Source organism: Crocodylus siamensis, chromosome 2, assembly GCF_052110815.1.
Source record: "Crocodylus siamensis isolate JL-2025a chromosome 2, ASM5211081v1, whole genome shotgun sequence".
Taxonomy (NCBI): Eukaryota; Metazoa; Chordata; order Crocodylia; family Crocodylidae; genus Crocodylus; species Crocodylus siamensis.
In genome coordinates this window covers 182,541,866-182,663,761 of record NC_143396.1, presented here as the reverse complement: position 1 = coordinate 182,663,761, position 121,896 = coordinate 182,541,866, and the positions used below count along the sequence as shown (strand labels likewise).

The window sequence follows — 121,896 nt, the reverse complement described above, 5'->3', positions numbered from 1 at the left end:
ACATCGTCATAATGGTGCGCTCCCCCAGTGTAGTGCATCACTATGACAATCTACCCACTTACTACTTCCAAAAGGAAGTACTAAAGTGCAGCACCATAGCAACATCGCCATATGACGCTGTGTGAATGCATCCTAAGTGTATCAGTCCTGCATGTTTTAGTAGCTCTGTTTGGTTTTCTCCCTCCTATTTTCAGGAACTTATACAAATATCTCACATGGAAGCTGTTCAGTCTCTTGATATGCCTACCATATGTAGTCCACATGTCTGAAACCATAAAGCAGGGGTGGCAGCACACAAGTTTCATAGATTCGTATTGTCACCTTACCTGATAGTTTGCTGTTATTTCATGTATGTTTTTGTAATAGCCCAAAATTCTTAGCTGCTTTTCTGATAAGAGATATAATAATAAACACATAAAAGAAAGTATCAGGAAAATAACTTGTTCTTACCCTGTACCTTAACTCGAAGGAAGCAGTCCCTAGCTGGCTTCAACCAGTTAAAAAGAAGATCCTGCCTCTGCCCCTTCTATGAGGGTTTCCAGCAAGCTCTCCTGTTTTCATATATGTACTATAATACATACATGTGAAAATGACACAGCTGAACCCAGCTTGACTCTAACTTCAAACAGAGACTAAACTCCTGATTTAGGACTCCTGATTTAGGAGACTATTCATGCATGCCACACAGTGAATTCCAAAGACAACTTTGTTTTGGGGTGAATCTGTGACACCCTGGTCTTGGTTTGTACCAGATTAAATCTTTTAGGTCTAAGCACAAAATATCCAATGTGATGTGTGGTCTTTTGTACAAGGAAATGGATGAGACACAAAGCCATAAGCACAGGTCCAATCACAGGTATGTGAGAGCAAGTAAATAATTTCTCGGGGTAAACATGGTTCTATATTCTCTTCTGACAGCATCAGATAAAATGCTGAAATGATGAAAAGCTTCTTGATTTTGCCTTCAGGTTCAAGCATACCACCTTAAAATAGGTAATTTACAGTGAATGAGATTTACACAATTGTTTTATATTATACATAGCAAAACACGCTTTTAATTCCTGCTCCTATTCATGTCGTTGGGAGTTTTACCACTAATGTAAAAGAAAATAAGACTAGCTCCAAAAACATGTTTGCAATGAAATGGAGAAGGGCATGAGCGACTGGTGTCTCCTGAGTCTGCGGGGGCACTAGATCACTGATGGGGGGAGGGTCCCCCAGAAGCTGATCACTGACCAGGAATGGGATGGGAGTCCCCCAGCGGCCGATTGCTGAGCCAGCAGCAAAACCAGAAGTGCGCTTCTGCCGGCACTTTCAGTTTTGTGGCTGGCACTTCCAGGAGGTGCACAAATGCCCTGCATACACCCCCAATGTACTGCCAATGGAGAAGAGGAACCCCTCCCCAACAAAAATCTACCAAGCAAAAACAGATGCCCTATAGGTAGTTTTACCTATCATAATTTCTGTAGTTGCTCTGCAGGAACTGAGACCAGAGTCAAGCATGACATCAAGGCTACCCACTGTCAAAGCAAACAGAAGGTGTGAGTGTGGAAAAAAGAGACAATGGGTTGTACCGGGAATTGTTTTGTTGCGCAGGTTGGATCTGAGCTCCTCCTACCTGCTCTGTGGGATGCACTTTTCTAAATCATAGAATCATAGAAAAGTAGGAGCAGAAGGGACCACAGTAGCTCCTGCTCAAGGCAACATTGCATCTGACTAAACCAGGGCTTGTCTAACCTGCCCTTGAATATTTAAATAGAACAGCAGTGCATCAGGCCAAAACTGTACTTCAACAGCCACAGAAAGAAGAGCCAGAAGATTGATATCTGTAAGTAATTTTGAGAGCCTTTGTTTTTGTATATGTGTTATTAAGTTTGTCAAAAGGGAACCCAGAGCTCAGGAAACTCAGTGCTTCCAGAAGAATATATCAGATGAAAAAATATATGATAATAATTAATTAATAATAAATGAAATGCAAACCAAGGGAATAAGTGAGCCCCAAGCGTGTAATTTATTAATAACTCTCTCCCTAAAGCATGCATCTCCCTATTGTCCAATAGTTAACTATTGGACAAAACAGGGCGGTGGTTTTAAAAACAGCTTCTGTTTTTATTAAGTTTAAATATACCATTTAAATATACCATTTATATGAGAAGGCAGCAAAATAATTACGAGTCTTAGTGGATGATTCTTGTTTTGCTGAATAGCAGAAAATGGATTAATAATTATACTTAACACACATAAAGCTCTTTTCAGAGAGTTTCAAAGAGCTTTACAAATATGAGCAGTAAATATGAGCAGTAAGTCATTATTCCTATTTTGCAGATGGTCACACACACACTTTCACAAGTGGTTTCCAGTGTTATGAGTTAAACTTTTAGACAATTCTAGGGCCTGGTTTTTAGCTGGGTCACAAACACCAACATCTCCTAGTGACATCAGTGGGAAGTGTGGGTGTTCAGCATGTCTGAAAAGCAGACCTGAAGCTTTTAAATCTAAATGCTGAAAACCTGAGGCTGCTTTTGAGAGCACAATCCTTAAGAACAGACTTTCAGGGGTGCTGAGCACCCCAAATTCCCCTTCCCTAATATTAATGTTGCAGATGCTCACCTCTTTTAAAATAGGGTGACCACCCATCTCTAACTGGGAGGGACAGTCTTGGAATGGGAACCTCAAGTCCCAGTCCCGGGCTGTAGGGATCCAGGTTTTTTGTTCACCACAGGAAATGGCACATTTCCCCTTGCACACTGCTAGAGTTCCAGCCTGCAAGGGGCTGTTTGGGGCTGCCTGAGCAGGACTCAGGGAGCACCATGTGCATGTGTGTGCCTATACACATGCATGTGGCCAGCAACATGGAAAGCAGCTCCCTGTGGGTAAGTCTGTGGGGAGGAGGGGGCATGGCAGGGGTAGGGTGGGGCAGATTGAAGCCCCTGCGGTGAGGGAGGGAATGGGACTGGGGGTGCTGTCCAGCCAGGGCAATGTGTGGAGCTAGGGTGTGGAGTGCGAAGGACTCATGGGCAAATCATCCAGGGGGTGGGGGAATGGGGCAGGGCTTCCCGCCGCTGCATGCATCCCTCAGGGGAGGAAGGAGGGCATATGCCTCCCTCAGATTTATATATGAGGCAGGGAAGATGCAAACTGCCCACTGTGGCCTCAGGCCTCCTGCCCTGCTGCCTTCCCCTGGAGCCCCATGTTAGGCGTGGACCTCCTGCTTTCCCGGCAGCAGCGGGGTGGTGGTGGCATGGAGTTGTGCCCCTTGCTGCTGCCAGGTGGGAAGGGGTGCACAGCTAGTGCAAGGGTCCTGGGGGAGGGCAGTAGGGCAGGAGCCCTGAGGCCACAGCAGGCAGTCCACATCTGCCCCCAGTCTGCTGGACTCTGCTCTGCTTCAGCCATGCCATCAATGGAAGGGGTGTGAGGGGAGGGGAGGAGAGACAGGCTTGTGTCCAACCTTTCCATTTTGAAAAGGTGGTCACCCTATCTGAAAAGCAGACCCTTGATGGCTTTTCCACAATCAGAGAGGAGATCCATGTCAGAGACAGGTGTGGAACCAAAATCTCCTGCGTTGTCATCATTCTTGTATATCTTGATGGTTGTACACAGGTGATGTAGCAAATGGCGCATGTTCATTTTTATTTTGTTTTTAGACTCTGAACACTTGATCTGAGGTCTGGCTGATAATGGATCAATGAAAAAGAAATGTTGCTGAGAGATAAACGGGTGTACACAACCTTGACACACAGATAATGGACCTGATGCTGCTCTCACATGAGCAATCCCCTGAAAGTCTACGCTCCAGTTGGAGCTGCATGCATGCAGAGCTCATGATGGGACTGTGGCCTGCATATGGAAGGGCTTACATGACTGAGCATGGCAGCTGCTATATGGTAACTGAATCCTACAGATTCACTGCCTTACAAATAAATATAATAGCAGAGTATCTCAGCAGGCTCTGCAGGCCCCTTCAGGTCTATAAGAAATAAGTAGCGTATGTTGATGACAGGCCCTGGAGGCCTGTGAGACCAGAGAGTGTGCAAGGGTATGTGGACATCATGCTTTATTGCTCTAATTCCAGAAAGCCTGGGGAGAGGCTCTAAAGCAGGGCAAGGAGCCTAAGAGATAAGGAAGATGTTGTGAGAGAGAGTGCTAGAAATCTGAGGCTTTCAGTCCTGCGAACCCCACACATATGAAACGTCTGAGTCTGGCCCCAAAACAAAGGGAATTGTCCACAAAATTCTTATATTCAGTTTAGAAAAGAGACACTTGAGAGGAGACATAATAAGAGTTTACAAAATACTAAATGGTGAAGAGAAAGTAAATAGTTATTTATTATTTACTTGCTCTCACAACACAGAAACTAAGGGCCACAACATGAAACCAGCAGGTAGTAAGTGTAAAACTAATAAAAGGAAGGTCTTTCACACAGCTTGTTATTCAAGTGTAGACCTCAAGGCCACCACATGCTGTGGAAACCAACAGTTTTGCTGGATTCAAAAAGGGGTTGGACAAATTCTTGGGTGGGGGGAGTGGCATCCATCAGGAATTATTCAATGTGAGAGTTGTGGCTATAGCCTCTGAATCAGCACTTCCTAGACCTTAAATGCTGGAGGCTACAAGTGGGAGAAACCCTGGTCATAGCCCACTCACACTCCTTTTCAGCATCTCTCCGGGTCCTGCTACGCCTTCTAATTAAACCTGGACAGAAACCAGCTATAGCCTTGTTAGAAATATTATTAAAAATGCATTATCAATAGCAGATTTAGAAAAAAAAACACAGCTGCTACCCCTCCTTGTCTCCTTAATGGGAGAGGGAAGGGGGGGGTTGGAAATTGAAGGGAAAAACCACCAAAGGCCCTTTGTACTAAGGTATCACTCCCTCTCTGTTCTGCAAATTTACTATCTCTTTGTTACACTAAATCACACTTTCTTTCATGACCCCCACATTCTTAGGCTAAGATAAGAGCAAATGCCATTTTTGCCTTCAGGTTGAACCTTGAGTAACCTTGGGTCCCATCTACGCACGCGTGATAACCTAATGCATATTAAGCCTACCCGCCCCGCATACTTAAGTAGTTAATTATAATGCACATGGGACGTATGAAGCGACATGTTTACATATATGTTTGTATGAACCGGAAATGAGTTGTAAAAATTCCTCCTTCTGCACACGTGGTCAGGAGAGAGGGGATAAAAGCCTGCTAATGATTGTGCCCGGGGGTCAGAGTGATTGATCTTTTGTCTCTCTCTCTGACCCTATTTGCAAATATATACCTTTTGTGTTGCTAATAAAGTGTGTCTGTAGCTGAAGGTTTTTTTCCGCCTCCCGAGAAACGAACCACGATTTTTAATTCAATAATTGGCGCCCAACGTGGGGCTTCTCGAGGACTACCCCGGAATTCAGTGACGGAGCACCTCCGGTACCAGGAGTTTGTGCGCACCGAGCCGACTTTGGACTCGCCCTGGTATTTGAGGTTTAAGTCCAAATATCCGGGAAGTTAAAGGAAGTATCCTATGTAAATTCTGAGTTTCTGGAGAGGCAGACACACTTTGGAATTTGGATCGAGATCTCTGGGGTATCTGAGTGAGTATACGAATTCCCTTTGCCCAATCTGGTGTACGGATCTAAAACAAAGGATGTGTAAGTTTGCTGAGAAATTCTAGGCTTAGCTCTCATTGTAAATCATCTGTTGTTGAGATCTTTTTGGTATTTGGTGTGCATTGGGCGCATTTTTGTGGGCAAATGGGTACGAGTAGCTCTCGTGTAGAAAACAATATTGATACCCCTCTAAAAGTCTTATTACGTCATTTTAATAAATTTGCAAAGCCGGCCGATTATGGAATAAAAATGAAAAAAGGTGATTTAACTAAGTTTTGTCAACTCGAGTGGCCAACATTTGGGGTCCACTGGACCCCGAAAGGATCCTTTGTGCTAAAAGAAGTGATAGCTATCCATGAAATTGTTATGCAAAATGGGTATTGGAATCAGTTTCCTTATATTGATTGTTGGTTGTGGGTGGTTCAAAATCAGCCACCTTGGATTAAGAATTACTTAGCAAAGTCTCATGTGATGCTTGTTAAGAAAAAGGCTCGGGGGGGGCCGCCTGTACTTCCTGAGTCTAATGAGGGGGGGGATTCTGAATTGGCTAAGTACCGGACCCGTGCTCCGGTTGCCCTGTCGGGTAGCGAAGATGAGTCAGACGCCTCCTCGGCATCCAGTCCTTCTGCACCACCGCCCCCTCCCTTAGAGAGACCACCACCGACGTACCAAGGCATACCTAATGAGTTAGAGCGTGAGCCTCAGCCAAGTGCCTCATCTGAATCAGGAAATAAGGGTTATTATTTGCGCAAGCCTGTAGAGTCACAGCCGGTGTTGAACTGTCCGATGCGAGAGGTTATTGGGGAAGGAGGCACTGCAACTTTTGTCTACACCCCATTTAGCACTTCAGATTTATTTAACTGGAAAAATCAGAGCCCCTCTTTTCGTGAAGACCCTGAAAAGATGAGGGATTTGTTTCGATCTATTGGGCAGACTCATCGACCCACTTGGGCTGATGTCCAGATGATGCTCCAGACCCTCCTAACCCCGGAGGAGAGGAGATTAGTGTTAGGTACAGCAGAGCGTATTGCGGCAGCCAGAGTTGAGTCAGAGGGTGCTGCTGGTCGTACTCTGCGTGATACCTGCCCTGTAGAAGAGCCGAGATGGGACAATCATACTGCAGAGGGCAGAGAGCTGAGTGCACGCTTTTTGGGAATTATAGTGGAAGCAATGGGAAAGGCAGTGCCTCGGATTACCAATCTGTCTAAATTGTATGAGGTGAGACAGGGAAGAGAGGAGGATCCCTCAGCTTTCCTTGGGAGGCTGTATGAGGCGTTTCGCAGGTTTTCGGATCTGGATCCAGAAGCCCCAGATAACCAGCGCATGGTAAATCTTATGTTTATTGGTCAATCTGCTGCTGATATCCGTAAGAAGTTACAGAAAACTGAGGGAGGTGCTGGGAAACCGATTTCAGAGCTGGTGGAAATTGCATATAAGGTGTATGGGAATCGTGAGCAAGTGCAGGAGCGCAAGGAGGATAAAAAGGCTCAGCGACAGATGGCAGCACTAGCAGCTGCTATAACTGGAGGGAACCCTGGAAAGGCTGGGATACAGAAGAGGAAGGGAGAAAGAGTGGGAGCAGATGTTTGTGCTTATTGCAAGGAGAAAGGACACTGGAAGAGGGAATGCCCGAAGTTGAAGGAGAAGAGAGAGGGGGAACCGAGAGGTCACCTCATGCGGGCAGAAGACAAGGGTGAGGATTCAGAATGAAGGGGACAGGGATCTAAGACCACTACCCTTCGGGTTGGAGCCCGAGAAGATCCCATGGTAACCATTAGGGTTGGTGGCAAAAACTTTGAAGCCTTGGTGGATACTGGGGCCACATTTTCAATGATTCCAGAAAAACCCCCCTGTGCAGGAACTAGTGAACAGCATGTACTTGTAGAAGGGATTGAGGGAATGCAAACCCGACTCCCTGTTTGTAAACCACTCCTCACCAAGGTGGGAGACCATTTGCTCGAGCACTCCTTTGTGTATTCTCCAAGTTGCCCGGTTGCACTCCTTGGGCGGGACTTACTCACAAAATTGCAAGCTGAGATCTTTTTCAGAGACGATCAGATGGTGGTCCAGCTACCTGTCAAGCAGAGCTCGAACTATCAGATGGCTCTCCTGGAGGACCGACGCCCTGCAGTAAGTCCAGAAGATCACATGACTGGAGTAGACCCCTCAGTATGGGCTGATGGAACCCCTGCGCGAGCTAAGTTCGTCTCCCCGGTAAGGATCGTACTCAAGGATGGGGAGGGGCCCGTTCGGGTAAAGCAGTACCCACTCAGCCGAGCGGCCAGAGCTGGACTCAAGCCGTTAATAGAGAAATACAAGAGGTACGGATGGCTAGTGGAAGGGTCTTCACCCTATAACACCCCCATTCTTGGAGTGCCAAAGGCAGATGGGGTCTCATACAGACTGGTCCAAGACTTACGGGCAGTAAATAAGAAGGTCCTTTCAGACCATCCTGTAGTCCCGAACCCTCACACGATTTTGACACAAGTACCGGGGGAAGCTGAAATATTTTCAGTGCTAGATTTGAAAGATGCTTTCTTCTCTATTCCTCTTCACCGAGAGAGTCAAAAATTGTTTGCTTTTGAATGGGAGGATCCAGATACTTTCCATAAAGCCCAACTCATGTGGACAGTTCTTCCACAAGGATTTATAGCAGCCCCCCATATTTTCGGACTTGCCCTTCAGAAGGACTTGGGGGAATGGAAGGGATCACACCCCGCAGTGACTCTCCTCCAGTATGTGGATGACCTGCTAGTTGCAAGCCCAAGCTTGCAGCTCTGCGAGGAAGCCACCAGGTCACTCCTAAACACTCTGGGAAAAAAAGGATATAAAGTCTCTAGAGAAAAAGCCCAAATATGTCAGCCTGAAGTCACATTTTTGGGATATAAGCTCTCAAAAGGAGTCAGAGCCCTGAGTGCAGATCGCATACAGGCGATTCAAGGTCTAACCCCACCTAAGTCACCCAAGGAGCTGCGACCATTCCTAGGGCTAACTGGGTTCTGTCGACTATGGATACCAGATTACGGTGGGAAGGCTAGACCACTGTATGAATCCCTGACTAAGGAGAGTCTCACTAAATGGAAATGGAATAAAGAAATGCAGCATGCTTTTGATCTGCTGAAGGCAGCATTAACCCAGCCCCCAGCCTTAGCCATCCCAAACCGTAAAAAGCCATATCGACTGTATGTTCATGAGAATCGAGGGGTTGCATCAGGGGTGCTGACACAGCCATCGGGCCCGACCTGGAGACCCGTGGGATATTATTCAAAGGTTCTAGATCCAGTTGCACTCGGGTGGCCAGCCTGTCTTCGGGCTGTGGCAGCCACAGCAGTGGTTGTTGAAGAAGCCCAGAAGATAGTCATGGGTGCGGATATGGAAATACTCACTCCTCATGGAGTTCCCCAGATCCTAGGGACTGAGGGAGGGAAATTTCTTAACCCCTCCAGACAATCACGGTATGAGATATTTTTGCTCTCTAATCCAGGACTTACTTTCAAACATACTACAGCCTTAAACCCTGCAACCTTGCTGCCAGAGCCAGGGCAACCGACGCATGACTGCCTTGAGGTCCTGAATCAGACCACGCAGGTGCGACCTGATCTTGCTGAGGACCCAAATGAAGACCCAGATGTTGAATACTTTGTGGACGGCTCCAGCTCTGTCATCGATGGAAAAAGACGAACAGGATGTGCAGTGGTAACCTTGGATAAGGTAGTATGGAGGGAGTCATTGCCGAGCTCATGGTCGGCACAGGCCGCAGAACTCACTGCGCTCACCCGAGCATTACAGCTGGGGACAGACCAGCGAGTTAATATATACACTGACTCTCGCTATGCTTTTTCTACAGTCCATGCGCACGGACTATTGTGGAAAGAAAGGGGTTTCATTACTGCCTCTGGGAATAAGATTGCTAATGGCCCCCAGATTATCAAACTACTAGAGGCACTCCACCAGCCTAAAGAGGTAGCAGTCATTCATGTGCGGGCCCATGGGAAGGCTGCTGAGAAAAAGCATAAGCTTGGAAATGCAAAGGCTGATGCAGCAGCAAAGGAAGCTGCATTTATTGGGGGAGAAGCGGAAGAGGTATCCAAGCAGGCTATGTCCCATGCCATATGGCCATACATTCAGGATTTAGTCCCACAGTATTCCCCTGAAGAAGATAAATTTGCACAGAAAGCTTGTGCAGAAAAGAACTCCCAGGGGTGGTGGATAGTACCAGGAGGGAAAGTCATGATACCCAGGCCATTGCTTCGGGAGGTGCTGCAACAGCTCCATGCAAGAACCCATATGGGAGGTTTGGCCATGGGTGATCTAATGATCCGCCAAGCAGTAGCCCCAGGGCTATATGTAGAAGCTCAGCGCATTGCTACCAAGTGCATTACATGCCAGAAAGTAAACCCTCGAAGGAAACCCCCTGTGCCAATGGGAGGTAGACCCTGGGCAGCGTACCCTGGACAGGCATGGCAGATTGATTTTGCCGAGCTCCCACGATCCGGACATCACGGGTTTTTACTTGTCATGGTAGACCAGCTCTCTGGTTGGGTCGAGGCTTGGCCCACCAGGACTGCCACTGCAGCTGCAGTAGTGAAGTATTTGTTACAGGAGATCATTCCCCGGTATTCCCTGCCTGAGTCCATCGAGTCGGATCAAGGACAACACTTTGTGGGAAGAGTGGTTCAAGAAGTCGCACAAGCTCTCAAGGTTACTTGGAAACTACACACACCATGGAGACCACAGAGTTCAGGACAAGTGGAACGCATGAATAGAACTTTAAAGACTTTGCTCACCAAAATCTGTATTGAAACACGCCTTAAGTGGCCTCAAGCATTGCCGCTAGCTCTTACTTGCATTCGAAACACTCCCCGACGGGGCCTCAAATTGACCCCATATGAAATTATGTTTGGCAAGCCGCCTCGAGTCTTACCTCCTGGGATGCGAGAGAATGTAACTTTTGAATTAGGTAATAGTGAACTTCATACATATGTTATTGCCTTGCAGTCTGTCTTGTTTTCTCTTCACAGGTATGCAGCCTCCTTTCAGCGTCTGCCTTTAGATGTACCGGTACATGACTTCTCCCCGGGAGACTGGGTCTTGGTGCAGCAGTGGAAAAAGGAGCCTTTGACTGAGAGGTGGAGTGGCCCTTTCCAGGTACTTCTAACAACCCACACCGCTGTAAAGATTACTGGCCATGATCGTTGGATACACCATACCCGTGTGAAACGACATCCACAAGCGTCAGAGGACAACATCTCCCAAGACGAACTCACTCCGGAAGCTGAGTCGTCTTCGGAACAAGAAGCCAGCAAGTGGAGCTGTGAACCTACTGGTGATCTCCAAGTGCGCCTGAGACGGCTTAATCAAAGCTCAGAAAATTAGACAAGAAAGTAAAAGGGAAAATATGGTGGGAATCTTAATGTGCCTTGTTGTTATCTGCATAATGAAAGAAGCAGAATTGAGCAGCCTTAACCGCTGGCTCACACCCTCGCTTTCCCAAATTGCTCCCCCAGGGACAAATTTGTATGTTGATATGATGGAAAGAATTGCAGGTACTTTTAATCTTACCAACTGCTGGGCCTGTGGGGGGCTTCGGGAGGCCAGAGGCCAGTGGCCTTGGAGGGCTTTTCCTTTGGCCCCGAAATGGCTAGTAAGTAGTAAGGCAGATGTTAAAAGTACTAGTCAAAAATGGGATGAGAACCACAGTTGGGAACTTTCCCAAGTGGCGTTAGGAGAGTATTGCATCAGTAATAATGGTACAGGAAAAAGGTTGGGACACAGCCGTTGCATATGGACTTTAAAAGTAAGGTGGATGAAGATTAGAACGGCTTTATTATCCTAATAGCCCAGGGTATAATCGGCTAGTGTGGCAGCATCCCAATGGAACAATTGTGTGGTTTAATAAGTATTGGAGTGCCACAAATCAAAGTGATGATCGGACAGATTGTACAGACAAGAACCAGGATGGGCTATGGGAATGTTCCATGAAAGGAGGCCACGCAGTTGCTGGTCCTTTGGGTCCAGAAGGAGGCTTGGGGTTTCCCGAGATGCCCTATGGTTGGGCCCCTCCAAATGCCACCAATAGAGAAAATAGGGCCTTAAGAGGATACTATTGGATTTGCGGATGACGGGCCTATACAATACTACCACAGGGGTGGACAGGAACTTGCTATATGGGAGTAATTGTACCAGCTTTCTTTTTGTTACCGTCTGAGGTTGGAAATAAGCTAGGAGTCTCTTTGTATGATGATTGGAAAAGGGCCAAGAGAAGTATTGATGTAAGTTTGACACAGGGTAGCTCCCAAAAGTGGAAGAAGGATGAGTGGCCTCCTCAGAGGATTATTGAGTATTATGGACCAGCTACATGGGCTAATGATGGGAGTTGGGGATACCGGACACCAATATATATGCTGAATAGAATCATCCGGTTGCAGGCAGTCTTGGAAGTAATTACTAACCAGACCGCCACTGCTCTCGAGTTATTGGCCCGACAAAGTTCTCAGATGAGAGCAGCCATATACCAAAATCGGATGGCCTTAGACTATTTACTTGCAGAGGAAGGCGGAGTCTGCGGAAAGCTCAACCTTTCTAATTGTTGCCTCCAAATAGATGACAACGGGAAAGCAGTCTTAGAGATTGCCAAAGAGATTAGAAAAATAGCCCATGTACCAATACAAACGTGGGAAACCACATGGAATAAGGACTGGTGGTTTCAATTATTTGGAGGACCCTGGTGGAAAAAGGTAGGGTTTGTGCTTTTGTGTGCTCTAACTGGTTTGATTTTTATCCCTTGCCTTATTCCTTGTCTCACTAGATTGATAACCACCACGGTAGAAGGAATGCAGGTTGCAGCAGTCCCTCTAAAAGCACAGACTGCTGCAAAGGTCATGGTCCTCAGAAAAATTCCTCGTAATTATCTTGATATGCCCGAATGAAGTAAAGATCAGAAAGCATCTCGAGGGGGGATATTGTTAGAAATATTATTAAAAATGCATTATCAATAGCAGATTTAGAAAAAAAAACACAGCTGCTACCCCTCCTTGTCTCCTTAATGGGAGAGGGAAGGGGGGGGTTGGAAATTGAAGGGAAAAACCACCAAAGGCCCTTTGTACTAAGGTATCACTCCCTCTCTGTTCTGCAAATTTACTATCTCTTTGTTACACTAAATCACACTTTCTTTCATGACCCCCACATTCTTAGGCTAAGATAAGAGCAAATGCCATTTTTGCCTTCAGGTTGAACCTTGAGTAACCTTGGGTCCCATCTACGCACGCGTGATAACCTAATGCATATTAAGCCTACCCGCCCCGCATACTTAAGTAGTTAATTATAATGCACATGGGACGTATGAAGCGACATGTTTACATATATGTTTGTATGAACCGGAAATGAGTTGTAAAAATTCCTCCTTCTGCACACGTGGTCAGGAGAGAGGGGATAAAAGCCTGCTAATGATTGTGCCCGGGGGTCAGAGTGATTGATCTTTTGTCTCTCTCTCTGACCCTATTTGCAAATATATACCTTTTGTGTTGCTAATAAAGTGTGTCTGTAGCTGAAGGTTTTTTTCCGCCTCCCGAGAAACGAACCACGATTTTTAATTCAATAGCCTCCTAACACATTTTCAAGCGCTAACTTTAACACTCGATCTGAGCTCTGGCTGATATAAAGGATCAACCAAAAAGAAAAGTTGCTGAGAGATAAACGGGTGTACACAACCTCGATGCACAGTTAATGGGTCTGATGCCAGCTCTTTTTATAGCTGGACCCTCGTTTTTATGGTGTGAGCATTACTTGGCCTGCATGGCCAGTCGCTATTCATTGTGTGACTCGCTGGTGGGCTGGGTCACATATGTAACGCGTAGCAGGGGCCTGTGCACTGCAGGAACCCCGGGCAAGACAGACCTATGGGGGTGACACCGTAAACGGCAGCTCTCACGTGCTTAAAAAGCAGGAATGCAACATAACCCAGTGATGAAACTGGTGGCCTTTGAGGTGAGGATTTGCTGCGGTCACCATAGACAGCGGCCCCCAAACCAGTCCTCCAGTGGCTGAGGCTTGTAGGGCTTGCTCACTTGTATCCCCTTTTTCCAATGGCTGCCGGGGTCAGCAGCAGCCTACCTGTCCCATCCCCGCTCCCCGCAAAGCTGGTGCCTGGCCCTTTAAATCCCCAGGCTCAGGCGCGCCGCTCCCCACCATCACCCACCCCCAGGTCAGAGGCGCGAACCACCACCCCCCCCAGCGGAGCGCGCTCGCTGATTGGCTGAGCACCTCTTGCACTGATAGTCAACAGGGCCAGCGTGCGGGAGCCGCGGCCTTTTTCTCGCCCAATCGGCGCCGGGGTTACTGTCGAGGCGGGGGGTGCCCGAGCGCCAGCCAATGGGAGGCGGCCTTCTTGGCGGCGGCGCAGCCCTAGTGAGTCTGAGAGGATCTGGGGCGCCACTGCGGGCGTGAGGAGACGCGGGGCCCGGGCAGGTGCGGGGGTGGCCACAGGGCGCGGTCGGGGAGGGGGACGCGCGGGCTGGCCCTCGGGGCGGGAGCGACCTCCTCCTCCTTTTCAGCCAAGCCCGGGGTGGGGTTCGGGGAGGAGCTTGCTCTTGCGGCTCGGCAGCTGCTGGCGGCGGAGGTCGGCGTGTGCGGCCGCGGGGCGGGGCGGGCTTGCTGGGGTTGGTTCCGGGACCGTTATAACGGTGCCTCCTGCGGCGGTTGGGAGGCGGGACCGTTTGGCCTCGTGGAACGTCCCTCCCCCCCAGCGTTTCACTGGCTCCTCTGCTGCCGCCTCAGCGAGCGGGGCGCGCGCGAGTAGGTGTGTTGTGACGTATTTGTCGTCCCCCCCTCCCCCCCCCGCGCATGGTGCGTTCCAAGGGAGGGGGCTCGCAGCCCCACAGAGCGGGGGGGGGGGAAGGAAGGGAGGTAGGGGCACGCTGGGAACTAGCAAGGGGGCCTGGAAGAAGTGTTGCAGTCGGAGGGAGGGGTGGGGGAGGGGGCACAGGCACAGGCACGTGGAGTGGCTCAGCCAGCTTTTTGCCCTACCAGCTTGTAAGTTCTTTCGGCCCCAGGGATCAAACGGGTGCCTTCGTGCCCCCCTACTTCCTCCCCCCAACCTTTCCCATCTCATCCATTGTGGTCTGGCTCAGGTGTAAGCAGCAGCAGTTGAGGTGGCCCTGAAGTTGTCTCTGGTGTGGAGGATAATGCTGCTTCTCATCGAATTTGGAAGGGTGTTGTAATTGTGAGGGCTAAGTATTTCTCTCTCTTTCTCTGTGTCTTTTGAGAGAGGAAAGTTTTCAAAACATATCCTTGTTTGTGAAATGTGCCTTCTGGCATCAAGCTTACAGAACTGTTTTCAAAGTACTCTGCAATAGGGAGGGGTGGGTAAGTCCCCTCTTCTGGTGCTGAAACTTTGGGCGAGTGAGCCCCCATCTGCTGGTCCCTTCTCCTGGTGCTATACGCACGCAGAGAGCTAGATTCAGAGCAGACTCGATCAGTTGGTGTCCCCCGTGCTGAAAAATGATGGTGGGGCGCTTTGAATGAAAGCTCATTAGATGAACTTTTGTTCAAAGCACCGTGCCACCTTTTCAGCATGGGGTACTTTGATACATGTGACGCTTGGGTGCATGGCTCACTAATTAAAGCACCCTCCCACACCTCCCAGAGCATGGGTAAAATTGCCCTTGGTGTCTGAGACTGGAGTTGCTTTTATAGGCAACAGACTCTATATGGGTTATCTCAGGCAGACTTTTCTTGAGGCAAGTGATTTCCTACTCATCTTCCCCCACCCAGCTAATTTGAAGACTGTGGCTTGGGGTATAACTTGAGACCCTAGTTTTGCCTTTAGTTGGTAGTGACAGCTAACCCATTTTGACTCCGGGATCTACTGCTACCAGTTTTCTAACTTGCAGAATATCAGACTTATTATTGTTATTATTATTTATTTATTTATTTTTTTACATGAAAGCTAAGCTCTCTAGAGAAGTAACTAAAACAATAAACATAGATACTCATATACCTGTACTTTCTAAAAGAAATATACTTTGAGATTTTGACTTGTATTTAACATGTTGGAAATGCCTTGGTCTGTCATGCTTAGCTTTTCTAGCTTTCAAGGGTGGCCCTTTTCAACACCTGTGTCATTCACAGGCAATTCCTTGATGTCAGTGAGGATAATGCAGGCTTGTTCTTTCCAGAATGGGCTTAGTATTTTTGATTCCTAAGCTGCTGTGTTTTCTGTTGCTGGAGGCATTGTTTCAGACTCTCTTCATTGCTGCAGATTTCTAGATTTTTCTGATGCATGCAATTTTGAATAGGTCCAAGTTCTTTATATAACAGTTCACCAGAGGTGTATGTCTGCATCAATTTTTCATTGCTAATATGTAGGAGAATTGCCTGCCTTTGACTGTTGTTCAAGAAGTTCTTCAGTATCTCATGTCTTCATGCTCTAAAGTCGGCAGTAAGACCGATGAGAATTATGTTTATTTTTAATTTTCTGCTGATGAGAGAATGAAGTTCTGAGTTGCAGCAGACCCATCAGAAGTATGGAACATGGAGGAAGTATAGTATAAACTTGTCTTCATAGTAGTATGCATGCTGAAACACCTGGATTGTGATTCTAGTAGGGTGGCATTTTTTATGGGATCAACTGCATAGTTGGGATGGACATAGACTACCCTTCCCTGGACCTTGTCAAGTGATTCTCTGGTAGATCAGGATAGGGTAGCCTATGCTTCTCCCCTCCCCCCTGTTAATTACCAAGGGGCATGGTGTCAGATCTAGGGAAGACTACTTTGGTATGGATGTAGAAGTGTGAGTTGCAGCTTCCTCAGACCTAGCTGCACATGGATGCCTTGTCAAGTGTGACATTTGCCATGTTGTTCCGTTCCTTGTGTGTGCTTTTTGGTTTCTGTGGGGATAAGACACAGTTGTTTGGTTCCATGGACCATCTAGGCCAGGAGTCTGCAGTATTTTGGGGTAGAGTGCCAAGAACACCTGCAGCCTTGACTTGTAAGATGTTGGCATGCCAGGGGTTGATGGCAGGGAGTTGAGGGGTCTGATCTTTGTGGCAGCACAGCCCTGGCCTCTTTCCCTTCATCTTCCCTAAGGCATGTGCGCCAAGCACAGTGCCTACATGCCATGCTCCTGTGAGGGTGGGTTGCTTACCTCTGATCTAGGCTCGACAGATTTGGCTTTATTTTATGGTTTGTGGCAGGCTGGATTTGATTTAAATGAGTGATGTAAAATCACGATTTAAATCATGATTTAGATCGCTGGGTAGAAAGCCTCGATTTAATCATTGTTTTCTACAAATAATACATCATTGTTTGATATCCTTTATCCATTTAACTTCTTGAAACTTTGCACTTTTAGAGAAAGGTAAGGGCTTGACTGTGTATACACAGGCTTGCAGAAAGACTGACTGTAGGACTGATGGGTGGGTAAATCGGGTCTGTTCCATATACTACTGCTATCTCTGGAGATGAGACTCTCTGTATACCTGAAAAAGGGTGTTTGTGCCCAAAAGCTTGCAAAGAACAATTTTTTTCCAACTGTTTAGTTGATCTAATAAAAGATATCGCATCTACCCAAAGAACCTAGCTGTCACCAGCCCTGACATAGTGGGGATCACAGAAACGTGGTGGGACTCATCGCATGACTGGGCGGTGAGTGTCAAGGGCTATAGGCTATACAGGAGGGACAGGATAGGAAGGAAAGGTGGAGGAGTAGCACTCTACATCAAGGAGGAATATACTTCCTCGTTGATTAGCAAGGGGGTAGAGGGGGGGCACTCTGAGGTGCTCTGGGTTAGAGTAAAAGGCAGTCCAGGGGATAGAGGCTTAACGGTGGGAGTCTACTATAGACCTCCCAACCAGGGAGAAGAGCTCGACCAGGAATTCTTAGGTCAGCTCGCAGAGGCAGTGAGGGCTAAGGATGTGGTCATCATGGGGGACCTGAACTTCCCAGACATCTGCTGGGAAGAGCAGTCAGCCAAGTCTGATCGCTCACGTCGGTTCTTAGCCAGAGTGCAGGACCTCCATCTAACCCAGGAGGTGCACAGCCCCACCAGGGGAGACGCCTTGTTGGACCTGGTGCTGGCCACGGGTGATGACCTGGTGAGGGGGCTGTGGGTGATGGGCCACCTGGGAGACAGTGATCATCGCTTGCTGGAATTCACCATCCAGCGTAAGGTGGCAAAGGGCTGCAGCAAGGCAACAGCCCTAGACTTTAGGAGGGCTGACTTCAACAAGCTAAGGAGGATCGTTGGGGAAGCGCTGAGGACCCAGAGGGGAAGGGAATCAGATGTCGAAGGTGAGTGGTTGCTCCTTAAGGAGACAATCCTCCATGCCCAAAGGGAGGTAATCCCAACAAGGGTCAAAGGGAGCAGGAGGGCACATAAACCCCCATGGCTCACTAGGAGCATCCGGGAATGTCTCCTTGCTAAAAGGGAGGCATACACCCAATGGAGGGATGGGGTCATCACCAAGAAGGACTATGTTACAGTCGCCCGAGGATGTAGGGGGGCAGTCAGGAAGGCCAAGGCAGAGATGGAGATAGGACTAGCTTCCCGGATTAAGGACAATAAGAAGTCCTTCTTCAAATACATAGGGGGTAAAAAGAGGGTCCCGGGTAATGTGGGGCCCCTGCAGGACGCGATGGGCAACTTAGTCGTCACGCCAGATGACAAAGCTGACATATTTAACGATTTCTTTGCCTCTGTCTTCCTAAGTAGGGACCAGTTCAGCCACCTCCCTGCTGGGCCCCCCTCGGGCCCCGGGAGAGACACGCCTGGGCCAGGGGTTAGCGAGGAGTTAGTTAGGGTACTTCTGGAGAGGCTGGACGTGTTCAAGTCTGCTGGTCCGGATGATCTTCACCCTAGGGTTCTACAGGAGCTGGCCGAGGTCATTGCGGGACCCCTGGCGCGGCTCTATGAGCACTCGTGGTGCTCTGGTGAGGTGCCGGAGGACTGGAAGAGGGCCAATGTGGTCCCTATCTTCAAAAAGGGAAAAAAAGAGGACCCGGGAAATTACAGGCCAGTTAGTCTTACCTCAATCCCGGGTAAGCTCTTTGAAAAAATTATCCTGGCACACATCCAGGAGGGCCCTGCGGGGGAATGCATGCTCAGGGGCAACCAACATGGGTTCATCAGTGGCAGGTCTTGTCAGACCAACCTGGTGGCCTTTTACGATCAGGTCACCAAATCATTAGACGCAGGGGTTGCTGTGGATGTAGTCTTTCTGGACTTCCGGAAGGCTTTCGACACTGTCTCTCACCCTGTCCTCATCAAAAAGCTGGGAGACTGTGGTGTCGATGCCCACACAGTCAAATGGGTCGCCAACTGGTTGGAGGGCCGCACCCAGAGGGTGGTAGTGGATGGGTTCTTCTCGACCTGGAAGGACGTGGGCAGTGGGGTTCCGCAGGGCTCGGTCCTCGGGCCTGCACTGTTCAACATCTTCATCAGTGACTTGGATGAGGGGGTAGAAAGCACCCTGTTCAAGTTTGCTGATGACACTAAGATGTGGGGGGATGTGGGTGCACTAGAAGGGTGCAATAGGCTACAAGCTGACCTTGACAGGTTGCAACGGTGGGCGGATGAGAATAGGATGGGGTTTAACACTGATAAGTGCAAGGTGTTGCACATGGGGAGGAAGAACCGGCACCACACTTACAGGTTGGGGAACTCCCCTCTTGCCAGCACGGAGACGGAAAAGGATCTTGGAGTCGTCATTGACTCCACGATGAACATGGGCCGGCAGTGTGGGGAGGCAGTCAAGAAGGCCAACCGTACCCTGTCATGCATCCACAGATGCATCTCGAGCAGGTCCAGGGAGGTGATCCTCCCCCTCTATGCAGCACTGGTCAGGCCGCAGCTGGAGTACTGCGTCCAGTTCTGGGCGCCACACTTCAAGAGGGACGTGGACAATATGGAAAGAGTTCAGAGGAGGGCCACTCGTATGATCAGGGGTCAGCAGGGCAGGCCTTATGAGGAGAGGCTACGGGACCTGAACCTGTTTAGCCTCCACAAGAGAAGGTTAAGGGGGGACCTTGTGGCCTGCTACAAACTGGTCAGGGGGGATCAGCAGGTATTGGGGGAGTCCCTGTTCCCCCGTGCGCTCCCAGGAGTGACCAGGAATAACAGTCACAAGCTGGCGGAGGGTAAGTTTAGATTAGATATTAGGAGGCGCTACTTCACAGTCAGGGCGGCTAGGGCCTGGAACCGGCTTCCAGGGGAAGTGGTGCAGGCTCCTAGCCTGGGGATTTTTAAAAGGAAGTTAGATGAGCACCTTGCCGGGGTCATCTGACCCCGGTGCTCTTTCCTGCCAAGGCAGGGGGTCGGACTAGATGATCTACCTAGGTCCCTTCCGACTCTAGCTACTATGAAACTATGAAACCTTGTCTGCCTATGATCTCTGAAGACAGAAATCCACAGTTTGAGAACTGAAACTAGGCATCACAGAGATGCTGAATGGGATCTTCTAGACTGAGCACTGAGTTCCCTTTGGGTAGAGTGGTTTTCTTTAATCTTTACTAATCTATAAAGGAGTCTCTGGGACCCTCTGAGACTGGGCCCCTGATATAGTCTATGGGCTGTTGTCACTTATTTATAAAACTTCTAAAAAGGTTACATGAACATGTTGTCTCATAGGGATTATTGTTTATTTCTAATTATATACTATTCCATGATGAGATCTTTGAGTGTTAACATATCTTAAATTAAAACTAGCTTTATTTTTTAAAGCATCTTAATAAAAAAAGTCTGATTTAAATGAAATCTGATTTAAATTAAAAAAAAAAACCTGAAGAAAAATTGTCCTGTACCCTCCTTTCCCAAACACTGAAGTGTTTCTCGTTCTTTTTAATTAATCATGAACATATGTAATCGTGTCTTTTATTCTCTTCAGTATCCCTGCATGAAGCAGGACTATCTAGTTTATTGGTAGGGGAAGGGACTTTTATTTCTATTGAATATTGCAATAATTCAAAAGGACCTGGCATACAAAATGCATCTTCCTGTCCACTTCGAACTTTGCAGCTTTCTACAGTTGATTAACTTGCTAGAAGCAGTTATACATTTCTTCAGTATAATGAGTGGACTGCCTGCCATGTCTATGTAGTTCCTGTAGTGTGATCCAAAAATACTTTCCACCCTTGCCATGTTAAATGGGTGAAACTCCATCCCTTCCATAGTAGTTGCTTACAGAAATATCTAGATTAAAGGCACTGATTACTTACTGACTTCTAAGAACTGAAATGTCCATGCAGCCCTTGGCCCTTGCTGTGTCTGCCAGTCAGGGTGCCAGTTGTGATTATAATTTTCTCTAGCAGCTGTTTACTGAAAATTGGGATAAATACTAGTTCACTTTGCATAGAGGTCATGAACTTTGTTTTAAAGCAGTCAGATACCTGCTCTGGAGAGCTCCCTTGTATCAGACTTTGAGCAAAAAGTCTCTTGAGCTGAAATTTGAGTAATTGGTTGATGTTTCCTGTTGCACCTAGGTGTTGACATTGCTGTATCTATGTATTCAGCTTGCTGCCTTTGTGGTTTTGTGATGGTACAAAAAGTGTTTCTGGGTTAAGTGTGTGTGTGTATTGACAAACATATATATTCACAACTTACATTGTGCCTATTTTCTTTACCTCTTTCTGGATTCCCACCAGAACTAGTTTAGATCTTATGGGGAAAACCTGCATTAAGCTTGATTCTAGCTATTGTTCATACCAGGGCTTTAATTTCATTAGTATAAGATTTGTTTTTGTGTGTTTCATTTATTTGTTTCTTTTTCCGTCTCTCACCTTCCAATATTTTCTGAATAAAGCTTCCTTTTATTTCAGTGTATTTTGCCATCCATTCAGGAGCCAAATCCTCTTGCTTTGACAGATCGGGTTTCCCTCTTTTTAGTGTTACTTGTGTTATGCTCTTTAGCCCAGTGATCTGTTCTTCAAACATATGGCAAAAGCAGCTTGAAATTACTGTTATAACACTAAGAATTATATCTGTTCATGAACATGGGCACAACTGCAGATTTTTCCTCTATGGATTACTGAGAAAATGTTGTCTCTGCAGTTATTACAACTAAATGAAATGCCTTTCATGATTTGCAAACTGAAGCACATTAATATGCAAATAACTTGATACTTGCTAGGATGCTGTTCTTGGAATAAACAAGTTGACAGGTCTTTCTTTTGTTTTATTTGTAACTTTTTTTTTCTCCTTGCCTGTTACTTTTAGAGAAGGAAGGGTGCATATTTTTGTGGCAGGTTACTTATCAGTACAAGATCATATTGTTAACATACCTAAACTTGGTTATTTTTAGTGTATATAGCTCATGTTTTATGATGCCTTAAGACAGATTACAAGCCAAAATAGTGTTGAAATCCATCTGCAGCTGGACCTGATAAAAGCAACAGCCTCTTATCAGCAGCATTTCTTCCCAATAACTGAAACAGCCACTTAGGAACACTGTGGCACAAATGTCTTGCTACTAACAGGTGTTGACTAGATTTAGTTCTTCAAAACTGACGTTGAATGTTAAACAGATGCTCTGAAAGATTCAGATTAATAGAGGTATTTTCCCTTGGTGCTGTTGTGTGGCCTGCAGGTCTCCCTATGGGGTTGGAAACTTGTCAGCAGGGGAGTGGTGGCCCTGGTCCCCCATTGACAAATTTCCAGACCCGTGGGGAGCCCCAGGCCCTGCATGCTCGTTTGGGTACCTGATCCTAGTGCACAGGGCTGCCTGAGGGTGGTGCTGTGCCCTAGGGACCGATCCTGGCACAGGCTTGATCGAGCCAGCAGATCAGACTCATACCGTTCCTCTGGCCCACTGAGGACAAAATCTTGAGCACCCCTGGACTGAAACAACAGCCTACAAATAGGGGTGCACTGATAGATTTTTGGGGACAATATCGATAGCTGTTTTTTTGTGTTTTTAAGGAGGTGTCTTGGCTGATACTGATCTGATTTCCAATATGCAGCCTGGTAGCTTGAAGAGCAGTGTCTGGCTGATAAGTCTGTTGTTGTGGTGGAAGGGGCATGGGGGGTGGGGGGCAGATCAAGGCCCCTGTGGTTCAGGAGGGAGTGGGGCAGGGTCTGGGCCAGAAACTGCCCAGCCAGGGTGGGGTGGGGTGCAGGACAGAGCCCTGGCTTGTCCAGGGGTGGGGGCAGCTCTTGCTGTTGCATGTACCCTGAGAGAGCATGGTGGGGAGTGGTGCCCTGGATCTGTGTAAGTCAGGGGTGTGCCGGGCTCTGTCTGGCAGGGGTGGGGCTGGGCTGGGCTGCGCTCAGAGCTGGGAGGAGGCTATGGGGTAGTGGTGGGGCTACAGCCCCTCCAAAATTTGCCATAGCCCCCCCAGCCCTGCCCTCCCAGTATCATCACTGCCTGCCCCAAGTGCAGCTTGCCGAGCCCCTGTCAGGAAGAGCCCTACGCAGCCCTGGCCCCAGCCTACCCCGCACAGATCTGGGAGTACCCCCACCTTTCCCCTCTGCCCTCCTGGGATGTGCGCAGCAGTGGGAGCCGCCCCTCCTCCCCTTATGCCCTCCGGACAAGCTGTGGTTCTGTCCTGTGTCCCGCTTTGCCTCACACTGCCCCAACTGGGCAGCACCTGCCCCAACTCCAATCCCGCTCCCTCCCTTACTGCAGGAACCTTAATCTGCACCCCCAATCCCTTTCCTTCCACCACACCAGACTTACCAGCTGCATGCAGCTCTCCAGACTGCTGGGTTATGCTCTTTACTGCCTAAGTTCTACTCTGTGGCTGGGTGCATGTATGTGGCTGATAATGTGTCTGATAAATGCCTCATCAAGCTGATTTCTGATGCAGTTAATTTTCTTTATATTGACACTGAACCAATAGCGGACCGATGAATCGGAGTACCTCTACCTACAAACTAAAATTCAGATGATACTTGGTATAAGTAACTTCCACTGAAAGATTTACAGTATGTGAGTTCCTCCTTTTGGCTATTAGAATATGGCAAAGTTGGTATACTTCAGCTATTACTGCAGGCATCCATCGGTTTTAATCGGTTACTTGGAAACTTTTATCCAAGACCATTTAACAGTATTTTAGTTTTCTAAACTTTTTTTAATGTTAACTTGTAGGTGGATACAAGCATACAGATGGCAGATAACAGGTAAGTTGGACTGCTTTTATTCTGTATCTGCTTTAAATTAATATTGCCACTTGCTGGAAGTTTCCAGATGTGTTACTTTCTTAGGTAAAGATAACCTTGCTAAACCTGGATAAGCAAAAAATAGCATAATGTATGACATTTTGGGGTTACCCAGGTTAGAACAAATGATTCATAGAATGAAGTATATTGAAAAACTATCTTAGTTTATCTTTAGTTATGGGAATGCCCATTTTAAAGATGGTCAACAGAGTAGTTTAAGTAGTAGTGCTAGCACTTTTCAGCTTGTTGGTAAAATACCTTGCAGTTGAGGTTATTTGTTTTGGGGCTTTTAAATTTAAAAAAAAAAACAAAAAAACCCTGCCATGCTGGTTGAAATTAGGGCGTTCCTTTCCAGTTAGAGGAAAGTACTGACTGAAGGTTAGATTTTCACTCATTTCTTCAGAAACTCTTTTTAATGATCAATGCAAATCTGGTTCTGTGTGGGTTTGGCAACCAGAATGACTCCTTCATCTAGGTACCAATAAATCTGTTAATAAATGATTAAGGAATAACAAAGCATTGCAAAGCTGATGCTCTAATATTACACTTTATGTTTCATGTAAATACCCATGTTTGTGGTGGTAAGGCATGGTGCAGTATAAGCATCAGAACACACTGCTGTGAGAAATTACATCTAGTTGATAGAAGGAAGTTGGTTGTGTTTTTTTTTAAGTTGTAGTTGTACTTGCTTCTCTCGTTTGAACTTGGAGTGAGTTTAGAGAGTAATTTCAGCAATTTTCAAATTCTGCTGCATAAACTATGGGTTGCCTAGAAATTATTTGCTGACCATTCAAATGGTGTGGCCTTGTTACTGTATCCATTAGCTAATTTTTATTAAAGCCTGCTAAAATACCTCTCTTGTCTTGTATCATTTACTCTGTAAACAGTCACTGTAGTTGTCAAAGGGTGCTAGTAAGCCACAGCGTGGATAGGTGGTCTGCAAAATTTTCCTCTAATAAGAAAATGTGTGAAAAATAGAAGAACCCTTCATAGAGAACAGTCTGTATTGTGCAGATCAACAGCTTTTGTTTATTTTGGTCTACCCTCTGTATTCTTGAGACTCTACTTTGCTGGGGAATTTGAAGGACTCTTACAGCCAGCGTACCACCCAGAGCGAGAGTTATTGGGATTTTGGGGGGGGTGGTTAGGTTTTTTTTGTTTTTTTTTATAAGGATAAACCCTGACTTCAATTTTGAATAATTTAAAATACATTTTCAAAATAATCCCAAAACTAATATAGGCATTGGTACATGCCTGTCTCGAACTCTAGATAACTGAGGGGTGCCATTGCTGTTACAATTCACTATGCTACAGATATTTTTGGTTAATCCATTTTTCCGTATTGTTGTGCAAAAAGTCTTGTTTTACAAGGTCAAAAGTGGTCTGTGAATTCCAGCTGAACTGCTCCTGGTCTTCGTTTTCTTGTAACCTCCTATTTTCTTGGCTCAGGTGGACTTTGTTTCACCAATTCTGTAACAGTTTGAGCTCCTGTGGTCCATAAATAAGAGCTGTCGTGTCCTGTTTTTCCAAATTTGCCATTTTCCTTGGATCTTATAGAAGGAAGCCATATCATGGTCTCAGAGATCACCGATCTTTTTAACTGAAAAGATGAAGGCACCTTGTGACACAGACTTTCACTGGGGGTGAAGTACTACTGGTTTTCCAAAGCTCTTGGATTCTTTACGGATGTGGAGAATGTGGTCTGTCTCTATTGCTTGATGTTTTGTTTTTGAAGAAACCAGCACAAAAATAGATCTCCAATCATGGTGGTTTGTAGTCCACAGTACTTGTAGTGGAATTTCATTTATTGCTGTGAGAACCTGCAATTCCCCCTTTTCTCTAACTTAATAAATGTGCAAGATGAAAGGAAGTGGCTTCCATGCTGCAAGAGAGGTAATTGCATCAGAGTAGTGTTCTGATGGGACTAGTTAAAGTACTGATTAGAGACTATCCGTCAAAGCACTGTAGCTGAGGAAAGGAGCACTTTCCTTGGATTACCCAGCTACTCACCCCATGGATAGGTTTGATGGGATTCACCCAGGTTGGGTTGGGGGAGCCATGGCTACGCCACCTGCACACTGCTTCTTTGGCAGCAGCTCGGGGGGGAGGGGGGAGATGCTGCAGGAGCTGGGACCATGCGTGTAAGGCTGTACTAGAAGTTGAGGGGTATGGCTTTTGGAAGCTGGGAGCCTGGTACTGCCAGTTGGTCACTCTGTCTGGGTCCCAGCTCGGGAGAGGGTGCCAAACTCCCAGTGAGCCCAGCCTGGCCCCTGCAGGATCGGGACTGGATGTGTGAGGGGTGCCGCTGGGACCCAGCCACTGCCCCCATGTTGCTGGGAGGGGTTGGAGGCCATGGCTGTCAGGGGGTCAGGCTACCCTGCCACCAGTGCCCACCAGATGGGGCTCACCCCCTAAGGGGCCACAAGGAGCTGTTTCCCACCCTGGGCTGGGTGGCTGCTGCCTCTGCCTGTGTTCCCAGAGCTCCAGAGTGCTACTGTCCTCTTCTGGTCTCTGGTTACATTTGTCATAGCTGGCAGTTTAAACCTGCACTAATAATTGTTGGGGGGAGGGGGAGTTCTAAATTTTACTAAATTTCCTGCCCCCCACACCCTTAATCATGCTTAATCCTGAAAATGTGAATAGATAAAAATTGAAAGAAATGCTTAAAAATAAACATATGTCTTAGCCGCCGAAATTATTAAAACAATGCCATAAAAATTGGAGTTAGTAAGTTGGAGAGAAATGGCCCAAAAAAGAAAAACTGGGGACCTCAAATATCCATTTTTTGAAATGGGAATATAAAAAGCAGCTTGGACTAGGAATTGCATCTGAATACATTCATTAATTATACAAATTGGTGTGGAAATGGCAGCTGACAAACTGTGGAATAATAGTATTTATCTCTTTTTGCCCTCTAGTCCCAGACTCTGTATTTGTGATGCAGGAAAGAAAATGAGCCTTGGGCACGTATGTGCCCCAGGTACCTGCATCTGCCTCTCCAGGAGAGACTGGCTACAACTCAATGTTTGTTCAGTACATGTAAAAATTTGTCTCCAAAATTAGGTGCTGACTATATAGCTCCCTTGGTTACTCCATGTAGAAATCAAGCTAGTTCTTTTCACTCAGTCATCTAAAGACACTGACCAAAAAAAATCCTGTAGTGCAGTGATTCTCAACTATGGTGATGCATCACTATGGGGTTCCTTGAGATCCTTTCGCGGGCGCCATGCAGTGTTAGGTATGCAAGCGTGTTTCATAGAATAAACCTAGAGATGTCCAACAGGAATCCATCGAGTTAAATACATTATGCCCTGCTGTGGTCTTTAAGTTCTTTTGCAACAAAAAAAATTGCTCTATTTTTCTCCAGACAAAAATGAGTGAAAACTAATCTGGCAATTTATAAGGGGTGCCTTGAGTCTAAAAAGGCTGAGAACCGCTGCTTAAGTGGGATCTGCCTGCTTAAATGTTTGTTTATTTCATATCATGCTTTATAGTGTCATGGTTTCATAAGTAACGCCAGATATTTTCATGATTTTTGTCTGTCTGTAGTGACAGCTTTATATCAAAGTCATGATTCTTTCTAGTGTATGAATCTGACTCTCAATTTTTTTTTTAGTAAAACAGAAGATGCTGCCTCAGATTCTGTGGAAGCTGCTAAAAATACAAGTGACAAAAAAGGTAAAGTGTAAAAAGTAACTGCAGAATTCTGCTGAGGGTGGTAAGCATTCTGTGTCTTGTGCTGAAACTTGTAAATATTTTTTAGTTTTAATATTAATATCTGAAATTGCATATGTGTACTTCCTGGCCTGAGGGACATTTGCCAGATGAACTTGCGTCAGGTTTTTTATTTGCTCATGGCACTCTCGCAAATAACTTCTGGTTCAACACTTTTTCATTTTTAGTGTGGTCAGCAGCAAAGGCTTTAGAGTTGAGAGGAAAGCAGCTAATTCAGTTTTGTTTAATTGTGAAAATAATTAGAGAACATTATTAAATGGTCAATTTTTTTGTGTATCTGTTTTTTCATACTTGAGATTTTAAGCATGCATGAAGTGCCTTTGCCAGATAATATCTTTTGGTGAAGTTGCAAAGGGCCTCTGGCTGAATATAAATTTCAAATTAAAGTAGTCTGTGTCATATGTCAATGCAAGGGGCTGTGTTCTGGTTGCATAGACAACCTGAATTCTCACATTGCCAAACTTGGGTGCTTGACTTTTGTGATCTTAACGTTCTTGTGACGTACTGTATTTACTCAAATCCAAGATTATTTTGAATTTAAGATGACCCTCCCCAATTTCTTTATATACAATTAAACATTTTTATATATGAGACCATTTTCCATATATAGAATTTTTTAATTAGTGGAAGTTTGTCTTTAAATTGCTTCCCCTCCTTCCCTCACTGCTATGACAGGGAAAGCAGCAGCAGTGGTAGGGGGGGGCAGGTCAGACCCTTCCCTTGTCCCCTGCTGCCTGTCTCTGTCTCTCACACTGTGACCCCTCCCATTACCTTCTGCTTCAACTCTGTTCCTGATTGGGGCACTCAGCATCAGTAGTAACCATGCTTAGCCCAGCCAGAGGGAAGTGGTTGGCAGTTCCTGGCTAAGCCAGGTCAGGGCTGGAGGGACAGGAACTGGAGCCAGAGCAGAAAGTAAGGTGGGAAAGGCCAGCTGGGTGGTGGGGGGGAGGCAAAAGGTGAAGTAGCAGGCTGCAATCTCCCTTCCATTCCCCTCATCTGCATATCCCTTTCTTTCCAGCTGAGCCATTCCAGCTTGGAGCAGGCAGCGGCTAAGCTCTAGCTTCAGCCCAGGGTCAAAGCTGAGTTGCTTCCTGCCCCAGGGTGGTACTTGGATACAAGATATGGCACTCTTTCTGTCCTCACAGGCTGATTTAGGGAGGGGGAGAAAGTGCATTGTGTTGGAATTGAGTAAATAAGATGTATTTTTAAAAAAAAAAAATATAAATACAATGATGCACCCTTAATCATTAATAAATATACCCTTAAGGGTGGAAAAGCTTTTTACATGTAGTTTTCTACTAAGATCATCTTGCTATTAGTGATCTTTTCTCCTCCCTCCCTCCCCGCCCAGTTTATGGATGGCTCAAGAGCTGGGGCTAATGTGGCCATTGGGATGCTTTAGTTGCCAGCTGGGACTCCAGGGAGAAATGATGAATTCATTGATGTCATATTCGAGTTGTGAGCCTTAGTGACAAGGTTTGAACAGGAATCCCAAGTGGAAGATTCACTTGGTATCCTTGTACACTTTTTTTTTTCCTTATTCATTCATCTGCTCATTTGTCTTGCTTCTGTGTTTAAAAAATGACCCAGTACTGCTGCTGTTAACAGTTCAGTAATAAAATGATTAGTTACAATTCAAAAGTTAAACAAAAATGCTTAGTGGCCATGTGTGTACGAGACACTGACTGTGGAGTCGTTACTGCGCAGTCATTTGGTGCTTGGATAAACAAGTATTAAATGACTTGCACAGTAACCTGCCTTACTGCATGGTAGTGCCAATGAATGGCTTTTTTTGTGACGCTGACTACGCAGTAGCCTGAGAACTGCGCGGTAGCGTTGCATTAGTTTCTGCCACGTGATGGCTACAGCGCAGTAGTCTTGAGCGACTGTGCAGTCAGTGTCTTGTGTGGACATGTGCAGTCAGTACCAAAAATAAAAATCTGTAATAGAGCATCACCTTGCTCCAAATATTCAGATTTTATTGCATGTCCCTTTTTAGAAAAGCTAGCCGATCAAGTGATGCAAAATCCACAAGTCCTGGCAGCTCTCCAAGAGCGACTTGATAACACATCTCACACTCCTTCAAGCTATATTGAAACGTAAGTACTGGGCATGCTAATAATACAAGACAAAAAATTAGAAGGCTGACATTTTAGGTGAGATAAAGGGGAAGAGAGATGGCTGAGAAAGGAATATTGCCTCTGTAATGTGCAGTGCAAAAGTTGTTTTTGGATATGATGTCCCAACCAAAAGAGTATAGTTGGTTTAATTTAGTATTTGGTTCTTTAACTTCACATGGTTTGATACCTTATCAAACTTAATTGGGTTTCCAGTCACTTCTGACAGTGCAGCTATCCTTCTGCTTCCTTCCCCATCAGGATGTATGTTCTTTCTAGGGCCACGAAGCTGGATAGAGTGAAGGTTTCAACTCGTTTTGAAATTTTATTCACCTCTAATAATCTTTTCTTGTTCAGTCTACTTCAGGGTTTGCTTTGAAACCAACTCAGTTGGTTCTAACAAGCTTTGGAAGGCTTGATTTGTATTAAATTTGGGCCTTGGGGCTTTTTTAGTTTGGGTTTCACAATTGGGCATCTCTGTCTTGCAGGCTTTTGCTTATTTTACAGAGGAGGATGCCAGCTATTTTATATAAACTTCTAACAGTTGAAAATTAACGATGGCAGTGAGTGCGTGCAATTTTGTCTATATCTATACTTCTTTTCACTACAAAATGCACCATTTTCTTTTCCATAGACGAGTTAACTCTTGCTGTATAACCTTGGGTATAAACAAAGATATTAATTTCAGCTTTTTTGAAATACAGGGGAGGGAATGGAATGGAAGATAACATCTTTGAGGAAAACATGGGTAGGAAAAGATTCTTTTTCAGACTTTGAAATGGGTTTTGAAGAAATGTGCATGGCTTCTATTAGCACACCAGACCTCTGTGTGATTAACACCAGGGTAATTCACAGTGAATATCTGATGGTGGTGAAATAGCTAACCTTTTAGACTTAGAATTGTTTGTTTCTAGTTTACCAAAAGCAGTGAAAAGAAGAATTGATGCCTTGAAACAACTCCAGGTGCAATGTGCCCATATAGAAGCTAAATTCTATGAAGAAGTTCATGATTTAGAGAGAAAATATGCAGCCCTGTATGAGCCTCTCTTTGATAAGGTAGGAAGACTCAATCTTTTGCTAACTCTTTCTGTCTGTAGTTTTGATTTTAATCTTTATTTTGTACCTCTCCCTCTAATTTTGCCTGTGGCTATGAAGAGTAGTGAAGGCCAACCTTTTTGGCAGATGTGCCACAAATTAGCCCCCCACCCTCTGAGTACTGATCTGATCCCTTTTCCCTGCCTGATGTGCTGCTCTGCTCCCTGCTCTATCTACCACCATGCTGCCTGTCCTCTCACCAGTCTGCCATGTGCCACATAGTGGATGCCAATGTCATGGTGCCTGTGCTGCAGGTTAGCCACTCTTGGTCCTAGAGAATCTAGACTGTTCATCCAAACTCTAGTTTCTCTGTGGCTCTTTTTCTCACAGTCTAAGGCAGGAGTGGGCAAAATACAGCTTTGCCCTTGTGCTTCTGGCTGCTGGTGTGAGTGTTGCTGCCACCAGGCCTGGTCACCTCTGCCCTGCACCCGCTGCCAAGGGCGCTGGATGGTGTGGGCATGTGTGGTCTCTTGGCAGACTGGCCCCAGATCCCCGTGGGTATGGTGTGCTTGGCCAGGTAGATGGTAGCGCTTTGCGAAACGACTGTTTCGATTTGGTTTTGGATTCAGCTGTTTCAGAGGACACCGATTTTCATTTTGGATCACTGTCACTTCATTTTGGCTGAATCTGTTTCAGAGGTTAAGCTCTGCCAAACCTCCATATTGTTTCAAACGGGCTGCAAGGGAAACGTCACACAGTTCTACTGCCCAGCCCCAGTGGGGAGCAGGATAGGGCCGTGGGTGGCTTGTCCGGGGGAGGGGAAGGGCCTTTCCTCTGTGCAGGCGAGGAGACCCCCACGTGAATCTCTGATTCCTGTCGCACTGGGTCGCGGGGCAGGGAAGCAGTGCAGAGCGGCGAGCAAGCCGGCAGGTCCCTGCCACATGACTCAGCTCTGCAGGGGGCAGAGAGCCGCGCTGGGAGTCTCCTCGCTGCTGCTACCCATCCTGCGCTGCTCCGGTGACGTGGGGCTGTGCAGGGTGGGCAACAGCAACAAGGAGACCCCGGCGAGGATTTCTGCTCCCTGCAGAGCCCGGTCACACGGCAGGGCAGTGCTGGTCCCTGCTGCGTGACCTGGCTCTGCAGGGAGCAGAGACCTGCGCTGGGGGTCTCCTTGCCACCACCACCTGCCCCATGCAGCCCTGGGTCACTGGGGCAGTGTGGGGTGGGCAGTAGCGGCAAGGAGACCCCTGCTGCGGATCTCTGCTCCCTGTGGAGCGGAGTCGCACGGCAGGGCAGCGGGGTACAGCTGTTTCCCTGCAAATCCGGCTCCAAAACTGAAATTTCTGAAACATTTTGGACGCCTCATTTCATTTCGGAGATATTTCCGAGTCTTCCGTTTTTGATTCGGATTCAGTGTTTCAGGTGCTGAAATGACCTTAAATGAAATGGCTGCTGAAATTCCACACAGCCCTAGTGAATGGGATGAGGCTATGGGCAGGTGAGGAACTGTGTCCAGGAGCCAGGTGGGTGGTCAGGGCAATGACCGCTCAGGGCTGGGGCTGTAGTCTACTCCCTGCCCATACATTGCCATGAGTGTGGGTTCCACAGTGTAAACAGCTGTAAGGAGGGGAAGGACTGAGGCTTGGTCAGCACTCTGCCCTCTCCCCCTGCCCTCAACAGCATGCCAAACTCTGTAAGTGGCCCTCCAGCCCAAATAATTGCCCACCCCTGGTCTAAGGTTACAGACAGGAACAACTACACCATCAAACAAAAACAACTAGCCACAGTTTTTTATCTTGAAAATATCATTTCTATCAGATACGTATAGAGCTATTGGAGTAATCGGACTTCAACGTCAGGAATACGTACTTTAGTCAGTGGTTCAAACTGATTTCATATTTTACATTTTCACTTCTACAACAATCCTCAGATTTTAAAGGTACGTATTTGTTTTTAAAAATTGAGTGAGTTACATTGCTTCTTTAGTCAGTCACAGAGCAGTTGTTGGAGAATGGTGTGAAATGCCCCCTTTTTTCTTTTTCCCTTTTAATCCACTAAGTACTACAAAACTGGAGGTCATTTTGCCTGTTTATGGGAAGTATTAATGTGATAGTATACTAGCTAATCTCTAATAACCTTTATTAGGTTATTGAATGGATACAATTATTTGAGCACTAGTCAGTTGGTCAAGTCTTCTGTAGGGTGTGGTACACACACAGGCTAATAACATATCCTGTTTTAAAAAAGGAAAAATGCAAACAAAAACAAAGGAAACCCCCCAAAAGGCTGTGTTTCACAACATAATAAAAAAGGGGCTGCATGGATAATCCTTCTGATTCCCAAATGATTTCTTGCTGGTGTGAAAGAAGATAGTGGGCAGAGTTTTTGAACTACGTTACATGGTGAAATTCAGCAGCTGGTCAAGTTCCTAGTTGCCGTATTTTAGTGTTTCTAAAAACATTAACATATGACAGTGTTAAGAAATTAAATTTATTCTTGTTTTATGTTTAAAAAAAAAAAAAGTAGGAAAAGAGATCCTTTTTCTTTCTGGAAGGTACTCATGTTCTAAGGTATAAACAGAACTCTATGAAGGAGGCAAACGTTATTAACACAAGAATTCCTCTTTTTTATGTATTGACTTTTCTTTAGCTAATCGAATTGCTTTTTTTTTGCAAAATTTGGTCTTTAAGAATGATAACCAAACTGCATTTAGATCACTGAGCCCCCCTGTTCCCCTACCTCACCTGTGCACCCCAGGATTTGGCTCTGGGGGCCAGCACTGCCCTCACATCCCAGATTTTGGCCCTTGGGCTGCGCACTGCCCTTGCCCAGCCCTGCACACTAATAATTGCCTACAGAAACCTTTTCTCTTTGCTGTAATTCCTTGACTGTCAGGGCTACAATATCGCTCTGATACTATGTAATTGAGAGAGGTGATTATAGACTGACTTATTTTTACTGACTGTATTAAATACTCATGCATTGGACTTGACAGCCATCAGAGAACTCATCACTGCGTGCACCATGCTCTGTAAGGAGCGACAGTGCTAATTGAATTCAACATATGTTAATTTGTGGCCTGCTATGAACAATGATCTTGTATTGTTTGAAACTGACTAGTAAAACAGTCCCGTTTTAATATTGTCCTATAGATGTGCCCAAATAATTGGGTGTATTGTTGGTTGCATTGCTAGAATCTGACCCAGGGAGAACTGTACCACTGAGTTACTCTGGTTACAGAGAACTGGGATGGTGATCTTGAATCAGTTCTGTTTCCTGCTTGTGAAGGGATTAGCCCTGGGGATCTGTGGCTGGTTTTCATTCCTTAGGTTTGTTACAGCTTAGCCTTTATGCTGTTCTACTATTGCTAACCTAGACTGAGCAGTTACTCTGGTGCAAAGGTGAACTTTTTATTCCCACTCTGCTCTGCATAAGGGATTTGACTCTCAAACTGCTCTCCTGTTGTAGAAAGGCCTCCTTAGCAAAGGAGTTCTACAGGGACTATCTAACAGCAAAACTGTTAGATAGTATTACATATATGTTCAAAGTAAGCAAACCATAAATTTATCAGAAATATCAAGGATAACTGTTGTGGGGTTTTTTAGCTGTAATTGTTATTTGCAGTTATCTGAAAGCTTAGACCTCATTTTCTTTTATTCTTACTTTTAAATGTGTAAATAACTTTAGTTGTGCTCTGGTTTTTTTTTTTTTTTATGAAGCTTACTCTTTAATGTAGGGTTTTCAAACATGGCTGACAGGCTTGATCTTGACTGTGGAGCTGTGACCTGGACCAACCCCCTGTGCTGGCCCTCAGCAGACAAGCTGCATGCAGCGTGAGGGTTGGATCCCATGCTGCAGGCAGCACAGTGTGTTGGTCCAGGGTACCACATGCAGCCTGTGTTGTGTGCAGCATCGAATCCAGCCCATGCTGACACTGGGATCCATATGGACAGTGAGCCTTGGAACCATTGTGTGCTGCTTGTGGTATGCAGGGCTGGACTGGCTGCATGTGCTGCATGTCACAGGAGAGCTGGTACAGCTTCATGCCACACCCTACCTGACTTGGAGCTAGTGTGTTGCCTGGACCTGGTGCTGTGACTGTACCAGTCCAGGTCTGGCCTACTGATCAGCCTGTGGACACTCAGCGTATACCCTTGGTTTAACAGATGTAGTAACCACCCTTGCAACTTGCAAGTCTGTTACTTTCAAACTCAGAGATGTGTATCCTTGTTCATGGGTCACTCTTTTCCTTGCTTTTTGATAAGGTATGAGAAGTCACTTTTTTATCTGAGTATACCACATTCAGTATTCTTTCCTATTCTTCTGTATTAACATGAATAACTTGCCCAGAGGAGCCTTTAGTACCTTTTCCATTTAAACATATAACTTTCTTTTGCAGAGAAGGGAATTTATCACTGGTGAAGCTGAACCTACAGATGCAGAGTCAGAATGGCACAGTGAAAATGAGGAAGAAGAAAAATTAGCTGTGAGTAAAAATTAGATAATGGTTGACTTTGGAAATAAATACTGGTTCATCAAATCTTCTGTAAGCAAAAACAACTAGCCAAAGTTTTGTATCCTGAAAATATCATTTCTGTCAGATTACGTATAGAGCTATTGGGGTAATCAGATTTTAACATCAGGAATACATACTTTAGTCAGTGGTTCAAACTGATTCATATTTTACATTTTCACTTCTACAAAAATCCTCAGATTTTAAAGGTACGTATTTGTTTTTAAAAATTGAGAAGCACACATACTGAATTACATAGTGAACGATACTATTTAATGACTGTGGCCTGTTATTGCTTGCACTGTTCGTAACCTGTTTGCAGTATCCTCCTGCTAATGGGTTCCATTCCAGTGCTATATTAAATCCCTGAAGTAACAGAAGGTGGACTGTTCATCTGTCTGTCTGACCCTCTTTATTTTTGGGGATACAATTGACTTGTATAGTCATAAATACATATTTGGTAAGTGACTAGCTTATGACTTCCTAGCATGTTTCCTTGTAAAGTAGGATTTACTCTAGTAGAAATGATTATGGCAGATGGATTTTTATGTACTCTCTGTTCAACAGAAAAGATTACATTTTATAAAGAGCCTAATAAGAGAGCTAAAAAGCTGCTTGCCTAAATATATAGCTTCTGTATATTTCACTTACTGGGTACAGTCAAAGTTTGACATCTTTCTGGTGTAAGCAAGGTGTTTTAAATGGTTGCCTTGCTCTTCATGCTTTCTCCTATGCCTTCTTTTCAGGTTTTTAGTTTTTCTCAGTTCTACACAAATAGTACCCTCTTTATTTTTTACTACTTAGATGTTTTTTGATAACCTACAGTATTACCACGTGCACCAAGGTTTCTAACCTAGCGGATGAGTAGCAACAGTTAACAGAAGTTGCCAGCCTGTCTTGAGGACCACTTTCAGTAACTTCCAGCAGCCTGCAAGCAGTTTGAGTTTGTATTGTTGTCTGCGTATATTTGCATAATAATACAGCAATTACTCTTGCAGACTGTTTTAAATATTGCCAAAAACATGAAACGTATTGCTTCCATGCTCTTTACTCATTATTCTCATCTGTTTTCTGGAGGCGTGTATTTGCTGCCACCTAGTGGTAGGCAGAAAAGCAGCAAAATATTAATTCATAGTCGAAGCCTGTTTTTTCTTTGGTGTTCACTGGGGGACACCTATTAATACAATCTCACTCTGGATTCATTGTTTTAATGTATTTGGTGACGAAAGCTGTCCCTCTGAGCCTGTCTTGCATATTCCATAGGTACTTCTCATTATTATATCCTCATCACTGATTAATTCTTAAAGCAGTGAAGTTTTGCAGAATGCTTCACGGAAGTCTTGGAAAGATCATTTCTGCTTAGTGTGAGGGCTGGTTGTTATAATGTCAAGCCCACATTTTCAGGATCACCATTAGGAAAAACAGGTTTACTTGCTTTTTATTCTGAATATAAGTTAGTAACTACAGATAGACCTTGAACTGCTGTTACCTTTACAGAATTCCACAGAAGACTCAAATAACCAAGGGAAGGACCAAAAGGATTAATGTGCTAAAAATACTGAAATAAAAACTGCACTAAAAAATATTCTTAGTTAATATTAATGTGCACAAAAATGATGCTAGTGCAAAAGTCCCTACCGAAGGGCACCTGATGGTTAGCTAACCCTACATATAAGTAGAGCATGTGATCTGGTTTTGTTGCTTTTTTTTTATGATTCTTTTAGGGGGGACTTCACAATTGGCATAATATAGTAAGTCAAAAAAAAAAAAAAGTTCGGTTTTAGGGGTGTGGCATCCTCAGTTTTTTTTATTTTTGTATATTTAAAAAAAATACAGTAACCTGGAAATCTGGTATGCAGTTTTTCCAAGTGAATTGAAAGGGTTGAATTCTAAACTAGCAGCAGTACATGTACTTCAAAATTGACAAGTATTCAAACTGTTATCTCCATTTGACTTCATCTCTAAGTGTTAATCCAAACCAGTCATTGCAATTATAGCTAAGTAAAGTTCCAAATAACAAGTTTTACAAATTGAACAGGATTCAGATACTTGATAACTTAAGAGTTTGTGATTTTTTTTTTTCCCCTTAAATTATTTCTGCATGTATTTCCTAGGGAGACCTGAAAAATAAAGTAGTAATAGAAGAAAAAGCAGCAGCAACAACAGAAGAGGCAAACCCCAAAGGAATTCCAGACTTCTGGTATACAATCTTTAGAAATGTAGATATGCTAAGCGAATTAGTACAGGTAAGAAAATTCCCCTTGGTAGTGCTTACTTTTAACCATTATGCATAAAATTATGCCTTTTTTTTTCCCTTTTAATAGATAGTACCTGAAGTGTGAGGTTTTTTGAGAATAAAGTTGCCTTAAAGTAAAATACTTGAGGAAGACTGCACTAATAAAGTACAGACAACGGAAAGTTTGATAAGATATGTTATTTGAGAACTAGTATTTCATTTGGTTCTGTCTCCTGTTAAAACATACCGCATACTGCTCACAACAACTGTTTCCGTTTTTGATTTTTGCCACCTTATTTCAGAAAGATAGGTAGGTAGTTTTTATATGAAGACATCTTGAGTAGGTTTAAAAAAAATAAACAATACAGACATGTTGTACCATCAGTAATTTAACAGTGTAGTGTCATTATGGAAGTTACCTGAACATTTCTTGTTGTCATGAGATTATTCCAAAATGTTAACTTTATTCATTCCACTGCTAAACCAATAACTAACCAAAGGTTTCATTTGCCAGTATATTAATATTAGATAGAAACAGTACTACTTTAACATCAGCAATTAAGTTTTTAAAAATAAGAATTTGGCAAATTGTGCTTGTGATTAGTTTTCCAGCATTTGTATCTCAGCCTCAGAACTTCAACTAAAAGCTTTTGAGTAACCTAGTATTTTTGATGTTTAAGCCATTGTTTTGAAACAAGCCAATAAGGTACAGTTTGTTTTTCTTAAGTACTGTGTATTCACATTCTCTTTCCCTGTTTAGGAGTATGATGAACCAATCTTAAAACATCTGCAGGATATTAAAGTTAAATTTTCTGAACCAGGGCAGCCTATGGTGAGTAGTTACTTTTTTTATAAGATGCAGTAGTGGCAAGGCAGCCATTCAAAATTGTTTCCCCCCTCCCTGTTTTGGAGGGAGTCTCAAGGTGTAGGTATGCTACCAGTTATTGCTTCCAGGTTTTATGATCTTCAGTTTTTCTTGCCCTTTTTTAGTCTTGTTACTACCCTGAATTACCTATGAATTGATTAGATTCAGAATTGACATTGCTGCATTATTGGAAATTACCCTTTCAGATAAGGTTCTATCCAAGAGAATAATTGCACCATATTCTGGCATAGGAAACCAGCAGGAGAAGGGAGAGAGCAGGGAGTAGGCTTTGCCATTAGAAGCAGCGTGCTATCTTTCTGTGAAAACTCCATTGCTGTATCTGGTTGACTCATGATGCTCAGAGTGCATGGAACACCTTCATGACAGTGTTTAGTGTGTGTACCCACCCTTCAAGCTAGTGACAAGAGTAATATTTTCAACCAACAGCTTGAAGAGGTTGAGAGAGCTCACAGAAATGAGACCATTATAGTACTTGGCAACCCCTGTTGATGTAGTTTTAAGAATTGGTTTGGTATTCTGGGCAAACATGGAAATTGTAATATGAATAAAAATAGCCACTGAGCATTAGAACTCTGCAAGCCCAAATCTGTGTGTTTACCAACAACTACTTTGTTGAGAAAAATCACAAGATGGACATTGTGGAAACATCCAAGGTCAGGGCGCTGGCACCAATTAGATTTAGTACTGACCAGGTGCAACCACCTGAAAGAGATCCTGCACCAGCAGTCTTAACACAGTGGTGACTGTGACACTGACCATCCCTTAGTCTGCTGCAAAGTTAGAATCAACATCAAGAAGATCCATCATAGCAAAACTACAGGTTGCCCTCAAAGACATGAGCAAACCTAAAGACAGAAAAATGCAGGCTATTTAATGAAGTTGTAAAATCAGATTTGTCTAACACCTCAGCCTCTAAGGCTTGGGAAAGCTTAAAAACTTAACATGTACAATGGTGCTGTAACAGTGTTTGGGGAAAAATCCAAACTGGCTTGAAGAGGACTCTGAAACCTTTTTACCGCAGGTGGAGAACAAAAGGACTGTGCTAACCAATTATAGGAAATCTTCCAACACTGTAATTCTAGAAAACCTTGAGAAAGGATTGAAGAGAAATACAAAAGGAGGATAAGAGGTGTGCCCAAGACTTTTGGCTGAAACCTATGATATTCAGGAAACAACCAATGCGGGTCATAGCCACGGAATGTACAAAAGCATCAAACGAACAGTTGGTCCAGTTGAGAAGAAAACAGCTCTGGCTAAAGACTTAAATGGAAATACTACCACTGATGGATAAAAACAACTCGAGCATTGGATTGAACACTATGGAAATGTATGCTTCATAGAGACTGAAATCAAACTCACAGAACTTTGAAGGATTACCACAGTTTGCAGTAATGATAGATTTGGACATTGAGCCTACATGAGAAGATTTGCAGAAAGACACTAAATGGATTCCTGGCACCAAAGCATCCAGAAATGGTCTGCCTGCTGAAATCTACAAATGTGCCAACAGTGAGTTGCTTCAAAAGCTCAATGAAGTTATATTGTTCTGTTGGAAAGAGGAAGAGGTACTTCAGGATTTTGAAGGTGATCGGGTTGTACAGTTGTACAAAACCAAAGGGGATATAAGCAGTTCTGACAACTATATAGGTACCTCCTGTTGAATATTGTCATAAAAATTGTCACTTGCTTCATGCTTCTTAAGCTGCAATTTCTAGGTGAATGACTTTCACGATAGATTGTGTGAGGCTCAGGATGCTCTACCATTGATATGATATCTTTGGTCAAACGTAGAAAAAACAAATACCAATGTATGGAGTCTTCTTGATTGACACAGGCCTTTGATACGGTCAACAGACAGGGCCTTATTGTTCTGAAGAAACTGTATCCCCTGCTCTGCTTCTCTCCCCCAAACTGTTGAGCATCATTTACTTATTACATCAAGGTATGAAGGCACCTGTAATATTATGAAAATGAGGAATCCAGTGCTTGTGACATCAACAACAGGGTGAAACGGATGCCTTAGCCTCTGTGCTCTTTAACCTCTGCCCTTCTTTCCTGCTTCTTAATCCATTCAAGGGCAGCAATGATGGCATTGATCTTTGAACCAGACTAGATGGAGGCTTGTTCAACAGTGCAAGGTTTAGAATGAAAACAAAGTTGAAAGAACTGGTTCTGAGAGAGTTCCTGTTTGTACATTATGCGGCTTTGGTTGCCCATAGTGAATCTTCCCTGCAGTATATCTTGAACAGATTTTCTGAATCATGCAAGAGCTTTGGAATGGGAATTGATCTCAGGAAGACTGTGACTGTGTACTAAGGGGTGGAAGAACTGTATATCTGCAGACTAAAGTAATCACTTAGTTTAAACAAAATTGCAATAAAGCTTTGAAAGTTACGCCGTTGTAATGTTTAGTTTTAGGACAGACTCTATCAACATGTTTTTCTTTTTGCCTTTTGCACTGTTCGTAACCTGTTGACAGTATCTTCCTGGAAATGGGTTCCATTCTGGTGCTATACTAAGTCCCAGATATAGAAGAGACAGAATTTGTCAGTCTTCCCATCTGGGGACAAACCTAAATGGATTTACTTAATTAGTTTAGTATTTTCTAGTCTTGTATAAGTAACTTTGAGCCCTAGCAGTTTGTAATAGTAGTAGAATTAGATTTTTTGCATAGCAGGAAGCTTTTAAACTTTGCCTTGCTCTTCCCTGTATTAGTTCAAAATTATAAAGATCAAATTAGATTTGAATTCTAACAATAATAATTTTTTTTTAAGTCTTTCTCATTAGAGTTTCACTTTGGGCCCAATGACTACTTTACTAATTCAGTCCTGACAAAAACCTACAAGATGAAGTCGGAACCAGACAAGACGGATCCTTTTTCATTTGAAGGCCCTGAAATAGTTGATTGTGAGGGGTAAGGAAAACTTGCACTTTAAGACATTATGAGTTTCTAGTCCGTGTTCTTTAGATGCTATTTTCTTTATCATGGTAATGGTTGGCAATATATAAAGAGCCTTTGGGACAAAACTGCCCAACTGGTGGTAGAAGTGGTAAACTCAAAGAATTTTATTAAGCACCACATTGCATACATATGAAAGAAAATAGTGTTGTTTAATTGTTATGTTTTTATAGGCTAAGGGTTAAATAATTTAAACTAACCTTTCACTTCCAAGTCAGTGTCTCTGATTCAGATCAGAGAGGTAGCGACTAAAAAGTGATGCTTGCATTTTTGTGCAAACTTAGTGGTGGTCTCAATCCATCCCCTGTTGGACACTTATCTAGTTTGCAAATAAACCATCAGCAACTGCTATTACATTATTATTCTTCAGTCCAGAAGAAAAAACATGTAGGTAATAATGCATGAGTGGAATATCTTTTTGGCCTTTGAGTAGGCGGACTGTCTGACAGGGTCGTGGTTCTAGTACTCTTGTGAACATGCCTCGAGCATTTAAAAAAAAAAAAAAAAAAAAAAAATTGCACTCAAAAGTAGGGTATGTTTGTTTACAGAAGGAATATCTCCTGGTGGGTACAGTGTTCCCCAGGAGGAGTATCTCCCGGGGAAAAAAATAATTCACCTTTTAAAATTGTGCATGTAGCTGTAACTATACAGATTTTTTTACAGATTTTTCTGGGAGTTGGCCTTTTTTTTAGTCAGAAAATTAAGGCTAAAGCCAAAAAATTCGTTCTTAAAGAGTAATTTTTGGAGGAAATTAAGTGTCTAAATGCAAGCGAGCTATTTTAAAAAAAAAAAAAAAAAAAATGCCTGCCTAACTGCCTTGGTGCCTCAGTCTGCAGGCACCTACATTTATTGGTAAAATCCTTTAAGGCTGCTTACAGACATTTAAAAAAAACAAAAACAAAAAAACCCTGGAGCTTTACTTTAAACTCTGTGCACTCTGGACTGAGTCTAGCATGTGCCCAGAAGAGGCATTGCATTAGTTGGACCCAGCTCACTGAATGTCTGTATAGATTGGGAGCTTTAGTGGAGTCTCTTTAGCACCTTTTATCTAATAACTGACTCAGTCAGTTGGAGGGGAGGGTTGGGGGTCTTGTGCAGAGCCCCCCATGCAGTGGGGTGCAGCAGGGATCACCCCCTGCCAGGTAGCACCTGGTGAGTACCGAGGCTTTTCTTTAAAGGGCTGGGAGCAGGGGTGGGCGGGGCAGCCATGTGGTGGGGGGCTGGAGGAGCAGGCCAGGTCACCCCCCATGGTCCCTGCCCCTAGTACTTACCAGCTTGGAGTTGGCTGCAGCTTCCTGCTGCCCAGATCATCAAAGCTTTCCAAATCTTCCAAAGATTCAGAGAGCTTTGAATCGAATCGGACCTTTTGAATTAAAATTTGATTCAAATCTCCACCTGAAGCTTCGCACAGACCTACTATCCTCCTACCCTGAAATACTCAGCTTGGCCATCTCCCAATCCAAATAATTCAGGATTCCCAACTAAGTACCTGTGTACTAGAGGTGCACCAATTTATATTGGTTCATATCAGCACTGATTAAAGGAAAATTGACACTATTGGCAACTGGCTTTTTTTGGCTGGTGTTGCTGGCAGTGTCACTGAAAAATGCCATGTGCATGCGCTGCTGTGGGTTCATGGTCGGGGGCTGTGCTGGCCTCTTCCTGGCAGGGCAGCTGGGCTGGGGCTGTGTTTTGGCATGGGGCAGGAGACAGCAATGCTGAAAGTGGGGGCTACAGCCACCCCAAAATGTTATAATTGCCATGCCCCACGCCCTGGAAGAGGCCCTGAGCCTGCAGCAGGCAGCCTGCCTTCACCCTGCTCACACCATGGTGGGAGCTGGCCCCCTCTCCCCCCTTTGCATCCCTGAACAAGCTGCCTGTGGCTCTGTCCCGGACCGTGCCTGGGCAGCCCCTGCCTCTACCCCATTTCCTCCTTCACCGTGGAGGCCTCAATCTCCCTACCCCCACAGACTTAGTAGCTGAACACTGCTCTTCAAGCTGTGGGGCTGCATATCTGCAGTCGGATTGGTATTGGTTGATGTGGCTGGTTAATAATTGACCATCGGTATTGGCCCAGAAAATCTGTATTGGTTCACCCTCACTCTATCTAAATATTTGGGTAAGTCTGGTTTGGCAGTCACGCTCTGAAGGTGTGTAACACATGTCTTGGCACAGCAGATGTGCCTGGCTTTTAAATACTAAAGTATTGGCTGGCACATGATCAGGAAATGGGAGGCCTGGACTTTGTGCTTTCAGCCTGAGGGCATTCGGACATACTTTTATCTCTTTTTAAAAGAGGGCCATAAACCCTAGGCTGGGGTTACTCTCCATCTTCCTATTTGAAATTCTTCCATGACAGCAAAGAATGAAAGTTTTCCTGGGGAAAGCTTTCTAGAACAATGATGAATGTACTTGCCTAAGAGGGAGAAATCTGGGTTCTTACCCCTGTCTTTGGAACTATTCTAGGGACTTTATACATATTCATTGGATAAAGGGTGCTGAATGTGGAGTAAAACACAGTCCCCAGATTGAGGAGGGCCTAAAATACTGGTCTCCCACTTCCATTTTCCAAGTTATGCAATAATCTAGTGGTTAAACTCAAGTGGGTGGTATCACTTCTGTTACCAGCTATGTTTTACTTTTAAGGAGTTCCAATTTTCTGTTCCTAAAGAGATTATTTAAACACCTTTAGTGTAGGAGCGGGGTTTGGGGCTTTAAATTTCAGGCTTGCAGAGGTGCTTTAGTGTGTAGGTGAGGCAGTTTGCCGTTTGTTAGCTTACTTCCCTGCTCAGTGTACTGTCTATGAAGCCATTGTTTGGTTACTTAACTGTCCCCATTCACAGTATATAGAACATTGAATTTGTAAATTTGATTCTAGGAGCTGGGCTCCTAGAAGTTTGTGCTGACTCACAGTTGCCTTGCCCAGGTCTATGGATCTGCACCAAAGATTTTTGTTCTGTGGAGTAAACTTTGAATCTTTGCCTGTTTACCCTGTCAGAACTGGACCTTTCTGTTGACCTCTTGTGACCTTAAGAGGTTAGGGTAGTGACCATATAGATGCAGTTTTGTACTCTAAGTTGCTGGTAATGGGATCATGTAGCTTTTAGCCTTTTAAACTGTGAATTTCAGCTTTTTAACCCAGTTTTTGTTCCTAAAAGAATAATATTTAGCGTTCCTAGAAGTATCCCAACCATGTACCAAAACCTTTCAGAAGCTCATACATAGACTGGCTGCTGAATTAGGTACTTTGCTGGTTTGGTTTCACTGTGGTGGTCCCATAGACCAACATTCCTTTTTGTCTAGGCCAGTGACACTCAACCTTTTTAGATTCATGGTACTTGTCCACAACCTTTTTTGAATTTGGCAGCACCCCAGTTAAGAACCGTTATTTTTCTGCCTTAGCTTACCTCAGTAGCTCTCAACTGGGACGGGGGGTGCTGCTGTTTCCACCAGGTTAGTGCCCTGCCCACTGTATGCAGAGCCAGACTGAGAAGGGTGGTGACATGAGCATAGGCTCCTGCCTGCATTAGGGTTATCTGGTAAACTTGAAGCAAGCAGGAGTGCCTGCTCTTGCTGCAGCCCTTCCTGATCCTACCTTGTGCTCTGGGTGTGTAGGGAAAGAGGTCGTACTGGAAAGGACTTAAGGCAGCAGCATAAGCTTGTCACGGTCCTTCTCTGTCTGGGTGTGTACAAGATGGGTGAGGCAGTTCAACCTGGACACCCCTTTTAGACTATGTTACTCTACCCTGCCTGATTTTTTTTCAGTCTAACATGGCTACCTCTGTCAAACAGTTGACTGGTTGACTATCTGTGGGACAAGGTGTCCTAGGCCACTAAACTGTTCCAGAGTATGGTGGACTATTTTCTCCAATTAGGAGTCTGCTTCAGCATGTGAGTAGACAACAGGATTACTTTAATGTGCCCTGGATTTTATAGTATAAAGCGGAGCAGCTATCCTATTCAAATTGCTTATAGTAGGTAGCACGTGGCTTTCTACCTGAGCAAACAGCTACCTCACTGTGAGATTGACTACAGCAATGAACACAGGACTAGCACATAACTTTATTTATACTTCTCTCTCCAATGGTAACTGTCTGTTATATGTCCTGACCGACTGTAGTTATACTGTAGCTTGTTCAGTGTTTTGAGCAAACATGAGTAAAACTACAGCCTGACTTCAGTCTCTTGATGGTGTGAGAGCCAAGTTGGGTAACAGTTCCAGTAGCATGGAGTTGAACAACATGTCAAGTCAGTCCAAGTTGTGCTATGCAATGGCCTCATACTGGGACTGCAAATATGTCTGTTTCCTTCACAGCTGTCTGATTCTCACAAAAGCTGAGCAGTTCTTTGGTCCCTTGCATGGGAATATGGATACTGGACTGGACTGGACTGTACTTTGCCTGGCTGTCCACTGCTCAAGAGGGTTGTTCCATGTCCTTACTTCACCAGCCATGTCCCTCTGACACCCAGGTTGGAGAATAATTGCTACACCACACCATCTAGGCTGGGTTTCCTTGCACAAAGATGATTCTTAGGTTGGCTGTGTGACACTGTTCCCAACTTTGTAATGATTGAGCTCTACAGTGGGGAATGAATAGAGAATTTGGGCCCTTGAGGTACTCCTATATCTGTACACTGAATATTTAGTGTAATCTCTGTAACAACAGCATTAATACAGAACAGTGTATTCAAAACAGGCTTAATATTTTGTTAAGCTAATTCAATTGCCTATAAAACTGAAACCAATCTTTGCCTCCCTTTGTGTTTTACTAATATTAAAGTTGCATATTTTCCCCATGTCACTTTGCAATAAAATATTGTTTCCCTTGTACTGTCTGTAGGTGCAGTATTGACTGGAAGAAAGGAAAAAATGTTACAGTTAAAACAATCAAGAAGAAGCAGAAACACAAGGGTCGGGGCACAGTTCGAACAATTACTAAACAAGTCCCCAATGATTCATTCTTTAACTTCTTCAGCCCAATAAAAGGTAAGCTTGAGCTGTAGAAAGGGATTATTGGGACTTCTGTGAATTACATGAACTCTGTTCTTATCAAATTGGCTTGTTTATTTTGGCTATACTTATAGATTCATTAACCATGCTGTCTGTACTGCAGATATGTTCCTTTGAATATGTTCATATATACACCTCATTTGAAGTGGCTAAATCGGATCTAAAGTAGTGGGATATGCATTTGGCAAGCAGTAGAGTACTGCTGTTAGACTGCAGTTGATCGCTTCCCTGAATCCATCATTTAGAACAGTGATTCTCATTTAAATCTTTAAGAGGTGCCATCTGGTGTCATGCAGTATTAACGTTGTTAGTGTTGCAAGCATGATTCACAAGAGAAACCCAGAGATTTCAAATAGGAATTAATTGTGTTAAATACATTCTATCCTGTTGTGGTCTTTTCAAGTTGTTTGTAACAGAAGTTGCTCTTAATTTTTTTTCTTGAGTGCAGAAAAATAACTAAGATTTGGCATGTTCTGAAAGGGGCTTGAATCTAACAAAGTTGAGAACCACTGATCTAGTGTCTGAAATGAGAACCAAGTAGCAGAACAAAAAAGCTGCTATTTGCCAACAACTAAACAGTAGGGCTGTGCAAAATTTTACCTGGTGTTTCATTTCAAAACTGTTTTGATGCATTTCAAGCTCGAAACAGTGAAATCGAAATGAAACCAAAACCTTCTAAATGAAACAAGGGCAGTCGAAACGTTTTGAGTTTTGAAGCCGGGCTTGGTCTCAGCACAGTAGCAGCCTCCTGTCATCCCACGCAGATCCAGGGGCTGTGTACCCCGAGAGGATTCTGGCACTGCCCCCAGTCCTCTTGGGGTGCTGGCTCCCGGATTTGCATGTCAGATGACAGCATGCTGCTGCTGCTGGCTGGGACCACCGGCAGCACCAGTCTTGCCGACGTTGGGTGTGGGCTGCACCCAGCGTCGGTTTCAGCCAGCAGTAGCAACCTCCTGTGATCCAGCAGGCAGATCGGGGGCCCGCAACCCTGGGAGGGCTGTGGGGCTCTGGTGGACTCCTCCCAGGGGTGCGGGTGAGCCTCTGCTCTGCCTGCCAGATGACGGGAGGCTGCTGCTGCTGGCAAGTGACAGTTTTGCTTGTCAGCAACTTGAGGTGCAGTTTCCTAGAAACCCCTGCCACCTATCTTTTTAAAACTTGGCAGGCTTCATGCCCTCAGAAGGGGCCACTATCCCTGCACGTTTGGTCCAAATCAGGCTAGAAATGACAAACTGACAGGCAGTTTTGTGCTTCCTCGTTATAGCCTATGAGCGAAATGTTGAAACGGTTCTGATGAAACGAAACTCTAAACGAAATGCTGTTTCTTCAAAACAGATGAAGCAGAATGGTGCTGTTTCCTACAGCCGTATTAAACAGGGAGAGAGATTTAGTAATCTGAGGTGTAGCTAAAGATGCTAGAACAGCTAACTTTTGTTTTTACCTGATGTTATAGGCACGTAACCTGGGTGGAATATAGTATAAACAGGATTTCGAGCACAGTTTAATGTATTCTGGCTGTTTTGTTCTTAATACTGTCAGTTTGGGTCTTAATACTGTACAGCAAGGCTCTACACTGCCATTCTAGATTTAAAGGATGAGATGCACAGTTTAAAAATTAAACTCTATCACACTGATCGTAAGCTATATTCTTGCTTTCTCTGAGATTTCCCCCTTCCCCCACTCCTGCAATTGTTTTGTGGACCAGATCTGTCCTGCCGGGCCATAAGTTGCCACACCCTGTTTTGCTAGCCTTGTACAAAGTATTATGTTGTCTTGCTGTAGTTGTTTGTAACAACTACAGCCATGACAGAGAAAATCTCAGATTATGTAAGGAAGAAGGATACGCTGACACAGTGGTGTTCTAATTTATGCTCCCAGCATTGGATCTGAAAAAAGGAGAATGAGTTATGGCACTATCAGGTAATAGCAGTCATATTGTAGTTTTGTGTAGTCTGAAATAATTTATTTTCAAGGCCTGGAAGAACTTTCTGCAAAGAGTTGTTAACCTTACCAATGAGGACTGGTGGACAACAGATTTTACATCTTTGTATTAATTGCAGAATTGAGACCTTTAATATTTGGCAGATATTAATAAGGTTCCATGTTCCTTCTTCAAAGATGGATAACATTTCCCTTTCCCAACATTTTTATAACATTAAATCAGAGTGGCAGTGTTCACACATCTTAATTTCATTATCTTTATGTTGTAATATGGCAAAGATTCTTAAATTCAATTTATATATGTTAAAGATGAGCTGAAACTGAATTGTTTTCCCTTCAGTCATGTTATCAGTACCAAGGATTTGCAGGCTCTGCAGTTCCAACAAGTTATACCCAGAGTTACCTAACTTTATTTCTGTGAAGAGATTTCTACTCATATCATCATGGTCTCACTGGGTGTTTGTTTACCCTTACACTGAAATGTTTTTAAAACCATTTCTTGAATACTCATCTTTTTTGTTTTTGTAGTATCTGGGGATGGCGAGTCACTGGTAAGTTTCACTTTTCAAATCTTATTACTTTTGTGTTTATTTGCATACTAAACTTCCCTTCCTAGACTTTACTCAGATGCCTACACCTATGGTAGTACATAGATTTTGCTCTTATTTTGACTTTTTTTAGTAAGAACATTGAGTTTTCAGTTTGATAAGACAAAATACTTTGTTTACATTACTTCCCCAAATAGCTTAGTTCTCCTATGACTTGCTCTTCCGTCTCTCGTTGTGTCTGTTTTATAACAGGCCACCTTGGCAAGAGGTCCAGTCTCCTGAAGCCACCCAGTGCTCTTCCTTAGTAAGATCCAAGGTCCCTAATAAATAGTTTTTTTCCCCCATCACAACACAGATACTTAGTAGTACTCTTAGTTTAATAGCCCATTCCTTCTTGTTAAAGGAATGTGTTCCAATATGGGTTGTATATAAGGGGGTATTTAGGTGGAGTTCAATTTCTAAACCAGCAGAGAGTTTGGGATTTTATTATTTTTCCATTAGAATAGCGTTCCAAGGTCTAGAATAGCCTGCTATCGGAGGTGGTTCAAGCAGCTACATTGAACACCTTCAAAAGAAATTTGGATGCTTATTTTGCTGGGATCCTATGACCCCAGCTGACTTCCTGCCCCTTAGGTAGGGGGCTGGAGTCAATGACCTTCTGAGGTCCCTTCCAGCCCTAATGTCTCTGAAACGTTGTAAAATGTAAATATATTAAAGTTGAAGCCTGGTCCTCTTGGCTTTGATCTCAGATTCTTCGGTTTTCAAGTGCTAATTCTGAAGGTGAGCTATCTGTGTAATGTGTTTATGCTTCTGGTAGTAAGCCTTAAACCGAATTGACTTGTTTTGTAGGATGAAGATTCAGAGTTTACTTTAGCAACAGACTTTGAAATCGGACACTTCTTCCGTGAAAGGATAGTTCCTCGTGCTGTGCTTTATTTCACTGGGGAAGCTATAGAGGATGATGATAATGTAGGTATATTTATGACTGATCTTGTCTGTTTTGTTTTCCTGTACAAAGAATCAGTTTCTTCCAGTGAAAATGGTGAATAACAACATTATTTGCTTGACTAAAACACATAAATGTGTGAAATTTTTTCATGTAGGAATTGGGAAGAGAATAAATGACGCATCTGAAATCAGCAATAAGTTTTTTGGCCAAATAACTGGGCAAACCAGGGTTACAGTAGACTGGTATGCATCTTTTGGGACCCTTCACTGACTGACTGCCTAGCATTTATTACGTCTGATAGGCTAGGTACAGACAGTCAGAAAGCCCAAGGCTGAGTCAATTCAGTTTTTGCAGGTCAGTCTACACTGATTGAACTGAAACGGAAGTGAATAGACACTTACCTTTTGATTCGGGAAATGTAGCGACACGCCTGCAGTGGCTTAGGCCAGAAGCCAGGGGATGCTAGAGCATGGTTCTCTGGCTGTGTGTTCACTTCCTCTTCCTGCTGCCCCCAAGGTCTCTCTAGGATTTGCAGTCCAGAATTACAGCAGCAGGGCTCTGCAGGGTTGCTTATCATCACTTTCTCCTCCTGCTTCCAGGTGCCTCTGGGATTTATAGTTCATAGTTGCAGTCAGTAGTAAGCTTGAGTCAGGGAAGGGGTGTTTAAATCCCACCCCCCACCTCTTTATAGACTGGGCTGCATCCCCAACTGGGTCTGCCCCTAGTCAGCCAGCTCCTGCTGCTCCAGCAAGGGAGTGGAGGGATGGGGCAGCCCTGCTCTCTGGAGGAGATGGCACGGCCCAGCCCTGGGCTAGAAAGCATGCTGGGGGACTCTGATTTAACCTGAACCCGGAAGAGGTCTGGGGCAGAAGTTTCACAAACCAGCTGGATCCAAATCAGTTAACTGATGCATTCAACCAGGCTTATCTTAACCCAGTTTTAGCCATTTTGAAATTGATTTATGTGTACTGAGCTTCTCATCTATTACAGTTTTAAACTGGTTTCTGATCACTTAAACCGGTTTCTGTAACTTCTGTCCCTAGCCGTAGAGAGAGGTGGTTTTTTTTGTTTGTTTGTTTGTTTTCCCCCCCCCCCACCTGATTTAACATCACACCACTCACTTAATCTGCTGCTTCCTTTTACTGGCAGCTTTTTGTTGAATTGCAACAGGATAGTGGCTGACCTCTGGGATGGTTACACTCTCAGTATATATTGATAGGAGAACTTAAGATTTTGCAGAAGTTTGTGGAGCTGATGTTAAGAGTTGTTTGGGCTTTCATTGTGCTGGCTGAGTTGCAGCTTAAGTTTGATTTATTGAAGCAATGCAAATTGTAACTTGGTCTCTTTTTTGAGTTGGTAACTTTATAGGAATGTGAGTGAAAGAAGCAGTCTGTGTTACGGTAGCACACAGACACTAGATGGAGACAAAACAAAAGATTTCTGGCTTGGGAGCGAACTAGTTTTCCTATTTTCTTTTTAAGGATGTATTTCCAAGCTATTACACTGACCAGTTTTGATCAGGGCAAATTTTTTCATTTGAAAGCTATATTTAAAAAAATATTCTTGATGTTTGTTTTCACCAAATCCCATTAAATAAGTTTTTTTTGTTTTCGTTTTTTTTTAAATTTGATTCATGGTGAGTATCCTATAAGCACAGCAAAAAGGGGTGTCAGTGTATTATTTCAGCTTCTAATCTAAATGTACAGTATTCAAAAAAGTGCTTATGAACATCTAACTTACTATGATTTGTAGACTTCTGCTTTTGACTTGGCTTTTAAAATGGAATTATGCTGCCTTTTTCACAAATCCTTTAGGCATTTGTGCATGTATGTAATGGCTTGTATCTTTTGTGTCTCTTGCAGAACTGAGACAGCTCAAGAAAAAGGTGCATCTTGCTAGGGACATGTTTTGCAGTCATGTTTCCGGGTTGAGATTTCCTTTTGTCTGATCAGATTAAATGACCTCTCTCATGCAGGCATCATTGTCATCATCTAGAGGCGACAGTGGGTAGTTTAATGGGAAACAAATTAGACTTGGGAGATGAGTTCTAGAATCCTAATTCTTTTCCCAGTTTGGCATAGGACAGAAGGCAAATTCTTTAATTTTGTATAATGGCATCCACATCTAAAAAAAATGCAGCTAGTACTGTATAACCACTTTGCAATGGTGTAAGTACTAATGTTTTTAAATAAAATGTGCTGTAGGTTTCATGAGGTATGCCTACTATAGCTAATACGTACATAAAATATTCTGCAGAACTAAAAATGTGGGGGTTTTTTTTTCTGTTTTTTTCTTTTGTTTTTAGTTTGAAGAGGGAGAAGAAGGAGAAGAGGAGGTAAGACATATATCACTAACCATATTTCTTTTTCTGAAGTTATCATTTGTTGGGCAAAAATGGAGCTGTTATGTTCATAGTTCTCTCCAAAATTTGTTCTCATAGTTTAATAGTAAGATATGAAATGTATATTTATTCTGTCTCTTGCTACAGCTGTACCTGAGGGGTGCTTGCAGATGTTTTAAAAAAAAAAAAAAAAAAGCACTTGACTTGAAACTTGGCACATTCCTGTGCCAAGACCCACGCACACCTAGAAGAGGCAGTGTTATTTCAACTCGGCTTGCCCAATGTCTGTAAAAATCAGGCACTTCAGTGGGGCATTTTTGGCACTTTCTGTCTAATAGGAGATTGAATCGGCTTTAGCTAAGTGCCAAAAAGCCCCTCTGAAGCACCCAATATTTGCAGACACAGCAGAGTCTAGTTGAAGTAACACGCTGCTGCTTCTGGTAAAGCATGTTTTGGTGTGTGTTAATGTCTACAAGCAACACGAGTACTCATCGTAGTTTTGTCCAGTATTTTTGTGCTACAATCTGTGGCAGTTAGTTTTTGCACCTGAGAGGAGTTGAGGATTGGCACTTTCAATACTAGTGGAGTCATTTTAAAACGAAGAAACCAAAGAAAACTGTTGTGGGTAGTTGTAAGGGTTGCAAAGATGATGTAGCTGTTTATTAAGGTAAAGGCTTCGGCTGCAATGGAAGATGGCTTAAAAATACAGGCTATGTATCCCGCTAACTGGCAGTCTTACATGTCCTAGGGTTCAGCCTTTCTTTTTAAAATGTATGTGGTCCTTTCAAAGTAGTTTTTAAATGAAGGACTTACAAGAACTACTTCTGAGTTGGTTTATGTTTACAACTGAAGTTCATTTGTTTTGGTGGTGTTAGAGCGCAAGCACAACAGTGATAGTCACTATACAATTTTTTCACTAAAATAAAGTGTTAAATTTGGACACTATGCTTTGGCAAATAACTCAATATGTGATTTCCTTCCCCCTGCCCCACTCTTCATCATGGTATGTTCAAAACTTTTCATAACAACATCACGGTAAAATGGTCTAACTTTGGGTCTGGACTGTATCTGGCTATTTTTTGAGGAGTTCAGCCTTTTGGCAATGAGGAATCTGAGCTTTTTGTAAAACCAGCTCTTGATCAGTTGCTTATTTGCCTCCATTCAGAAGTGCTAGCACTTGCTTTTAGGCACGTGCAAGGAGAGGAACTGAAAGGATGCTAGTGGTATAGCACCAGGTACAGGAATACATGAGCCCAGCAAGAAAAAGCTGCAGGTGGAGTGGGCAGGTGGAGGACAAAAAGTATGAAACTCATAATGACATAACAAGTAAAACCTGACCTTTTGGAAATTTGCAGTAGCTTCCATATGAATGTGTAAGCCAGCATTCCAGGCCAGATGATTTGTCAGGCCTTATCCCCAGCCCAAGTGATTTTAATAGGTGAAAGGCACAGGAATGTAATATTTGCACTAGTTCTACTAGATGGCTTTCCTCACCATAAGCAGCTGCTTTTTAAACTAATTTTAATTTCTTTTAGTCTCTTTTCTTCCTGTCATAGGAATTGGAAGGTGAAGAGGAGGGAGAGGAAGAGGAGGATACAGAAAGTGAGCCTAAGGTACTTTTTGTTTTTATAGGTATATGGGTGAGATCCTCATTTATTACAGTAGTTTATAAGTATTCAGACAGTAACCACAGAGTACATTGGGATTCTATGCTGTGCTCCCCATGGGCCTGAAAATTTGGCAGTGGGGAGTGGTGGTGGTAATAATTGCTGCTTCTGTGCTGCCAAATTTCCAGACCTGTGGGAAACCCTGCGGGTTGGATTACATGGACCTGCATGCTACATGAAGTACATGGGGCTGGATTGGGAGGGTAGGTTTGGAGGTTAGGGTTGGCCCCGCGCCATTCCATCTGGTGCAGGCGGCCAGGTTGAGCACCACTGTTCTCTGCTGTTTTGAAGAGAACCAATTCTAATTGCAGATTTTTCTTTACATTTATTTTCCTTATACTTGTTATTGCCAAAGGCTTTTTTATAAGTTCTTAGAACAATGTATTTTGGATAGTTGGGGGTAAGGGGGGTCCTTTCACCCCCTGCTTTCCACCCCTGCCTCCCACCCCTTGTTTTACTTGCACTGGAACAGAAGCATTGTTCCCCATCTGCCTATATAAAGTAAAGGGAAATGATATAGAAAGTTTTCCAAAAAACTATTTTACAAGGTTGTACATATCGGAATCCTATCAGTTTGAAGTCTAAATGTTAGACACCAATTCATTTTTACAGTTGCTTGTTAGCTCATCTACTCCCTCTCCCCCACTCTCCCCTCAACTAATAACTTAGCTGCTTTCTTTTCTGGTTGTGTTGCAAAATCCAGCCCTCTGCCATCCTGTCATGTCTCTATTCAAACAGACACATGCCAAGTATAATTTAGCTTAAAACTCGGTTGATTATGTTGATTATGGGCACTACTCTCTTCCAGTCTCTTTTCAGCCATGATTCAGACACCTATACAATATCTAAACTATAGTTAGATATAGAGAGGGGAAGTACAGACATAGTTTTATTCACTCTGCTGTTCACACAGCACCTTTTTCATTTTTTTCACTAGCACAAATAAGAGGAAATAACTAGCACACAAAACTGAAGAAAATTGCAGTTAAATTATGTTACTGATACACTGTCTTTTGCAATTGACCACTGTAAATCCTTTCGAGTGCCATTTTCCATAATCATTCCTGTCTCTTAAAGGGAAACATTTCATGTTGGTAGAAACTTACATCCTTGTTGAAATCCTTCCCAAATGAAGAAAGAGTGGCACTGACACTTTTTTAATTTGCTATTTTCTTGACTTTTTTCAGAAAGGAATAGAAAAGCAGTGGTGGGAGAACTGAAGAGCAAAACACATTAGTACTGGTATAATGGTATCAAAGATGCTTTAAAAGGAAGGAACCAGTCTATACCAGCTACAGTGGCTATGATCCCTCGGACATAGCTACATATTGTGTAGCATGCCCTGTGATGTATTGTATTTTGTAGAAGCATTTATTACAGTATCTTTAGAAGGTTTTGGTTGTTGCCTCCTGTATGATTTTGTAATTTCACTTTTCTTTCATGCTGACAGTTCCTTTTAATTTTTTTCCCTGTTTAGGTGTAATTTAAGTCTGTTTATCATTCATACATTTCTAGGTAAGGTGGAATTCCATTCGTACCTAACTTGCAAGCTTCCGATTTGTAGCCATGACATGCGGTTTGTTTACAGTTACTTCTTGGTATAAAAAATTTTGGGAAATTTTGGGTATAGGTCTCACTAGCAGTTTAGAGGAAAGAAGAAAATTTCTGTGGATGGACGCTCCTGAGTAGTGTCGTATGTCTTTTTAAAGCTAGAATACCTCTTTGCCTCCCCGACAGAAGTCATGACTTGCCTTGTAGTACTTCAGGGTTATAGAATGTATGTACATACTGAGATTATTTTTTTGTATTTCAGTTGGTACCATATCCTTTGCATCTCTTAACTGGCCTGCACTGAGTTCTTTTTTACTGTGTATTTGCAAGTTACCTCTAGTTTCCTTTTCCATTCTGCTCCACTGACTTGTTCTAAATTTGTGTCTTTGTTCCTTTCTTTCTGACATAGGCAGTCATGCTTATGCCAGGGGAAGTTCTTGTTTGACTGTCACAACTCTCTCTCTCTCTCTCTCCTTGTTCTCTTCCCTCGTTTGCCTCTTCTACATAGTTATGCTTTTAGTGGATCCTCTTTCTCTTGCCTTCTGTTTCCTGATGTTTCATGGTCATACTTTCTTTTTTCCCTTTCCCCTGAGGTGCCTGTTCACACAGAATTTTACGAAGAGCATGGACAAATGTACATTTGTAACCATTTCATGTGGGGAGGGGAGAGGAGGCTGATGCATGGAAGCGTATAGCACATGCTAGACTGCAACTGATCTGCATGATCCTGCAACAATATAAGTTAGTGAATTCCTCCCAACTTTGACCCTGGACGAAGTGGGGTGGAAATTGGTGCCAGGTTGGTTGCTACAGAATCATGCAAATGTATAACAACAGCTTATAACAGTATCCCTCAGTAGTGTTACAGTTATTCTGTCTGTACCCCAGACCTAGAAATTTATTCTACTCCAGGCTTGCATCTTTGTATTTTGTGTTTCTTCTTGGTGTTTCCCAAACCTCATGACAAATACGACTCTTTCCAGTTCTGTTCCTCCCTCTTGATTTTTATATTCGGTATCTTTCCCATCATTCAGCCCTAAGGCTGAGCTTATCTTCTGACTTATAAATCTTATTGCTTTGAAAACATCTATTTTCCACCCCCTCTCTTGTCTACCAGAATACATTCATGCCACTATCATGCCTGGACTAGTGTAACATCCTTCTATCAGCTTGCAAAATATGGGAATTAGCTTTTCAGACATTCAGCAGCTAAAACGATCTTCTCACCAGTGTGACTTCTGTCTCCATTTTGTCAATTCAGTGATTCCCTGTCTTTTAGAATAAATCTCAGATTTCTTGTCCTGCCTTTATAAGTTACTGCTTTTGCTCCTCTCCAAACAAAATAATAGTAGTCTTGAAGATAAGTAATGCTATGAATAGATGCATAATAATATGCTCTTAATTTTTTTTTCATTGCTCCCTTCCCAAACCACCCATTCTATGTACAGTAAAACCTGTTATCCAGCATCCCCGAGGTAGGGGGTTTGCCAGTTATGTAAAAACTTCGGTTATCTGAAATAACACGGAGCAGAGGTGGGAAGGGGGGAGGGGTGTGGCAGCAGCTGCTGCATGCGAGCTCCCCTTCCCTACCCCCCACAAATGTCTGGCGGGGTGGGGGGTGGCAGCTGTACATGGAGCGGCGGCAGCACTGGGTAGCAGTGGCCTCTGCGTGTGAACTTCTGCTGCCCCCCCTTGCATCTGGCTGGCCGGAAACTCCAGTTAATAGAATATTCGGTTGGTGAAGTACTGGATAATAGAGATTTTACCATTACTGTTCTTGTCTCCTTTCTTTTCTTTAAATTCTGTTTTTTCACCACGTCTGGAAAAGTTTTCACCTTTCTGTGTACTAGCAATCTTTGCTACATGTCAAACCTCCTTCTGCTAGACTTTGTTTGTCTTCCCATTCCTACTTTGTTCCTCCCTTCTAGCTAATTGTATTCAACAGTGCTCATATTTTAAATCTTATTTTCTTGCTCTGAATTTATTTTCATTCTTTTCCATTTTTCTCTCTTTTTAATTGCATCTTATTTTGATGGTAAAATGTCCAGGAAGAACTATGTCACTTAACCTGTGCAAAGGGTTAGGCTCTGGAGTCTAGGTGAAGAAGGCTGTTTTATGTAGTTGAGCCTCTGAAAAACTTCAGTATTTTCCAGTATTCCGTTTCTTGTGACTGGCACATTTGTGCCTTTTAAAAAAAATAAATAAAAAAATTTAAGGGCTGTGTCCTCTAGCTCACTGGTCCTCAACCTTTTTTGTACCAGGGCCTACTTATAAACATCAATGGCCAGTCCTGACCCAGTGCCTCTCACTCCCAAACTGCCCCCAGGTCCCAATGTGTGGGGCAGAGGGTGGGTGTATGGGGCAGGGGGGCTACAAGTAATCCTTGCAGTCTGGAACTCTGCCAGTCTGCAAGGAAAAAGCCAGTTTCCCATCTTTTTATCCTTTAAAGGAGAATCGATTTTATTTATGTATTTTATTTATTTATTTATTTATTTTTTTAAAGGTTGTTCACAACCCTTTCCTATATTCTTGTTTGGTTGTGAGACCCACGGGTTGAGAAATGCTGCTGTAGCTGGCTAACCAGTTGGAGCAAGTATGCCATTACCTGAAGAGGAAAAAGAAGTTAACTGGCTCAGTTCAGTTCACTACCATAGTTTCAAGTTAAATTAAAAACATTCCCTCCTAAGAGGACAGTAACTACTGCTTCCAAGTACTTGTTCCATCTTCAAAGCAACCACAATTGAAGTTTCCACCACTAGCCAGCAAATCTGTTTTAAGGAGTTAGACAATATTTCTAAAGGTGGAGAGCCTTTCAGGAACTCCTATTTTGGAGCACAGTGCTTTATATCTGTTTCACTCAGAAGTCATTTCCAACATCTGCATTTGAAATTTGTGTACTCTTGCCATTTAGGATTGAATCTTGGGCAATTTACTGAGGGTTACCAGAATCATTAAGATGTGACATCTTGGCATTTCTGGACCTCAGAAAGTTTGTTAATCTTTTCTTATGGATAGTCTTAGCATCAGATGACTGGTTCTCTCCCCAGCGAAGCTAGTGTTTGTTTCTGTTGATTAATAAAATACCTGGTAATTGAGCTGTGTGACCGTCGGGCTAGCGGAGGTGGAGGGAGCACCCTCTTCGGAACAGCGTCACGGTGGAAGGGTGGTGCTATCCCCCTAGGTCCGGAGCAGATGTAAGGTAATCAGGTCCCCGCCCTGGTTCTCGCCCGCCACGACTTGTTGTAAGGTTCAGTGGGACGGCTCCTGATTCTCCGTAGCCCGGGGTCCCCGACGGTCACGTTGCGGGGCTCCGCCACCCCTTAACACCCCGGCCTTACGCCCCCTTGGACTTCCTGTGGGCGAGACCCCGGCCCTCGCCTGGGGTGCCCCGGTGATGCTTCTCACCGGGCCCTTGCCCGGGGTAGAAACCTAGCCGGCGGGCATCCCCGCTTCCGACCTGGGTCCTTCTGGGGGTCCTCCCTTCCGGTTCTGGCCCGCTGGTGTCCGGCGTCGGTCCAGGCGCTCACGGTGCCTCGTCGGTGCCCTCCCAGGTCCCAGCGCCGACTCCCGATCTGCAAACTCCGGGCGCAGGCGGGACGCAGTCCCAGTACTCCCCGTCGCTGGAACCCTCGTCGTCCGGGCCGGCCCGCCACTCCCCACTCCGGGTTCGGGGTCCAGCTGCCGCCGCTGTCCTCCCCCCCAATGGGGTAAGTAGCCCCTCCTCGTCGGCGTCCGCGCTCCCGCTGGGTGCGGGTCCCCTTGCCGTCTCCCTTTCTGGACTCCCTGTCTCCGCGGCAGGGAGTCCCCACTCCGGGCTCCCGTCGGGTGCGTCCCGGCCGGCTGTTTTTATTGCCGGCTCCCGGCCACCGGCACGGGCGCCGGCTTCCGGCATAAACAAGCGGCGGATGTCCCGCTCGGGCTCCGCCACCTCCGCGGGCGAGCCCCGCCCCGTCTCCCCGGGACATAACCCCCCCCGCCAGTTGCCTTGTGGCGGTTTGAGGGATCTCTCCGCCTCGGGTTTGATTCTCCTTGAATATTCGCCTCGCGTTCCGGGTCCCCCACTGGAGGTCGTCGGTTCGGGGCATCTGGAGAGGAAGTCAGCTGTTATATTATCCTTCCCCGGGCGGTACTTAATTTGAAATTTAAAGGGTTGGAGGGCTAGTGCCCATCGCATAATCCGCGTGTTATTGGTCTTAGTAGAGCTAAGCCATCTAAGGGGAGCGTGGTCGGTGATCAACGTAAACTTTCTCCCCAATAAATAATACCTAAAGTGTTCCACCGCCCACCGGATTGCCAGACACTCTTGCTCTATTGTCGAGTACCTGGTCTCGGCCGGGAGCAGTTTCCGACTGGCATAGGCCACCGGTCGGTCCACCCCAGCGTCCTGTTGTGTTAAGACGGCTCCTATAGCAACCTCGGAGGCGTCGGTCTGCAAAGTAAAAGGGTTCATAAAATTAGGGGTATGTATCACCACTTCCTCGCGTACTTCCTTGGTCAGGTGATGTTGTATAGGCTGCCAACGATCCCGTACCACGACACCGGGTGGGGTTGGGATGGAATGATACGCTGCTCTGGCCCACCCTGGTTCTTCAGAGAAGGTCCCTTGGAATTCCCTTAGGAGGTTCCTTACTTCTTCTTTCTGGGGCCCTGATAGCTCCATCCCTATTTTGATCTCCCCCGGGGGTGTCGGGGCCTTTCCTCCTCCCGCTGCTTCTGGGCTCCTTACGTTTTGTTGCTCCCTCTCTCCAAAGGCGGCCCAGCCCTCCGGCTGGTGCCACTCTCGCAGGAGGTTGACATGATAGATTTGCCGGGTGTTCCGATGCCCCGGGCGATATACCTCATAATCGACAGGCCCCGCCTGTCGCGTGATCTCAAACGGTCCCTGCCACTGGGTTAACAGTTTACTGGTTGAAGTGGATAGTAACACTAACACCTTTTGCCCTGGCTGGAATTCCCATACCTTGGAGCGCGAGTCATACCTCTCTTTCTGTCGTTGCTGAGCGTACCGTAGGTTGTCCACCGCCAACTCGCGAGCCCTTCGGACTCGTTGCTGGAACTCCCTCTGATACCTGGACGGGCTGCCGACAGCTGCGGGTCCCTGTTCCCACTCCTCCCTAAGAATCTGTAGTAGGCCTCGTGGGCGATGGCCCAGCACTAGTTCAAAAGGGGAATAGCCCAGGGATTCGGATGGGGCATCTCGCAGCACAAATAATGCTAGCGGCAGCATCAGGTCCCAACGCTGTGGGTCGCCCTGAACGCATCGCCGGAGCACCCTTTTCAGGGTACCATTGAACCGTTCTACCAACCCGTTGGTCTGTGGGTGGTACACCGAAGTTCGGAGCTGTTTGATTCGCAGGGTTTGGCATACCCCTCGTAAGACGCCCGACATGAAGTTCCGCCCTTGGTCCGTAAGGATCTCACGGGGCACCCCTACTTGGGAGATCCAGCGTACCAACTCCTCCGCAATTCGCGGCGCCGTTACCGACCGCAGCGGGACTGCATCTGGGTATCGAGTGGCGTAGTCCACGAACACCAAGATGTACCGGTGGCCACTGCTGCTACGGGGCAACGGGCCCACCACATCCATAGCAACCCGCGAGAAAGGCACGTCCACGACGGGCAAGGGTCTTAAAGGGGCCCGTAGGGGCCGGTCCTCCCTAGCCCTCTGGCACACCGGGCATGCGGCACACCGCCGGGCCACGTCTTCCCTCATCCGGGGCCAAAAGAACCATCGGGATATCTTCCCAAGGGTCCGGTCCCTGCCCAGGTGCCCCCCCATGGGGTTCGCATGGGCCAACTGCCATACCATCTGCCGGAAACGGCTGGGCACCACCAGCTGTCCCCCCGCCTCGGTACCAACCTCCCCGTGCGGGACGTGATACAAGAGATTGTGCCTCACCTGGAACTCGCTGCCCCCATCCGCCTCCGTCTCCGGTTGGCGTCGCCCCTCTCGGGCCCTCGTCCACAGCTCGTGCAGCTCAAGATCCTCCTCTTGTCCTTGCCGGAACTGTGGTCCACTCGCGATGTCCTGCCAGTCCACGAGGGGTTCTTCTCCCTCGGCCTCGCCAAACCACTCGTCCCGGACCCACTGAGCCCGCCGGGCCATCTCTAGGTCCCGAACCCTCTCCAACACGTCATAAAGAGGGGCCCAATCCCTACCCAACAGCATATCACATGCCAGTTTGGGGGTGACCCCGACTAATATCTCGTCCCGGAATTCCATAACGTGCACCCGCACCTGGGCTCGATGGAGGGCCTGTGTCTCCCCATGGAGACACGCCACCCTTATGGGCTCCCCTTGCCACCGTTGCCCGGGTGGAAGGAGCTCTGCCTTAATCAACGATTGGGCGCACCCTGAATCCAGGGCGGCCCTCCACGCGGGCTCTCACCGTGGGACGCTCCCACCGAGGTTCACCCTTCCCGGTCCCGAAGCTACAATCCATCGGCTCCCCCTGGGCTTGATCTCGGGGGTTTTCTCCCAACCTATGGGGGTATCCCTGGGACCGCCGCCTATCCGTGTTCCGCCCTGGACATTCCCGGGCAAAGTGCCCCATCTCTCCACAATGGAAACACATCACATCCCTATTTGGGGTTCTGGGACCTGGTTTACGTCGCTCCGTTTCCCTGCTGGGCACCGGTCCCCGCCTCTCACGCGGGTAGTGCCACTCGGCCGCCATGAAGGACTCGGCCAACTTTACAGCGGCCTCGCAAGACTCTGGAGAGTGTTGGCGGACCCACCTCTGCGTCCGCTCTTCCAGGTCATTGATAAATTGCTCCATCACGATCTTATCCACCAGTGCGGCCAGCGTGCACGTGGGCAGGCCGACCCACTTACCAAACAGATCCCTAAGGCGCTGCAATAGTACCCGGGGTCGCCTCTCCTCCGGTCCCTTCCGGGCCCGAAACAGCCGCCGATAATGCTCCGGGTTGATTTCGAGGCGGTATAAAATGGCGGCTTTAACAGCCTTATAGTCCCGGGCCTCTTCTCGCGATAAGGCTCTATAGGCCTCTTGGGCTTTACCCACCACTAGCGCCCCTAGCTGGCTCGCCCAGTAGGCCTTATCGAGCCCGAGCATGATAGCTTGCCGCTCGAACACCTCCAGGAAGGCCTCCGGATCGTCTTCCGCCGTCATTTTCGGCATCCGGGTGATCGGGGGGCCCTGTTGTGCCATCATCCTTTGCTGTGCCCCCAATAACTGGGTCACAGCCTGGAGCGTCTGGGCCACCAGGTCCGTTGCCGTCATCTCGGCTGCCTGCATCCCACAATTCCCCCAAGATGGGGAATGGTCTTCCCAGCCAATGCACCACTTGTGACCGTCGGGCTAGCGGAGGTGGAGGGAGCACCCTCTTCGGAACAGCGTCACGGTGGAAGGGTGGTGCTATCCCCCTAGGTCCGGAGCAGATGCAAGGTAATCAGGTCCCCGCCCTGGTTCTCGCCCGCCACGACTTGTTGTAAGGTTCAGTGGGACGGCTCCTGATTCTCCGTAGCCCGGGGTCCCCGACGGTCACGTTGCGGGGCTCCGCCACCCCTTAACACCCCGGCCTTACGCCCCCTTGGACTTCCTGTGGGCGAGACCCCGGCCCTCGCCTGGGGTGCCCCGGTGATGCTTCTCACCGGGTCCCTTGCCCGGGGTAGAAACCTAGCCGGCGGGCATCCCCGCTTCCGACCTGGGTCCTTCTGGGGGTCCTCCCTTCCGGTTCTGGCCCGCTGGTGTCCGGCGTCGGTCCAGGCGCTCACGGTGCCTCATCGGTGCCCTCCCAGGTCCCAGCGCCGACTCCCGATCTGCAAACTCCGGGCGCAGGCGGGACGCAGTCCCAGTACTCCCCGTCGCTGGAACCCTCGTCGTCCGGGCCGGCCCGCCACTCCCCGCTCCGGGTTCGGGGTCCAGCTGCCGCCGCTGTCCTCCCCCCCAATGGGGTAAGTAGCCCCTCCTCGTCGGCGTCCGCGTTCCCGCCGGGTGCGGGTCCCCTTGCCGTCTCCCTTTCTGGACTCCCTGTCTCCGCGGCAGGGAGTCCCCACTCCGGGCTCCCGCCGGGTGCGTCCCGGCCGGCTGTTTTTATTGCCGGCTCCCGGCCACCGGCACGGGCGCCGGCTTCCGGCATAAACAAGCGGCGGATGTCCCGCTCAGGCTCCGCCGCCTCCGCGGGCGAGCCCCGCCCCGTCTCCCCGGGACAAGCTGCATTTGAGAAACAGAATACAGAATCTAGAAAAGAAGAATGGTTATCAACTTCCATACGTCTGTATCATTCAGCACATGGAACAAAATGGAATATTTCGTTTGTGACAGATTTGGAAGATTTCAAGAGACTGACTTGTAGAAGTGTAGAAAGACAGGAGGTAACTCTTCTTTGAATCATCCAGTAGTATGTCCTGTGTCAACCAGTATGGGCATTGAGCAGTGCTAGAAAGGTGAACGGTGGGTTTCTAAAATTAGTGCCTTTTTGACTTGTGGAGTTCTGTAAAATAAGAATTGAAGGTTTTGGAACAGATGTCTTGACATAATGATGAGCTATAGTAAAAATTCTACATTACCATTAAGGAAGAGCAGAAGCCCAACTTTTGAGGTATTTTTTTCTGGACTTCCATCACTAAAATGACATATTACATTTGAAAGTAGTAGTTGTGTAATATGCAATATAGCTTCTCCAGAGTAGCCATCACTCAGGGTAATTCAGGTGACGGTGACCACAAAATGATAGAGTTCAAGATGCTAAGGGGAGGAAGGAAGGAGTGTATTAGAATAAAGACAGTGGAGTCCAGAAAAACAGACTTGGCACACTTTGGGAACTGGTGGGCAGGATCCCTGGAGAGGGAAGTCTGAGGTGGCGGGGAAGCAGTCTGCATGTTAAGGAGATCCTTCTCAGGGTGATGGAGCAGGCACTTCCCATTCTTCTGTTGCAGCAGAAGACCAGCCTAGCAGTCTCCTCAGTGAGCTGAAACTCAAAGTAATCCTAGAAAAGTGGAAACTTGATCATATTACTAGGGAAGGGTATAAGTATTGCAAAGGCACGCAAGGAGAAAATGAATAAGGCCAAGGCATAATTTGAGATGCAGCTGGCAGGGGTACAAGGTGACAAGAAGAGACTACAAGTATGTCAGGAGTAAGAAGAATACTAAAGAAATAACAGGTCCCATACAAGAATGCAGAGGGGAGTTTATGCATGAGGCAGAGAAGTATGAAGTACTTTAGGCCAAAATAAAAAATTCACAAATGGGGCAGCTGCCAGATGACAAGTGCAGTTGGTAGCAAAAATGGGCAAGGAGTTTAAATGGCTTAAGTCAAGGGTAGCCACCCCTGTGGCACATGGTAAACCAGTGAGGGGGTAGGCAGTACAAGAGTAAGCAGGGCAGAAAGCAGTGTAGCAGATCTAGTCAGGGAGCACAGGGGAAGAAACAGAAAGGAAAGTGGTAGATTAGGCAGGGAAAGGGAATGGGGAGCATGTGTGGCTAATTTTGGCAGGTGTGCCACCAAAAGGTTGGCTCACTGGTCTTAAGGTAATGGCAGAACAGGTTAGGGATTACTTAGAAGAGCTAGATGCTTTCACGTTGACAGGGCCCAATGAGTTGTACTCTAAGGTAATGAAGGAATTGATTCTCCTCTCAGAGAATTTGTGGAGGTCAGGTGAGGTCCCAGGTGACTGGAAAAGTGCAAAAATATTGCCCATCTTTAAGAAAGGGAAGAAGGAGGACCTGGGGAAATACAGACCAGTAGTGTGATGTTAATACTGGGAAAGATCATAGAGCAGGTCCTCAAGGAAACTGTTATGAAGCACCTACAGGAGCAAAAGGTGATCAGGAGCAGGCAGTGTGGATTCACCAAGAGCAAGTCATTTTTAACCATCCTGATTTTATTTGTAATAAAGTGATGGGCTCTGTGGATATAAGAGAGCAGTGGATACGATATACCTTGACTTGATCAAGGCTTTTGACATGGTTTTGCATGACATTCTCATGAACAAGCTAAGGAAATGCAGACTAGATGAAAGTACAATAGATATATAACTGGTTAGATCATTATGCCCAATTAGTCATTAGTAGATTGGGAGAAGGTATCAGATATGGTTCATCGGGGTCTGCCCTAGGTCTAACATCGTTAATATCGTATGACTTGGATAATGGGATTGAGTGCACAGTTAACAAATTTGTGGATGATGCTATGTTGGATGGAGTAGCAGACACTCTGGAGTGTAGGGTTAGGATCCGGAATGAGCTGGAGAGACTTTAAAAATGGTCTGCAGTCAATTGTGAAATTGAAGAAGGACAAGTGCAAAGTCCTGCACTTAAGATGGAATAATTACATGCACAAGTGCAGATTGGGGAATGACTGGCTAGTACTGCAGAGAAGGACTGTAAACTGAACGTGAGCCAACAGTGTGCTTGCTGTGAAACAAAACAGAAAACCCCCACCCCCTCCAATAGCATACTGGGTTGTATTAACAAGTGTCACCTGCAAATTAAGGAAAGTGGTTCCTCTGCTCTATTCAGCACTGGTGAGGCCTTGCTTGGAGTACTGTGTGTTTGATCTCTCACTTTAAGAAGGACATGGACAAATTGGAACAAGTTCAGTGGAGAATGACAAAAATGATTAGGGGCCTGGGAAACATGACTTGAGGGAAAGCTGAAAGAACTAGGCTTATTTAAGTCTGGAGAAGAGAAGACTTGGGGGAGGGATTTGATAGTCTTTAGATACCTGAAGGGTGCCTGTAGAGAGGATGAAGGTGGGATTTTTGCTGTGACTGTAGAGGACAGGACTAGGAGCAATTGCCTCAAGCTGCCACAGAAGACATCTAGGTTGGAGATTAGGAGGCTGCAGACATTGTGGAATCTCCATTTCTGGAATTTCTGAGAGCAGGAATAGCATTTATACCTGAAAGCTTCCAAAGAACGGTTTTTGTTTTTTTGTTTTTTTCCAGCTATTTAGTTGGTCTAATAAAAGATATCACATTTACCCAAAGAACCTTGTCTGCCTGGGAACAGGTTGGACTCACAGGGTGCGCCCAAATGAGCATGGCTGTGTGGTATGTGGCGCTGCAAACACATTTGCAACGCCACATACTGCACACTGAGGTGTTCTCCGTGCTGTGAGGGCACACTGCCTGGGTGTGTGCTGCCCTGGGTTTTTTTCTGTATCCAGGGGTCAAAAAAACTCACAGAAAAAAACAGAGCAGTTCAAGCATGGAGTGTGGGTGCTGCTGAAAAGCTGAGCCAGGCCATCCAGAACTGCACTATAGCTGCTAGCCAGGCTCTGCTGGGCTGGAGCACTGTGGCTGCAGCCCCGGGAGGACCCCAAGTAAGGTTGCTGGGGCCAGCCCAGTGCTGGCCCCAGCCTCCCCTACTGCTCCCAGGGTATCCTGTTGCATGCCAAAATGCTTGTGGTACAGGCATTCCCTGGGAACAAGTAGCTCCAGCACAAGGCATGCCACTGCTACTTGTCCCCAGAGAACCAAACAGCCGCGCTAGTCTGGATGCGACCACACTGTTGAGGTGGTTAAATGAGAGTGATCCTGCCCTGAGCAAGGGGACTGGAATAGATGACATTGTGAGGTCCCTTCCAGACCCGTTTTGATATGATGCTGTGATTCATGTATTGTGGAATTATGCCCCCAGTCTGGAGGACATCAGACTGTCTAACAGGTGGGACGGGGTTGTGTGTCTGAGCCAGAGGTCAGTTGGTACTTGGGGAAACTGCACTGTCTTGGATCTGTTTGGCTATTTTCCCCCCCATGCTGAAAATCTGAAGCTATGAGTAGTTATAGGTAGAATACACTCATAGAATATGTTCTGTTTGTGCTGTCCTGTTTTGCTCCTTGAAGAACAGAGTTGTAGTTCTGTGCAGTGGTTGGTTTGCCTTGGAAGCTGCCCGCTGAAGATAAACTGCTTAGCATTTTTGTACAAATGTTGGTTGAAACGGGTGACTTGAGTTAAAATGCCCGTGGTGTCATGTGGCTAGTTCTCATCATGTTTGACATAGCATAATTTGGTCCATCATACTGGTGTCTAAGTGAGATGGAACTGACCCACTGAACAACTGTCTAGGTGAGAATGTTGGCAATTGGGAAGGAACCAGCTCATTGACAGCTTTGAATGCTGAAGTGCAGCTTGCAATCTCTACCACAAACCAACATTTTGTGGGTGGTGTTAGATTCTAGGCTGTTACTGGATTATTAGCAAAGCAGCTCTGTCAAAGATTGCTTTTTAAGTGTACATAAACCAAGTACAACTCTGAGGGGGGTTATGTGAAATGGTACAATTATTAGAGCTGTGCAAAGCTTTCATCCCTGATTCGATTCGGCGGCTGACTCTCCAAATCCAAATTGAATCAGGAGACCCTTTAATCTCTCCGAATCTAATCGGGAACCTGCGAATTGATGTGGTGATTTGGACATAAAGACAGCTTTTAAATGTTTTTTTTCTACATACCTCAAGGTACCAGGTGGCTCATGAATGCTGTGCTGCTGGGGCAGATGGAGCATCCCACAGGAGCATGGGGGACTCCCCAGTGCACTCAACAGCAGACCCAGAAGTGGACCAGAAGCACTTCCGGGTCTGCAGGGGTCCCCTCCTGTGCTCCCCCAACTTGGTGACTGCTGCTTCCTGGGTCTGGGGGAAGCACCTGGGGTCCCCCCACAGCTGATGCTGAGCTGGGGGGGGAGTGGGGTCCCCAGCATGCTTGGCAGTGGACCTGGAAGTGAAACAGAAGTACTTCCGATCCACTTCTGGCTTTGCTGCCTAGCACGGGGGGCCACCCCGTGTTCCTGTAGGATGCTCAATTCGTCCCACCGCTGCAGTGTTTATGGTACCTTGAGGTATGTAGAAAGAATGTTTAAAGCTGTTTCTATGGCCGAATCGCTGATTCTCCAAATCAGCGTTGAACCTTCAGATTCAGCTGAATCAAATCGGGGGCAGTGATCCAAATCAGCAAATTGAATCACTGTCCCTGATTCAGCTCGAATCCAAATTGATTTCAGCTTGTTTTGTGCACCTCTAACAGTTATCTGTGTCTCTCTGCCTCTGTGTGGGGCTGCATAGTGAGATCATTTGGAGATCGAAGCTAATACAGAATGCAGCTGTCAGCATTATAAATAGTATTTTTGTCTCGGCACTAGTTTTGCTGCTCCATATGATGTGCAAAGGGTAGATATTAAAGTATGGGTAGATATTAAGATACTTCAGGGCCTGGATCTCTGAGAAATTGACTTATGCTTAGTGAGTTTGACATCCTCAAGATGGAAGATAGTGGATGTCCTTAAGTCAGCACTCTACTACAAAATTGGAACTGGCAGAGACCTGCTGGCAGTGTGTTCTCTAGGCACACTCCTGTGTCTGGAAACTTCTTGAAGTTTCACAGAACCAGATCAGTTGTTACATTTATGAATAGTCTGTGCAGTGATTTGCGTAGGCTATTTTCTGTTTTTTGTTTCACTTTCCTTCTCTGCCATCCTGGAGGTCCAGCTATGCTTGAGCGCGATATGGTTTGGTAGTGCGGCAGTAGTTCACTGGTAGTTTTTTGCAGCTTGCATTTTAATTGTAATTAAAGGATAGCATTTTTCTAAAGCACAAAGCTACTTTTTAAAGTGAAATTTGGATATGCAGGACAAATAAATTACACAATCTGTCAGTAAGGCTCTAGGTGCATAAGCACTTGGATTTTAGAAAATGTTACCGAAAGTGTAATGTAGACTTTGAAGTTTAACTATATCCAGTATTTTTTTTCTTTCTAAGAAATAATCTCTTTGCTGTTGCTGTATACTTGTCCTTTCACAAAGGAATTCTCTTGTTCAGGGATAGATCAGTGCAAATTGATTCATTTCAGTGTTATGTGAAAAGCAGTTGGGAAAATAGGCATGTACACAGTTATGTTGACAAACAAATATTAAATATTTCTGTTGTTTTTAGATTAATTGATCAAAGGTATACATTATTTCACAAAGTTCGGCATTGTCTTGTCTCTTCTGTACCTCACCTTTCCTTTTTACTGTACTATTCAGGAAACTTGGTATTTGTCTTACAGTAAGCAGGGCTGAAAGGTGAAACAAACAAAAGAGGAATGTTAATTCAGTATTTTAAAAAAATTGTATAAGTGGTAGTGTGTAAATTGCAAAGATCTAAGCAGATGGAGCACCCAGTCTAAAATACAGCAGTATGTATAAGCTGGCACAAATGCAGCTGTCTGTAGCCTGGAGGGGAGCACAACCTGTTAAGGTAACCAGCATTCCTGATCTTTAACACAGGCCAAGACTTTCTAAATTTGACTCCTAAGCAAGTGGCTTGATACTCTTGCTTTCAAATTTCTATGGCTACTGCAGCTCTATTTGGCTTGAGTGCTTTTGAAAATTAGGCCATTTATTTAGGAGACTGAATTAGAAAGTCTGAGCTGTTTTGCTGGAGACTTACAGAGAAGCCAAGCTTAAGCCTCAAACTTCTGAAGGGCTGAGCAATACCAAGTTCATGAGAGTTGCAGTTAAGAACCTTGGATCATGATTTACATGGAGATATCTCCACTTAAGGTTAATTTGGTATTACATTTAACTAAAAGCCATATGACCAAATCTCAATTTTCAGCTGAACGTTTATTGTAAGCTTTATCCTTTTGTGACTCTTTCTTTTTCTTTTTCTACTTTAAACAGAAAGATGCCAGCCAGCCTGCTGAATGCAAACAACAGTAATAAGGAAATACCACTTCAGAGTGATATTTGAACAACTTGTAACAAATATTTGGATACCTGGCCTGCAGTTCAGGATATTCCATTGCTGCAGCACAATCTTATTAACAATGCTTAAACTTAATTTGTTTTAAAATGCATGATTTTTCACTAACTCTTCTTTTTTGCTTAACTTGTACAGTGGCAACTTCAATGCATTTGGGAAATATGAGGTTTAAATAAAGCACACTCTACAGCCTTTGGTACACTGTAGCTAAATAATTGTCAGTAGGCTTTCTGACGAGCCTCTTTCCTCTTCATAGGGACATAATCCAAATGACAAAGTAAAGACTATCCATCTTCTTGTTGAACTTTGAAAATTGTGGAATAGCCCATGTGCTGAGAAGCTAAACTATAAATGGATGAAATGAGTGGTAGTTAAAGGAAATGCAGCAATAGGACTTGACTTTTTTTTGCTCGTTCCCCCCCACCCTTTTTAAAGAACATTTCCTGCAACCTACAAATCAAATTAGTGCTTGCGCTTCTTTAAATGTCATATTTATTATCTGAGTAAAGCCAATTAAATTGAAGTAAATTTTACTTTTTATCATTATTGAAAGGGTGTCATATTTGAGATTTACTTAGTTGTTCATTTTTGTATTTATTTATTCATTCATGTTTGTAAGTACTTTGAAAGAATTAGTGCTTTTTAATAGTTTTTAAGATACTTGAAAATATTTTCTTCTTCCTGTTTTGCATAAAATATGGGTACTTGTACAAGGAAAATTTGACTAGTCTTTCTCAAGGTGGTAGCTTAGACAAAAATGAACGTGCTTCAAAGTGACAGTTCTTTAAGGGAAAATCCAAACGATCTACAGCCAAATTGTTGCTGTCAATAGAAGTGGGTTGCAGCCAAAGAACCAGAACACTTCCAATAGTCTTATTGCTTAGTATCCAGCATGGCAGGGACTTTCACTCTGAGCATATAGATTAACAAAATTTAACTTGGTAAATCTGAAGTTTTGGTGTCTTATTCGCAGCTCAAATTACTCCGTTCCACAATTTGTTTAAAAGCTCTGAAGTCTTCAAAACTACCTGTTGTTGCGCAGTATTTCAGGTGCACACTTCTAGTTTAAGCATCCAAATGCCAATCTCTGGCATCAGTTGAATAGCAACTGTATCTCAACACTGTGACCAGGCATGTAGAGTGCTCCAGCCTTACCTTACACATTTGTAACTTAATACGGTGTTTTCAATTTGTACAGAATAGTTAGAATATTCTATTAAAGTTGTGAAACATGAAAAGTGGTGGTTGTCTTGTCCATAAAATTTCCTAGGTTAACAGAATACCAATTTGATCTCCTGTTACTTGTGCTTCTGTATATAGTATGTAACGAGAGGCATGCCAAATATGACCTAATGTAACTATACCCTTTTTCTACAAAAATATAAGCCAACTTTGAATTTAGAGAACATATGAAAAGTGGCTTTGTGTAAATTGGCATTATAACAGCTTTGTTTAGATTTGCAACATCAAGCTTGCTAACTTTTGCAAATGAATACTTTGTTCTAATTTTCAGCCATGTAGTACTCTCCCATTTTTGTTTTGTGTTTTGGGGGGGTTTATGTGATCCGGCCCCCCCCTCCCTCCCTCCCCCCAAACTCCCCAAAGCACCGCTTGCTCTTGAGGTGGCAGTAGCCATAGGGATTCTGGAGATCACAACATCATCTTTTCAATCCCACTGTAGACTCCTGGGATTGAATAGGTGTTAGGACATTGTTCATTCTGCAGCATATTTGGAACTACTGGCTCATGAGTTGCAAAGAGCCTACATTGGCTGTCTGTTAGAGTCCAGGGTGAATTCCACAAGGTTGTCAGTTTAGGAAAAATGTTTGTGTGTTAACTTAAGCACCAATTATGGTACAGTTTGGGAAAATGGCATGCATGGCTCCACATTTAGTTATATATCAGCACAGAAACATACTTGAATGAGAAGTGTGTGTGATTTAGAAATGCTTTGTGGAAATGTTTTACTGACCTGGAAAAATCATCATGATTTAAGGGTAAGGAAATCTGTCGAAATGGTCTATTCTAACTCAGTGTTGAAGCTAAGGCAAGGGAAAGAGCAATCCCAATGAGATGTTTCTAATCTAAAAAAAGCTGAGAAGGAAAGCAAAAGACTCGGGCCAGGGAGTGGGGAGAATTGGTTGTTTACATAATTAAAGACAATAAGTTTTAGGATTATTAGGTGGAGATGGTAAAATTACCAGTGTTGCAGAAATGCGTAACTAACACTTATGTTCTGTATTTGGAACAAAGCATGATAGTGAATAAATACCCAGTCTGTTAAGTGGGAATGTTAAGCTAGAAAGAAACCTTTCAAAATAAAACTTTTATGCAGAAATCCCCAAGAAAGTTGACGGAGGGTATGTCTATATGTTCCTTAATGCATTTTTCCTAATGTGCATTAAATTCAGTACCTTTTTAATGTGAGTTACTAAATAAATACTTGTTGGGTTGCCCTACTACACAGTAGTGCAAGCACATGCTTTTTTAGTGACTCTTAATGTACAGTAGCCTATTTTTACTGCACATGAGTGTATTAGCATGGTTTTTGACATGATGCTTTAATTCGCCGTAAAATAGGCTACTGCGCTTTAAAGTGCATGTGAAGATGCGTTCTGGTGATCGTTTTTAATTTTGAGACTACTGTCTAAATGCCAGACTAGAGAACCATTCTTTAGGACGAGTAGGGTGTTCCAGGTGTCTCTAGACTGACTAGCCTGTCATCAGAATCAGGCAAAGAAATAGAAAAGTTGATCTGGGGCTTATTGAATAAGTAGTAACACTATGATTCTTACAGTCTTCAAGAAAGGAGATAAGTCCCACTGTGGAGACCACAGAGGGATTGCCTTGCTGTCTACGACAGGCAAGATAATTGCAAAGCCCCTCCTGAACAGTCTCCTTCCACTTGCTGAAGAGCTCTTCCCACAGTCTCAGTGTGGGCATCAAGAGGCACAACTGACATGATCTTCATAGCTTGCCAGCTACAAGAAAAATGCTGGGAACAACCTAAACTTCTCTACATGGCCTTCTATGACCTTACAAAAAAGCCTTTGATTCTGTCAACAAAGTAGCGGTGTGGAGGATCCTTCTGAAATATGGTTGCTTACTGAAATTGGTCACCATCCTTTGCCTGCTCTGTGATGGTATGCAAGCAGTTATTTTCAGTAATGGATCTATTGCAGTTTCCTTTGAGGTTAAGATGGGAATTAAATAAGGCTATGTCATTGCTCCAACACTCTTCTCTATTCTTTACTGTGATGCTACAGCTGACCACCAACCAGTATCCAGTTGGAGTGGAGCTAAACTACTGAATGGGTAGTAAGATGTTTAACCTCAGCTGACTCTGAGCCAAAACCAAGACCACCCTGACCTCAGTCATCCAGTTCCAGTATGCTTATGATGCTGTAGTATGTGCTTACTCAGAAGTAGACCTTCAGGCAATCGTCAACATCTTTACCTAGGCATACAAGAAAATGGGACTGACGCGTAACGTTCAGAAGACTAAGGTCCTTCAGCAACAAGCTCTTAATGAGCAGTCCCCAGCTCTGGTAATTCAGATTTACAGTAAGGTTCTGGAGAACATTGAGTATTTCCTGTACCTCATAAGCTATCTCTCTCAAAGTTGATATTGATGAAGAAATCCAACATGGGCTCAAATGTGCAAGTGTAGCCTTTGAGTGCCTGAGTAAATGGCTGTTTGAGGATTGCAGTATCAGATTTGAAGCTTATCTTATGGTTTAGATACAATTGTGCTACCATTGTATCTAAAGCATTTTGGCTTCAGCCTTGTTGTAGAGACAGATGTCTTCCCTTCATGCATTATTAGTCTGATCGGATGGAAAAGGTAAGATCTGGCCTGTCTAGTTGAGTCTCTGGCAATGGACTGGTAGATTCTGAATGTCATATATTTGACTCTTGTCTGTAACGCTGTTCAGAAATAAGCTCCACAATGGAAGCTTTTGTTGTTGCTTTTTTAGCAAATGGAACTTTACTTATGAGCTGATCGTGAAATGTCATCTTCCTAAAGATAGCCTGACAAAGTGCCTGTAAGAGAGCTGTGGGTGACCTTATTTGGGGCATTCTTGCCACCGGAAGCCAAATATCAAAACTAGCTCACTGCTGATCTGTTTATTGGAAGAATTGAGTAATATGCTTTCAAACTCAAACCACTGGTGTGCTATTCCAATCACATAATGCATCAGTAAATGCAACTAGGGCAGAGCTGAAAAGCAGCAGTAAGGCCTGTTCTCAGGACAATTCAGGCTACTTCATTGCCTTCTTTCTAGAGTTTAGTGCCTATGGAGCAGGACTCAGTGGGTGGGTTTGGCTTCTTAGCGTTCTCCCAGTTCTGGTCATAATGGCAGTGTAGACAGATATGCCCTCCTGCAAGCATTCAAAGGGTAAATGGGCAATGGAAAAGTCTGAAGTCCTCAACATTCTTGGATTATTCCAATAAGTAGAAGTGGAAATTAAAGTGACAGGTGTGCACATGCGTCTTGGACAGAGATCTGAGAACCTTAGCTTTTCCATTCCCAGATGTGACATTTAATAGTTGTCTATACTTAATACTTCCCCAGGCTGCACACTCAAGTAGCTGTGATGTCTTGTGGCCCAGAGATGGGAATCCCAAATGACAGCTGTCAGCGGGAGGCATTAGCCTCCTGCTTTCCAACAGTAACTATTAAGCTCCTCAGGCTTGACAGGCCTCCAAAGAAAGCATCCAAAAAGGAACCTCTTGCTCATGAAGTTTTATGTGAATGAAGGCCAAGCTGTTTGTTGATTGCCAGATTTGTTTCTACCCTGGTTTTTCTGCTCTGCTTGCTCATCTCTTATGCAAGAAAATTTTATTCTCCACCCATGAGAGCATTCACTTGTTACACAATCCACGTTACTGTAGGGTTTTTACCGTGGGAATCTCTATGCCACACAAGGAAGCCAAATCAGCCTATTAAAAGCATAGTGAACATGCAACTTGATTTGTCAGTTGGATTGCATGTACCTTGCTAGTTTCTATGAATGAGCCACTGATAATTGTTCCTCTGCCAAATTACATGCTTGTTCCTTTCTAAAAATACCTGTCCTTAGCTCTTCTCTTTTCATCACTTACCCACTCCCCCCAAATATATAGAAGTTATATACAAATGCACCTTAGAGAGACCTTTCTTTCTTAGGAAAGGGAATTCCTTTCCCTGGCAGGTGAGACCAGATTCTACCAACAAATAGAAATAAGTAGTGCTATCAAGTTGGTCTATGTACTTGTGCAAAGCAGCTGCACTTCTGTTCAGAAGGTAACATGTCATGTCAACATTTGATTCAGGAGCGCTGCCTATTTCACTAAGTGCAAAGTTTCATTCAGTAACTTATAAGATTGTAATTTGGTTTGTTCTGCAGCAAATGGTTTCTTGCAAATGTACATGCCATGTGTGCGTGCACATGCACTATACCCAAGTCTCTTTGGTTGAAGAAGGAAGATGAGACAAATTCCTATGGGCGATGAAAGGAATGTTTGCAAACTTTGTCAGTTGTTAGACCCAAATAGCCATTCAGGAGGAAAAGAAACTTGCAGCAGCTTCTAAACCTAGGTAGAGATGCATATGGTTCTGGCAAAGCAGGAATTACCTATATAATGTTGGATTTCCATATGCAAATACATGTCATGCAGAGATGACTGTATTGGTATGTGTTTTGCATACCCTGTTTAAGGGGTTCAGCTGGAAACCTTGGCCTGTAGTACCTTGATTCTTGGTTGGCCTGAGAGTGTTTAGAACATTTGCATGAAGGTGAAAAAAAAATGCCATTACTGTCAGTCTGAGACCATTGCTTTGTACAAAAAGAGTAAACAGCTTTTGTCTCAAAGAAGGTGGTCTTTGCCTGCAACAGAAAATTGAGCTATTATAAAAGAGACTACTGATAACCTGGCATCTGAACTAGTAAGAATAGTTCTACTCTAAGTACAGATACAGGGCCTAACCATGAGAAGCACTGTTAAAGCAAAGTGTTTTTGAAACGGAAACTTATCCTGATCAGAGTTTAGAAAGGCCATTGTTAAGAAAGTAACTTTGAAGCCCTGATCAGAATGTTCCTTAAAAGCATGTTCTCTTTATTCACAGCCATTTGAGTTCTTATCTTGTTTTAAATTCCTGTCTGGAATCCTTGTTTGTGTGTTGCTTGACAACTATCAAAAGTTGACTTTATGTTCTTCCTCTGCAAACACAGGAGAGGATGACTTTTCTTATGGTGTTGCAATGTTACTCACCATGCATGACTGTACAAAGAGAAACCTGCTAGTTCCTAAATTCCAGGTAGCCATAGTTGCATCGAAGGTGAATGGTTTGCCGTCACCTAACTATGCTAGCTGTCCATTGGGCTAAGATATACCAGTTCTTGTAGCCAGTGGTGCACAAAGGAGAAAGATACTTAAACAGATCTGCCACAGTGTACCTTTCTGTGCATAGTACTGGTCCAGAAATAGCCAGGTGAGGTGATGGGAGGTTCTCTGTGTCACCTTTCTCTGTGGTGAACAATTACAAAATAATTTTCATTAATGTCCTTAAGGTTCAGGATCATCTCACAAGCTGGCCATATTTAGGAATCGTATGTTTCAGTCTTGATGTGGATAACTTTAATTCTAGGGTGACTGTAACATGTTGGTGTCCCAGGGGTGACCATGACAGTTGTGTGCGTCGTCCTCCACTCTGGTGGCTCTGTGGCTGTGCCTCACTCTGTCCCTAGGGCTCCTTCCTGTCTCGTCTGATGTGCCTTGATGGGATTATAACAATAAATAGGGAGGCTGTCCATGGGCTTTAGTGTGGCCCTGGTTCCAGTGAGCCCCAGCTAGGGTCCCCAATACCCTTCTGGTCCTCAGTAACTGCCACCAGAGGACACCTCCAGTCTTAAGGGCTGCATGGCTCTAAATCCTCCCCTACGTTGCACTCCATGCCTTGCGGGTGTTATTTGTCATTGCTGCTGGGGCTTCAGCTTCCCCAGCCTCTGCCCCTTTAATCTGCCCTAGGCCCACCTTGTCAGACCTAGCTTTGAGGCTCTATCTTGCTAGTCCCTTCCGTCACTGGGCCCCTGGCCCCTGTGTGTCTGCGGCCCCCTCTGGCAGCAGGCCCCTGTCTGCCTTGCACTATACCCATTCTGGGCTCAATGCTTACTAGAGCCTTGAGCCTGCCCCTGGCAGGGCTCAAAGCCATTATGTGACCTGTGGGCACTAATGGGACCTCCCTGACTACGTGTTACAGCCCCATCTCAAACTGCTGGTATAAACACAGCATAAACATAAGCCCCTGGGCCATAACATAATGTAAAGGGATAATAGCTCTCTGTCCCTTTTTAAGAAGGCAATCCTTTCTTCCCTAGTACAGCATGCCTCCTAGCCTAGGTGCTTTGTGAGCTCCCTGAGCCTTCCTGTTCTTGCAGGCAGCGAAGTGGTTGGCCCAGCATCCCTGGGTGGCTCTCCTGGGCTGCTGCCAGGGAGAGACTCCCACGCCAGTCCCAGCCTTGGGCTTATGTTCCCAGGGCCCTGCCTACATCCGGTCAACTGACTGCTTGCAGGTGCCTGCTAATTGTTCCATTAGCCTGTTGCTCTGACCTGCCGCTGCTGCACCTTGCTCAGCCTGCAGAGCTCCCTGGGTAGGCTGCTGCTTCTCCCAAAAGAATGGAGAGCCTGAGACTCTGTTACAGTGGCCAGACATCCTGGTTTGGCCAGGGCAGTCCTGGATTCTATAGGCTGGTCCTGGCCAGTTGGTCAAATGTCCCGGGCCGGGGTCCAGCAGGGAGGTGGAGTGGCATGGTGGACCAGGCAGGCTTCTGGGCATGCACTGCTGCCACTGTGTGAGCACCAAGAATGTAAGGTCCTCGGATATGGCACCTTAGGGTGACAATATGTCCACCCACCTTGTTCCCACATAACAGCAGTGGTGCCTACTTGCCTGCCTGTCTGGTGCACTATGCTGTGCTGCTGCCCCACTGGGCTCAGGCCCAGGACTTCTGACTACCCAGCTGGAACCTGCCTATGGAGTCCAGGCCAAACCAGGATGTATGGTCACCCTATTTAAATCTAATTGGACTAGGTTTGTGCCCTAGCAAGCTTCAGGGTGCATATTGTTTTAAGTTAGGTACCAAGTAGAAATCTGTAGTCACTTTTATTCTTTGGTTTGGATTTTGTCCTCACTTTGGAAAAAAATGAGGGCAGATCACAATTTCAGCAATACAGCAATGTTCTTACTCAGAACTTGAGAAGATATTGTTCTCTTAGAACTGATTATGAAAATGAGAGCCAGCCCTGGTTCCCTGATGCAACTCCCTTTCACCTATTGTGATCATACTGCCCTTGACTTGCATAGTGTTAGGATTCTTTGGAAGTTTGTGAGATGAATATTGCTGATCAGTTTTACATAAAAGGATGGTAGGTTTTTTTGTGCTAACACAACCTTTCTATTGCATTGGAAATTGGCAAAGATTGAAACTTGCTTCTGGAGAGTAGCAGAAGCAGGCAAAACTTTCTCTGAGGGTGAGTCCATTTGTACTTGGTTGTTCTGAAGTTCCTAGGTTAGCTTGAGTTTATGTTCCTATGTAGTAGGATGGGGTCTTCACTGATAACCAGGGATCCTGGTTTTCTCCGATTAAAAAAAAATAAAAAAAAATCCCCAATTTTCAGTTTTAAAAAAGTAACCCAAAATCCACATTTCCCATGATTAAAATGAGATGCCATTACAATATATGTGTATCTACATATTAGTGGTGTTTCATTTTACCATAATATTGAAAGTGCTCGTGATAATCTTATGGGAACGGAAACTCTTCCTAGAACTGAATATTGCAACAGAAAAACTAAACAGAGAAGCCAATAATGTGAAACACAGTCAAGCATTTCTAAGATTTCTGAAATCCAACTGTTTAAGTTCCAGGTAACACATCAGGATCTAATTGTAAAACTAAAATGTCAGTTTCCTGAAAACAACCTCCTTGGTGTAAAGAAAACTTTTTACATTTATGATACTTCTGAGATCTGAAAAAAGAGGATGAAAAGAAAATATTGTTAGCAGCAAGGCATTTCCGTCTGGGGATGTGAAGGGGCTTTCAGACTATAGTTATAGTTGGATGCAACTGCATGGTTATTCAAGGACTATGGCAGAATCTGAAAAGGAACAGGGAAGTCCCAGAATCGGTGTTCTGAAATCCTGATAAATGGGCAGTTTGGCGGGCAGTTTGCCTTCTGCATGTGAACTATGGGCCCATGCAAGCTACAGTAAGGATTTTCCTTTGACAATTATGGGAGAAATGTTTCAGCTTTTTCCTCTTCATGCTAGCTTGCAACTAAGGAAAGTATAAAGATACTTTCTTTTCTTTCACTTCAGCTGATTTTTCTTATTACCTCTTCTGTGAGTTAGCTCTAGAGCTTTTGTTAGCTGGGAATAGTGCGTGGACACTGGAAAAAAATATTTAGACTATTTTAGTAAAACATGAAAAATTGGCAGGTCATATGAAGCTGACCATATGTGGAGAAACTTAATGAAGCCAAGCTGTACAAAAAGGCAGTAAGTTAATATTCTGGTAGAACATTGGCAAGCTGTTTTGGGAAATTGGAATCTTTTTAAATTTGTAGAATTTCTTCACAAATAAGACCCTGTGAGGTAAAAAATGAGCTTGAAGCAAGACCTCAGTAAACAAAAGGAAATACCACTCATCGTTAGAGTTGCTTCTGCTGAGGAACCAACTAAGATGACATCATTACAAGCTAAGAACACAACTTGGTTTTTTGAATGTGATGATTTCTGTTGGTGCTGAAATGACAGATGCTTTCATAGTTTCATAGTAGCTAGGGTCAAGAGGGACCTGAACAGATTATCTAGCCTGATCCCCTGCCACAGGCAGGAATGAATGCTGGGTTCACAAGACCCTAGACAGATGATCATCCAACCTCTTGAATTTGCCCAAGGTAGGGGCAAGGGCCACTTCCCTGGGAAGTTGGTTCCAGATTTTGGCCACCCTAACTGTAAAATATTGCCTTCTGATCTTTAACCTAAACCTTTTCTCCATAAGCTTATTACCATTGTTCCTCATCACCCCAGGTGGTGCTGGGGAGAAAAGGGCTCTACCTATTTGCTGTTGATCTCCCCTGATGAGTTTTGTAGGCAGCCACCAGGTCCCCCTGCTACCGCCTCTTGCGGTTCAGGTCCTTCAGTCTCTTCTCGTTGGGTTATCTGGCTGCCCTCTCACCAAGCGGGTGGCCCTCCTCTGAACCCTCTCCAGCCTGGCCACATCCCTCTTGAAGTGCGGCACCCAGTACTGGATGCAGTACTCCAACTGCGGCCTGACCAAAGTTGCATAGATGTGGGGTATCACTTCTCTAGACTGGCTTGAGATGCATCTTTGGATGCATGACAAGGTATGGCTGCTTTGCTGGATGTGGTCTGGCATCGATGGCTCGTGTTCATCTTGGAGTCAATAATGGCTCCGAGATCCCGCTCCACCTCTATGCTGGGCTGCACCCAGCGGCAGGAGGGTTCCTATGAATGAGCCACTGATAATTGTTTCTCTGCCAAATGACATGCAAGTTCCTAATTCCTGAAAAGCCACAGGAGCTGAAGGGCTGTAACAGTCTATTTTGTTTAGAAAAAGAAATGAATGACCAACATTATGAACAACTGATGTTTTACACGAGTGGTCACCAACCTGGGGGTCACAATAGACCAGTTGATCCTTGAGCCTCTTTAGGTGGATCCTAGGCTGGGGGGGACAGCTGGGTATGCACACACCTGCCAGCCCCAGCAGGTCAATCTGTGGGGGAGGGAAGGGGCGGGGACCAGATCGCGGCCCCTGTGGTGAGGGACTGACCTGCAGCTCAGCCAGGAGCAGGGGAAGGTAAATAGGGTCCTAGCCTCATTGGGTGGTGGGAGGATTGGCACCCCAGGGGGGCTCCTCCCAGGGGCATGAGGGGCTCCCTCTCCATCTCTGGGGGGGGGCAGAGGTGGCTGCTGCTGAGCCTCAAGCCCTGCTGCAGCTGGCTACATGCAGCACAGCTCAGCAATGGGGACTGATGTAGCGTCTGACCTGGCCGGGTCAGGGACTCTGTTGCCCAGAAGCACATGGCAGGCTCTCCTGCCCCTGGGTGCAGCCTGGTAGGGGGCTCCCCCTCCTGTGCTCCGGGATGAAATGGTTACTGCTGTGGGCTGGCTGCTGTGCCCAGAATACAGCGGTGAGAGGAGACATGGGCCTTCAAAGCACAGGTGGGGGAGGAGGGGCACAGGCCCCCAGGCCTCCACCAGCCTGTGCACAGTGGTAGGAGCCCCCTCCCCCCTGCCACGCATCCCTGGGCAGCAGAGTCCCAGGCCAGGCTGGGCCGGGGCCTGACACCACTTTCCTTTGGCTGCTGGATGGGTGCAGCTCAGTCCAGCGGCAGCAGAGAACTGGGGTCAGGCCCTGGCCTGGCCCAGTCTGGGACTCTCTGCCACCCAGGGGCACGTGGGGGCCTCCTGCTGCTGGGTGCAGTCTGGTGGATGCTTTGGGGGGGGCCTTGTGCCCCCCATCTGTGCACCAAGTGCAGCAGCCAGTCTGCAGCAGCAGTTGCCTCTACCTAGAGCACAGGTGGTGGAGTACAGGCCCCTGAGGCCTCCCCCAAGCTGCACCCAGGGACAGGAGCCCCCCATGGGCCCCTGGGTGGCAGAGAGTCCCAGACCAGGCTGGGCCAGGGCCTGGCCCCAGTTCTCTGCTGCCACTGGGCTGGGGGTGGGGCAGGGGACGGCAGGTGGCAGGGGCATGGTAGATTCCAAAAAGTGATTTTCACCATAAAAAGGTTGGAGACTGCTGCTTTACATTGTGGCGGGGAAAGGGGGAAGCAACTGCGACTGCAGTTTGAATAAGTGCAAACACTGTATGATATCTAGCACATGGTGCTTTTTATCTTGTAAGTGCCTCATAAGTTACTTGCCATACACTTGGGTAAATCCAGCATCCTACTTACTTAACAGGCTGAAATGGTGGCAAAATTAGTTTGCATTTAAAAATTTTGACATTTAAATATTGATAATTTGGCTTCCTGCTCCAATGAAAAGAACAGAAGAGATGATTAATAATTAATTGATTAAGTCTCTATGTATTGCACTTCATTCTGTTTTCAACATGTTTATTTCAAGCCTCAGGGCAGCCATGAATCCACCATTTAAATACTGAAGGATATTTTGTGTAAGCAGACAGGATAAGAGTAAGGCCATGGAATGTTGATTACACCCAGGAAATTCTGTGAACTGGGGTTTTCCATTGCGTTTGACAGTACTGCGGTGAGGTCCAACACAATGAACAAGAAAAGTCGTTGGTGCATATCAGTGCCCTAGAATACAGCAACTGACACTTCAACATGTGCTCTTTGAAGTAAGTCCGTGGGTTGTCCACACTAGCTATTTAACAGTTCCTAAGTGTATTTTAAAACATTAGTTTTTTGTTTCCTTGTAAAAATGAGGCCATAGACAGTAGGTCTGTATATAGCTCAAAATAAAATGTGATGTCAGCTAGTATACTGTAAATGGCTAACACAAACAGGGTATTGCTTACTTTAAATCAGATGGATGGGTTAAATCCAAGCAGGTATGGAAAAGCCAAACAAGGCAAAGGCTGAGTAACTGGACTGCTTCTAGGCAGCTTGTAGCCTGGTTTCTATACTGGGATTCTGATCTAGGTAACTGGATACCGGATTAAAGGTAGTTTTACTTCAGGATACTTGGAGGGTCCCCAGAGCCTTTTTTGCTGTGAAGTGTTTTTTGTGTATTACTCCATGGTGCTTCATTCATGATTATGCCCAGACTGGAGGGGTAATAAACACAGGCCTAAACTGCAGTGACCTGGAGTGTTTCAATCATGTATAGGGGCAGACTGAGCATATCTACCTGACTAATACAGTAAGACCTTGTTGTGTAGTCCTAGTCATGCTTTTTATTATCTTCGTTTAATAATCCACTACTAGTTGTTCTAGAAAACTTGTGCTTAAGAATGGTGCTGCTTTTGTGAAACTGCTGATTTTCTAGCTTGGCATTACCCATCATCAGAGATCGTAGACGCGGTGGTCCTCTTTTTCCTGTCTTTTTCGTACTGGGACCCATTTGCCAAGATTTGGCTTGTCCCAACCCATACCTCCCTGGCCCTGCTAGTGCCTGATCCACAGTCCCCTGGCCCTGCTGCTGCCCCTTGCTCCTGCTCTGTAGTCCCCTGCCCCCCCCAGCCCTGGCAGAGAGGGCCCCTAGCTGTCCCATTTGGGCCAGAGCGTGAGCAGCGATTTTGCAGGCCCCTGCATGTATGGGCTGTGGCCCAGGCCCACAGCTCCCTGCTGCGAAGGACCACCCCAGCCTCCTTCCCCCACTGAGGGGCCAGGTGCCTTCTCCCCCTGTCCTGCTGCAGCCCTGCACCCGGGCATCACCATCACTGACAGGCAGACCTCGCTCCACTCCACGCCACTCCCTCACTCTGCATCCAGCAGCTAGGGTTGTTCCCAAAACCCAGCTTTGCTCTGTGCTGGCCACATGTGCCCACTGTCTCCAATTATCCCAAGCAGCCAATTGGAGGCTGGAATGCTGCCAGTTAGGGCTGTATGAAATTTCACCGGTTGTTTCATTTCAAAGCTGTTTCACCTTGTTTTGAGCTTGAAACAGCATAATTGAAATGAAACAAAGGGCTTTGAAACAGCCTCAAAACAGAATGAGGGCAGTTGAAGCTGAAGCTTGGCTTGCCTGCAGGGAAGCAGAAAATAAGGAGAGGGGGAATGGGGAAGAACTGCTCTGACATTGACTGTGACCGTTTGGCTGCCTGAGATGCTGCTGGTGCTACTGTGCTGCTTACTAACTTATTACCTGTTGTCATTTAAAGTGGTGGACCAGGCTGAGGCTGTAGGGGAGGAGGAGACGGCATTGGGGCAGACTACCATGTTGTGTAGAGGCCCCGGTGCCAATGAGGGTGTGCCTTAACATGCACAGTCACACATGTCACGAGTTTTTTGCTTATCAGCAGCCTCAGGTAGTTTCCCAGAAACCCCTGCACCTATCTCCTTGAAACTTGGCAGACTTCATGCCCTCAGAAGGGACTACCATCCCTGCTGTTGTCATTTTTTGGTAGATTTGGATGAAAAGGTGGTTATAGTTTCATGCTTCCCCATTAAAGCCTATGGGCAAACGTTGAAACAGTTTCGACCTAAGATGGAACAGTGGTTTTGAAACTAAACAAAACTTGAAATGAAACGCTGTCCTGTCAAAATGGTGAAACAGAAGTAAAAAAACAGTGCTTTTTCGCACGGCCTACTGCCAGGCTACAAGGGGAAACCCATGCTTTCATGGGTTTTTCTGAGGATTTGCTCACAACCCTTTCAAAATATTTTTGAGACTCACTTTTGGGTCGCTATCCACTGGTTAAGAAACGCTGTCTAGAGCACTGGGTTTGGACATGAGGTAGCCAGGCCATTATGCGCCTGCTGAGTATATGTGGAAGAGCTGATGTCATTCTCACTAAAACTTAATACATGCACATTGCAAACCCATTTCTCTGTGGATAGACAGGTTAGCTTGGGCACTGTAAGGATCTTACCCCTCTTATTTTAGAGCAATGTTGGCAAGCCTTCCGGTACTAAGTTTTCTCTCCCAGGTCTGAGTAATAAGCAGATTACAATCTTTGTTAAATACGAGATAGAAATATTACTTCTATTTAACCCCAGTATGCAAAAGAAAATGTTCACTTAAAAAGGGGAAAAAAGCAGAAAAATTACCAAAAGTAGCTACGGATCAAGTAAAAAGAGCTGAGAGAGATAAACATAGTTGTAGAAAACTTTCAGACCATTCAGAAGGAAGAGAGTCATCATTACTTGTGCAGTACAGAGAAGTAGAAGAAGCATGTAAACAGTAATGAGCTATAAAACCATTTTCTGTGTTGACTCTCTTGTTTTTAATACTCAGGAAAGTTATGTATTTTTCTTCCCATCTTCTGAAGGTTTCTCTTGAGGATAACTGTGAGGTCAGAGATGAAGTTGTTCTGTACAAAATATTCTCCTGCTAGTGTTTGGGCTGTCCTTTATCGTTTTTCTGAGGCAGTTCATTCTGGAGCATAGTAGTTCAGCATTACCCATATGGTTTCCATGTTGGCATTTGGTGTACTGGAGCTGTCATTTTTTTGATTAATTCATAGATGTTTGGGTCAGAAGGGACCTCAGTAGATTATTGAGTCCAACCCCCATACATTGCTTTGTACGTGGAATCCATGGATTCTGATGGTTTTGTTGTGGGATATGCTAATTGTAGTGATGTATCAGCAGGTTTTATATACTGCTGTTTAGGAAGGGTTTAGATTTCATTTCATAGACATTAGGGCTGGAAGGGACCTTGGAAGATTTGAGTCCAGGCCCCCACCTGAAGGGCACGGGGTCAGCTGGGGTCATAGGATCCCAGCAAGATAAGCATCCAATTTTCTCTTGAAAGTGTTCAGTGTGGGTGCTTGAACCACCTCCAATGGCAGGCTGTTCCAGACCTTGGGGGCTTGGACAGGAAAGAAATTCTTCCTTATGTCCAGCCTGAAACGGTCTTGCAGTAGTTTATAACTGTTCGACCTTGTCATCCCCTGGGGGGGCTGTGGTGAACAGTCGTTCCCCCAGATCCTGATAAGCACCCCTGATAAACTTTTTTATAGGTGGCCATCAGATTACCCCTGAGCCTGCGCTTTTCCAGGCTAAAGAACCCCATGGCTCTTGGCCTGTCATGGTAAGATCTGTTTTCCTGACCTCTGATCATGTGTGTGGCTCTTCTCTGGACTCTCTCAAGCTTCTCCACATCCTTTTTGAATTATGGAGTCCAAAACTGGGCACAGTACTCCAGCTACGGCCTCACCAAGGCCGAGTACAACAGGAGAACGACATCCTGGGATTTGCTTGAGAAGCATCTATGGATGCAAGCCAGCGTTTTGGTCGCTTTACTAGCCACAGCATCGCATTGAAGGCTTGTGGTCAATGATGACCCCCAAGTCTCTTTCCTCCGTAGTGCTAGCCAGAATAGCACTGCTGAGCCTATAAGGATGCTGCAGGTTTTTCCTCCCAGGGTGGAGAACCCTTGCATTTTTCAGTGTTAAATACCATCAGGTTCTCGTCTGCCCATTTCCTGAGCCTGTCCAGGTCAGCCTGGATCTCCCGCCTGTCTTCTGGTGTGGATGCTTTGCCCCAAAGTTTGGTGTCATTGGCAAACTTGGCCAGTCCACTCCTGACTCCAGTGTCCACATCATTAATGGAGATGTTGAGCAATAAGGGTCAAGGACAGAGCCTTGGGGGACCCCACTGGTCACAGTGCACCACAACAATTGACTTCTGTCCATTACCACCCTCTGGGTCTGACCATGGAGCCAATTTCCCAGCCAGCGGATCATGGTGGGCCCAAGGCCACAACTGGCCAGTTTCGCCAAGAAGTGATCATGGAATACCAGATCAAAGGCTTTTTTGAAGTCAAGATATATGACATAAATCTCTTTTCCCTTGTCCAGGTGATGGGTCACCTGGTTGTAGAAGGAAATGAGATTGGTCAAACAAGACCTACCCACAACAAACCCGTGCTGGCTATCCCTCAGGATGTTGGCGTTGGCCAGTCCATTAAGGATGGCTTCTTTAATAAACTTTTCTAAGACCTTCCCTGGGATAGAGGTCAGGCTGATGGGCCTGTAGTCTGCCAGATCCACTTTCCTCCCCTTTTTTGAAGATAGGCACCATATTGGCCTCCTTCCAGTCTTCAGGCACTACAACAGAGCACCAAGATTTCTCAAAGATCCATGCCAGGATCTAAGACCTCTCCTGACTATGTACGGTCCTAATAAAAATATTGCCAGATAAATCTTGCTGCTCATATATTATCTAAGATTGTGGCCTCTCTGATTTGACATCATGTTAATTTCATGGTCCCTTTTCAAATGTTTGTCTCTGGTACTTTTTTTACATTCATCAGCATTAGATGGGGAGAGGTTTACTCAGTACTTCTAGCTATATAGTAGTTGGGATTGTACAACACATCTGGGTCATTCAGGCATGTTATTGCAGGAAGAGTTGATTCAATGGGATTACAGAACATAAGCCTGCTTCCTAGTTATTTTAATTTCTGTTTATGGACAGAGGGAGAGTGGGGCCCAGGAAAGGTGCCTTTAGTATACTCTTAGGAGGCTGTTTCTACTTTACTAAGGCCTTCTTGCAATGTCACAGCACCATAAAAGGACCTTGGTATAACTGACGAGTGTGTCCAGTTGGCCCACACTCAGATGATAACCCCCTGAGAAAACGGCCTTCTCTTGCATGCAATTTTTTAAAAACAATGCAACTGCTATTTTTAAGCAGTCCATTCCTAATAGAGGCGTGTGGCAGAGTTGGCTTATAAGTAGGGACCTATTGAATTCAGGGTGGCTGCCCCCAATTTCGTGGTCTGAGTGCAGTGCTAGCTGCCACCTTCATGGTGGAGTGTGGCAGTCTGTCTGCCCCCCTTCCCCACACTGGCCGAGAGGCCTTGGAGATTGAAAGATGGCATGGGGGGAGGCGGGGGGCTGCTGTGCTCTACTGCAAAAATCTTGGCCCCCACCCCTTCCCCCTGTGCTTCAGTACATGAGGACTTCTCGCTGTTTTCTGTTCGCAGCTCCCTTTCCACCCCTGCCTCTTCCCCTAGCTCACTAGCTGTTTTATCACTTTTTCATGGTCCCCACACTTTTTAATAGGGACTAGGCTTTTTTTGCAGGGGACCTACTGATTTTTACAGTTTCCATTAATATCTCAATTTAAGTAGATCCCTACTTACAAGCTATCCAACTAACTGCCTTGAAAGCACAGCTGGTTTTCCTTGTATGGTCTCTGGGTTGCTCTTCCTCACTTATTCTGTGCCTGAACTTCAGCAGATTTGCCAACACAAGCAAGGGCAGTGGAAAGGTTAATGAATGGGAGATAAACAACTTAGATGAAGCCTGACACTGGTGTGATGACAGCAGACTGCCCCCCCCCCCCCCACTTTTTCCCACAGTAGCCATCCTGCCTCTCAGGGTGTGGAGCATGAGTGACTCTCATGCTTAGCTGCAACCCTGTTCAACCAGTAGTGTATTTGCTGAGGGCAGGAAACCTGAAAAGGACGTTTCACAGGAGTCTAATTTCAAAGTAAACACTGATTTAAAATGTTGGATTAAAGCAAAGCAAATAAGCACCTTAATTGTGTGTTGCCTCCTCCCTTGTCAGTCTGCCTCTGATTTTACTTTGGTGAAGAGACAATGACATGATTTCAGTTTTTAATGGGCTGGGGAGAGGGGCAGGTGGAGAGAAGTACTGTGACTGCATGACGATTTTGATTGGCAATCTGAGATCACACCATTGGGTGGCATGGGGTTGGAGTGGGGAGAGGGCATTATTCATTTTGGCACCTGACTCGAGGCAAGGCAAAGTAAGCTGTGGCAGACCTGAAGAGTGTCTGCAGTATGTTATATGAAGACTGTCTGTGGCCTGGCTATCAGAATATTTGCTATTTGGCTTATCTTAGTAGGGGGCTATAGGGAAACCTAGAAGAATGATTCATGTAGGCCACCACCCAGTAACACTTCAGGTTTAAGACACCAATGCCTGGGAAGCTATTGGATATGAAGATCTTTAAGCCCTCTGGGATCTAGCCAAGGTTTAAAACTTCTACTATGTGATACCTGAGGCTTGACACTTACAGGAATGGGGACAGTAATGCAGCAAGCTTTATAACCTGTCACAAGCCCTATGCTTGCTCCAAAATCCCCCACACAAGACATGAGCAATTGCGGCTTTATATCTACCTGGTCTGCTATCACCACTCTCAGTCTAGATCAGAGGTTGGCAGCCTATAGCTTGTGGACCATATTCAGCATACAGCTCTACTGGATCCAGCCCACAGATGTTTGGTAGTGAGTGTTTCCTTCATGCCACAGCAAGGAGAAGCCAGGGTGGCAGATGCTTCCCTGGGCAGTGGCTGGGTCCTAGCGCCCACTTTCTCACCTCTGACCTGAGCTGGGTCATTCCAGCCTGCAGCTTGAGAAGGTTGCTGACCTGTCATCTAAATATTCAAACGGGAGATGGTGTTTGAGTAGCCTCCTTGAGTCTTCTTTGAAGGGGCTCAACTTCTGAGTGTCTTAACACTTTTTTTGCAAATCAGCCCCTTTTGTGTCTAATGGATATCCTTAATCCTTTGTCATTCTTGAAAGTCCTGGCTTCATTATCAGCCAAGCTTGCTACTTATAAAAATGGCACCAGTTAATCTGAGGCAACATAGCAATATTATGGCAGGCATCACCAAGTGGCATTCTTACATACCATCTATGCTTGCTTTGTGTCACCAAGTTTTGCTGGGAAGACCTGCTTTGTTGTTCAGGATTTGGTTACTTCTCCTATGGAGAGGCAACCTTGGGGAGAAAAAGAGCAGGAAGTCTAAGTGAATCTGAGCTATGAGTTATGAGCTCTGATGGCAGTCCATTTTAGAGTCAGAGTTGCTTCTTAGAAACTTGGGTGAGATACCTGATGCTTGGATTGCTCTACTATATGATGTTTGACTACCTCCCTTGCAGGACTGCTCTCTCTTGTAAATAAAGCAAGTTACACTTAGAGGGCACCTGACTTCCACATGCCTCCTCCCTGAGATGCTGACCTGCAGGGCTGTAGCCTAGGTAACTTTGCAGAGGGATGGCACTGTCCAAGTGGGGTAGTGGTGCTGAAAGAAGGGGCAACAGCATGTGGTAACAACCTGTAGTATTGGTCCCTCAGACATCTGATGGTTGCTGGCTGAGCCCCACACTTGCCTGGAGAGATTTAAATAATAAAGCCAAGGATTTTTGTCTTATCAATGCACAGGCCTCTATCGCTGCTTGAGATGGGTGCTAAGGTTAGCTTCCTGTGAACTGAGCCCTAAAGGCTATCCACTCCCATGCATTTGAGCTGGTCTGGCTAGCTACTAGGGGTGTGCAAAGCAGGCCCTATTCAATTAGGATTTGGATTCAGCCCAAATTGCAGACAGTGATTCGATTCATTGATTCGGATCACTACCCCTGATTTGATTCGGCTGAATCCGAATCTGAGGATTTGATGCTGATTCAATGTTTTTTCTACATACCTTGAGGTGCCAGCGTGGCTTGTGAATGCTGGGGCGCATGGAGCATCCCACAGGAGTGTGGGGGCCCTCCACGTGCTTGGCAGCTAACCCGGAAGTGGACTGAAAGTGCTTCTGGTCCACTTCCACGTCTGCTTTTGAGCGTGCTCCATGCGCCCCAGCATCGTCATGTTCATGAGTCATCTGCTACTTTAAAGGTATGTAGAAAAAACACTTAAAGCTGTGTTTATCTCCGAATCGCCGATTCTTTCCGAATCTACTCGGAGGGTTCCAGTTTGATTCAGAGAGATTAAAGGAGCCTCTGGTTTAATTCAGATTCAGAGATTCAGCCACTGAATCTGGCTGAATCTCTGCCGAATCAAATTGGGGACCAAAGCTTCCCACAGCCCTACTAGCTACTCCATGTAGATGTATCTTTCTTTAGCCACTGCATTTCAGTTGCAGTTGACTGGAAACTATCAACACTGGAGTGGATTCTCCCTATTTTTCTACCACCTCCAATTTCAGTTGTATTGGTTGCTTTATTTAAGAAACCTGATAGGAAGAAAGGAGAAAGTGAGATGCTGAACCTCCTGCTATACAACTCCTATCTGGCTTCCATTAAATCAGAGGGGTTTCCACTTTTGTTACTCTCTACGGCTGCTTTGCCCTCATTCTATCCACGTGTCAAGTGTGGGAAGAATCTGGGTTTATGCCAAAATGGGGTTCCTAAGTTGTCATTGGCAATGAATTAGCTGAAAATACTATGGTGAGCTGTGGAGATTTGTTTCTGTTCCCTGCACTTTGTCAATGGTCACTCCTATTTGCTACCATTGAAACAGCCTATATTTAAGTCTCCCATCCTAGATCCTTGCGACAGTATCTAAGCGCCCCAGCAAAGTGGTTGGTCCCATCAGGATCTGGAGCCCTTGGTTCTGTTTTTTGAGTGGCTGAAGAATTTTCTTTTGTGGGATTTAAAAATCCCTGGTTTTCCCTCCTTCCCCTCCCCTTACCCCAACTTAGGATCAGAAGAATGAATACATGCCTCCTTCATCCACTTTGTGCTTGGCTGGTTCAGGTAAGAACAAACACAGATGCTACTGTCCTCTCCTTGCTGTCAGTTCACTCTGTTTGGGCATGTCTGAAGCACAGCCCTTTGGATCTGGTGGGCTCTGGGACAGGTTTTCCCTCACATTAGGGATGGTTGGGCTGTACTTATGATGCCCTGAGGTTCAATATCCCACAATAGAGAGATGGGCCTAAGGCATTTTCTGGCATAAAGCTGATCTAAGAGCTCTAGGACCTTCAGCTCATTTTAAGTGGCTGTTGGGAGTGTGGCTATGCTTCCCTGCACCTCCCCACTCCCTGACTGATATAACAGCCCTGTCAAGCTGCTCCAGTTTACCTGGGAGCTACCAACTGGCATGCAGCCATCTGTTTGAAAGGGTTGAAACAGGAGGGGGAGTCCTCACCTATGGAAATAAACAGCAGCTCCCCTGATGCCAGGGGGATGATGGGAAGTTATGCTGCATCTCTCCTTTAAGCATGTAGCTGTCCCAGTGTCAGAGCAGCACAGGGGTGGCTTCAAGGTACTTTTCCATCCCTCCTTGCCCCTCTGGTTGCACTGTGTGCTGAGAACTGGGACTTGAGCCTCGTGAGTAAACTACGGATACAGCCCCAAGGCAACTGATTCTTTAATGTCACTAAGTTAGGTGCTCTGCCTGCTGGAACCAGATAGTTCTGGGGCACAGGGTCCTCCACACTGCTGATGTGAATCAGGGTTGCTCCATTGACATGAACAGCGCTGCACTGATTTGCACCTGCGGACAATATGGCTCTTCCTTGCTTCTTACTTTCAGATATCTCTGTGGCTCTCCATACTCTTTTCTCTGGCAGACTAGCTGGGTGAAACTTGAACTACCTTTAAAGTGGCTATATAATCAACTCATAGAAAAAATGACTCCCGTCAGTCACAGACTGAGGGTGCTTCTAGTTGCAGATCTATTACAGGAATTGGCATTTATGATCCCAGAACTTTGGCCTGTGATCGTCCTTGTACACTGGGAATTTTTTTCCTCCACTTGCTCAGTAAAATGCACAATCTCTTTCTGACTTCCTATTGTCATAAATAAAATGATCCCTTCTTGGAAAGTTGTCCCCTCTGTGCCAGCGGCATTTCCTCTACTGAAGTTACTACGCAGGGCCTGACCCTCCTCCTTTTTGAAGTCCATGATGATTTTGCCCTTGACTTCAGCCAGATTTGGCATTGCACTTTGAACAGTCCCAGATTTATTAGACCATAAAAGCTATTCACGAACAGCAGCTCTAACTAGAAAGTATGCAGCAGAAATATCTTTGTGACGTGGCTAAGTATCTTTTCCAATAGGGCCAAATTATTCTCCCCAGTCACAGAGTGCATTTAGTCTCAGAATAGAAGCTAGTCGTTAATATGAATAAAAACTCTGTATACAATATATACTTCTTCACTTCATCTGTGCATAGTCCTGTATCTCTCCAAGATGCACAGTCCCTGTTTGAGAGAGGCCGTCTCAATAAGGGACTTACTTTTTATCCCTGGTTGTATCGTTCAGCTGCTGTGTGCATTCTCGGTGCTTCTGTTCTCTCTTCGGTCCTTAGTCTAAATGACCACCCTTTTTGGCAGACATGCTGCAACTTAAGCCACTCCAATCCCCTTCCCCTGCCCAGTCTGCTGCTCTGATTTCTGTTCCCTGCGGTGCTACCTGCCCTCTTCCTGATCTGTTGCATGACACACTTGTGGCACTCATGTGGACCACCCCTAATCTAGAGTAGAAGTACTTTGGGATATGTGCAAGGCACCCAAGCCATTGGGGCTCTGATCTTAGCCGGCGCTCCTAGATGTTACTGTACTCTAAAAAATAAAGCAAGCTCCAGGGCAGTTGGCATGCAGGAGGTCTGTGGGTTCAGTTTAAGGGAGCAGCCTGGTGGTCACCCTTCTTCCAGATGGAACATATCACCCTCAAGCAAGACGGTACACAAAAGAACATGCAATTATACTCCAGTGCCAGTATGAATGGGGGATTAGCATTACAGCAGAGCCAGGAAAATCAGGACAGGGTACTTTCTTGAAATAGATTCACTTGCTACGTAATCACCATTTCAGTAGTATCAAAGGCTGCTCTGTGGGCGGTCTGAGTCATAAAAACTCTGTTTATACAGCATATATTCCTGCCTATTGGACTTTGAGTTTTGTGCCAGATGGAAGAGCTGTGTTCCTTTTAAAACAATAGATTGAGAAAATTAGGGGAATTAGGAGACATTCCCAATTAGGAGAAAATTCAGAATTGAATCAAATCCAGCAGCTATGAGCTAAATGCCTCCCAACTCTGAAGTCCAGAGCTGGGATCCTGTTTCAGACTTTGCAGCCAGTCCTTACCTGAACCCATGAAAGTCTAGGGCAAAAAGTCCTTTGATTGTAATGGAGTCAGTTCTCAACTTCCTGCTAAGCCAAATTGAATCAACTTGGTGCTGCTGTATAAATGATGATATTCATGGCTTTAGACACCCATGGACTTGGTACAGGTTCTAGTCAATGTCCCAGCTCAGGTCTGTCTAATCTTAAATTGTCTGCCACAAAAAAGGTGTCTACCTGAAAGTTAGAGCTCAGTTAACCTGAAATGGAGACAGACAGAACAGAGGCTGGCTTCTGGGTGAAAGTGTCAGGGGGTGGAATTGCTTCACTGGATCGTGTTTGCTCATGCATTGGATATATTCCACTTTGTTGCCTGTTGGCAAAAGGTTGAGTGAGAAGGAAGACATTGTAGAGGGACCATTAACTCAGTTCGAGGAGTTATCGCTACATAAACCATGCACGTTATTGCAAACATGCAAAACACTGAGACCAGTCTATGGTAGATACCACCTGCTAAAGAAGGCCAGTTAGCCAATATCTGGGGTTTGAGGTTGCATTCAGTGTCTGTTCCTGGCTGCTACATAGCGTGGTGCAGCACAACGCTTTCCTTTCTCCTAGGGCTCAAGACGGTTTTTCCTCATGACTCTTTGGGTAGTCCTTTATGAGTCAGTATAATCTGAGGTAATAACTTCCACGTGCTGCCCTGCATCTTAAATGGTGTGGTAGAAAGTTCTTTGTCATGATCATTGCACAATTGCCCTCTTTCCAATTTGGATTGTACTTAGCACTGCCTAGTACCCACCCATTTGGTTAAGGATACTGATTTCACAGTTTCAAAGATGCTGCCTTTGTGAGGTAGCCTGTTAGGAAGGTAGGTCTACAAGGGAATCTGACTTAAGTCAGAGATTTCCAAACTTTTTGGATCAACATACAAGCAGTAAACCTTCAGACTTTCTCATGGACAGCTATGGACCTTTATCATAAAACTGTTAATGGAAAACATTGTCATGGTGATATAAATTAAAATAAAGTCCTACATTTGCAATTGTAAAATTCTTACTTAGCCTTTTTTTTTTTCTTTGAGTAATATGAATGAAATGGCTATTTCTAGTTCAGCAAAACCAGTGCATCACTGTTGGGTTCTAATGTGTTCTGGAGGCCACCTTGGCTTCACTCATGGTCTGTAGGCTACAGTTTGGGACCTATTGGTCTAAGCTGTTGCTGCTTGAAATTTGTGGTACAGAGGCAAGTATTTTAGTTACTTGTTCAAGAGCCTGAGAATTCATGGTCAAGTTCTATCCCAGTGGTGTCAAACATATGGCCCTTCAGTGGGAACCAGCCTGGGGAGCTGTCTCATCTAGCCCATGGGGCTCCTGGCAGGTCAAGGAATTTGGGGGCATCGTTAGCAGGGTGTGGGGGCCTGCTGCACTGGGGTCCCAGACCCCTGTTGGGCATGGCTGCTGGCAGCAAGGTGGTGAGCGAGGGCCATGCAAGCACAGCCCGCCTGCTCCACAGCTGCTTGGCCCACAACCGCTTGTCCCACTCCGGCTTCCACTGCAGCCACTGGCCTTGCTGCTGTTTACTCTGCCTGTCCCGTGGTTTGGGCCTACAAGGCGTCCTGAGGTCAGGTGCAGCCCAGGGCACATCCTATTTTGCTTCTGTGGTGGGATGCTGAATTTTGAATATATGGATATATTTGGAAGGAGAGGGGAAGGTGGTGAGGATAAAATAAATTTCTTATAAGAGAGGGGGAAATATTTTGAAGCAGAGAAGCTACAAAGCAGAGGGAAGTGTTGCTTGTAGCAGCAATCCAGTTGTGATCTTCCCCCCCGCCCCCTTCAAGTGAGAGAGACTGAGTTGGGAAGGGAAGTGGGTTTGGTTCCTGAAATTACATACTGTTCATGTGCTGGAAACTGTACCATTAAATGCTTAAAACCTAATAAGAATCCCCAGGAATCCTGGGACACTGTATGACTAACCTGTAGTCCAAGGGTGAGGACTGTACTGAGTTGGTGTGAATCATTAATCACACTCTGGCGTGGGTGTATGTTGCTGTTCCATAGCAACACAGCAGTGTGCTGCCCTCCAAATGTCTCTTCACCTAGGGCTCCAGTATGAACTTCATATGGTTTTTTTTATCATTTTACAAAGTGGCGTGACCGGAAGGCCGTCCAGGGGTAAGATGAGCTGAAGTGCATTCTGTGATATAGGAAGAAAATGCTAGACTCTGGACTCTCCAGGGCAGTGCTTCCCAACCTTTTTTTGCCATGACCTACTGTTGGGAGTGGAGTGCGGTGGCGGCAGGGGTGGGGAAGCTTCTGGCCTGTGGTGCGGCTCATCCTTTGTGTGCAGTGCTGCTGGCGTTGGCCCTGCAACCATCATTTGGGTCACGACCTGAGGTTGGGAACTGTAGCTCTAGAGTCTAGGAAACTCCTCTAGGAAAATTCAGCAGAAGTATGAAGTGCCATTCATCAATGGAGTGATTCGGATCCTGACTTACGCTAGCAAAGGATGTGGCTTGTTGGGTCTGAACAGTGCTAGAAAGAAACTCTTGTCTTCCTTTTTTTCGTGTTTTTAGGTACCTCTTGCCACTGAAAAACCACTGCTTTCAGTTGTGGGTTTCTTTGCAAGGGACAACTATGGTTTGCTTCACATCCTAAGGCAGCAGAAACCTGATGGATTAAACCTAGTCTTATTGTCCAAGGGTTCAGTGATACTTGGAATGAATAAATGGAGTCGGACTATCTTTGTGCAACTTCTGGGAGCAGTAAGAGATGGGATTGCCACCTGAGGAAGGGATGTTCAAAACTTCTAGAAAGGCAACACACACATCAGTCATGGGTGAGGGCTAATCAGCTGTCCAGCTTGGAAAGTGACATTTGATTTTCCTGGCAGAGCAGAAAACCACTCCTTACACATCAAAGTGCATTATTGTTCCACACCTAGGTTCCCTTTTGCCTATTGATCATGATGATTATCACTGGTTGTGTTATGATGCTGCCTATAGGCCTCCAATCAAAACAAGGTTTCTATTATGTTAGACACTGAACATATACATGGTATAAGACAGTGCCCTGCACAAATGACCTGGGAATTCATTAACTTTTATCTATAAAGACTTGACTCCCGTTTTCAGGGTTCATCATGATGCTGTTGTGCTTCGGTCTATTCCAGAGCTGCCAGAATTGGAGTGATGGAGAAGGCATAGGGTAGGACTGAAGTGTATTGTCTAAATGTGGGAAAAGTTTAAACACTGCCTTGGCCACACAGCCCCGGCCCTGGTTGACTGGGGTACTACATTCCTATATAGTCTAGGTTGCTTCCGAGGTAATTGGACAGCTTGTCATACGCATGGCAGCTGTTCAAGAGTCTGAATCTATTTTATACTGGGCAAGGTACCAACATTAGAGTTGTGAGGGAAAATGCCATCACAGGAGCTAGCCTTTTCACTTTAGCTCAGTGGTTGTCAACCAGGTACTAGGGGTACTTAAAAAGGTCATAGGAGGTATAGGGGGGTTCCTGCTGCTGTGTGCACCCTGGCTGCCAGGCTGTGCTTGCCCCCTGTCTACACTGTGGCAGGACACACTTGGCATTGCATCACTCCTGGGTCAGCTGCAGCAGTGCACAGAGCCCAGTGTGCAGTGGCAGCCGCCTCTGCCCCGTGCACAGATGTGGGGGGCATGTGTCCCCCAGGCCTCCACTGGTGTGTGTGCAGCAGCAGAAGCCCCCACACACCCCTGGAAGAACCACCTGGGCTCCACTTGTCCCACAACTCAGCCCAGCTGGGGCCCCATTTCCCCCCAGCCCCTTCCCCTGTCTGGGCCCCATTCTTCCTCACTGTGGGGACCTTGATCTGCATGTCTTCCCCCCCCTCCCCCCACTGCCCTTCCCTCTCCCCCACAGACTTACCAGCTGGGGTTGTCCCCAAATAATTTTAATATAAAGGGGTATATGAGTTGAAACTTTAAGACAGAAGGGGTATACTTGTTAAAAAAGGTTGAAAACCCCTGGTTTAGCTTGTGTATCTCGAGAGTTTTAAGCTAAACCAGAAAAAAAGCCATGCTTGAGGCTGAAACAGTGTCTGTATAGGGAGTCATAGTGGGAGGAGAGGAAGGGGGATCCATATAATGATACCTACCTAACTAGTCTGCTAAAGAGAGAGATCTGCTTTGATTCCCAAAAAAATGAAACTGTTGAGCTTCTAGAACCTATTTGAATGAAATGTTTTCACCACATTTAATTGGCATTGCACAATTTGCCTAGGTTTCCTTGAAGGCTAAGGGCAACTTGAGTTTTAAAGTGAGGAAGAAGCATGAATTAATAAGTCACTACAGGTAAGAGGTCAGCATCCTTGTCTTATCAGCCTGCCCCGCAGTAAGAAGGTGAGGTTGGCCCCATGGCGTACCTTTAACATTCCAAGGAAATGCGCTCAGTGAAGAATTGCACCAAAGGCCACAGAAACCAGTGGAAAGACTCACCTTGACTTCAATAGGCTTTGAACCAGGCTCTGGTAGAGCGACATTCAGCCACCAGGTGAAGGTGACACTTTGAACTCCTGTGTCACATGTCTGGCTTCTCTACTCTATTGACCACTTTTCACTGGCATGTAGCTCAACCAGCACACATTGACAATTTCCAGCCATGCCGCAAATCAATACAGAAAGATATGGTAGCTAAATAAATGGCAGGTGATAAAGCAGTTGGGCGGGCAGATGAAAAGCATTTGTATTGCTACATGTTCTGCTTTGCTGTCAGGTGCACAGAAAACCCTGTCCAGAGAGCCTGATACACAGAGTGAGTTATCTTGCACATAACCATGAAAACAAGTTTTCAGTTCAATCATCAAACTAGAGGGAAAAATAAATGGGATGAAAGCAACACGTAATGCACCTTTGGAGTATTTTCTTACCTAGCCAAACTACTGCAACATCTCATTACAGGGTGAATGTAAAGTTTCATGTTCAAGCACATGAAAGCAATAGCACTGGTTCCCATTTTACCTATTAAAAAGGTAGGCTGAAGATTTCAATTCCATTCTGCCTAAAGGGCTTTCAACCTACATCCCGGGATCATGCTGTAATCACTGTGCTTTTTGTGGTGGGATGTGGGTTCAAATCCCATCGGGCAGAAGAAGGAATAGGACCTGGCTTTCCACCCCTGCTAACCCTCAGACTATTGGGTAAAAGAGAAATAGAGCTGTCATTGCCATGCTTCAGTGTCTTGACTTTTACTGAAATGTTTCTGCATGTTTTCTTGTTTTTTGTTTCAACCAACACTGTTCAGGAAATTCAATCCAAAATCACAAATAGTTTCAACTGCTCCAAAACTTCACTTAAGAATATGTTAATTGCTAAAAAGTCACCCCCAGCTCTTATCTTGATTTTTTTTCAACAAGTCTCTTAAAATGCAGTTAAATTGTCATGTGGAACATTCAGCATGTGCATCTGTACAAATGCACCTTATTGTCTGCTCTCTCTTTTTGCATTGTCCTTTAACTGTTTCATTATATTGTCATCCCTTGAGTAGTACAATGAAATCTTCATAAAGATCAATTTTCAGAGCACTGAAACACCTGAATCGCATGGGCCTAATGTTCTCTACTGACTGCAGTTCCTCTACCAGGCCTTCATGCTCTTCCCCAACATAGCCCCATCAAGTTAGTAATATACAACTTCCTTAGTTCCTTTTTTCTGGGATTTCAGGCACAAGCAGAGATTACTAATTTCCATATGTATGTTTCAGTAGAGCTAATTGGCCTGAGCACGGTACTATGTGACCATCATAAGAATGCGGCTACCTCCCCTCTTGGAAGCAGTATAACCATATACACATTCCCCTCCACTGAGCTAATTACCTCTGCTTATTGACACACAGCAAGGTGCTGACTGCCACCACGGATCTGCAAGAAGGCAGCAAGTTGAAGCCATTTTTTTTAAGTCCACAATTTGGAGAAAAACCTCTCATTTCTGGGGATCTCTGGGCACACCAGGACACAGCCCTGAAATTCAGGACTGTCCTAGAAAAATTGAGAATCTTTTGCTTTATGTAGATGCTACACCTTGTTTGAGGCAAACACACTTGTTTGGAATGAGTAATTTGTACCTTTGTGACCTCTGGTGAAAACCGCTCAACTACTAACAGATCAAAGAGCAGGAGGAAGTGCTATTTCACTTTTTCTATTGATACTTTTACACTAAGAAGCTCAAATAGAAACAAACTTCCCCTGTGCATACATATTTCACATGGTTGACAATGTGAAGACTGATCTTACATTTACTTCCAAGGTCCCATCAAAGCTAATGGAGCTCTCAATGAATAGAGGAGCAGAGTTTGAACTTGCACTGATTCAGTGCCACAAGTGTACCTTTTCTTTCCCTCTTCATGTTAGTTGCTCAGCAATGAGTAAGCAAGTGCCAGGTGGCTCATCCATTGAAATGTATGGTTTTAGGATGCATGTGTATATCTGGACCACGCTACAGCATGAGTCATATTTAAATCAGTAACACCTTAGAAACCCCAAGCTAAAAGTGCCCCAGATCTGGTCGGCAGACTGGATTCCACAAACAGGGTTGATTTGCTGGCCAGATCCAGCATGGGGTCAGTACATGGGGTCAGTCCATGTGTCTGACCTGGCACAGTGGGGAAGCTCTGCTGTGGCTTTTCCAGAGCTGCAGCAATAAATACTACTAGATTTACCTCCCCACCCCCAAATATCTGAACCTATGAGGAGCCCTGCAGTCTGGATGACATGGCTCTACAGATTGGAGGTTGAGCATCAGTGGGTTAACATACCAGCTTCAATAAAACATGCAGAAGGAGTGGGGAGGAAAAGAATGGCTGGGAAAACCACCCAGGAATAAAGTAGCAGCTCTTGTTGTGAGACCTTCTGAAATAGAAACAGGGAAATACTGGGCATGTCTACACATTCGTTAGTGTGCTGTAATTACAGTACATTAAGTTTAGTACTTACAATAACAGGTACTAACTTAATGCGCCATAATCAGCACTACTGCTCATTTGCACAGACGAACGCTTTTGCGTGATGTTTAATGCCCACTGGACTAATCTACTGCACGTTAGTGCATTAGCATGGTTTTTGCCAGCCATGCTAATGTGCAGTAAAATTAGGTTAATGGGCATTACGTATCTTGTGTAGATGTGCCCACTGAGACTTAGAACTGTAGTGTATGTGGTATGGCAATCCCTCGCAGTCGAGGATGATTGTCTTCTGTGATGGTCTAATTTATGGGTCCAAAAATGACTGATGAGGCCAATCTAGGATTGACAGACTCTGCTGCAACCTGGGCAAAAGTTTCCATGGGGGGGGGTGGGTGGCTCTGGGTTCTTGTTTTGCTTCACAACATGCCGTTTATGCTACTCCCACTTTTCTGTCTCCTGTTGTTGTAAGATTTTAAAGTCCTGAGTCTACCACAAGTTGATGTCAATGTTGCATTTTTTTTCAAGTTGGCCTTGAGGACATCCTTGAAAGCTTTCTCTGTTGTCCTCTTGAGGGTATGGCTTGACTGAGATGGGAGAATTAAATTTGCTTCAGGAGTCTGGAGTCAGACATATGAAAGATATTGCAGGCCCAGCAAAGGTAATATTGGATGACAATCTACTTGATACTCGTAGTGTTTGCTTGCAAGAGGATGCTAATGTTGGTGTGTCTGTCTTCCCACTGGATTCAAAGAATCTTTTGTAAATGTAACCCAGGCATATTCCAAGAGGTACCCCCTGTCCAATTGAAGGGGTCAAAGCAGGTGCACAAGCATGACCACCAATGGGGACTTAACCATATACCTTTTAATACTGGGAACATAACAGGCATAAATCCGAGGGTATAGTGGACACTACAATGCCCCAAGGGGGCAGGATTCAACAAAGGTTTGACACTTACAATCACTGACAAAACAGGGTTAACAAAATATAAAACTCAAACAGCAGAACAAACAATATGGGTTGGTGAAATATAAAAAGGCACAAAATGCAAAATGACAAGGAAACATAGGGGTTTGGTACCTGGAGAGGGAGAAAACACAATGGCTCCTTTCTACTGCAAGAAGACTTGCTTCTTGTTATCTCACTCACCCCAAGTCACGTCAGCAGGGACTTGAACCCAGATTTCCCATGTGATAGGCAGGAGTATTGCCACACAGTCACCACTAGTAGCACAGGGCCAACCTGCTAGGGGTCTTGACCATCCCAGAGCTCAGCTTCACATCATGCTGCCTGGCCTCTGATTGGAGGAGCTGGAAGCAGAGCTGGGAACCCCTCAGGTTGCTGCTCAGATCCTTCCTGGAGCTGGGGAGCCTCTCCTGCTGGCTGCAGACTCTCCTTGGGGATCCTGGAGCCCAGTAGGGAGCCTCTCCTGCCAGCCACATGCCATGCTGCTGAGGGTCCCACTGCTGCCTGCAGGTCCTGCTCTTTCAGGCTCTTCTGGGGCACTGCTCCTGCCCCGCTGGCTCAGCTCTGTGAAGCCCCTTCCTTGCTGTCCCTCACTGGTCTCTCTCCTGAGACAGCCCATGCTGCCCCTATTATCCCCCTCCAGGTGACCCAAGGGGCCAATCAGGACACGGGAGGGGTGAGTCTCTGGGGCCTGAGTGGTGTGGAAAGGGAATCCCAAGTCCTCCAATCATCTTTTACCCCTTGAAAACCCCTGGGCCAAATCATTACCAGATTGGTGAGGAAAGGGAATCCCAATTCCTCCAATCATCTTTTGCCCTTTCAAAACCCCTGGGCTAGGTCACTGCCAGCCAGCCTGTCACACAAGCAACACTCATGATACTTCTCCAATGATTTGAGGTGTCTCCTGTACATTGTCTACATCTGAGCTCCATATAGTAAGTTGGGGATTGCAAGGGAAAGCGATCGAGGCTGGGAAAGAGTCCCAAGGAATCTGTGAGGGGATTACTCACACGAATCTGTGAGGGAAGGAGAGCCCAGTCTGTACTGGGAGTTCGCTGACATGCTTCCACAGCACTTGCTTCCTCTGGATTGGTGGGCAGAGCCCAGACAGAAGTATTTTTAGCCCTAGAGAGGGACAGTTGGAGAAGGACTACAGCTGGCTGGGAGAGGGAACATCCGGGACCTTCCCAGTTGGCAGTGCTCTGTGGCCATCCATGGCTGAAGAGGGTGAGCACGCTGACCCAGGGTGATTGGAGGATCACTAACAAAGCCCTGGACATGTAGCACTAGGGAGGTGCTTGGATTTAGTGGACGGAAGACTGGAGCAGCAAGAAGGGAGGCAAGAAGCCAGCAGAGAGAGAGGGAGAGAGAACAGCCACTGTGAGTGAGTCTGCAGGTTGTTAAGGGCCCAGCTCCCCTTTGGGTTTTTTGTGTTCCTTGTCTAGGGTGTGTTTTCTTTTTTTATGCTCTTCTCTCACTGTACTGGGGAAGTGGTCAGGAGGGGAGTTCCCTCCTTGCAGGAGCCCTGTTGGTCCCTGCCCTGAGGAGCCCAGCCAGATGGAACTGATGTTGAAGTAAAGGACATTCTTCCTGTGAGGGAGTAATGTAATTTGGCCAAGACACTGACAAATTGGGATGAGTTGATTTAAATTGATTGTTTTATGGGCCCTTGCCAAACTAATCTAAATTGAGTGACTTATGAACCTGGGATAGATTTAATTTAAATTGATTATCCTATGGACCTTAAATTAATTGATCTAAATTGATTGGCCCATGAATCGGGGTGAATTGATTTAAGTTGACTGTTTTGTGGACCCTTAAATGAACTGATCTAATTTGATTGATCCATGAGTCTATAATGAACTGATTCAAGTTGATGGCCTTATGGAACTGGATAAATCAATTTGAACATATGAATGCATTAATTTAATAACCCAGTGATTAACTACCAGTGGCACAGCCAGTTGTTGCAAGATCAAGACCCTGATGTATATCATCCAACTGGATGTGGTAAGGGTGGAGTGTAAGGGGAGGAGGAGCCCCACAAAGAAACCCCCAAGGAAAGGACTCAGCAGAATCATCATCCATCCTACATCCAATTCCCAATAATAAAAGTAGAACTGTCAAGACATAGTGGTTAAGAGCAGAACACTAGAGGTAATTTCCCAACGGTGCATGCAAGTAGAGCATCAGGCAGGCAGAGGCTGGCCTTATAATATCCACACCTGATAGGGATCACAGTTGCTTAATAAATCATAAACTGCTTGGTTTTGGGTGTGATCTTGTGATCTTTGAACACCTGTTTCCTTAGGTGTCCAAAGGCTGAACTTGCACATTTGAGGCAATGTTGGATTTCTTTGTTGATTTTAGCTTTCTGCGAGAGGTGGCTTCTGAGGTATGGAAAATACTCAGCATTCTCTAGAGTCTCACTGTGAATCTCAATTACTGGAGCTGGTGACTGCTCATGAAAAGCTTGTTGATTGAGAACCTTCGTGTTCTGAATGTTAAACATTAGTTCCATTTTTTTGTATGCCTTGATAAAGATGTCGATGATTGCCTTGAAGGTCTGCTTCTGAGTGAGCACAAAGTACAGTATTGTTAGCACACAGGAGCTCAGCTAAGATTAAACGGCTTACCATCCATGTGGTAGTTTAGTTCCACTCTGATAGGAAGCTTGTTGGTAGTCAGATGTAGCATCCTGGTAAGGAATCTCTAGCAGAGTGTTGGAGTAATGATGTAGCCTTGCCTCACTCCCATCTTAACCTCAAAGGGATCTGTGATAGATCCATTGCTGAGAACCACCTTTTGCATACTGTCATGGAGCAGTCAGAGAATGGTAACAAATTTCTTTGGGCATCTGTACTTCAGAAGGATCCTTCACAGTGCTTCTCAGTTGACAGAGTTGAAGGCTTTCCTGAGGTCAAAGAAAGCTATGTAGATGGATTTATGTTGTTCCCAGCATTTTTGCTGTAGCTGGCAAGCTGTGAAGATCATGTCAATTGTGCCTCTTAATGACCTAAATCCACACTGAGATTCTGGAAGAAGCTCTTCAGCAAGTGCAAGGAGACTATTCAGGAGGGTTCTCACAGTGGTCTTTTCTGTGGTGGGCAGCAAGGTGATCCCTCTGTAATTTCCACAGTCCAACTTGTCTCCTTTCTTGAAGATTGTTACAATTATGACGTCCCTCAGGTCATCTGTGATTTCCTCATTATTCTGAATCCTTAAGATGAGGGCACAGAGCTGTGAAGTGAGCTCCTCTCTCCCCTGTGTTAAGATTTTGGCAGGGATTCCATCAGCCCCAGATGCCTTGTCATTCTTCATCTGCTTAATGGCTTTCTTCACCTCGTCAAGGGTTAGAGGAATTCTGAGATTGTCTCTGACTGAATGTTGTGGGATGGAATTGAGAACACTCTTATCAACAAATTTTGATTGAGGTCTTCAAAATGCTCCTTGCAATAGGTATTGATGGCTCCTCTTTCCTTAATCGGGTCGCTTCCATCCTTAGATTTCAAGAGGGTTGATGCCTGAGTGTTTGGACCATAGATGGGTTTGGTGGCATTGAAAAAACTGCACAAATTGTGGATATCAGTGAGATGTTGAATCTCATTCTCCTTGTCTTCCCACCATCTCTTCTTCATATCTGGACCTCTGCTTTGGTTTGTTGGAGATTCAATTTCTTTTGCTTGGAGTTGTTATCATTCTGCCAAGCACAAAAGGCCTTGTGCTTGGAGTCAATCAACTCTTGGATCTTCTGTTCACTCTCATCAAACCAGTCTTGATGTTTCCCGCTAGAGAATCAAAATGTCTTTTTGCAGGTGCTGATCATGTTAAACTTGAAGGCACCTCAAGTGCTGCCAACATTCTCCTATTGTTGTTGATTGCAATTTGCTATTTTTTCATTGAGGCACTGGTGCAAGAAGTCTTGCTTGATTGGATCCTTGAGTCAAGGGCTCCAGTGGGTCAAGGACTCAAGTACATACATTGGATGTTTTAACCATCCACTCACAACCTTAAATGACTGGCACTGAGAAGTGATTAGAGCTTAGTTCTGAGAAGATAGAAAGGACCAGATTCTGCTGTCAACCTGAAATGACTGCAGTGCCAGTCAGTGGAACTACTATCTATTCACAGCAGTTGATTTAAGAAAAGAACACAGCCTACAGTTATTTTTTCCTAGCATGCCCATTTCCTCTCTGTTTATTACCTTTCTGCTTTATCACTGATTGTAGCTTTTAATCTTTTTCCACTCATAAAAATGCTTTGTAGGCTCTCCAATCCTTTTACATGCCCAGAGAGGACTGCTAAACTGAGAAACTGCCCTTGGGATTGTGTGCCTATGTTCCATGATGTTTCTTAAACAGCCCCTGTATTCAGGTGTAGACCTTGAGCCACATAGTTGCAATGTGGACCAGAGCCTCTTCAAAACTCAGAGGCATTCTGTGCCGAGACTTTTCATATGGCCCAGTTCCAGGGTGAGGGGAGGAGGGAGGCAGCCTATTCCCACCTTTATAAGAAGCTACTAAATTAGTATCCAAAACTTTGGGAGATGGGGAATGAGGCAGTGTCTGATCTGGAATTTGGGGATGGGTCTGTATCTAAATGCAACCTGTTGCTGATGTTTTACACCACCGGAAGTTCTGTCTTGATTTTCACATAAGTCATTTCATACCATACTCAGTAATGCATGTTTGAATTTCTTAGGAGTTACATCATCAGAAACTCAATTTGCTGTCTGCTCATATCTAATTTTTAAGTCCTTTCTCCATTATAATTACTTCTGTCTTTTATGACGTGCTCCTTCCTCACCTAAGACAAATCATCCCATATATAGTAAAAGAGCTTGTTGAGACAAATCCCATGAACTGTGAAAAAGTGAGTAACCTCAGCATCGCTGAGTGTCGCGTCATAAATTACTAATTGCATTAGGACAATTACCATCATCCAGGAGAGCGTAATCTGAGATGCTTATGACAATGTTTGCTAAGGTGTGGCCAGTGGTTCACAGAAAATCTGAATAACTGACTGAGGCAAAAGAAAGTTACAAATTGTAGCTCCATCAGTAAATATTAGCTGAGTAAATGCAAAAGAATGAAACCTGCATTCTCCGCTTACTGTATGAAACAAAAGACAAAGGAGAGAAGCAATTATGTGGCACCTGGCACTTGCAAATAACAGATGCTAAAGCTATGGCTCAACGTTATTAAACTCTCTCAACTCTGATTTGCTGGGATGGGAAATCAGCAAAATTCCAAGTTTTCAGGACATAAAATAGGAAAAAAAATGTTTCAACCTCCTCACTATTTTTCTTCCCCCAACCCAGTACTCCTGAGTCCATTCATGGTCTTAAAATTGAGTTTGAAATGTACATCTTCAGCCACTGACTGGCTAGCTACTGAAGATGATACATTGGATGCAACTGCTATTACAAGCCTATCTGTTGCTATGTAAATAACCCCAGTATGACTTGTGAAATAAACAGCTTCACTTCACCATTTATTGGGCATTGTCATTTATTCTGATAGGTATTTATAGCTGCTCTTCCTTCTGTAAAAGGAGACTAACTACAGCAGGTTTTATAGCTAATCTGACTGGTTATATGTGATTATAACTATGACAAATAACAATAAATAAGGCCACATGAAAATTGTAGCAAGGCAGCTAATGATCACAGGAAGTGGACCTTCAAGAGTATGGGAAAACCTTTAAGCTTTGGAGAGCTTGGGAACAGAAGAAGCTAGGACATGGTAATTGTCACACCTGATGTCAGATCAGCACCCTGCATGTAAGTGAGAAGTCCACAATAGTGGTTGTAACAGGTAACGCTTGCCCTGTTACTGTGAGAAGGCTGGGGGGCAAACAGAACCTGCAAAAGCCCTTAAAGAGCAGGATTTTTGTGGGGCAGAGGGATGAGCACTCAGTGGTGGAAAAGACACTTACAAGGGCTATTAGGGAGAAGCCCCAGGTGGCAAGCAGCAAAAGGCAGAAGAGATAATGTCCCTGAAATAGCCTGTAACCCTGCCCCAGGAGGACTGAACTAAAATGGGACTGCAGCCAAAGAGCAGGCAGCTGGCAGGGCTTCAGGGATAAGCAACCCCTATGCTTGGACTGGGCAATAGGTCTGGCTGGCAGGAAAGGGAGGGGCTTGTGGCAATAAAAGGCTCCCTTAAGTTAGAGAAGGCACTCCATGCCTGGCTGGGGACGATGCAGAGCTCCCAGGCAGGCTGTAGTAGTATCTGGAGGCACAGTAAGGGGAACCCTGGAGTATAAGGGCTTAGAAGTTTGTTTTCCATTTTCCCCTGGGGGGCCCAGAGGAGATACAGATTTAAATTCATGTGGGTTTTAGTTGTGAGTGCCCAGAGGGGCAATATTTTTGTTTGGGTTTAAACAACTAAACGTCAGAGCACTGGGATAAGCAGCAGGGAAGGGAGGTTTGGAGGCTGTATTGTAGGCACCTTGAAGTCCCCAGCAAGTGTTAACTTCATTTAGACCCAAGGGCCAGAGAGGGAGAGAAAGAATTAAGTGCTATGAGGGCTGAGAAGACCAAGAGAGGGAAAGGGAGACAAAGAACTTAACCCCTTTGAGGCCAGAGGGCTAGGGGTCCAGAAACTAGTCTGTGGGGTCTTAAATCCTCAGTTTAGTAGCTGCTGCCAAGAAACTGAGGCCAGAATAAGGAGGCCTGAGGCTGAAGGTAGCAGTCAGGGTAAGCAGGCCAAGACCAAGAAGGTCAAGGTCTAGATAAGCACAACGTTTGGAGCCACAGCACTCAAAGTAAAAATACTACTCTGAGGCTTGGGACATCTCCTGTAGTTATTCCATCAAGACATGGCAAGCAAGAAAAGCTGGTTTGGGGGCAGACTAGCTGGCTGCTGTGTGTTGTTACTGTCCAGCAGGGCTAGCTAGCCGTGTCACATAGTACAGTAATGAACATTAGGTAAGACACCATCTCCATGTCCTGTCACCTCACAACTCTCATTCTGTGCAGAGAAACAAAGTGGCAGAGAGGTTTGTTTGTTTTTTATATAGATGGCAGCAGGAAAATCTGAAACTCTCAGAGGATAACCTGATCTTATGAGATTTTTTAGCCCAGTTTTGCAGATCCAAGAAACTGGAAGAGTTTGTTGAGTTTGGATAAGTCTTCAGATATTGCAAAGTTTGAGAGCGTACCTTGAAGTTCAGACTTTGCTAGTAGAAATCAAAGCTCTTAATTAACTTTGTAACATTAAATATGCTCAATTCATGCCCTTTTAAAATAAAAATAAAAATACCTGTTTTCAAATGCTCTTTTTAGTTGCTCTTATTTGTATCCACGTATTTTTGTGCTCTGCAGTTCTTATTACTGTAGTGTTAGAGTGATGTTGTTGGTCCAGGAATTATCTGAGACGCAAGGATTTGGGGGCTGTCATATCTTTAGGACATGGACCATAACTTTCTGTCTTTTACTGGACCAACTGCATAGTTAGAATAAAGTTAGGCAAGCTTTTGAATGCAAGACATTCTTCATCAGATCTGAGGAGAGAAGCAAGTAACAACAGCTGATGTCCAGAGCCGAGAGTAGAACTTCCTCATGGTTGCACTCAGCTTTTGGACATTGGCTATTTTTACTTGTTTCTCTCGTCAGACCTGATGAAGAATGTCTTGCATTCAAAAGTTTGTCTGACAGTATTCCAACCATGCAGTTGGTCCAATAAAACATATAACCTACCCCCAACCCCAAAGAGCCTTGCCTCTTGTATTTTTAATTGTCAGTCACTTCCTGTGGGGGTGGATGATAATGATGGTCCCTGTCCTGAAAAGCTTGTTGCTCAGCAATAGAATCCAGCAGTGGGACATTCCTCATTATATTATACAGCTGAGAATCTGGACACTTTTACAGCCATGGAAAGATGGGGTCCTGTTCATAGGTCACTACATGAATAATGAGTGGATTACTAAATTATCAGAGCTGAATTTGTACTAGCAACCTGAAGGTGAGAACATTTTCATTTTGTTTTAGTCCTCTGAACCCACCAAGGATCTGAAATACTTTCACTGTATGAACCTCAGCACAGCTGCATACAAACTTGCTGCAGTCTAGGGGCCAACTTCACTGATTTCTGAAATCAGTATGAGCCTTTCCATTGTCTTCAGAGGAAATTGGACTGAATTCCATTTGAGAGACCATAATAGTTTACTTTCTCAAATCCAGGGCCAGCCTACAGTTTTTTTGGGCCCCCTGCAAGTTATCGTTTTAGGGCCCCCTGATGCGGAGAAGGCAGATTGGGTTTGGGGGGTGGGTGGTGAGTGTCTGCAGGAGCCGTGGCGGGTAGAGGGGTGGAGTGGTGCCAGAGTGTCCATGGCCGCAGGGGGCTGCTTGGCTGCAGGACTCCTGTAGCCACAGGTTTCACAAGATAGGATGGGCTGGCTCTCCTCAAAGATTCTTTCTTACTTGTGTTCAGGAGAGAAGTGTAATGGATTTGAAGTAGTCAGTATTAATAATCATCAATAGTAACAACTGATTGAAGTGTTACCGTATTTACTTGAATATAAGACAACACTGATTATAAGATTATTTTGAATTTGTCCCCCTTCCACTGCTACAGCAGGAAAAATAAATCAGGTAGCCCCCTTGCTTTTGCCTCTCCTCAACTTCTTCCCCCTACAGGTCCCTTCCTCTTTGCTATCAGACTCTGCTTTCCCTGATCACATGGAAGTGAAGAGCAAATTGGAAACATGGACTTTGAAATAAACATACCTGCAGTAATTCGCATAGGGTACCCATAGACTTAGTTCATCCAGAATTGATGAATTTTACCTTTTTTTTTTTAAACTGCTGCAACATTTAGCACAGGTACTCCATAAACACACATTTAAGCATCACTTTGGCACCTACGTACATGCATACATATACATATTACATTTGGAACTGATTTGACCTTGATAAAGATGATATATACATACATATGTATGATAGATACATACATATATATGTATATCTAACTGATTTGATCTTTATCCTTGTCAAGGTCAAATCAGTTCCAAATTCAGTTGGGGAAAGCCCAGTAGTCAAGTTCCAAAATTTGACTGAGCAGAACTCAGTCATTAAATCTGTGTGGCTCTACTACCGGGCAAGTAATCCCCCTCCCAGGCTCATTGCTCTGGAGCTTTGGATACTCCCCAAACCCAGGCAGGCAACTTATGTGCAAGCCCTGAGCCCAGAGACTTTGTGGTTCAGATACCCCCTGTGTCACTTGATATAGTATAATTTTGGGGGATATAGATAGATAGATAGATAGATATAGATATCTATATCTATCTATCTGTAGATATCTACATGTCTAGATATAGACATTCACATTACAAATCTGCCAGTCTTTAAAACACTGTTACAGAATCACATTACAAGGCCCTCTCCTACACACCCAATAATGATATAGTCACTTGATACAATATAAACTATGCATGATATTAATCCAAATCCACATGGCTCATCATTTACCACATAGTTCATTGGCCTGGGCCCCAGAACTCAACAGAATTTAATGTCATGGTAACCCCATAGCTCAGTACTGCTCAGTATCTGTGTGTACTGCAGATACCCCACACAAAGGATCCATGTGCTAATTAGGCCCTTCTTATGACTGGACTTAGGTGTTCTTGTCATAAGTCCTGGGATCCTCCAAAAATGTATATGCATATGGGGCACAAAGCAACCTGGTCTGGCATCACCTCATGGAAGACAGGGCCATACTAATCATGTGCAACAGGCTGGGAGAGGTATGACAGAAGGATTCTGGGTGAACTGTTTGGGGCCTTGTCTGGTGATGTTTGCCAAATATTTAAGGCTTGTGGGGAAACAAGAGTATTGGAAATGGAAAGAAAAGCACAGCTTAGCTATGGGAGTGAAAAGAAGTGAAAGTCTAAATAATACAATGTAGTGGCTCACCGTGACTTCAAAAAGAGTCAATGGTGATGGAGACTGCACTCAATGGGCACTGCCATATATTTTATTCATGTAAGCTGCACTAACTTATCCTTGTGGTAGGTTCCCATCAGTATCGTTACCCAATATGGGCTATGTTTTACAGTGATGACTCCATTGAATCTACTTTATACTTGGTTTCCATTACTGGGCACACACTGTTTTTGGCAGCAGTTCAATGACTGACAATCTGTTTAATGACGTTTTCTTGTATGTGAATGTAAGATGACAGCTTTTTTTCCCCCTGTGCTGATTAGGGAAAAAAATCTCTAGTATTAGAGTAAATATGGGATCTTGATGTGATATGGTATTTATATGCATAATGCAAACCTTGAGAGAATTCTATAGCAGGTTTATTGGGAAATGCTTCCAGAAGAGAGGAGTAGACTGAATCTTGCTATATGTTTCTCCACAGACATTTGTGACAATGCAGGAAGGGTTCACTTTGTGCTGGCTTGACCATCTGGAGAGCTCAAATTGCTTTTGGTCAGTAGGTCCAAGTGTGTGCCCTGACAGAACAGAGACCTTGGGCTGGGCTCGAGATAGGCCTTTCAGGGGGAGAGAGAGTGAGTGTATGCACTAAGGTAAATCCAGACTCCAGTGGCTGGGGAAAGCTGGAGCAAGTTTGACCTACTATACTGTTCCAAAGGAGCATGGTTGGGAGAGTTCAGTGGCCTGTCTGTATACATATATAAAACACAACAGCTTTTGAATAATGCATCTGATAAATTCCAAGAGTCCAAGGGATATACTAGATATCAGTGGACAGAAATCTATTGGTGCTTGGGAAAATTGGAGCACTGAAATGTAAAAAACAATAAACATTCTCAGCTCTGTCTATCCTCCCAGTGCAGCAGGGGTGGCCAGCTTATGACATGGGTACCACAAATGGCACAGACTGCCTCTGTGTGGCATGCAGCAGATTGGGGAAGGGATGGGTAGTACAGTGGCAGATAGGGCAGGAAAAGAAAGCAAAGCATCAAATCAGTCAGAGAGCAAGAGAAAGCTCCTGGGGGAGAGGGGGAGTGAATCGGGGCAACTGCCACAGCCCTGTGCTTTGGAGCCACACTGACAGTGCTATACAGGCCCTGCATGCTGGCTCTGCACTTGCCACTTACCCCCCCACTCCCCCCACTCTGGCCACTCACCACCCTCCCCTGCCCCTCCCGCCATCCCCTGGCCCCACATGGGCTGATATGCCCTGGGCCCCACACAACCATAGGGCTGATATGCCCTGGGCCCCACACAACTATAGGGACAGCTCTGGGAGAAAGGAAGAAGAAAGCAAAGCATCAGGGCTGGAAACAGAAAGCAGAGCAGTGGATTGGACAGGAGAATAAGATTTAAGTGGCCTTGAGGAGGGTGCCAGGCTAATTTGTGGGACACCTGTCAAAAAAGTTGCAATACAATATAAATGTTAGGAAGAACAATTGATATCCCAAAGTACTGGAAGAAAAGTGATGAGGGAATGGGTGCATGCACATACTTTCTGATATAGTGGAGGGGAAGGAAGAGCATTGGTATGCAGGGGAAAATGGTACACAGAGAGGGAAGGGGGAATGGTGGAACCTGATATGGGACAAGGAAGAGAACATAAAGTCCCTGGCATGGGATGAATGGGCAAATAAGATATACCCAGAGTCTCTGCCATGGGGGGCAGACTGGTGGTCTCTGGGATGGGGTGGGAGAGAGGGGAATAAGGTTGACAGGATCCCCGTATAGAAGGCTGTGGGGACTCTGGTTGGGAGGGAAGCACAATACAGGACCCTGGCTTGAAGAGGTGGGGGGGAACTCCACCATATAGAACTCATGACTGCGGGAGCTGCAGGTATCCTGAAAATGAAGGAAGCTGGGAGGGTGGCCTGCCGGGAGCTCATGGAAGGAATGAAGGGAGCCTGGCATGTGTGCAATATGGCTTGGTCTGTGGAAGCTCTGAGATATATGACCCCCATAGTAAGACTCAGGGTAAGGTTAACCTGCATGTGGTCATTTTGTTGTTAAAAGAATCATTCCTCTTATGTTTATGCTTCCTTCTTCCCATTACCCAGTACTTTGCCTAAAGAAGGCTGTTTGTGCTCAGCCACCATGAGTGCCTATACATGAGCACAGAGGCTACTCTGAAGCTCTGTAATTATAGCATGTCAGAGCAGACTCAATTAATCAAATCTGCAGAAGTCTGGTAATTACTGTGCTCCAGCCAGCCTCTGTATCTCATGTATGTATCAGGGTCTCTGCACTTCAAAATGGCGGTGGGGGCACTTTCTCTAAAGCTTGGCAATCGACAGCTTTAGGGGTAGGCTATCTAAAGTGGGTGGTCTCTAATTTAGCATGTGATGGCCGTAGGAGATCACATAGCTCATAGTTGCAGTTTTCACCAGTGAATACTGGAGCTGTAACACTGGGGGGCCCACCAAAGTAGACAAAGGTTAGTTGTGGGACAGAAGAGCCACGTCAGACTGATTTGTAATCAGTACAGACTACTGTAGTCAATGAGTACCTCAAGGACAGATCCATCACTAAAGTCCCAGAGGTTTATTACTGTTCCCATAAAATGAATGTATCCAAATATTTACACTGTATAAACTTGGCTTTGGAGACTAAACATACGTGGTTGGGAACATTCTCTCATTTTAAAATTGTGAGTTGCAGTTAAATGTGTTCTGATCTCATTAATAAGAAGTAAACTTTGCATATATTCTCATGGGCAGATATTTTGGGAAAGGGTTAGTAATGTTAAGGCATGTGCCTGTTCCAAGCCAAAGGAAAACCTTTATGCCAGGACAAGTAGTGAGTCACTGAGCTGTTTCCTGGGAAGCATTACACTCCAACTTTGTCATATCTGATAACTGTGATCATAGAAGATTTTAGAAAAAACCTTCTCCAGATGTCATGCTTGTTAAGCAATATCATAAAGAAGATCTCGGCAATGGGCTAGATCGCATAAAGGTCTAATACTTACTTATTTTTTTTGGTGCCCAGAGTAGAATTCACAACCCTAAGTGAGTCTTCCCAAACAGTGCCTGATAGTAGAGTGGATTGCTTCACAGAGGCAATCTGTAACATCTCGCATGTTTAGCAGGGAAGTGTGTAGGGCTGGGCAAGAGGGGAACACTGAGCATAGGAATATTTATGAAATCCTACCCCTCTCGTCAGGTCAGGTCCCAAAGTCAAAGTTGCAGGCAGACACTTTGCACTTTGGACTCCAGGGAGCTGAACCCTCTCCTGAGGGTACGTGCCTACTACTGTTCTTTGAAAGAAACAAAACAGAATGCCATTGTTGGTGCCATCCTATTCTGTGATAGCCTAGTGGTTAGAGTAAGCAGTCAAGAAGTCGGGGACCCAGATTCAATACACTCAGCATGGAGGAGGAACGATCAAAACACACATCTCCTGCCTCATTCTGCTAGGGTAGCTTAGTTTAGTAGCTAGTGCTGAAGGCCCTAACAAGTAGTTGGGACCCAGGCAGAAGTCAGCATGCAAAATCAATAGCCAGGTATCCAAGTCCAAGCAAGAGTGAGAGACGAGTCCAAGATACTGGGCCAAAGTCAGGTGCCATGGGTCTGCAACCTGGACATTAAGTCAAGGGTCTAAACCAAGGACTGAAAACCAGTAGGCACCCAGAAAACAGAAGCCACAGTCACAAAGCAGAGAAACAAGCCAAGGACAGGATGATGTCTTACAGGTGATGGATGAAGGGTTGTAGCCTGGTCCACTTGATGTAGGCATGGGGTAGGGTCTTCCTTTCGATAGAGAAAAGCATTGAGAGACTCTGAGAACCATCCAGGAAACAGGAATGTGCTCAAGACTCTGTGAAGGACTTATGGTGGGACACGGAATCAGGTCAGAGCAGAATATGACCACCAAAGTTTCTTGCCATCCATATGTGTCAGGAGGTCCATCCATTTGGCGTTGTAGGGGTGGGACATGACATTGAGCAAGGGGATGGTCTGGAGCACAAGCCTATAAGGATGTTATTTGGAGTGTGATTCAGAGGTAGACTGACTTGCTTTTTGGTCAGCTTACTACAGTGTTGTACAAGGGGTAGCTGAGGAGACTTGTGGGGACAGGAACCTGATGATAAGACCTGGAAGGCAAGGGACTTAGAGTGGGCAGTGTTCAGGATTTGCTTGAGATGAGAGAGTATGGCACGGGGTCAGGTTGTCCTCAACCATTGAATACACAGTGGGGGGACATCCTGGGTGCCTTTCTTCATATAGGAACTGAGAATGAAGCCACTACAACCTCCAAATTGGACTGGCGCAGTTCTGAGCACGTACAGAAGCTGAACAGTGGGTGCCCAAAATGCTGTCAGGCAAACTGTGAGATGTCTAGTGTGTTGAGACACCTCTAGGATAAGGCAGCCACTAAGGGGGTGAGTGTCTTTGCATCACAATTTGGGACTTGGGCATCTAAAATTCACCTGAGTCCTGATTTAGGTACCCTAGTCCTTCACTGAATCTGGGCCAATCAGCCAAAGAAGGAAACAACTTACTGGAACTAGCTTGTGGCTTCCTCTCCCTACTTTACTGTTGTATTGCAGTATACCTGTTTTCTGTATACAACAATAACAGTAACTTATTAGGTTAGTCTCAACAGAGGCTTAGAATTGCTTAAGAGAAAGGAATTGGAGTTTCATAAATATTAGTAAAATGAGCAATGAGAGCTATCTGATGTCACTGATTAAGACATGACATTTGTATCTCACAGACTGAGCAAATATGCTTCCGTTGTCCTTCTTGTTTAAAGGCTACCAAGGTCAAACATTTGCAGAATCCAAAATGACTCAAGCTATAGGTATTTCATCTACTGTGTTCCCTGAATAATCACTAAGTAATTCTTACCTCACCTGCCATCAGGTTTTGTGATTTACATGTCTACAATTAATTTAAACTGGTCCTTCAGATCATTTGCAAAGATAAAGAGCTGAAAACTGCTCAGAGAGTTTGCAGAATAGTTTTTCTACCTTAATTGACATGAAATAATAAGCTTTCAATTTCCTAGCAAACAGCTAGATATTCAAATATAGTACACATCACCCAGCTATATTATAATCATATATGGGATATGAACATTTTAGGAGACTAACCAGCATATACGCTCATACATACCCATATTTATGTCTATAACTATAATAAACACTTACTTATTATGGCCCCGTGAATCAGGGAATACATACTTCTGCTTTTACATAAATATATTACCATTGTGTACTGTACATGGTTGTATTTTAATATAAGATTGGCAGACAGAGTATGGTATCAAATTTTAAGCTGTATAGCTAATGCTCACCTGCCCCCCTTTCCATTGCTCTACCTTCAGCTGAGACTACTGTTATTCCAACCTGTAAACAACAGTATTGTTTTTGTGGCTGTGATAGTCCAGGGTTATGAGAAAAACAGGACTGGTAAGGTGAGGCAATATCTTTTCTTGGCCCAACGTATATCATTAGGGCAAAGATGAAGCATCTAAGGTTCTTCAGGTGGTCTCTGAAAGATGCAGTTTTGAGTCCAAACTAAGCACACGTTAGAACAATTGCTGTAATTTAATTCATTTTCATTAATGAGTCTGACCACTTCAAAGGTAATTGGAAAGTTATCACTTGTGGACTCAAGAGATACTAGCAGCAATAGTTGCAGTCCAAACTAAGTACAGGCTGCAAATTCTAGAAAGCTTCTTTCCCACTACAGTTTCTATTTTTTAACTAAAAAGCAATGAGAAGAGGAAAGCTGGCCTTGATTCTCTAGTCAGTCACACCGGTAAAAATCAGGGTGACCCTGCTGCAATTAATGGAGTTTCACCAATGTCAAAGTGGTTTGAGAGCGAGGGAAGTCAGGTCCATTGTCTTGAAACAGGGCAGATTAAGTGAAAACAAGAACTGAAGGTTACAGTGGTGGAAACTCCAAGTCCCTAGATAATATGATAACTTCTAGTGAAGTCAGTGAGAATTATTTGTGACTCCTAGGGTGCAAAAAGAAAAGTTAAAACTACCCAGTTCTCTCTGGACAAGACAGCGAGGCATAGAAAACTTCCATAGCCCATTGGAGGGCTGGGATTTCTAGCCCAAGGGAATGTATCTGGTTAGGAAGATCATTTCTTGATGTAAATTGTTATACTTGCTTACTTCTGAGGATCTGCAACCTAGTTTGTAGCTTTGTCAGTATACAAAATGTCAGCTTTCAGCTCGCATTGCCATCTGCAGACAGTCTAATAGGGTCTTTAAAAAAAGGGTATTTTCTCCTCAGAATGCTGTTGGTATAAGTAGTTTGTTTTAGATACAGGTTTCCCTCACTTTATGTGGGTTCTGTATGTCCAAATTTGCTCTTATACGATGACCCTTTTTATGCCAAAAATGTGTTATATGCTAGGTAAATTCACTCTAATATGATCGATGTGGTAGAAGCCCGCAGTCACTTGCTTTGTGCGGTGCATTGTGGGAGTGATGAGCACCAAAATATAGTCAGTCTCCTGTGTGGATCTGTGCTCCTCACTCGTCTGCTACATGTGTTTCTGTAGTTGCCATCCCCATTATGATAGTGCCTGTGCTTGTATGTACTGTCTGCTGTTGGTGAGTACCAAAATTGTCTTGTAAAAGTAGTAGAAACGGGTCTGGGGGTCAGTACAGTCGGGGTCTTGGAACATGTCCCTATTTGTTACATTGTAAAGTGGGTTTCCTTTATGCATAAAGCGAGGGAAACCTGTACTATGATTCATGATAACTAAGGCAACTGGATTTTGCAGGAAGAAGGGTACAAAATGTTTTTAAACTCTGAAACTCTTTAAAAATGCACCAAATAAACAATGTGAAGGTGTCCAGATTGTACAAGCACAATTCATGACTAATGTACACAGACTTACATTAATTCTTTAGTGCCTTTCTTGGTTGTAATGTCTTCATACCAAACCCATGCTATGAAAAAAATTACACCCAACTACATGATAAATTCTGTACACTGGGCCAATCTTGCTCCCAGGCATTTCAGTGGGATATTTTTTTCCCTATTGCCATTGTGAGTTTTAGGTCTCACTAATGTGGCTGTGGGTGTACATGTTTGTAATTAATCCTGCTGCTCTTCATAACAGAAATTGCTTTATAAGATACTTACAGGAAATGCTTAGAATGTGTCAGATTTGGTGTCTGCTATCTCATAAATGAAACAGCATTGGTAAACTAGAGAAAAGTACATAGTTCAGTGTACATTAGCTATGTACATACTGGGCTGCATTAGTAAGAGCATTGCCAGCAGATCAAGGGAAGTGATTACTCCCCTCTATTCAGCACTGGTGAGGCCACATCTGGAGTACTGTGTCCAGCTTTGGGCCCCCAGTGACAGAAAAGATGTGGACAAATCGGAGAGAGTCTAGTGGAGGGCAATGGAAATGGTTCAGGGACTGAGGCATACAGAGCCAATTCTAGGGGGTGTGGGGCCCTATTTTCTTTCATTTTCCAGGTTTCAGCTTGTCAGTTTTAAGACTGCTTTTTAGAAACTTTGGAAATGAGGAGAGGGAGCAGCCTCGAAATGGATTATAACAGCATTTTGACAATTGCCTGTACTTCTCCTTCACTGTGTCAGGCCCAGTTAAAGGAAGTAAAATTAATTACAGAGTTCAAAGTTACAGTCAGTATGCCATTAACCAGACCACAATTACATACCAGGTAGATAGCAGGGCTGGAAATATACTATGCTTTTAAGTGGGTTATGCATTTTACTGAACTGAAGTGGTTAATGTTTGTTATGATGTAAGCAATAGCTAATAAACTGGGACTAGTACTGTCACAGAGTAATGCAACTAAGCACTTATCTGTTATGCATATAACTGGAGTATACTGCTTGTGTAAATGCCTCTTAATACAGGCAATCAGGACTTATGGTAGAGGTGGTATCTTTTATTAGACCAACAAGATTTTTTTTTAAAAAAATTCTTTATTTGCAAGTTTGGGGACACAAATACCCTTCATCAGGCATTGGAGAAAAGATTGTAAAAGTTCTCCTGGGTAGAAATGAAAGTTCGTATTTCATAGGATTTCACAGAGAAGTCAATAGATGGAAAACTTCTCTGGGCAGGCAGTTCATAACTGGTATGGAGTCTCTCACCTTTTGTGAGGTTCTGTGATGATGCAAATTACATTGAAACAAAGGCAGGAGCGGTATCTCAGGTTCCAGATGGTCACAGCTGCTTCCTCCTTGGGGAAAACATAAAGATTCCATTAAAAAAATTAGTGAAACTCAATATCTTCCATGTGTTGGGTATCCGGGTTGTAGCCGTATTGGTCTAGAGCATTCGTCACCAACCAGTGAATCTTGATCCACTGGTAGATCTTGGAGCGTCTTGGAGTTGATTAGAACCTGGGGTGGAGGGCTGAGTGCCTGTGTGCATGCGCACAGTGCACCCTAGCCCAGCAGGTCAGTCTATGGGGAAGGGTAGGGGTGAGGGCTAGATCGAGGCCCCTGCAGTGAGGGACTGTGCTGCAGAGGCAGGAGCAGGGGTAAGTTGAGTGGGGCCCTGTGGGATTTATCTGCTGGGGAGGCATGCCCCCAAATAATTTTTTCTTGATCTGCCCCCCTCTTCTCTCCCCACAGACTTATCTGCTGGGTGAGCGAGCACAGTAGATCTTAGGTTGCTTTTAAATGCCAAAGGTGATCTCCTACTTAAAAAGGTTCGAGACAACTGGTCTAGAGGAAAAAGCAATACAGCTACAACCTGACCAATATATCTACAACCTGGAAACCTGCCTCCATACATGTTGTTTTCTATGTGTGCTCATTCAGCAACAATAATATGTGGCCTTTTGCATCACTAAATGTTGCAGGTTTAGGCTCAGCACTGACAGATCTGCTCATTACAGAATATAACTGGAACTGATCTTACAATGAGGCTCCAAAAGAATTACTCACAACCTATAATGTTAAACACAGGCATAAGTGTTTTTTGGATTGGAGCCCTAGCTTTCAGTAACTGTAAATTAGAAGAACTTATAGCAACCAACACGAAGCTTTAAGGCAGACAAATATGCAAATGCACAAAAAAGAAGATACATTTCTGTCTTGCATTTGAGAGCTTTTCTAACTTTATCCCAACTACATAGTCAGCCCAGTAAAATATAGTACCTGAAAAAATCCTTGCCTTTGTTATCATGGGCATACTAAAATCTCCCCAAATGGTTACAAAAGCTTCATTACTATTATTAAGATAGCTAAAAAGGCATAGCAAGTCTTGGAGGTCCATAACCAACACATAGCTTAAACCAGAGTAAATCTCAGTAGAGAACAAGTCTCAGCAAGAGCAACACACCAGTTTGAAAGGACTGAGAAACCGCCATTAATTAGTTAAAGTAAATGCCATAGCCTTAATCTTTCTCTATGATTTTGCATTAAGCTGTTATTACCATATTATGTGTAGGACCTGCTTTGCTGAGACTTAGGTATGTAATTGGGAAAAGAGAAAAATCACATATGTGCATATTATTGTCATGCCCTTTAATACAAAAAAGAGGTTAAAATGAAATAGCTTTTTTATAGCAACAGCATAACGTTAATTGCATTTTCAATGCTTAGGGTAGCAAATACAATGCAAGTCTTCATCACACACTGTCACAGAAATCCAGTAAAATCTTGATTTTCCAAATGTCATGGGGAAAACTGAATAGATCTAGATAATTGACAATTTGGATAATTAAGGGAATTTTCATGTCAGAGGACATAACCTCATTTCAGATAACACTGCATTTTGGATAATTGCAATTCAGATCATCGCTGTTATACAGTATACAGGAAAAGCAAGTCTTTTTTTTTTTTGCCTAAGAAAGCAGGTCATTGTTGCTTCCTTACTTAGTAATTCAGAGTCTGTAAGCTAGATATGGGAATTTGCATTAAGCAGCAAAACTCTGAGCTGGGTTTATCTTCAATCATCCCTGCTATCAGGTCTGTGTGCTGGCAGGCAGTACACGGATTTGTATAATGTAACTACAATGGATGCCCATTAAAAAGTCAGCTTTCATTACGTTTATCTATGTTTACTGCTCTGTCTAAAATTTTGCATCTCCCCTATGTGCAGCATAGATTATGAATATACTTTGCTGGCAGTGTGGAGAAAGTTGCACTTCACATTGATTCCAGGAAATGCTCCCCATGCTCTCCCTTCCCTGCATCCCAGCATAATAAGCTGTAGGGGACAGGGCAAAAAGTTGCAATGGTTCAGCGAGGCAAAATGTGTTTGGTAACAGCTTTCATCGGACCTATTTTATAGTTGAGAGAAATGTGTTGGTCCAATGAAAACTATTACCAAATACCTGTTGCTTCTCAGTTATGTCAGTCAGGGATTACACCTCTATACCTGCAATGTAGCTATCCCAGTAGAAGTCCAGGGTATAGCTATGGGCTAAGCTACCTTATGTGAGCACTCTTGGCAAATGCAGTCTGAACCACACTATCCTTATACTTAGCATAGGAGAGCCCTGTGGTAACAAGAAAGAAGTATGGTCATTAATGACTAGAAAAGGGGATGCCATATACTAGTATTCAAATCTTGTAAAACAATAAGCCATTCCATCAATATCATAGAATCATACAAAATTAGGGTTGGAAAGGACCTCAGGAGGTCATCTAATCCAACCCTCTCCTCA

The 121,896-nt window shown here is 44.8% G+C and overlaps 2 protein-coding genes and 2 non-coding genes across 12 annotated transcripts in view; 3 read left to right on the top strand and 1 right to left on the bottom strand.

The window, feature by feature from the left end:
- The first annotated feature begins 13,958 nt into the window (after positions 1 to 13,958).
- NAP1L4 (nucleosome assembly protein 1 like 4) lies at positions 13,959 to 71,178 on the top strand. 6 transcript variants are annotated; one of them, XR_016440233.1, is made up of 16 exons: positions 13,959 to 13,999; positions 23,674 to 23,705; positions 27,361 to 27,422; positions 29,479 to 29,578; positions 30,511 to 30,652; positions 35,031 to 35,117; positions 37,259 to 37,390; positions 38,141 to 38,212; positions 41,041 to 41,180; positions 46,067 to 46,212; positions 48,703 to 48,725; positions 49,572 to 49,691; positions 51,977 to 52,006; positions 53,548 to 53,625; positions 55,157 to 55,194; positions 69,859 to 71,178. XR_016440233.1 is itself a non-coding variant. In XM_090032520.1 (16 exons), the coding sequence occupies exons 1-15, from the start codon at positions 13,964 to 13,966 to the stop codon at positions 55,160 to 55,162; spliced, it is 1,185 nt and encodes a 394-aa protein (XP_089888646.1). In that variant the 5' UTR covers positions 13,960 to 13,963; the 3' UTR covers positions 55,163 to 55,194; positions 69,859 to 71,178. The 6 variants fall into 6 exon arrangements, 4 of the variants coding, with proteins under 4 accessions (XP_089888646.1, XP_089888645.1, XP_089888647.1 ...); XM_090032520.1 differs by having other exon boundaries at positions 13,960 to 13,999; positions 53,569 to 53,625; XR_016440234.1 differs by lacking the exon at positions 55,157 to 55,194.
- LOC149871438 (small nucleolar RNA SNORA54) lies at positions 35,441 to 35,576 on the top strand. The gene has a single exon (XR_016440905.1). It is a non-coding gene; the product is annotated as a small nucleolar RNA SNORA54 (small nucleolar RNA).
- Positions 40,720 to 40,838, top strand: LOC149871437 (small nucleolar RNA SNORA54). Its single transcript, XR_016440906.1, has one exon. It is a non-coding gene; the product is annotated as a small nucleolar RNA SNORA54 (small nucleolar RNA).
- A 48,029-nt stretch (positions 71,179 to 119,207) lies between the features above and the next one.
- SLC67A1 (solute carrier family 67 member 1) overlaps positions 119,208 to 121,896 on the bottom strand; it is a 117,973-nt gene continuing 115,284 nt past the window's right edge. For 2 of the 4 annotated variants that reach the window (XR_016440229.1, XR_016440228.1), the window contains exon 12: positions 119,331 to 119,457. Coding sequence is in view for 1 of the 4 variants with exons in the window: in XM_090032515.1 (XP_089888641.1) it covers positions 119,300 to 119,457 (158 nt within the window). In the remaining 3 variants the exon portion in view is untranslated. Of the gene's footprint in view, positions 119,458 to 121,896 lie in introns of all 4 variants that reach the window. The other 2 variants (XM_090032515.1, XR_016440232.1) reach the window with 2 other exon arrangements.

What these genes read in the sequence shown, in the direction of transcription:
- NAP1L4 (XM_090032519.1), top strand. Translation starts at nt 13,964, where the DNA reads ATGGGAGGCGGCCTTCTTGGCGGCGGCGCAGCCCTA. An exon ending in CCTTCAAGCTATATTGAAAC is followed by an intron (nt 29,579 to 30,510) that starts GTAAGTACTGGG and finishes GTTTGTTTCTAG; the next exon opens with TTTACCAAAAGCAGTGAAAA. An exon ending in CTGGGGATGGCGAGTCACTG is followed by an intron (nt 48,726 to 49,571) that starts GTAAGTTTCACT and finishes CTTGTTTTGTAG; the next exon opens with GATGAAGATTCAGAGTTTAC.